Source organism: Trematomus bernacchii, unplaced genomic scaffold (assembly GCF_902827165.1).
Source record: "Trematomus bernacchii unplaced genomic scaffold, fTreBer1.1, whole genome shotgun sequence".
Lineage (NCBI taxonomy): Eukaryota > Metazoa > Chordata > Actinopteri > Perciformes > Nototheniidae > Trematomus > Trematomus bernacchii.
Window position 1 is genome coordinate 11199834 of NW_022987714.1, and position 121896 is coordinate 11321729.

Below are 121896 nucleotides of genomic sequence, written 5' to 3' on the forward strand. Positions count from 1 at the left end.
ATTTAGAATATTTGTATTGCCTTACCTACTCTGACTGCTCTTTCTGACTTGGGAGTGAACTGTTGGAAAGCTACCAGACTACATTGACAGTAATTTAAACTGCAGATCACAGAATTTACCAGTATACCACTGCCTATCAGTTATTTTTGTGTGTTTATAATATGACTGTGGATCCCATCTATCCAACCATTGTCTGTCTCTCAAAACTGGGGACATTGTCCACTTTCTACAGTAAGCTTTAAACTCAGAATGAGTAAGTTCCTCATTCAACCCCACAAAAAACAACTATCCCTGTAAGTTATAACATGGTGTCAAGATACCTCACTGAGGCTCTTAGGCTAGTGCTTGTGTAAAAAAACAGCCACAGAGACGAGCTGCTGACAGGGCCTTTGTCAGAGAGTGCAAGGTTACCACAGTAAACCATTAACTCACACCACAGTAGGGCTGACTACAGGATTTGGGGTAACCCAATGTGCTGCTCCACACCCTCACTCGCAGTCTGAGACTATTGTTAATTATTTGGCAACCATCATTTTGTTTCGTAAACAATCAATCCAGCTGAATGCTAGTGCAACTTCTGTTTGAATAACTACAATTTAAAGGAATGCTGTTGCTAATTTGTAATTTAACACGCTTAGTTAATAACTCACTATTTATGTTCAGGTGTATTTTTTTAAGTGAAAATAGAAACATTTCCTTTCCTGTCTTAATAATAAGCTCTGTGGTTCTTTAGAAGAGGGTGGGTGGGAGGAAAAAAACGAACATACAAAGGTCACAGATCAGAGCTAATGTCAGGTCTAGAGCTGCAAGCCAAATGTGATTCACACACAGTTATAAGCATATCTTCAGGGGCTTATGAAAGCTTAGGCTTTAGTTGAACAGAATTTCACAGCCAAGGGAACTGTCGAGGCTTTGTCTTCATACAAAGCCAAATGCAATGCTGCTAAGGCAAGCTTGTACATAATTAAAAGAAAAACACTATCACACTTAACTGAGCTCCTTAGCATACTAGCTAAAGCAGGTGAAAGCTAGCTGATATTACAACCCATTCTCACGGCATTTCGTGTTAGTCACAAAATTAATTTAATCTATTGATTCGTGTTCACCAACACGATTTTCACATTTTTTTCGTGTCACACTTTTTAAAAGCAATGTATTTCTATTGGTAGTATGTTTCGTGCCTGCACCACGTCTTTTTGTCCAGTCGGGTCTTGGAAGACCGGAAGCTGTGTGGTTCATAAAAACATTTTCTTACTCAATATCTTACCCTAAGCCAAACCATCCCTTTTATTTTAAATTGTATAATGTCGGAGTTTTTTTGCCGTCCGTGAGGAAAATAAATGGCTCAGAGCCTCAGAATACTGAAATCTGTATTTTTTGTCATCTTTTTTTCCTTCTAATTTGTTATTATTTGGTGCAGGCACGAAACATACTACCAATAGAAATACATTGCTTCTAAAATCGTTCTGTGTCAGAATACTGAAATCTGTATTTTTTTTAATCTGTTTTTCCTTCTAATTTGTTATTATTTACATTGCTTTTTAAATCGTTCTGTGTGACACAAAAAAAATGGCGAAATCGTGTTGGTGAACACGAATCAATAGATTCATTTCGTGACTATAACACGAAATGCCGTGAGACTGTGTTGGATATTATAGCCACAGCTAACTGTAGCTAAAGCTAAAATGAAATGTATTTCAAAATTGTCCTTAGCTTTGGTTTGTAACTACATTTTTATTCATTTTGAACCTTCACGTATTTTTTCTAAAACTAAACATAATGTGGTGGCGAAACCATGATGTTGTGAAAACTTCCAGCCAAGCTACTGCTAAAGCTAACGTAACTTGCATAGAAGCGCTTTTGACTATTATCAAAACGTTCCGGTCATTATATCAAAAGCTAAAATGAAACAACCTCCAAAGACCGATTAGAGATGACTCATAAGTCATAACTGTAATTATGACTCACTCATTATTTGCACTTAAAATGAACCTCCTTTCTTACTGTGTAATTTGTACACGGTCTGAAGATGTTTTCTTATTTCAAACTCTTAGTTGAAACGCAGTCTTAAAGGAGGATGTTTCAATATGACTTGAAGACTACTGAAAGTTGATAGCAATACAAAATATCCTCTTTCATGTGAAGATTATGAATATGATTGTTTCATTTAAAGTGAAAAGAAAAAATATTGTTAAATGCATATTTATGATGTCTATGTGGGCCTTTTCCCACAAGCAACATTGTTTTATAGCCTTACTGAGATTTATTAATGTATCCAGGCACATTGAAGAAATCAAGTTGTGCCAGAGACGTCTCAGATCAAAGTATTATTTCATACCTTCGTGCCTCATGAGGAGCCAAGTCTGTAGAGCCTCGTCAGGCCAAGATGAATAGCGGACATGACAAACACCATACAAGGCCGCTTCAGTGAGGTCATGCCTCAACTTTGGGATTATCAGATAGCTGGACTCTGACGTGATTCTCTCCTCTCCTTTGTAATTGAAATGCTGCATTCTCTACCGGTCTGTTTTTCATTTCACGACCAGATCACAATTGGCTGTAATGGTGTGCGCACTTTGGGTATGTAACACTTTGGTAGCAAAAAGAAATGTTTAAAGTTTATAGGATCTCTTAAATCCCAACAGAGCTTTTAATAGTGTAATCTTGCTGATTAATGTTTCCAGCCATAGATTAGGAAATGGAATTTATCTTAATTTGGAACATGTGTTTCTTTATAATGGAGAACATGATGCTGGTATTTAGGCCTTTCAAAGGCGCAAGCTGTCAATTTCACACACATTGACCTAATTTAAATTAAGAGCATTCCTCTTTCTTGACTGAATGACCCTGTGGAAACTAGGATGTAAAGTATTTTAAAGGGGCATTTCTCCCTAAAGTACCTACTTTTCTCTTCCTACCTGAAGTGCTATTTATTAAAAGAGTGTAGAACATATCGTCCGTGGAGTTATTGGCCTTCTCTTGAATATAATGGAACTAGATTTCACTTGGCTTCTTGTGCCATGTACTTTCATTTTTTGTGAATTTTCAATTTAATTTAACAGCAAGAGTTTTCATATCTCAAATTCTTACCTAATCTATTTTAAGTGTTAATCCATGGATTGTTTTTTTGTGATAAATGGCAGACCAGCCTCAATTGAACCCTATTTAATTGGTGACATATTTTGACCGTAATTAATATGCAAACTAGGTTTTACTTTATAATAGCATGTATTATTTGAGCCAAATACAGGCAAATATACTTGCCTTTTAGTTGATGGTTTACCATTTATAATGTGTGCTTACATACATTCTCTTTGTGTCATTTCAGAGAACTGCTTTTTTAAGAAATGGGGGTACGTAGATTTGCCACAACACTAAATAGTTAACAGACCAATCTTGCCCTCAGTGGTGACAAATGTTTATTTCATTTATCCATCCATCCATCCATCTTCTCCCGCTTATCCGTGGTCGGGTCGCGGAGGTAGCAGTTCCAGCAGAGAGCCCCAAACTTTCCTTTCCCTGGCCACATCAACCAGCTCTGACTGGGGGATCCCAAGGCGCTCCCAGGCCAGCGAAGAGATATAATCCCTCCACCTGGTCCTAGGTCTACCCCTCGGTCTCTTCCCAGCTGGACGTGCCTGGAACACCTCCCTTGGGAGGCGCCCAGGTGGCATCCTTACGAGGTGCCCGAACCAACTCAACTGGCTCCTTTCAACGCGAAGGAGGAGCGGTTCAACACCGAGTCCCTCCCTGGTGACTGAACTTCTCACCTTATCCCTGCGGAGAAAACCCACCTCGGCCGCTTGTATCCGCGATCTCGTTCTTTCGGTCTGCGACCTTCAGCACTCACTGGATCGGTTCGCAACCGAGTGTGAAGCGGCTGGGATGAGGATCAGCACCTCCAAATCTGAGGCCATGGTTCTCAACCGGAAACCGATGGACTGTCCACTCCAAGTAGGGAATGAGTCCTTACCCCAAGTGAAGGAGTTCAAGTATCTCTGGGTCTTGTACTCGAGTGAGGGAACAATGGCGCGTGAGATGGGCTGGAGAATCGGAGCAGCGGGAGCGGTACTGCACTCGCTTTACCGCACCGTTGTGACGAAAAGAGAGCTGAGCCAGAAGGCAAAGCTCTCTGTCTACCGGGCCATTTTCATTCCTACCCTCACCTATGGTCATGAAGGTTTATATCATTTAGCCTCAGATAATCCCTTCAGATTTCATTAGTTGTATCAGTTGTAGGTGTTGAGAGGAAGGACTTTTTAAATGTCAGGAGAGCTTAGAGAAGTCTTTGTTCATTTGATCCCTATCTATGGTTGCGATACAGGCTACATAGTGCACAAAACACAAGTGTTGGGAGTGGGATGAATGAATGGCTATGCACATCTTGTCAAGGGGTGACAAAGCAAGGCAAACAACAGAACAAAAGCAATTTTGTTCTTTCAGAAGATAAGGCATTAAATTACTCTGCTGGTCTTTGATAAGAATTCTGTTTAAAAACCACCCCTCAATGTCATGTTTATTCAACACATGGTTTATGTAGATAATGCTTCACAGAGTTTTCCTGATTGCCATGTTGGTTTTGCATGATTGTATGCAGTAACATGTCGGCCATAACGGAAGCTTAGTTTGTGTGGAGTTTCTGCTTGTGTGGCTATTCCTCAAAGTAACTGGAGTTTGGCAGAATGCACAATAAATACGTTGCTGTGTGTGTGTTTTGGTTGAAAGGTGGGGTCGGCCTCAGAGATGAGCTCCCAGCTCTCCCAGTCTTTGTGTCCCAGTCGCTCATTACAAGCTCTCTTTGTGCCAGCATAGAGATCACATGTCACAATATTTGAACAGCTGCACGCGATAGTTGTGTGTTTATTCTTTTCCGTCGACACAGAGGGCAAAGATCTGGTTTGATAAGATGGAGTGTGAGAATTTAGAGAGCCGTGCAGTAAAAAAAAAAAGACAACATGGTTTGGGACTGATGCCTGTATTTTCTACGACATATTGGTCTACTGGTCATTGAAATCTCATCATAATCCGTGTGCTATCAAATATAAAATGAATGTGCTAACAATAATAAACCATCAGAAAGAGTGATATTTTAGAATGTACCCCAGAGTAAACTCTAATTGAAGCTAGATCAATGTGTTGCTATGAGACACCAGTAATGGATTGTGTTAGACAGCCTGTTGTCCTGTCATTGACAGCTCCTTTCATGCTGTCACGGCCATTAACCTAAATATGTCAATATTAGATCTGGGAACATGATATCTGCACTTCTACTTCATGTTATTATTGTGAAGGGTGTATACCAAATGCTTTACTATAAAAGTGTTTTAGAAAATGCACTAAAATATCAAAAGTAGATTTGATGTGCAATGTTTTTGGATTATTGTTGCTTCTGCAATAATGTGTTGGGTAATCTTTACGGCTCTAAATGTTTAAGGTGGTGTTATTTTTAACAAAGTTATGTACTGTTGGGTAGTTTAAACCAAATAGCCACGCGCATTCTAGGTGGCAATGCATTTTCAGCTGATCCAAAAAGTAAACGAGATGTAGGAGAATTCGCAAAGCCCATAAAGGAACACTTGATCTTTCAGTTTATCAAAAATACTCAAATTCTAATCACCAAATATAGAGATACATGTTTTTCACTGAACACGGAAGTTAAAAAGATGTTTAATATGAAAAGTAACTTAAAGGTGGGGTAGGTAATTTTGGAGAAACCAGCTCGAGTGCGCTAGAATTTGAAAATACACAGCCGGAAAAAATCTGCCACTTCCTTCAGACTTCCTTACAGAGCCCCTCCTCCAACACACACGAACGCGCACATGACCAATGAGGGCACGAGATAAGTTTGTGCACAGATGGAAGGCTAAAATGATTGGTCGTGCTTTTTACAGTATTACGGCTTCCACAGATGACATTTTTGTATGGATTTTTTGTCAAAGCACTTAAGATATTCATTGCTATCGGGATGTTAAGAGCATTCCATGGAATATAACAAAAAGTGTATCTCGAGCCGGTTTCTCAAGCTTACCTACCCCACCTTTAAAGGTAGGGTAGGTAATTCACTTCAGAAACACTTTTTGTTTCCATGGAATGCTCTTAACATCCCGATAGCAATGAATAAATTAAATGCTTTGACAATAAATATATACAAATATTTCATCTGTGGAAGCTGTGGCGCTGTAAAAAGCTAGACCAATTATCTGCCCCGGCCCGCGGCAGATAACTGGATGCCCTACCTGCCTGTCAGCCTTCCATCCCGTGCACAAACTTATCTCGTGCCCTCATTGGTCATGTGCGCGTTCGTGTGTATTGGAGGAGGGGCTCTATAAGGAAGTCTAAAGGAAGGGGCAGATTTTTTTCGGTTGTGTACTTTCAAATTCTAGCTTACTCGAGCTGGTTTCTCCATTCTTACCTACCCTACCTTTAAGCTGTCAGATAAATTGAGTTAAAAAATTAAAATATTTTCCACCTAGATGTTGTCAAGTGAAGTTGCATATACATATAAATAGTTAATTTAAGTACAAGTACTTTAAATGAATACTTGAATAAATCTTACTTTTCAACACTGGTTTGGTGTACGGTGCATCAGTTAAAACACTTGAATGTGCAATACTGATTTAAACAGCTGTAAAATGTAGCAAAGACAGCGTCAGTGTGGTGGTGGTCACAGGATATTCTGTGTAAGTACTATAATCCACCCGTAGGCAGAAAAACATTTCCAGTTTTTGACTCCACGTGTACTTTAACTTTTAAATAACTTGAACCCTTCAGCCATCTCCCTCTTGCAGACATGTTAGTAACTCCCAGATTGTGCCTCAGAGCCTGAGGGCTGACAGCAGGAGGCTGCTTTGTAGACATGCAGCACAGAGGGATCTGAGAAAGAAAATCATCATCACAGGAACTAACACTGGCATAATCCCAGTGCATCTGAACGTTTTACAAAGTACTGAGCTTGTCTTTAATCTAGGTCACAGATAAAAAGAACCGTTTATTGTAAAATCTTTGTCTGTCTCTTGAAAGCTTGTGATAGTCAATTTCCTGCGACAACAATGATCATTGATAATAGTTGTCAACAAGTAAGGGAATGTGTCTGTGTGTTTGAGGCCACGTTTACACAGAGACGAAACGGGTTGTATCCGCTACAGTTCTCTATCGTATGGACAGTTTGTCCACACGAGGCCGTAACGGAACCGCGGAAACGGAGCCCTCAAACGATAACGGCTCCCAAGGTGGGTAGATCTGCGGACGGAACGCTCTGGGGGGCCAAACGGCTCGGTGTGTACGTCCTATACGATCATTTCCTGATAACGATGACGCCATAGCCCCGCCTCTCCCCACCTCTGCTGCTCACCCCCGCGTCACCCGTGTCATTGCTGATGTGTTTCGCCAACAACAACAACAATGGCGGATCACAGGGTTGCGTTCGTGCTCCAGACGCTACTGACCATGCTACAGATGTTAGTGCAAAACCTACAGCTCCTCTACCACAACCATCAGCAACAAGTGGACATCGAGAACTACATGAACTACATGTTGCTAAATCCACCGCGGAGAATAAACAGAAGGGCAATCAGGCAACCATGGCAACCATGCTCGGGGGGTCTTCTTCGCTGCTATTGGTGTATTTTGTGGCGGAAGTACAGCGCCACTTAAATAGTGGCATATGTACTACAGCGTCTCCAGCGGGTCGAGCGGTCTCGTGTGGACGGACACGTTTCTTGAGCCGATTCCGTGTGGACGGAAGACTTTTTTGATATCGACTAAGGTTCGTTTTCGTTTTCGTCTCCGTGTAAACGTGGCCTTAGTGCCTCCATCATGTTGAGGTGTTGGTTGCGCATGTGTGTTTGTCTACGCACTCAACCTAAAGACAAAGAGGTGTTTGGTTACTGTCCTTGGGCTGTGTTTGTGTTCAGAGTCATTGTATAAGCTGCATAACGTGATCCATCATGGCCACTTGTATCAAGTTCAAAACTCGACTGAAACCATGACCTCAGCCTGTTGTGGAGTTACTGAGTCAACATCTGCCCATATGACTTGCAATTAAAATGCAAAATGGGGGCTGAAAAGCCAAAAAACGTAATGTTAGATAAACAGTACAGGCTGGGTCTGTTTTCACATTATAACTCAAGGTCACGGTGGGGGTCAAGAGCGTTTCAGCTTTGATGCATAATGAGAAAAGAGCACATCAGCGCAGCTTATGTTGTCTTTTGTGACAAGCTCAAGGTTTTTGATTACGGATGGACACAATCCTCCTGCAGGTCTCTGTCTGTGCTGTATAAGCGAAGTGATTTGTTCTGAACCTTGAGGTAATTGTGTAAACCGGAGCTGAGCTCTGCATTTTCTCCGGCTGTAATGAGAACCCTTTGCTCAGGACTATGTTTACTGACTACTGATTACAGTTAGTCTGCTCAGGCTGGAAAGTACACAGCAGCTTCAGAGTCGTTGTGGGAACAGAGGGGAGGGAAGGAGAGCAGAGGGGAAAGGAAAGAGACAGAAAGGGAGGAACATTGGCAGTGCAGCGCTGAACAATTCTGGTCTTGTCACAAGGACACTCTGTTAGGAATCAGTATTTGTTATGATAAGAAGACTGATAAACTACACTTTGTTTGCCATGCTTGGCAGGTAACACTGATGGCACTTGACTTTGTGACGTTCAGAATTCACAATCAAAGCTACTGTGAGAATTGGAAAATGTTGCAAAAGCAAAAATGAATTTCTCAATGTAAAGATTAGAGTTCCTGGTTGCTTGACGTAATGGTAAGAACATGATTGCAAGACTTTCAAGAAGAATGCACCCAGAAGTCAAACAAAGGAAAACTAAATTGTCCCTCCCAGCTCCCTTTCAGTCGTTATGGCAGCAAAGACAACAAATACGGGTATTCATTGATTCAGTGGATCACAACAACTAACAGTGCAAAAAAAGAGACTTATCTATGGATGGATGTCAGTTTTTGAGCCATGGCAAAGGCCAAGATGTGTCCTGTGGCCGACTAGGTAAGGATTGTTGTTGTTTTTTGCCTAGCTAATTGCCCAAAAAGTATTTGTAAGCATTACAATGCGTAGAAAAAAAGGGGTTAATCACCACAGCAACAATGAAACGTGAGCATAAAATAATTGACAAGCACAAAAAAATATTTTGGCTAAAGGGTTCGGGAGTATACAAGATTAGCCATGGAGAGACAGACAGATACACATCCACAACTGAACACATTTACTTCATAAAAGACATAAACATTGAGCCAGTGTGGGTCAATGTAACAGGAACGCAATACTAGAGTAACATTATTCAGTACATATTGATTGTTTTGACCAGTGCCAATGGTTAAAATGGACACATTATTGTGTTGGTGCTATTGACGCACACTGGTTCAATTTTCAGTGATGACACTATGTCAAATGGAAAATGCATCATATTTGCTAAGCATACACATGTGTACAAATATATCAGAGAACACATCCAGCACATACTTTGAAAACGTTTATGTATTTGCAGTATATTAGATTCTCAGAGGTGTCAATAGACAGCTGTTTTTCTCTGGGCTGACTGCCTGTGAGAATCTGATCTTTAGAGATTCTTCACTGTTCACTGGCTTTATTTCAAGACAGAATATTATTATCATTTGATGTGTTTATATTTCGAGCAGGAGAGTGTCATATAGTGTGTCAGCCAGACAAATGTTCAGTAAAGCAGTGCAGAAAATATAATTTATATAATATGATACAAATATCCCTTAAGGAAAGCATGTGAGTTGAGTTCGGAATCGGCCGAGTGTTGCTATTACATAACTGGACCCGTGGCGTGTCTGAAATAAGCCTTTTATCATAACTAATGAAGTTTTGTAATGAGGCTAACATGCAGCATATGCTTCATGTACACAGGCTCTCTGTTGCACTGCGTTCTGATGTTCTCACAGCCATCATGTGACTTCATTGCTCTGCAGATGAAGGAAATGAACTGAACCATCAGGTAAACATCCATGCCTGGGTAGAGTACAACCTTGTGGTACCATGTAATTTGACTTATTAAACCATCTAATTCCTTGGATTTAGATGCAATTACCCATTTCCATGCTCTGTTGTGTCTGGTATGTTTTTACTTTGCCAGCGTATTAACATCAGTAGGGCAGGCTTGATAGGTGATCCTATTAAATTAAGATTAAGTTATATTAAGATTATGGTCTGTAAAAGAGCAAAACATGACGAGTAAAATAGGAATCCAACATGCTTTACCAGCCATTAGAGTCAATTGAAAAGCATGTAATCTTTAATAAGGCCCTAAATTCATTAACTGCTTCTTACTGTGAGAAGACATTATGGGCTGTTAGGTGAAGGGCTTTATGCCCTGTTGAACCAGAAAATGTGTTTGCGGTCTTTACTTGTATGCTTATTTGGGTGTATATATAAACACAGAACTGAACTGGAAAATTGAGATTGTTTTTTGCCAAACAGACAGTGGAAGCTCAAACTTTTTTTTATTTGTGTAATAGAATATATTTTTTCACAAAGCTGTGTTGTTCTCCTAACAAAAAACGAGACACACTTGGCAATATCTCAGCCACCAGCTAAGCTTTGAAATCTCTTATAGGCCGAGACAGGAAGAAAGTCTTGTTGTCATGGTAACTGATCATGTTTAAAGCCTTGTTTGTGCCAGCCCAAGGGTAAGTGCAGTGATCTGAGGCAGACTGCCAGTCATGAATTGGATAGTTTAACGCTGTAGTCATGAACATTGGCATAAAGGTCGCAGACAAAAACCAAACTGCTGACAGGCATGCATTGATTTAATTTATTACTTTAGGAAATGGATGTTGTATGTTACAATTTGAGTAGTATTTAATTGCTGTTTTGTATTCTTCTGCTGCCTACTGGAGAAATCCTCAGATCTCAGACCACTCAAGGCTGTACCGCTCTTACCGTGTTCACTGTGAAAAAGAGATTTGCTAAGTGAATTAGTGTCTGTACATCCTGTTTGTCTTTAGCTGGACTATGGAAAGACTCATTCTTCGGATGAGTACCCTGTCCTGACTGTCAACATTTCTGTGTTCTCTTGGAGCTGAAATGCAGCTTCAGGGCAAGTCCTGCAGCTAAAGTTCCTCCTATTCAAACTGAATCAAATACACTTATATGCAATTATATATTAATTGGTGGGTCAGCTAAAACAATAACCCTTTTTATTTACCCCATACTGGTATATTTCTATGGTAGCAGTGGAAGAAGAACTCAGATAATTTACTTAAAGAAATAACTACTGGGAATATAAGTAAAATTCCTGCAATAAGAGAATACTTAAATGTAGGGTAGGTAAGAATGGAGAAACCAGCTTGAGTGCGCTAGAATATGAAAGTACACAACCGAAAAAAATCGGCCCCTTCCTTCAGACTTCCTTACAGAGCCCCTCCTCCAACACACACGAACGCGCACATGACCAATGAGGGCACGAGATAAGTTTGTGCACAGATGGAAGGCTGACAGGCAGGTAGGCCATCCAGTTATTTTAGCTGGGCCGGCTAAAATGATTGGTCGTGCTTTTTACAGCGCCACGGCTTCCACAGATGACATTTTTTAATGTATTTATTGTCAAAGCATTTAAAGGTGGGGTAGGTAAGTTTGAGAAACCGGCTCGAGATACACTTTTTGTTATATTCCATGGAATGCTCTTAACATCCCGATAGCAATGAATATCTTAAGTGCTTTGACAAAACATCCATACAAAAATGTCATCTGTGGAAGCTGTGGTACTGTAAAAAGCACGACCAATCATTTTAGCCGGCCCGGCTAAAATAACTGAATGGCCTACGTGACCTGCCTGTCAGCCTTCCATCTGTGCACAAACTTATCTCGTGCCCTCATTGGTCATGTGCGCGTTCGTGTGTGTAGGAGGAGGGGCTCTGTAAGGAAGTGGCAGATTTTCTTCGGCTGTGTATTTTCAAATTCTAGCGATCTCGAGCTGGTTTCTCCAAAATTACCTACCCCACCTTTAATGTATTCATTGCTATCGGGATGTTAAGAGCATTCCATGGAATTACCTACCCTACCTTTAAGTACAGTATTACATGTTCTTAGTTGAATTATACTACCGTGCTATGCAGGATTTTAATTTTAAATTCAATCCATCCAATGGTTGTCAAGATATTTTAGTCTGGAGCAAAGTGGCTTTCTTGCTGCTTAGTCATTATTGTAGGAAACAGGATTAGAGGATGATGCAAGGTGACCATCTCCCACTGTGTATACTGGCACACACTCAAACACACACAAGCAGACAGTAGCACCAACTGAACTTAAAAAATGCTCACAAATGTATAAATAATATAACTGTGACATTTAAACAAGATCTTCCCAGAATCGCATCAGTATTTTGGGTTACATGAATCCAGCCAGTGCTGTAACCTTAACATTTACTTTCCTCTGGAGCTATGAGCGCTAACGCTGGGCAAACATGACGTAAATCAGCTCCACTCCGCCGCCCCCGTGCATGATGGGAACTGAGAGGAGACAGAGAGTTGGGTGGTGGTCAGGGATCCAACACAGGAGATAAAGGCTACAGAGTTTAGGCAGATGAGAGAGAAAAGAGCACTGAGGTCAGGTTTCAGGAGGTCTGGCTGAGCTGTGGTCATTTTGAGCCAGTCTAAATTTAACTCTGTGTGTTTAGGAGACCTCAAACCAGGGCCGCGTGAGGACTGAAGCAGCAGTGGTCAGGGTGCGTCCACACTGTTCCCATTTTCTCACACTGCTCGCTGTTAAATATGTCCGTGAGCTGTCTGGCATGGTATGCTATAAATTCAACCTTCCCTCGAAAAAAGAAAGGGTCAAAAGTCAAGGCTGTGACCCTTTGTCCCCGACCCCTTCGTGATCCTCTGCACCACAGACGCTACTGACCTAACTATGACTGTGATATTAATGACTGCGGGTGTTTAAGGGTTAAAGGTAAACTGCTGTAGATGTCTGAATGGGATTGGCTTTGAGTGGTTCCCATGGTGAGCAGTGAAGGGGTCCAAATAAAATATTCCTTCCTTTTTCCACAGTAAGCTACACCATTTTCCTGAGTGAAGACACTGTTATTCTTACGATACAACATAAATATAGCCATGAATATCCAAGCAGACTATTTTTATTATGTATTTTGCATATCTGTGAATGTTCTTCTTCTTACACACCAATACCCAACACAGTCTCACGGCATTTCGTGTTTTCGTCACGAGATTAATCTATTGATTCGTGTTCACCAACACGATTTTCGCATTTTTTTTTTGTTAGCATGTTTGAGCATGCTAACGTGCTCGCAAAGACAAAGCTAACATGCTGATGATTTTCAGGTACATCACGTTTATCGTGTCACTACAGGAAAAGTAAGGGGCTCACCAAAGTCTTTAGGATTCATCATCCAGGCACCATAAATCCAATAGCAAGATTCAAAATCAGGATGAATAATTGCCAATATTTTCAGGATCTTTTTTATTAATAGGCTACTGCATTTCTACCTGGTATAAAGATTTCTTTTAAAATGCATGGTGAAATTAAGCAGTTTTTTGCTTATTCATTAAACATCTCCCCTCATATTTAATCTCAATATCTATGTTTATGTGCTTTAAAAAATAACTTCACACCTAACGAGACCATTTTCTACGAGGAATAATATTCACAGTATCAGATGCCCTAACACTGCCCTGCATTACCTCCCTGATCTCTCTCTCCTCCTCCCAGTGCTCACTGATCCGTAACATGTCTCTGATGGTGGGCCATAAAGATGATCATAACCCCTATTAGCATCACTGCTCCTATCATCCCCTACAGTGTACACCATTAGGCTTGCAGTGAGGAGGCAGAGAGAATAGTATGTATATTACTTGATGGGATATTGGGGGAAAAGCCAGTGACTTCCTCAACGGGATAATAACTGACACACTACTCTCTATATCTGGGCCTCATTAATTGCGGCTTCATGTCAGAGGACTTGCTTTAACATGCTTGAATCTACAGCCTGTTATAAGTCAACACAGCATGCACTAACATGTAAACCCTGTTCTGTTCCACCAATCCCTACTGAATGATTAACTGCATGGAAAATTCATGTTTAAAACTGTATAAAATCATGTATTTGTTGTTGTTGTTTTTAGTGGATCAGTATAATATAACCTAAGATTCTTTTACAGTCCTTAATTGGCCGTGATGAATCTGTAATTTTTTTTTATTATGTGTTTTTTTTACAAATATTGGTCTCTTTTGTCATAAACTGAGCAAGCAACAAAGCAGCCTGTTTTATCTAGCAAACTATATTTTACATGGCAAGGGCATACGAATTGGGAAAAGCAACGTGCGACGTGTGAACATTATTACATTTGATTCCACATTTGTTTTTTTAACATTGAAATACACCTTTATGTGTGTCTACTGGGTGTAGAGAAACAGATGGCTTGGAGACAGCGTTGCATGTTTTATTAATGAAGTTCTCGGCCCAGTTATAGCATTAGAGGAAAAAATGTCTGCATAATACATACCTTTCATTTTATTTGGAGTGTGTTGTTTGAGCTTAATTTCTTATCGATTCGGACAGCTTCTGTACGAGTGAATTCTTGATATTATTCAGACAGCAAAACAGTTAGATCCAAGGTGGAAATAGGCATTGAATCCTAATAAATAAAACATATTTTGCTTGGAGGGAGGACTATACTTTTGGTGGGTATTTTTCATTTAAATACCACAAAACATTTACTTTTATCTTATTAACAAATATTTTAGGATTCAATGAAGACGTTTTAGACACAGGCCAGAGGAAGTGTATTTCTTAAGTGGTGCTTTGTTCTGAGTGTAATGACACGTCAAAGGCATGTCTCTGGACTTTTGTCTATGTCCAACCGAGAAAAGTGTCCAATTATCAGTATCTATTTTTGTCATTGGAAATAAAGCTTTATTTGCATTGTAAAACAAAAAAAGAAAGAAAAAAAGAAACAACCCCAGATGGCCCCCAACACTGAGCAGCATGTCTACTTGGGATTAGTGAGACATATTTCAGAGTTGCTCAATACCTTGCAAAGGCAATACATGACATCAGCTCAGAAAACTCAACATCCAGTTCTCTCAGAACAGATCATTTCTCATCTCTGGTAGAACATGGCCGTTATACAACAGTCTGGACAACAAGCCTGCGCCAGGATTATGTCATCGCTGGGAATGAGTGTGAAATTGAAAGAAACATACTTTCCCCCAAATGGGATGTAAAACACTCTCTTTCCGAAATCTTTTATAACCTCGATGAACATGGAAAGCTTTTTTTTACTCTTTCACTTAACAGCTAAACGTTGTAGAACATTTTCCCTTAGATTTCAAGTCTGTAAAACGCTTGTAAAAAGTATGACAGCGAGGGCTTGTCATGATCCAATTATGGCACATAGGCTGTTCTGCACATTCCCTTCGTAGTTTCTGTATTTGTCTCACGTTTAATGATAGTCAAATAAAAGGCGCATTGCACTACAATATGTAAAAACAATAACATAAAATAGAAATCAATTAAATATATATAATTAAATAAATAGAAGTTAAAGCAATATATAACAGTGCTGTATTCAAAAAATAATGTATTATATAACATTTGTAATTATTGAGGAAAACCAGATTATTGCTCGAAATGAACTGTGTAATACAGAAGTAATGCAAAAGTGATGTAATGTTTGCACAGTGGAGTAAATGCCTGGATTGTGTTGACAAGTATAGTCCGTATTTCACTCTTTATTACGTTTTTTTACGTGTTATCAGCGGGAACAGTCTGCCACTGTATTGAATATTTCAGTTTTGAAAGGTCCGTTGTTTTATCATGTTAATGTTGCCTTTGCTTGCTGTATGAATGTTAGCAGCAGTTATGCTTCCATCTGGTTTCTGCAGTGCTATAAATAACTCCCTGCAGCCCCTTGTTTGAGAGGTTGAAGTGTCTTGGGCCAGCAGGTCAAGCTGCCACATATGATGGCTCTCGTATGTCTTGCAACACTTGTGTGTTATTTCTGTTTTCTGGCCCCTGGCAGTTTGGGGGACATTTTTGGAGCAGCATCGCAGAAGAGAGCCTAAAGTGTTGGAACAGCTGAGCATAGCCAGACATATCTCAGATCAGCCAGTCCTATCAGTCAGTCAAGTGGGATCATCCTTGACCATCTAATATTTGCACTTCAGCTCCACCCGCCTGAAAAAGACGCCCATTGTGTCTGAGGATCCCTCACATTAGTGTGGGTGTGTGACATCACCCCTTCCCCTCCCTCCCTCCCTTTTTCCTTTGAATGCGTCACACCAATCAGCGCTCAGGGAGACTCGGTCACGTGAGAATCCCCCCCCCGGTCTTGGTTGCCATGACAACGAGCACCGGTCCAGGCAGCATCTTGCTGTGGTGAGAGAGAAAGGGGGGAGAAGGCAGGAGGAGAGGCGGGGAAAGGGAGGGAGGAAAATAGAAGAAGAGAACAAACCCCAGCCAAAGGAATACCTTGTGCCTGTCTTCCCTGTGTACAGTGAGTACTCTGCCTTTGTTGTCCTCAGCTTTATGATAGGCGAATGAATGGAGATCTGACGCAGTCTGTTGTCATCTGTCATGATATGGCACATGCCTTTGAAGATTTCTGGGATGACATAACGTGTGATTCCTTTGTTATGATGGGAATGTGTGCAGCATGCCTCACCTTAGGTAGACAGCCCTTTGTCTGCATGCTTCAGCCACTGATCGTCAGTGAATGGCTGATGACAAACCTCTGTGTGGAACAGAGGTGTGGTGGGAACTAAGGTGCTCAGTGCAATTAGAGGCGGTTTCATAATGTGGCGAAACTCTCTGATGTATTGTGTGCCGGCAGCGAGCCATCCTGCTCCTGATCCCAGTTCTTTTTTTTTTTTTAAACCCTTCCAAGTTTGTCTCCCATTCGCTCCGTCTTTTTCACACAAGCAGACCTTATTTGACATCCTGCGTCCCCCTTGTGGTTTGTTTAATTAGCAAATCCAACTAGGACAGCTTGTTCTGATTGGAGAACTCATTATGTGGAACGTCTTTTTAGTGGTGGACAGTAAAGCCTTCCTGGCTGCAAGTCTCACAGTCAAAGGATTTTTGTTTTTACTGAGCCACGGTTTGAATCACATAAGAGGTATCGCAGAAAGAGATGTGACTATGCTAATGTTTTCAATTACATAAGGAAGTATATTATGCCCATAACCTTAACCGCGGATTTATTTTCCATCTTTTGACTGATTTTAACTAATTTCTTTAATGATAAGGTTGGGGAATCCCTGTTTTGAGTTGACAAAATTACAGTTTTTATGCACTTACTTAGCTATGCAAAAGTACAGAGCCCAGTTCATATGCTACAGAAGGAAGTGAGAAGATTTATGTTTTTCACTCCCCTGAAAGAATGCATGACATAACCCTCATAATAAGCAAGTCTGGAGCTACACTAATGATTATTTCATTTTTAAAGACAGCCATGCCTGCAAACTACAAAGACTACGGAAGGGGCTCTGGCTGAAATGTGTGGGAAGTCATCATAGGAAGCAACATTATCAAATACAGACACAAGAGGGGCAAGTGACTTTGATAGTTGAGAGGGTTTTACGAAGAGCCTGCATGCCATTGACCTTTCATTTTAATCAGCCAAGACACTTAGGATAATCATTACAGCTTTAATACATTCTTTGGATGTGCAGTCTGGGTTGCTCTGATGTGTACAATATGTTTCTGTAACATGAGTATAATCTTGGATTGTGTCGTGATCAGGACAAAACAAAGCAGTGTATCAGCGATGCATATTTCTGTCTGTGGGAAGCCGCCAGAGACCCACTAAACTGTTTTTCATGTGATATCTTGGCATTTGAAGGCGATTGTTTGAAACATGTAATTTTCCCAACTTGTAATCTTAAGTGGTTTTCCACCAAGGCAAACTTCAGCAATTATAAAACCCACTGCGCTATCCATTTCTATTCTTTGTTAGAAAACAAACAGAAAGGGCTGTGTTGAAATTCAATGGGAACGGTGTTTTTCAGGATTCCATACAGTGAAAAAGACACTTGCACAGACACACAAACTCAATTGTAACTGAGAAATTACATCCATGACTTTGAGTCACGCAAACAGTTAACTGACTTATCTTTCCTTTTAATGCTGCCTATACTAATTTTACAGTGGCCATAAAATGAATGGGTGCCCCAAACAACGTGCTCATTGAATTACTCTGATAACTCAATAAACAAATCAGCCACTATGTAGAGTCAGGAGTCCATGCATTGGTTTTTTTAATAAATCCTAGAAAGACTAAAGATATGTTTTTCATAGAATTTGATTTTTGAAATCTACTTGACTGTAAACAGTGATTAGTGTGACTGTGCAATCATTACTTTTGATAATAATTCGTCATTAAGCACTCTTAAGGGTAATCAGTTGTTGACAATTATCTGTTTTAACGTCTCGTGTCAGATTAAGTCAATATTTATTTAGGGTGCACAACCACACACATCATATCAAATAATACTTTACAGTAAATGAGAATTGTTGTAAAAACTCTGCAATTCAGCTACATATAAATACCCGCCAGCCTTCTCCTGTTGTGTAAACCAGTTTCTGACACCATTGAATGCAGCAGCACTGCTGCGTCACGTTAGAAGAGACCAATCGGATTAAACCGAGTTAAAACATGCAGGCTCACTCCAACGTCTAGCGGGGGGTTTATTATCTAACTATTCAAATATATCCAGATTTATGCAAACATTACAAAGTGCTGTCCCAATATCCATGTATAGTCTGTCTCAGTGTCGTTTTTCAACGAATTTTGGGGAAATTAATAACCTAGCGATGTTTTGTTAACATATTGTTATTTTTAGACTTGTTCGCTCCCCCCTCCTTGCCGTTGTGATGGTATCGACCGATCCCCCTCTGTCAGTTTCAAGTTGCGCCTTCTCCTCTACTGTGTGGCTCCTTGCTCTGGCCTTAACGAGCATTAGCTACTTAAATAATAGACAACAACAGTGAATTCCACGAGGGGAATCGGGATACAAACACGGACATGGATTTATTCCCGCCACATTATACGAATGGATTATAAACGCACAGGATTCCGAGGTAAGAAGAACTGTTCCCCCTGAATCGCTTGACAAACACGGTGCATTTTGAAACGTTACCCAAGGACTCGCAGACTGCACCTCTGCACGTTTGGGAATGTCACGGTCTGCTGGTTTTAATAGAGCCACTGACGATTTAACTTCGCAGTACTGTAATATATCTGACATTTGTATCTGCATTGTACCATGCACTGTGATGGTGCATCAGTGGTTATCTGCCAGCCCCGTTTTTAATTCAGTTTAGCCATCAAGCTGTTCTGTACATGTCGGAAGGAATAGCCTGTGGAATGTGGTGGATGGTGGCAATATTTACTCCCAATCATTTATATTGAAATATCTTCATCCTTGACACAATTATGAAGTTTAAAAGCCTTTAATCTCTGGAAGTTTATCCTTATTCTATTGTCAAATTTGGCATGGCCACAATACGGACACAATACGGACATCATGCCTCATTCAAACAGCTCGACATCTATGTCAGAACTGAAAAACTGTTTATTATATGAACTTGTGTTAACTCTTAGGAGGGAATAGCATTTGTTATGGTACATTTTTATTGTATGCATCCTCATTCATAACTTCTATTGAACACATTTATATTTCATAATTGTATACAACATACCTGCTTCCAATGTGGAGTTAGAAGCTCCTGATGTTTAAATCTAGTAAAGGCAGTGTAAAAAAGTTTCTAGTTGAAGGCTCGCAGTGTGACCTTGACATTGTCTTCTTTCAGTCTTCTCTCTCTGGTGTGTTTACCCAAGAGGAAAAACTGTATGAGTTTTTAGATGAGTCACAAACTGAACAATGCTTTATATTCAAAGCAAGTACGCAATCTGTGTTGATGCTTATACATTTTAAGGGGATGTTGTTTTGATGCACCTGACTTATTCCCAGAGGTATTTTGTCTTGTACTACAGACGTCTGGCACCATGTTATGAGTCAAAGGTCACTCAAATTCTCGTCTGTTTTTAGTTTTTGAGTGACTGCACACTGACTTCAACAACAGTAACAATACCATAGTATTCCAGCTGACCCAGATTGGACCATACATCATCACATAGCAACAAGACTCAGAGTGTGGCTTAGTGTATCAGTAAGATCCTGACCTGACAGGGCAAAGACACTTATCCTTGTCAGTAGAGTGATGAGGCATTGTTGTATTGATCAGTTATGTTGACCTTTGTTGCTTTCGATGTACCTCCCTTATTCAGTCAGAAAGCGCTTCGATGACTCTGTGAGGTCACAGGGTGTTGCTGGGAGGCAGACGTTCATTGGGATGTGCAACATGTTTTATCATACCTCACAGTGTCCCTGTTAAGAGAACAGGATGCGGTGGGAAGAGGATGTTTGCAGGGTGGCTGACTTGGCACAAGACAAAACTTGAGGGCTGGTTGTTTACTTGGATGTAACGACAGATTTGTGTCAGTCTGACATTTGGTCAGGCTTGCATTAAACAAAAATATTTTTGCGTATTTAGACTTTGGTAGATAGCATTACAATTACATATGACAATCATTGCATGACAATATTGGATTTACAGCACTCATACTGTAATGTGATGAGGTATCTTACTTTTACAGGTCTTTTAATGGAATGGCCAAAAATAGATATTCCCATCACAGTTTTGGAATGTAATGTTCATAATGTCTCCGCTTTGAACACCAGGAAAAGTGCTATATAAATAACATGTATTCTTATTATTATAATAATATGTACTTTATCAAATATATATTAGTATTGTGGCGCACAAAATCTCCGATGTCCGATTATTTTCTCCTAGTTTTTTTTCAACTTCTAAATCAGACATAGATGCATTGCAATTCATTAATGATAATAATAAGTCAGGTCTTATTCCCATTGGTCTATGTCCATTTCATCCTGTTTTGGAGACAGAACACCATTTAAGTGCTCATCACAAAATGGACTAATCTAATGTCCCATCCTAAATTTATTTTACATAAATGAATGAAGCTCAAACTTCATTCATTTAAAGCGATGAAGCGACCTTGGGTCTCATGAAAGCGCTATAAAAATCCAAGTTATTAAACTCATCAATGCCATTTTCTGCTTCCGATGGAAGTTAGCGAGGATTTATAGAGGGAAAAATGAAGCCGAGTCACTTTGACCCCTCACTAATTTACGGCCCTTGTAGCACTTTGGGGTTACTTTTAGCAAATAAAATGTATTATTATTATTATTATTATTATTATTATTATTATAACTTCCCTTCCTATGTAGAAGTGAATTTCCCTGACTCCCCACGATCCAGCAAAGTACCACAAACCTAGAAGCGCATTGCTAGATGAAAGGACAGAAGGAAGGAAGTCCTTATAAAAAAGCAGCTCCTGCTGTGTCATGAGCGGCTGGATGTACCCCGACTGTCAGGTTTAGCCTCTGTTGCTCTGCTTGACTCATCAAAAGCTTGCTGATGTCTAACCAACATGCATATTATAGTCTGCTTCAGTAAATCCTTAAAAGGAGTCTGTAACTAGATGCTAATGGCATGTTTTTAACTGTTTGAGGGATGTGTTCTGCAGCAAGCACTTAATGTAAGAACATTTCAGTGCTGGAGGACAATTACCCTTTTTTTACCCCCTTCAACCGTGTCCTATTATTCAATGATGTCATGTGAAGATTAGCGTATTCCTGAAAGTTGAGTCAGACAGACATTGTAAAACCCAACTCCCTGGTAGAAGCCATTAATATATCATCAAGATTAGGGAATGGGACATTTTCAGATGTATTTTATTCTGAAAACAGTAACATACAAAAGAGAAGGTTAATGAATTGATTTCTATCCTGCCTCACTACCAAGACCTTATTGAACTTGGTATTATGCAGATCCAATTTGGAGGACTAACAGCAAAGCTGAGGTTAGCTGAGGTTGATGTTGTGTGTATGACTTACAAATATGGCCCAAGTCCATTTGCTTTTGTGATTTCTCTTAGCTCCGGATTAAAGTCTTACTTGTTGGCTGTTTCTTGTACCTTGCAGGTCAGACAAAGGCCAGTGTGACAAATGCATTCCTGAAGCAAATTAGACTGTTTACATTTTTCCAGTCAGCTGACCCTTGAACACTACAGCAGATTCACGCGATCTTACGTTGTTTAATGTGTAATGGGACTTAATGTATTCAAAACCCAAGTGTACAGAGGTCTGGTACAACATTATTGTTTAGTTTAGCATTATCTAACAGTTTTTCTAGTGAAGCTGTAATAAAACCATGTACTAGATTAACACAGCTCATTGGTGACTCATGAATTTCAATCTGTACGTGATATCTGTCATGTCTCAAATGATATCCACCAAAGTTCCAGTGAACTCAAGATGATTGCAGGTTAATTGTCTTATTAAATGGAACTTGCCCTAAAAGTTACCAACTTTACACTACCTGACCAGTTCCCTGTAGCTACATACATAGTAAATGTACACCTAGCAACTAGCATACTAACAAAAACACATATTTTAACTATTTTGCTTTGGTATGACAGTTTTCTCTGGCAGCTCCTCCCCTGCCCCCCATCGTCTGAACTTCAGCTTGTTGTAAACATTACATTCTTAATAAAATGTGTTTATTATTATACAAAAATTCCAATGTGTGGAGATATTCCTGACATAATTAAGTTATAATAAAGCCAGTAACAGAATCAATCATGTAAATTGGTTAAGTAGCTTAGTTTTATGCTGGGTTGAGGACCTTGTCGTCCCCTGTCTTCCCCTTTTCTGTCAATCTTTTGTTTTGTCAAATAAATAGCAAGTCCAGCAAAATAAAAAACTGGCTAATGTTGTCAGTATGCCTCTGCTACCAATCCTTTTTTGTTCAGTAGTTAGTGGACACCATTAACCAACACCTCACATGTTAAAGTCTGAACAACGGGATCCTTAGGAAAATGATACCCTTTTTGTGTACACTATAGACAACATGGAGCACTACAGCCCACAGGTGTTACTAAGCATCAGGCAGGTGTAGCCGGAGAACTAGTCAACTCTTATTCTGACATCGCTTTATATTCTGAGATGTAGAAAACAGCTTTCAGCTACCATGGTCCAGGAAAGCATCTAACAGCTGCTCAGCCTATAGCCATGAACGTAGCTCTCATGTTGAGCCCTTTCACTCCGGTAAACCGTACATCCCTCGAGAGACCACATCATATTTCACATTCACTCTCCGTTTGTGTGTGGAGGAGCCCCCAGGCCTTGTTATCTGCCTATCTGGACAAGAGATGAATTCTTCTCTGGCAGGCCTGATGGAGAAACAAGCACACTAAATGTTCTTTCCCAAAAGAAAGTAAACAAACCTACACAGCGCTTGTCTCTCCTGGTCTTTCTTTTAAATGAGAGTGGGGTTTTGGATCTGTGTGTGGGTGCTAGCATCTAGGAAAGCTAGCCCTTTGACTGTAACAACCTTTGAATCTGAGTCTTATCAGGTAATTGCAGAGTTTGTTTGTGCCCCAACGAGGCGATACCTGCTTAGCTTACACCTGCTTTATACACCCGCTGTCTGAACTTCATCCCTAAATAGTGGGAAAAGCCTTTGGGTAACATCATATTTAAAGGAACAGTTCAATATTTTAGGAAACAAGCTTATAGTGTCTGTTTTTTTTTAAAAGATTGATGAAAGCAAATCTGTTGCAGTGACCAGGTTAGCTTAGCTTAGCATAATGACTGAAGACAGGGGGAAACAGCCAACCTGGCTATGTCTAAGTTAATAACTACTGCTCCTACCAACACCTCTAGAGCTGACTTGCAGTATTTACTATTTGTATTGTGTCATGTTGGTTTAACCAGTACATTGTCAGATATAATTTCTTTACAAACTGCATTTTATATATCGGCCTAGTATACTTGCCAGATTGCCAGACATGATTGGTGAATAAGGTTGTTGGTGTTGGCCTCTTAACAGGCTAAGTATTTTGTTTTCCAATGTTGGTTTCCACTCACAAATGGTTATTATTACATTTGGGTTGAATTCCTTTAACAAATATTTTTAGACTACATAGACTTGATGTAGCCTTCATTTTGATCAATTTGCCTTAAGTTTGTACCTCTCTTGGTTTTACAACAGCTAAAAGGATTTCCTGTGGGCATTTGTTGGGCTAAAGATTGTGACTCTTCCGGTGTGACTTCTCATATTGGAATTCATTCATTTGGGCTCTATTTCTATCTACTCCACCTTTTTAATGAATCCATCCTTCATTCTGTTTATTTAATAGGACATGACTCATTGCCAAGAACATTTCATCTATTGTTTGAATTTCCTCTGTGATGCACACTTGCCTGTCTCTTGTAAGATGTGATCTGGGAGGAATGTGTTTCAATGCTTTCTTCTGTAAAGCTGTATTGGCATCATCATGCTTCATGGCTGTGTGTGGGTGTTCTCTTGCCTTCCTACTGGATCAGCCTTCATCTGCACAGTTTGCACATGAAGGTCAACGTTCCTCTGGTCCTGGGTGTACTGAACTATTTAGTGGAACAGGCACGAGAGAGATGGAATGATTGACTACTGTGAAGCTGGGAAGAAAGCCACTCTTGCTCTACATATTTTCACACTGCTGTCTGTTTGATGTGCATATGGGTGCAATCTAGACTTTGAGCACTTTGTTTCGGGGCATATTTACAACTTTTCTGGATGGGTTTGACTTGCAGATGGTGAAATAAACTTTTTGGGAATTGTCTCCAGTTATCTCAGCTGAAGGTTTTTTTTTTTTTTCCCCTCTCAATAGACATTCTTTACTTTTTTAATATTGTTATCATATCATCATGTAAAAGTGCAAACAGTGGACTTCTTTTACAGAGCAAAAGCAAACATTAGTTAATGAGTTGAGTATGCACTCACTTCCCAAACGGCGACAGCTGATATTTGTATACTTGCTTACTACAGTCCTCAGTTTACAGTCAGCCAAGGTATTAGGTATCCTTCACTCTAGTAATGGATTCAGTTGGAGTATAACCTAGTTCTCAACTGCAACTGGAGCCCTTAAGATTGCTCGCTCCCTGCAGCTGCTTAACTGCACTCTGACAGGCAGTCTCACGTCCAATTCTGAGGATCGTTGAGTCTTGAAGAAATGGTAAACTACTGTGGATTCAAAAAGCACTGTTGGTTGCCAAATTCTGCTTATTCCTTCATTTTATCAATCCACAAACGCATCCTGCAGCTTGTTTACCATCTGAACCGCTCACTGCCACGCCCACGCACTGAGATTAGAGAAAGCACGTGTGGATGTGACAGGATTAGGGCTTTTGCTGTCTGTGTCACTGTTGCATGTCCCCTTAAGGCATTGCAAAGCGGCCTTGGATCTGAACTGAGTTTTGTGATCAATTGCACAATGACAAATGATTCACTCGGGGTGTTACATCTGGACAGAATTCATGTCATTATGTCGTACAATGAAGGACCAATGCCACAGACTACGCCTTTTGTTGTGACATTGTTATTTTTAGTTTTGTTCTTCCATTGCTTATTTTCTTAATGATGAACATCACAACATTCATCTATCTTAGCTGCATGTTGCCAATGGGCCCAGCACTGTGTGTGTGTATAACCATACCTGTAGATGCATTTAAAAAATAAAAAAGGACATTTATGCTCCGCTCACTGACATCTGCTGCTTTTCTTATCATGATATATCTCCTTTGACAAATGTCATCAATATTTCAAATGTCAGAGGACAAATCTCCCCACAGCGATTCAAAGTATCATAACACAATTCCATCCTCTCAGTTCAGTCAACCCTGGCAAGAAAATCACACCCTGTCAGCAGCGGGAGTATCCGTCCATTTGTCATTCTTTCTTTGCTAATTTCCAGTCTGCCTGGTTGTAAGATTCAGCCGCCATCCATTCTGGAATTCTGTCAGTTTGCTCAGCCTCTTCGATGTTCAACTATTAGCTTTGTAATGAATACTGGGAATAGAGGAGAGATCTGGAGTTGTACTGTAGTTTCCCATGGCCTGTCCGAATTAGAAACATACCATGTGTTAGCCTGCCCTTGGTGTATTGAATGTGTGATCTAGTTATGAGGCCTTTCGAAGGTTAGTTTTTCTGTCTTGGCCCAACTGTTTATATTCCTGTCCATCATCATTTACGCCTGAACACACAGAGAAACAATGGTATTTAGTTGAGATGTATGTTTTGTCAGGAAAAATAGACCAATTCTGATCGATGTTTGTAGATATAAGCCTCATACCCTCCCAGCATTTGATTAGATTTTCAGTTTCCTCTAATACCAGCTTCATTTTTTAAACAGTTCCTGCATCTGAGGCACCCTCTCCTTTTTCTTGTGCCTGCCTCCATTCCACAACGGTCATGACGAAGCCTTGGATACTAGTCTGTGTTGACTGTGTTTGCCTACCAGTCTCACATTGCACTTCCTAGTTAGCAAGGAAGCATGGATCTGGGTGTATGAATAACCGGATACATGCTCTCATCTCGCTCTGCACTCTTGGGTGAAATATGCAAAGCAACAACAGCGATACCCAAATGTAAAATCAATGAAGGTTTTTTTTTTTTACAAGCAGTGCTATTAGTAGCTGTGCTTTATAGTGCTTTTGCATTCTTTCCTCTGTCCCCTATTGTGGTTCACTGTGTTTCGGGCTGCATATCTGTGGTGCCAGCTTAGCTCTTGTAATGGAAGGCATGAAGGTGGGAGAGGTGGCATTCGAGCTGGGATTTGAGCGGTTTCCTAAATCAAATAGCTGCGGCAAGTGCTGGCAGGCAACTCTAATCGGCAATGTTTGACACCCAGAAGCACGCAGTCTAGGCACAAGCTCAGACTCCTCCAAAGCCGGCAGTAAATGTTCCCATGAGGCTTCTCATGCCAAGATTTGGTGTTCATTTATCGCAGTTTGGAACCATTCTATTAGAAATCTCCTGTCATGGTTGGATTGGGTCTAATATGCTACCGAAATGGAATTGGGGTTAGATTCAGTTTAGCTTTTACTCAATTCTTTGGGTAGTATTAGGGATTCCCCCGGCAGCACTCTGAGCTGAGCACTCTGGGACCAGTATTAACTTCCTAGTACTTCATCTGACCTACAATTACTTTATCCTTTTACATAACATAATTGAAGATTGTAAGTGCAGCTGGTTATTGCTTCTTAGATGTTCTTTTTCAGTTAAGCTTTAGAGAGAAGAAAGGTAGTAAAATTGCTTTTACTACAATTAAAGTAGTGCACAATAGAGCAAGTACTATCCAAATGTAATACGTTTATTTTCAAAGATACCTTAAAAGTTCTCCCTTTGAAGGTTGGTACACTCGGTTGATTAAATATTTAGAATGAAGAGGGCATTTTTAAACAGCCTCAACTGAAAGCTACTAGAAAGGACCTTGCAGAACTTCCTTCAAGGCTTTTCCATTAGGGATAAAATGATGCGTGTGCTCTCCCTGTGTTTTGATATGCTCACAATACAATTGGTTCTTCCTTTGCCCTGGCTACATCCTTCCACTAAGTTTTGTGAAAACTGGGCCTGTAGTCTTTCCGTAATCATCCTGACAAACAGATAAAAGAAAATAATTCATGGTGGTAACCTAACCTCGGATAGGTAATAAAAAGGGATCCTTCTGAAGGGAAGCACACATTGGTTTGACAGGAAAGAGAGAAGATGATGCATGGTACCGGTGCTGAGGCCGGCACAAACGGGAGGATGCTGGATGCACATGTTGTCCTTTCAAGTCTCGGTTCACTGAGCCCCAAGAGGACATCACAGATTTGATGAATTTGACCGAGAACGTGATGTTTTTCCAGTGTGCTCGGTATTAACGTGTCAGGCTGTTTAAGAGACTACAACATGGAATTCATATGTTTATCTCCTAAGGGGCTGATCGGTTTGCTGTAATTGGTGAATATCTGCAAAGGTTGTGGGATCTAAAAAGGAATTGCTCTGTGCTGTCGGAAGCAGAAGTGATGCAAAAGCCAGATGGTTTGGAGACAACCTCTGCCAGAAGCACATTGAGTTTCAGTCAACAAATGTTTGTGTGCTCCGAGTCTTAGTCTGCTGATGTGAACAGCCACACAACGGTCTACTCTTGTGTAGGCTGATCCTGTGTGGGGATAGCAGAACTGAGCTAAGTGGTTTACAAAGGGGCATAATGAATATATCTGGACAATAACAGATATCAAAGAGTGTAACACAGCTACTCATCTACCTTGTTGACTTCAGCTTCATACGTATTATATTTTGAAGTGATTATCCTTTATTTCACGTAATTATGTAAGGTTTTGATCTTCTGCTTTAGACAAACACACTACTCTACACTGCTGTTTATAGACCCGAACCTGGTAAATGCTCTCAGACTTTGCATGCGGCATTTGACCTGAGGCACTGAATTCCCCTATTTTGTTTACAGCAATGATGACTGACAAAGCATCACTCTTTTTGAAATATATGAATTAAAGAAGAAAATACAATATGATGCTTACTTTTAAGTTGTTGGGAAAACGACCCAATTTTATAAATGGGCTTGCTTTCCTGCATTTTGCTTGTTACAGCTGTGCACAGGGGCAGACACTAGACACTACGTATTCGTACCGAAAATATTCGGTATGGGCCCTTCGGGTGTACCGAAGTAGGGTTGGGAACCGAAACTCGGTTCCAGATGAGAACCGATAAGAAAATGCCGGGTACCGGGTACCCATACAAAATACACAATTTTGGTTCTGCTTAACGGTTCCTAAACGCGGTAGACCCTGTATTCCACCGGGTCCGTCTGCGCCGCGGTGACCCGGTGGAATACAGGGTAAGGGCGGACTGGCCATCTGTGTGTTCTGGAGAATCACAGAACGGCCGGTCGTCAGCGGGCCATTGACGGCCGGCTCGGTATGCTGGCGGCCGGCACCGCCCTTAATTTGTTTTAAACTGCATCATGTAAGTTGCGCTGACAGGCGACAGAGGTCCACAGTTGCCCCGCAACGAGGCTCCCCCCGCCCTCCTGTAGACAGTTCACGAGCTCAGTCACTTCATAACACCAAAGATGGATCGCGGTAAACGCTCTAAAGTGAGGCTCCACTACACTAAAAAAGAAAAAGACAAGGCACAGTGTAATGCCTGTTAATAGCTTGCCACAGGCATAGCTCAGTTAAAATAAAGCACAGCTATTGTACAATACATTTGTATTGCATGTATATTTTTTATTTGTAAAAATGTCAGTTAAAGCTTAAAAGAATAAAGATATTTTTGTTATCTAAACGTTTGACCTCTTTCTTTTACAATTTTGGAATCGAAACGGGGAATCGATAAGAACCGGAATCGATAAGCAGAATCGGAATCGATACATTTCAAACGATACCCATCCCTATACCGAAGTGTACCGAACACACACTCTCTGAAACTCCTTTGATGTGGAAAATGTAATTGGCATAACTGGACGCCTACCTAAATCAACATGTGGGACTTTGGGATTACTGTATATGGGTCTGACTTTATCACAATAATGTTGATGGAGTTGGCTCCTGCCAATAGTCTTAAGGCAAACAGGAAGCACAGTCATACCCAGCTATCATTACATGGTTTTAAGAAATTATAAAAAAGTTGTGCTACAAATTCGATGGAATAAATTGTCTACTGCACTTTCAAGTAAACAGGTTCCATCTCAAGAGTGGCATCGAAGCATCAGTCATCCCTGTGTGGGAGAGTGACGGAGGACAAAATGCTATTTCAGGACAGACACTGACACAGACCAGTTTACAGTCATCTCTGTTATTCAGTGGTTGTATAGCAATTTACTTAATTGTTTACCTCAAAGCTCCTGTGTTGTTTTCTTTTACGGCTATTGTCTGCAGTCCTATCAGAAAACTCCAAATGATTGTCTAATTGTCTGTGATATGTTTTTTTTAATAAATTCTTTTAGCCATTGGCTTTGGTCATGAAATAAAAATAATAAAATCTGATGCAAAAAAAAGTTGCAAGGCCAGTACTAATAACAATATAGTTATTTATCCAGACTTTGAAATCCATTATAGTCTGGTATTACTGCTGGTAGTGACAGTGTCATATTGCGACAACAGTACTGTCCAACATGTAGCCTAGTGGCCTAATCTCCAACGCTATTTTCAGATTACAGGATGATGTAATACAGCGAGTAAAAAGCAAAGGCATGCTGTTTGTTTTTGTCTGTTTGTGTGTCTGTGTGTGTTTAGGAAGGAGAAAGGATGTGTGCACTTAAGGCTTTGCATGCATGTGAGTAAATTCTTGTGTGAGTTCTGTGAATGTGTGAAATCCTACAGCTCATCCAGATGTCAGGAGATTTTGAGTGCCTGCTGAGCCAAAGCTGCTTTGATTCTTCTTCATTTTATTATCCACTTATGGCGCGTTTCCACTACAGCGCGGAGCACGGTTTAAGAGGGCTGTGACGTCAGCGGCCCGTTTTTGGTTGCGTTTCCACTTGGCCTAGTACCGGCCGGCGGGTCCTAATTCACAGTTTTTCTGGCCTCATAAAATCGTGGGTCTAGGGCCAGAGACAACGAGGCTGAGTCGGGCTGAGTATGCTAAACTAGAGAGAGAATCGCTGGCAAGAGGGCTAAAACTACAACAAGATGGACATATTTGACCGTGATTTAATTGTAATACACGTTTCAAAATGATGCCGAAGTAACAACATACTGATACCGGTTAGTAAAAACCATGAATTAATGCTTTGTCAAGTCTGCAGACAGACGGCAGGCGAAAAACCTTTTAAAATGCATGTTTTCTAAATGGAGATTGGCTAAGCTAACGCAGTATATGCTCCGACCGTCCACACTCACAACAACGGCCTACACAGACATAAATAAAGCAGCGACTGTATTCGCCATGACACAGGCAGTCTGTGGTTTGTACTTGTTTAACTTTTGTCTAGTTTCTGAACATATATGAGGAGCTGTGAGCTCTGAGTGCTAACAGCTAACGGCTGTGTTGTTTTTCTGGGGTTCTTATTGAAGATGACGTCACGGCTCCGCCTACACTGCGTTACTATAGATACTACCCCAGTTCCTAAACTGTAATGGAAATGCGCCATAAAGTGAGCCAGTCCTAACGAGGCCTAGCCATACCGAGCGAGGCCGAGCGAGGCCGTGTAGTGGAAATGCGCCATTAAAGTGGTTGTGTTTAAATGTTACTATAATAGAAAAACATGAACACTTCCCTCAGACGATGCTATTAATGTCATGTTGCTACCCTGGCCAGTAATGTGACTGTGATAATCCGTCACCATTCTCCGCCAAACAGAAAACACATGATGCAACATTTACTGTTGACTGAGCATATGGGTCTTTGCAGGAGGCTACTATTATTCAAATTTATAGGTCAGGTTTATTGTTGGCATTCCTTTGGTAGAGCTGCCTCAGCTGCATCTTTTGACATAACACACACACACACTTACTGTGACACAGCATGCTAGTCAGTAGTTGCTTATTCCTTCAAAGAGCTCAAAGTGTGTTGGATGTTTACTGCCAGCTTTCTCTGATGTGTGTCATAAAGGTTAGAGTTTCATCTCCCCTGCTTGGCTTTTGATGCATTGCCATACACTTTGTGCCCTTACAGTAAAACAAACCGCAGAAGGGAATCATTTTGGCCCCAATGGGGAGAGTAGCTAGTTAATTTCACCATGAGATGAATGATTTCCCCCCCTGAGACCATCCTCCCAAGTTCCTGTTCTGTTTGATGCATCTGCTTTATTTTTCTGTGCCTGATGAAACAGTCGCCAAGCTGATTAATCGTGATCTCTATTCTTGCCTTCATTCATAAAATGAATAAACATAATCTATGTCGAAAAGAAGAGGGAAGATAAGAACAATCTGATCATAAAACTTGTTGTGTTTAAAGAGGCTTCTGTTGTGGTTTTTCGAGTTGTTAAGATTACAATTTACATATAGCTTCTGAGAATCTGACTGATACAGTGGCCTATTTTGGGGTAGAAAATAACCTTGAAACTGTCTTTCATCTCTGCTTATTCACAGTGTACTTCTATTACACCCCCCCCCCCCCTCCAGCACACTAAAGAAACTGCAAGCTTGACTGAATCTCAGTTCTGCTCTGCAATCCACCGCAGCATATTGTATCCTTGTGCAGATACACAGGAAAGGCCTCCAGATGCCTGATAACTATTTGAATGACACTTATGTATTTGCCCTGCCTTATTTTACACAGTCATTAGTAGGGATGTCCCGATCACCTTTTTTTGCTCCCGATCCGATTCCGATCATTTGATTTTGACAATCTGCCGATACCGATTTTTCCCGATCCGATCTTTATGCAATGCATTAAGAGAAAAAAAAGGTAACAGATAACGGCTGGTCATCCAACGCGATGAATTCAGCTATCTTGGCTGTTATTTTTTTGGCCTTTTCACTGTTCTGGGGCAGTTTCTCTTTCCTTTTAAAAGTCTCTGAAAGTGTCGGTTGTTTCAGTGCCGTTACCTGAGTGGCCGCTGTGTACTCGTCGTGTTGTTGTTGGTGTTTGTTTCTCAGGTGGCGTATTAGATTGGTCATGTTGAACGTAGCTCTGTTCTTTCCACCACGCGGAACCTCCGCCTTGCAAACATTGCATCTGGCTGTTACACTGCCTTCGCTTTCAATTTTATAATACTTCCAAACTCCTGACATTTTCTCTGTCCCGACTCCCGAGGCACCAGCTGAACGTAGCCTCTTGTTAGCTTACTGCTACTATTAGACACTGCGCCCACTCTGTTGCCAGATTTGAGAGAAATAAGCAACCAGGTCTATGGAAAACAAGCCCAAAAGAAGCAACACATACATGATGTTGTGTAATTTTAAACCAAAACTAAGGCCTCAGGATGACTTTAAGACGTGAACATGGTCATTTTTGTTTTGTAACATTAAAAAATATATATATATATATTTTATATAAAAAAAAAAAAAAAAAAAATCCCGATCCCCGATTTTTTTCTCCCGATTCCGATCTTTTGAAAATCACGTGATCGGCTCCGATCCCCGATCACGTGATCGGATCGGGACATCTCTAGTCATTAGTATTGACTATCATGAAGCACCATCGATTGAGTCATTTGTAATGTAACTGTTTTGATTGCACCTAATCAATATTAGGTTTGTTTGATTAGTGATGATGTTGTCTGCATTTGACTTAAACACCAGTGGGACCAGTGATAGAAAGTAGTATGCATATACTCTACTAAATTGATTCTACAAACATACATAACCGCAGCCCGCAACCGCTGAGGGTGCAGATGGACCTTTACGGGTTGTTTTATGGAGGAAATGATGCAGCAAGTAATGAAAATGCTTGTGTTGGAAGAGGCCCTTTCCGTCTGTGTGCTGGCACTGCATCCGTCAGCCCTGATCCTGGCTGGCTGGAGGCAGAGCCAGACCCACAGGCTGGTGTTTCCACTGCAGTGAGGAGCTGGCAGTGTGTGAATAAGAGACAAGCTGACCTCTGTACCTGCCTCCCTTTCATCATGTGTTGCCAATGGGACTGGGACTACATTGGTCTTTATGGACTAGCTCAACTTCCTGGACAGTGGGGTACAACGCTCAGGCTTTCCCAGAATAAGTAGTGGCTGACAGTGGAAAAATGTTTGTTCATCTGGATTTAAGTAACCGAAATCCTGTCTTCAACCTGAATGGTGACATAAATGATCCTTTGCCGTTTATCAAATAGTATTTTTGCTTCTAATGCACTGTAGCTTTGGTTAAATCGATTTTTTGGTCATATTTTTTTATTTCTAAAGAGGTTGATATTCCCAATGCCTTATCTTTTTCAGCTGTCATTTTGCCTTTGAATTAACAGCTCAGTGGCTCTAGACGCTAATCATGAAGTGACTGCGTCTTTGCTTTGCAGCTTTATTCTCATGACTAGACCGCCAGCATATCGAATACACAACTTTCCATGTGGCATTCATGAGCTTGCATGGTCCATTTGAAGGTAGAACCAGTGTGTTCCCTAAAATGTTAACATGATTTAATGTTGTGTTTATTCCTGATCGAGGCTATTTCTTGAATTGAATCTGTGTTGGCAGAAAGCACATATACTTTTTTACTTTACCATTGTGGACCTCCAGCAAGCAAAGCAAGTTTCTGCACTCTTGCCCTGGGTAGCTATTGCAAACCACTGCTGCTTGGCTGGTAACGTATCATTTAGCAATTAGATTTTTTTCTTTGCTGCAATCGATGTCTTTCATCCTCTGTTTTTAAGTCTTGCATTTAATAACTCTGACCTTTGTAAAAGGCTGCTTGTGCTGCTAAATACAGTCACAGATATTCACAAAGGGCCCATCAAGACATTCCAGGAAGGACAGATGAACTACAGCTGCCAGACAACAGGAAATATCTCGCCCCCCTTAGGGTGAAAACTCACAACACATAAAGTTGAGCTGCTTTATTCATAGCAGGTAAAGAAATGCCAAAAGTCAACTCTCACTTAGTTTCTAGGAAGCTATGGCAAACCAGTGGGCCTGCACAGTGCATCAAACTATCTGGCTTCTAAACAGTGTTCGATTGCCAAATCATTTGCTTGAATGACTCAGATTGTGTTCTGTTTCATAGTATTTAGGGATGAACTGGCTATTTCCTGTCTCAAGTCTGTCTGGAGCGATCTGTGCCACAGACTTGTCTCCACACTTGTTCTCAGAGTGTTTCTTGTTTTCCTTTGGAGGGTTCAGTGCTCTTTCTATGTCCGGCAGCCTCATTCCTAGATAGATGAGAGGTTCTTTTAGGTCATGCCACGAGCAGAAGAATGACTGCATGACCTTAAACGACCTGCTCTTTATCCTCAAATCCTGCTTTGATGTTTGTTCGACCAGCCTTCATACGTTTACTTGACTAGTAAGAGAGGATCAGGGCCTGTTTTTATTATGAGGGCGTCAAAAGAGACACGCAGATATGGCAATCACACCTTAGTTGCTTGGTTTTAATTAGGGATGCTCCGATTGCCAATTTTGGGGATCTTCCATTTAAAGTAGGGATGCTCCGATTGATCGGTGCTCTCTAAACATGCCGATCGCGAGGGCCGATCGCATGACGTAAAATACATGACACTTTTCTCTGTACGCGGCAAAACAAGCTCGCCAAAATGGCTTCACCGGTCTGGCATTATTTTAAGGTGTCCGAAAAAGACAGTCAAATAGCGGTATGCAACGTGTGTGTGAAGCAGAAATCCTGCAGCTCCACCCGCTGTGACGGACCGGTGAGCGGAGCGAAACACACAAGAGTTAGACCTAACACACTTAGCTAGTTTATCTACCTCTGGAACAAGCTAAACTAGTTATAAATATGTTTATTCTTCACTGTCGGCCTCACACATTACTGGATCAGTGAGCTGCATGAGACGATACTGACGGGCTGTCAGGAGAGGGAGAGAGGGGGAGAGAGGGAGAGAGAGGAAAAGAGAGGAAAAGAGAGCGCTTGCTCATTTCTCCCGTGGTATTATCCAAAGTGAATGTAAACTTGAATAATATACATAATTTGAATGTAATAATTAAGTTGATTGTTGTTTGGAAGCTCCAGTGAATGAGCCCCATTAACTGAGTTTAGGCCCCGCCCACTCGATCGGATCGGCGATCGGTATCGGCTAGGGATGCCAGAAACTGACCATGACCAAAATCGAAGATCGGACAGCCCTGGCGAATATTAATCGATTAATCGCCCCCCCCCCCCCGGGGAGGAGGAAAAAAAAAACACTGACAAATGGTATTCCGTTGTTTTCTTTTACTGGAACGTGTACATGGTACAAAAGGGCTCTTCAGTATTAATAATAGCATAATTGAAATAAATTAAATAAATAGCCTACTTTATGTGTGTATGTATGGGTGTAGGCGAGAGCGCAGCCGGTTAAGGATTAGTCCTGCCGCCGAAAAAACCCTTTCCGAGGGCACAGAGCACTGCGGAGCCTCTCAGCTAAATTAACCGCACTCTTCATCTCCCATTCACTATCGATATAATGTCAGGTTATGGTAACATAGGATTCAGTTGTGAGTGCCGTCCACCCGTCGGTGGTTATCGACACCTTTGAGACAGTTGATAAGAGTACGGCCCGGGACCCTGTAATCTGGTTCCACGTTTGCCATAAACTCAAGGAAACCGCCTCCTTCCACGACGGAGAGGGGAGGGGCGGGGTCGGTGTGTAGCAGGCTGCAGCACTCTGCGCTGCTGGCTTCCTCCAAGTTTACAGTAAAACAAACTGGTGGTGTGATCAATGGTCATTTACAATTATTAATACTATTACTATTATTAGCATTAGTCTATATTTTGGTTGAAACCAAACCAGGAAAAAAAAGAAAAACATAAATATTAATAAAAAAATATATTAATAAAATCGATTTTTAAAAATAATATTCGATTATGGAGACTGTAACGAATAATCGAATAATCGAATAATCGCTGGCATCCCTAGTATCGGCAGATACTGATTCCGGCGATCGGCCCCAAAATTGGCGATCGGAGCATCCCTAATTTAAAGTGATGTTTACAACTCAGTTAATGGGGTTCATTCACTGGAGCTTCCACAAACAACAACAAACATAATTATTACATTCAAATGAAGTACATTATTCAAGTTTACATTAACTTTGGATAATAACACGGGAGAAATGAGCAGAAGCGCTCTCTTTTCCTCTCTCCCCCCCTCTCTCTCTCTCTCTCTCTCTCTCTCTCTCTCTCTCTCTCTCTCTCTCTCTCTCTCTCTCTCTCTCCTGACAGCCTGTCAGTATCTCATGCAGCTCACTGATCCAGTAAGGAGTGACCCGACAGTGAAGAATAAACATATGTATAACTAGTTTAGCTTGTTCCAGAGGTAGATAAACTAGCTAAGTGTGTTAGGTCTAACTCATAGTGTGTGTTTCGCTCACCGGTCCGTCACAGCGGGTGGAGCTGCAGGATTTCTGCTTCACATACGTTGCATTGCATACCGCTATTTTATTTATTTAAAATACTGCCAGACTGAAGCCATTTTGGCGAGCTTGTTTTGCCGCGCACAGAGAAAAGTGTCATGTATTTTACGACATGCGATCGGCTCTCGCGATCGGCATTTTTAGAGAGCACCGATCGATCGGCAGAGAGTGAGTATCGGCCGATATCGATCGGCGGCCGATCGATCGGAGCATCCCTAGTTTTAATTAGTCTGATTGCTGTCGTGTTCAATAGTGTTGATATAATTTAAACATGTGATGTCACTTTACATAATGCACTGTAGTTTGCCTTTACAAAGTGTTTTAGTTTTTAGCTTTTAAGGTTATTTGTATAGTTAAATTACAATGTCGGTGTAAATACTTGTTGTTAGCATCCTTTGTTAATGCTAAATTGTTTCTTAAAATCAGTATCGACCGATACCGATCGCCGATCCGATCGAGTGGGCGGGGCCTATGGGGATCTTCCATTTAAAGTGATGTTTAAAACTCAGTTAATGGGGCTCATTCACTGGCGCTTTCACAAACAACAACCATCATAATTATTACATTCAAATGAAGTACATTATTCAAGTTTACATTAATTTTGGATAATAACACGGGAGAAATGAGCGGAAGCGCTCTCTTTTCCTCTCTCCCCCTCTCTCTCTCCTGACAGCCTGTCAGTATTTTCTCATGCAGCTCCGTGATCAAGTAAGGAGTGACCCGACAGTGAAGAATACATATATTTATAACTAGTTTAGCTTGTTCCAGAGGTAGATAAAATAGCTAAGTGTGTTAGGTCTAACTCTTACGGCCCGTCCACACAGTAGCGTTAAAAAATCTTGGAACGCTTCTGCCCATTCACTTTGAATGGGGTGACGTCACTTTGCCTCACTTTTCGCCGAACTGCATTGTGGGCAGCAGAGTGGAGATTTTCAGGATTTTCAGGATTCAAAGTTGAGCAATGTTCAACTTTTGAAGCTGAGGTGGAAGCGTCAGCCAATCAAATCCCGTGTATGCAAATCTGACAGTTCAAGCGCTAGCCAATCAAACCGCATGTATGCTGGGAGAGACATACCGCAGGTCATTTCCTCATATTCCAAAAAATGGAGGAGAAATTAGCGGTAGGGAATCACCCGGTGCTTTATGACCAGTCCCTATTTACCTACCGGGATATAAACCGGAGGAGCCAGGCATGGAGGGAGGTGGCAGAGACAGTGGTAGGTTTTCGCCTGTTTGGGGAGTTTATATCCAGTTTACTTCGGGCTTTTTTGCTTCGTATGTCGGGGGCGGGAGATTCATGTGATTGGTTGTTGGTGCCTTGCTCGCAAAAAATCCCCAAGCTTCAGATACGCCCACCTCCAAGATTTTTTTAACGCTGCTGTGTGGACGGGCCGTTAGTGTGTGTGCTGCTCCGCTCACCGGTCCGTCACAGCGGGTGGAGCTGCAGGATTTCTGCTTCACACACGTTGCATACCACTATTTTATTGTAATTTTCGGACACCTTAAAATACTGCCAGACTGGTGAAGCCGTTTTGGCCAGCTTGTTTTGCCACAGAGAAAAGTGTCATGTATTTTACGTCATAATTTTCATTTCATTTCAAACCTTTATTTATCCAGGTGTATCCCATTGAGATCATTGATCTCTTTTTCAAGGGAGACCTGCTCAAGTAGGTTCCACATGAAACATAAAAACATAAACAGAACAACAAAAAGGACATCATACAGCATCATTACAGGGATTACAATTTACATAACTATCCACATGAACAGGTACCAACAGCTTCCGATTGAGTAGCATCCAATCGAGCTTTAAAAACATTTAGTGGCACCAGATTGCTCAGTTTCCATTTCAATTGCAGACTATTCCAAGACAGTGGAGCTGCACATCTAAAAGCTATCTTCCCTAAGACAGTCCTAGCAGTTGGCACATTTAATAAAACCACAGCATGCGATCTCAGGTAGTAGCCACTTACAATTCGCCGTGAGATCAGGGAGCAGATGTAGGATGGAAGTTTCCCTAACATGGCTTTATATATAAAAATGTACCAGTGACTGAGCCTCCGTACAGTTAGCGAAGGCAAACCAGCCCTTGCATACAGGGTACAGTGATGGGTTAATGCTTTACAGTTTGTCACAAATCTCAGTGCACTGTGATACGCAGCATCTAACTTGACCAGGCAATTGGCAGGTGCATTCATATAAAACAAATCACCATAGTCCAGCACAGGTAAAAAGGTCACAGTGACTAGCCTTTTCCTGGCCTCAAGCGAGAAACAGGACTTGTTCCTGAAGAAGAAACCTAGCCTAACCCTCAGTTTTTTAAGCAGGTTATTGACATGACAATTTTATGTCATGCGATCGGCTCTCGCGATCAGCATTTTTAGAGAGCACCGATCGATCGGCAGAGAGTGAGTATCGGCCGATATCGATCGGCGGCCGATCGATCGGAGCATCCCTAATGCATATATTTCTTTGTTTTACCTACTTTGTAACTTGTTTTTTAGATTGTTTATTTTCGCACCACCAAATACCAAAACATATTCCTTGTATGTGTAAACGTACCTGGCAATAAACTTGATTCTGATTCTATAGTCCTGTGTATTGGCTTATGAGCATGATCTTCTTTAATTAACTGATTTGTTTCTCTCTCTTTTGTGGACAGAATGAAGATGCCTGAGGCTGGGAGGTAGAGCCCCCCACCAGAGAGAGCTTGTTCCAGGGCTGGGGCTGGACCCAGAGACCCCTGCCTGGGGGTTGCAGGGCCCTACAGCCCTGTGTGAGTCTGGACTATGGGGGATGGAGGAGTCTGTGCAACTGGAGGAGATGGGGTGAACAAGTCCCATGTCCTGTTCGACAAGTTTGTCCAGGGGACCACGTTCAAGGGCACGCTCAAGGCCTTCCAGGACCTCTGTGACCATCTGGAAGTCAGGCCTGGCGAGTACAGGATCTTCTATCACAAGCTCAAGTCCAAACTCAACTACTGGAAGGCCAAGGCTCTCTGGGTAAAGTTAGATAAGCGGGCTTTTCAAAAGGAGTATAAGAAAGGCCGTGCCTGTGCCAACTCAAAGGTAAGCCCAGATCATCACAAACGGCATGCCTAGTTTGAAGGTGACTTTGCTTCTTGGTGGTGTCATTTCAGTGAGAGCTAAATGTGGTGCTTAAAGAATCATGTAATGTGATGCTCATGGTTGCTATTAAAGTTTTTAAAGGTTTAAAGTGTATCTGACCGACAATCAGCGGCTGTATTTTTTGTTGTTAAAAAGTTGAATTGAAAGACTAGTGCGTCTTTGAACTGTGGTCTAAAAATAAAGTTCATTTAATCAACCAACTAATAACATTTCCTTTTAAGATGAATACAGTTTGTAACTTAGCTTAGCTTATGCCATGCTATCTAAATGTAGCTAGGCTTATGTTATCTTTGCTCATGTTAGCTTTCAGTATGTTATGTTATCTTAAGTTGTCTGGTTTTATCCTACATAAGTCAAGCTAATTAAATGAGCTATTTTGTCATATTTTAGCTTGACTTATCTTAATTAATTAATTAAGCTTTGCCCTAGCTTTCGGACATTGACAGTTTTGATAGGTGACCATTTTCCAATCCACGCAAAATTGAGTTGCAATGGATTTTCTTTCTTAAATTTAAATGAGGTGCATGTAAAGCATCAACATAGACCAATCAAGCTTGCTTATTTTGTTAATAGCATGTTAATAACTACAGCTTGATTTCACTCTCATAAATTAGTATTCTCTTTGCGTGTTGCAAAACAGGTAATGCTTTTTTGGGTTTCCAGCCTGTTGTGAAAGATGGACAGTGGATCTGCTGTTCCATGTCAATGGTTGAAATCTTTCTCAGAGCTTGTCTATAACATGTGCTTCTCTCTGTATGCAGTGTGTAATCATTGGTGCGGGGCCATGTGGCTTACGTACAGCCATCGAGCTGGCCTTCCTGGGGGCCAAAGTGGTGCTGCTAGAGAAGAGGGATGCCTTCTCTCGGAACAATGTGCTGCACCTCTGGCCCTTCACCATCCAGGACCTCAGGGGCCTCGGGGCCAAGAAGTTCTATGGAAAGTTCTGTGCTGGTGCTATCGATCATATCAGTGAGTTTTGTCTTGCTATTGTTTTCTAACACTACCTATATGATGTATATGATTTATTTGCTTGGATAAAGAGTTTGATGTGCTTAAGTGATGCATTTTTGGGTTTTGTAGGTCAATCGTTTCTCTCCTTCTCTGTACTGTAATAAAGGTATTCGTCAGCTTCAGTTGATTCTGCTCAAAGTGGCTCTCCTGCTGGGCATTGAGATCCATGTCAACGTGGAATTCAAGAGTCTCATTGAGCCCCCAGAAGATCAAGAAACTGAAAGTAAGTGAGTCATAAGCTGAATGACAAGAAGAAGAAAAATGAATGGAAACAGAACATGTGTTCCATCAGGGAGCTATCTGTCAGAGACTTTAAGCTGGCTCTGTTGATGGATTTCTGCCTGATTACACATCTTGTGTGTTTTCTCAGGGATAGGCTGGAGGGCCGAGGTCCACCCCAGGACACACCCTGTCAACGAACTCGAGTTTGATGTCATCATTGGAGCAGATGGAAGGAGAAACACGCTGCCAGGCAAGTCTGCATGTACTGACTAGAAGAAATACATCGCAGGTTTTTGCCTTGACTAAACCAGGCAAAACACAAACAGCCCTGTTTGTGTTTTCTAAGCTGACTTGGTCGTCAGTCAGAACGATTATGATCTCACTCGTGTACAGCTGTGGTCGGCTGCATGACCTCACTCCGATCCTCACGTATGAATGAACATTTGTGCACATTTGTGTATGCGTGTGTTTGTTTGTGTCTGGCTGCTACGTCCAAAGAGAATTTCTGACAGCTCTCCCTGCAGAGAATAATAGGAATTGTTGAATTGGCTGTCTGTTTCTTCTATGAGTGTTGGGGCCTCACACTGGCAGCAGGAACCCCTGTGGAGCAGAGTACCGTGATCTCTCCCCGTACTACTGAGAGCTGCATCAATGAAGGGAAGCAGCAGGCTCCCTCTGGGATAACCATGAACTGCAATCACATGGCTTGAAAAACAACAATACTGTTTATGTTGTCATGATACAGAACATCTGGATGCATTTACAGTGTGCATTTGCAGGGTTTAATATGTCGTAAAAGCAAACATAATCACAGTGGTGGTCGGTTTCTAATTTTTTGTTTAATATTGGTACAATGCAGGTCTGATTTCTGACCTTTGAATCTGTTTCCTCTTGTCATTTCCTCCAGGGTTTCGGCGTAAGGAGTTCCGGGGCAAGCTGGCCATTGCCATCACTGCAAACTTCATCAACAGGAACACCTCAGCGGAGGCAAAGGTCGAGGAGATTAGCGGGGTGGCCTTTATCTTCAACCAGAAGTTCTTTCAAGACCTCAGAGAATCCACAGGTTTGTCACATACAGAAAATGTCCATATACAAAAAATGGGGACTTGGTGTGCAAAGGCCTTAACCTCTTAAGCCCGATTGCCCCCGCCGGCGGGGGAAAACACAACAATATTGCACGAAACTGTGTCTCAGGGCTTCTTTACATTTAACAACCTAGTAATGTGTCATTCCCACTTAACGGGAAGAAACTCAGCTAATTGACGATATGAACCATTTTTAGCTAAACGAAACACAAGGGTAATGCCAAGCCTCTGAATTAGCACTAAGCGAAAAAATGCTAACGCACTTAGCACATAACTCACGGTAGCGATATGTTATATTTACGGCAGCGAAAGCCAGGAAAAATAACACACAACTTCACTTTACGGGGCCAAAACGGCAAATACGTCTTACCTTTGCTGTTTTCTTATAAAAAGTTGTCTTGAATGGCATTAAAACGCATATAAACGCTGCTGAAGGTTAATCCAATTGTGTCACTTTGAAATGATTACTGATAATCCATCATCATATTTATGGCAATAAACGTATTTTTCATATAGAGTGTAACGGAGCTTCCGGTTTTGGGCATGCTGCATGCGCATCACTCTCACTCACCAATGGTAATGTTTAGATGGATTTAGGAACCCCCCCTCGATTATATTGGCTCTAACGGTTAAAAAGTGGTGTCAATCATCAAAATCGACCAATGGGTTCCAGAGATACGGCAAATGCACCCAAATGCACCCAGAAGTGTTTTTTTTCTTTCTAAACCTCTCTAAAGAGGTCAAATGTCACTTGTTTTGCATCAATCTTGATACAGGGTACTTATTATATGTTATAGTTTGGATTCCTAAAGGTTTTTGGCTACTATCCCATCATTCAAGGGTGGTTTTCACGATAAGTAATGGGTTTTCTTTAGACGGAAACTATAATTTAATTTTTTTTTACTATGTTCAATCTGAATTTACTTTAAAATAAAAACATCTCTATTGATTCTGACACTTCTACAGCCAACTCACAGGTTTATCATTGCTTTGAGAAAAAAGATTATTCATTTACCCCTTTTGGAAGTGAATATATAGTCATTTGTTCTGGGAATGTCATTTTCGAGTCTGAGGCCTGAAAAACAGGCTCTGGCCTTAACAGGTTAAAGCAAAGGGTACACAACATTAAAGAAGTGAGAAAGAATAAGCTAGACTTTTAAATGATGCAACCCAAAACCCATCCGGTGTTTCCAACTCTTTTCCAGTGAAAGCAACTAGCATCACTAGCTTTAGAAGCGCTAAATCTAACAAGAAAGTAGACAAGTCGGCAACACAGACAGCCTCAGGCCTCCTTTCAAAGCCACTACCCCCAAATTATCCTTACATATCACAATAAAGCAAAACAACAAACACGGCTATCGTTAAAACTCATCGCTATCATTCAGCAGCTTTTTTGAAGGACTTTGGTAATGATGGTGTGTGCATGTAGGCAGACAGGTTGAGAATGATATGATTACAATAATTCAACAAATATATCAAAACAATTCTGGAAAGCGTTACCCACCGTTGCTTTAAAACGTGAAATCATAGACATGGATACAGCAATACAAAAATGGGAGCTGCTGGAAGCCCTGGTGAAACAGAAAAAAGGAAAACTGAGGACATAATCTGTCCTTTGACCACATTTCTGAATTTGTCAGTTTATCCAATTAAAATGCTTAACATTAGGTTTGATGCCAAGCCTGCCAGGGTTTATTGCTGACATGACAATGTCTCCGGGGCTTTGTGCTCCGAGTCGTCTAATTGCTCCTCTAGTGACGACATGACAGTCAGCTCTGGCAATAAGGAAAGCAATTGTTTTTGGGGTAAACAATACGTCTTTCTCTTGGTCTTTTTAGGTGTTGACCTGGAAAACATTGTCTACTACAAGGATGACACGCACTACTTTGTGATGACTGCCAAAAAACGGAGCCTGATGGAGAAAGGAGTCATTCTGCATGTGAGTCATCAAAGCCAAGCTCTGTGTGTGTGTGTCTGTCTGTGTCTGATTGTGTGTGTGTGTGTGTGTCCGTGTCTGTGTGTCTGTGTGTCAATTATTGGATCTCATTATATCCCCTGTAGTATATATAACGGCTGTATGCCCGTAAAGGCTGTCTAAATCAGAAGTCTGTCCCTCTATTGCCTTTTTGTCTCCCTCTCTTTCATTTTTCCAGTCTTTTATTCTCGCTCTGTTTCTGCCCAGCATAGGCCTAATGGTCCCACCAAGCCAAAAGTGTTTAGGAAACAAATCAAGCACACGTACTGAGTGTTCCTGTCCTCACTGTACACAGTAGGTTCCTTTCTCTGGCCATTTCCCACAGGAAACAGGAAATACAATATTTTTACATCAATGTCTGAAGGTGTGCTTTGTTTGGGTTGTGTCTCCAAAAGTATTTCACATTAACATTTTTGCAAACCACATCTGTCCAATTTTAGATGAACATGTGAGTCTGTGTGTGCATTTTCATGGTTAGCTGATGACATTAATGATGTTTAGGTACACACTGTAGTCTGAAGCCTGAGGGTATTTGGAGGTGTTAATGAAAAGCAATCATTTACCGGCAGAGCAGCTTCTGGAAAGTTCCTTTTTAATACTAAGTAATGGGCAGATCCTTTTTATAGCAATGCAATTGACTCATTCCTGCCCCTTGGAGAGGGATAAAGGAAGGGTGGAGGGGGCGACTGAGGGGCGGTGTTACCACACAGTTCAAGGATTTCAACTGCAAATCAAAAATCCACCCTCAATCATTTCTTCCACTACCCTGCCCTTCCTCTCACCCACCATCACCACAGTCAGCCTGGCATTGGACAACCAGGGAGCCTGAAGGTGGAAGAATGTGCGTCTCACCGCCCTCTGTGAAAACATGTCACTTAGAAAGCATGCAGTGATTTGAAGCTACATGTTGGAGAGACTTGTGAACTGCACGGTTCATTCCAATGCAAGTGCTCTTTCTAGTGCTGTGTGTTGAAGGGGCTGTCAAGTTTAAATTACTCCTTAGTTTACACAATGTCACTACTGCTAAATGTGATTTATCCTTGTCACCAAAAATATTACACTGTCTTTTGAAATGTCACTAATTTGTCAGTTTATAGTTGCCCTTCCACATACCTTACTTCAGGGATCACCAACTACAAAATGAGAATGTCTGGCGTGCCATATTTGGCTGCCAGTTGATGGTCACTTAGTCAGAAAACTCTAAATCTTTGAGAGTATTACTGTAATATTGTGTTAGATGTACATGACCAATGAGGGCACAAGATACGTTGTGCCCCGAAGGAAGGCTGACAGGCAGGTAGGCCATCCAGTTATTTTAGCCGGGCCGGCTAAAATGATTGGTCGTGCTTTTTACAGTACTACGGCTTCCACAGATTACATTTTTTATGGATTTTTTGTCAAAGCACTTAAGATATTCATTGCTATCGGGATGTTAAGAGCATTCCATGGAATATAACAAAAAGTGTATCTCGAGCCGGTTTCTCAAACTTACCTACCCCACCTTTAAGTGGTCACATAGTAAGTGCAATAACACGCAATACTAGATTTGGCTTTTTCGATAGATTTTGTATGAAGCTGCGAACAAAATATGTTTATATGCTTATTAGTAGGTCATTATTAGTTTGAGGACTCTTGCTACTTCCTTGAACTGCTGATTGTGCAAGTTGTAACTCACCACAGTTCTCGTTACATCTCAGCTTTTATTAGTTTTCATCTAACTACTAATCTCATGCTTCTCTTGCAGGACTATGCGGACACGGAGAGGCTGCTGTCCAGAGCTAACGTGGACCAGGCTGCCCTGCTGTCTTACGCCTGTGAGGCAGCCGACTTCTCAACCAACCACCTGCTGCCCACACTGGACTTTGCCATCAACCACTACGGCCAGCCCGACGTAGCCATGTTCGACTTCACCTGCATGTACGCTTCAGAGAACGCCGCCATGGTGCGCCAACGCAACGGCCACGCGCTGCTGACGGGGCTCGTGGGCGACAGCCTGTTGGAGGTGGAGTTTTTTTAAAGCTTTCCATGAGACAACTTTGCTCTTCCACACGTGTGATGTTTATGCTGTTCTTCAAAGGTTCCATAGTCAGGATGTTTGGATTATCAAGCAGGTCTAGGTGCTATATATATTCTATTCTCATTTTCGGAAAAAGATCTGTCAGGACTTCTGTAATGTTGTGATGTCAAAAATATATACATAGAAAGTGCTGCTGCAGTCATTACCCTTGCTGCAATGGCGATGCATAGAATCCAAAAGCTCAATACTTAAGACCCAGAAACACTGACCAATCAGAGCAGACTCGGCTAATCCAGGAGGGGGTACTTAAAGAGACAGTTGCTAACACTGAGCGTTTCAGAAAGAGGTATACAGGTATATTCAGAAAGAAATTATTAGTAAAAATATGTGTTTTTTCAAACATAAAAGCATGTAAACATGTTTTAGTAGTAAACCTTAATACAAGTATGAAGCTGAAATGTAGCATAATAGGTCCCCTTTGAATCTTGTTTCACAGGCAGAGCTCTACCTCTTTTTGTTATTATTATATCTGCAGTTCTTCTGTGGCCATATTTGGTTGTTGAATTTTGTGTTGATGCTTCTCCAGCCCTTCTGGCCCATGGGCACTGGTATCGCCCGAGGATTCCTGGCAGCCATGGACTCCGGCTGGATGGTGAAGAGCTGGGCTCAGGGAAAAACTCCACTTGAAGTTCTAGCTGAGAGGTAAGGGTGTTGAAACACTGAAACACATACCATATTCTTGTACTTGACACACGTGCATGCACAGCCACACAAGCATAATATCTCTCCTCTAACACACCCATTTATCTCTAAGTGCTTTACTAGGAAATGTGCCTGTACTGTATGTGATTTCAAGCACCAGTCCCACCGCTGCTAGTACTAATGGGATAAAAGGCTCTCGTAAGAACTGAATGGAATGTGACTCCCCTACTGTAGTGTGCCGTTTGATAACAATGTTACAATGTGTTTCCTTAAGCAAACCCCTTATTTCTCTCTGTATTTCCTGACAATCATACTACACTTATTTTATTGTTTTCCTCTTTGCTTTAGGGAAAGTATATACCGTATCCTGCCCCAAACCACGCCAGAAAACATCAGTAAGAACTTCAGTCATTACAGCGTGGATCCAACCACACGTTACCCCAACATTAGCCTTAACTTCCTCAAGCCAAGCCAGGTTAGTACAACAAATCTCAGCTGCCATATTTGAAAAGCAATACAAAAAACACATGTTAGCTTCACGGAATTCAATATTTTGGAATTGCAGATATGTAATATAATGTGTTTTTTTCCCCAGGTGAGGCACTTCTGCGACACAGGGGAGACCAGGGAAATGTGCATCGAAATGGAGAATGTGATCAACTCGTCGACACCCAAGTTGGCCAGGAATGGTTCGTATCTATTACATGCTCTAAAAAAAAACAATATAAACTTTTTTGTAGTTACAAAATACATTTTTCAATATGCTGACTGTTCAGTGTAGGATGTTGCTGCAATCACTGTTGCTGAAATGTAACAATGAACTATTTCCACTCTAGACAATTGTCTGCTTGACAAGCAGCTGCAAGGTAACACAAAGTCCGAATGCATGGTGTTGCTTTTCAGGGACTCCTAATAGCTTTAACAGTTTGAAAGTCTACCGGCTGAGTACTCATGAATTAATCATGTTAAAATTAGTAGTGGAATGATGGAACTCCTGGATGGACTGATGCAGCCGCTTAGAATTTCTGTGTGTACTAACTGGGTCTTTGACATTTCGCTTTGATCTCCCCTTTTATTTTGTTTGTACATTTTTAGCTGAATTTTTTTTTTTTTCCTATAAGTTCTGCATCCTATCCTAACCTCTCATTTGCATCCCTCCATTTCTCATGGTTAATAATACTTCCTCATTGGCTGGTTAAAACTGGTACTAACATGGTTCATGACGCCATGGATGACAACATTTTATGATCCTTTGCTCAGCCTTGCCTGACCAAGGCCATGAGTTTGGCCAGCTATAAATGTGTAGTGCTTCCCAGAAACAGTTTATATTTCTTTCCATGTTCAAGCTGCTGTGGACCATAAAGCCTTACAATTTCTCTTTCTGCCAAACCAGAATCCATAGCTAGATCCAGTAAGCTGCTGAACTGGTGCCAGAGACAAACGGAGGGATACAGGAATGTTAATGTAACGGACCTTACGATGTCTTGGAAGAGCGGTCTGGCTCTGTGCGCCCTCATTGACAGATACAGACCGGACCTCATGTGAGTATCTGAAAGAAATACGTACAAAATCATGAATGACCCATCTGAACTCATACTCTGTCATATCTGTTTGCAAGACAATAACTTTTAAAAAGCTTGTTTTCTTAATTGGGTCTGGATCACTCATCGCTATGCTAACATTGTAGCATCTCAATTAACACTCACACTAAAGTCTTCTTAATAAGGCATAAATATGGCAGTGAAATTATTGCTTTTACACATATTAACATTCTTTGTAAATATATAAACTCACCGGTATTTAAGATGTTTATAATTGATGACAGGAGCCCACACAAAAACGTTTTCCCCTATTTCTGATCTAGCAACATCAGGATGTTGTCAAATTCTGGCTTTTGCAGCACAGTGTCACCCGTTTTTCACATATTTTGCAGTATTAAACGCAGCGTTCGTATACCACACCATAAAGAGCAGTGATTAATACAGATGGAAAATTAGTTTTGCAATAAAACATTGCCTCTTCAAGGCATATCTCTCAATGGAAAGAATGAAAGGGTTAAAACTGCCGCAGTGCCTGGAATGACCCGCCTGCTGTGTTTATGTGTGTTTATCGGTTGCAGATAATGTTGATTGTCTGTTTGGGACCTTGGTTTTGAGTCGTGCATCACTGTAAATGAGGTGACAGCTAATAATTTAAGGGAGCCCTCCTCATGTCCCGTCTCCCCCCCCCCCCACACACAGAAACACACAACAAACAACACAGTCTCCATCTGCATTGCCTAATGTAGTTTATTACCCTCTAGAGGCTATGTTGCTATTAACATTAGAAGCTATTAGTGTCTCTGTCCTGCTTGACCTTTACCAAGTAGTGCAGCAGTTGTGCTCTGCTGCCTTTGATAGGCCAGATGATGGGAGGAGGAGGTGTGGAGCTACCTTGGGAAAACTGCGTTCACGTGTACGCATGTAGAAGACGAACGATAAAGAGGGATTCAGTGGAGAGTAAACTCTGTGTCTGCTGGGAGGTTTTAATGCTTTTAAATGGACTGTATGTGCAGTGCAGATGTATTGATGACTCAGCTTAATGGTATTTTCAACTGCAGTATAATGACATTTACTGTAATGCTTTCCACAACATGGACAGTATCCTGTTGTCAGAAAGGCTTCCTGATTAGTGTGTAATGCGGGCTCGGTGTCAGTTAATTTATATCTAAAGCTGCTTTGGAGGAAAATATGGATTTGCTGCCTCTTCGCTAACTTTGCTAATTAATCAATAACTGAGACAGATATTTGATACCTTCATTTATTGATTCGTGTGCAAGATGATCATCAATCATATGCTATTTCAAAGAAATTGTGTGCAAACCTTCATTTCAAACTAGAAAAACATCAATCATGATGTTTGGGATATTTTTAAGAAATGAAAGCTGCAATAATAACATTTATTTATAATATATCAAATGTGTGCAATGTAAATTGAGGTGCTCATAGTGTCTTACCACATAATTTCTGCGATTTCTCTCAACTCTGTGGAGTTTTAAAGTTTCTGCCAGCTCATTGTTTTTGTATTACAACCCACGACTGCTTTGTTTGAATCTCACGCTCATAGCATTGTTTCTTTCCATCCACACCAGGCAGATGTTTACAGAAACAACCAACCATTACCTCTCAGACATACAGAGTTAGCAATAAGCACAGTGGAGCATTTTGCAGCTAAACATCCAGATATATCCCTCCAGGAGGTGGTAGCCGCAAAACAGGGCTCACGGATGAGTGAATGTTGCACTTAGATTAGTCAAATAAATAATGAATGATAATGTGCCTTTATGTTTGTCGGATTTGTAAATATGGTGCTAACACGTTTGCTCGTGACATAATGGTGATGCTATGTTCACAGCTTGTTTCTGCTTCACTCAATGGGACAAAATAATCACACCATAGTTCGCCAAAAATATACCTTAATTGCTCTTTCTTTACGTTATCACAACACAATATATATATGATGCAATGCAGTTATGTTGTTCAAGTATTTTCACCTTTCAGTCACAATACAGTAGGTCAGGTTTTAATATAGCAATCAATGGAGAATCGTAAAGCTAATGTCTTGAGCTGAAATCATTTAACAATTCATTAATTGTTGAATTATTTTTTCGGCAACATTGCAGACAAGACTATTTGAAGTATCTCAAATATGGAGATGCCCTTTTTTTTATCTGTTTCATATCATATTGAACTACATGTATTTTGGTTTTTGATGAACCAGATATTTACCAATTTGGACTATTTTTTATTATAAAAACAAGTGTTAGCTTCAGCCTTGAAAGAAATCACATATTTCCATTCTCTCACAGAAGAAACATTATTAATTATAAATAAAATATTTATTTGTTTAAAATAAACAAACAATCCCATTCAGCTGTGATCTGTGAAGCATGTTTGTGTGTATTCATGTTACATTTCCATAGATTTAACATTTATTTAAAAACTAATCCTTATTTGTTTTACGACTAACTTTTCAGTTTCCACCATATCTTCATGATTGCGTTCACTCTCCTGTCCCATCTAATTCTCAATTTTTGCCTCTTCCTCCCGCCCTCAGTGACTTTGTTTCCCTGGACGAGCGCGACCAGGAGAAGAACAACCAGTTGGGTTTCGACGTGGCGGAGAGGGAGTTCGGCATCTCGCCCTGCATGACTGGCAAAGAGATGTCCTCTGTGGTGGAGCCAGACAAGCTCTCCATGGTCATGTATCTCAGCCAGTTCTATGAGATGTTTAAGGACACAGTGCCACCCGGAGGTGAGAGCAGGCAATACACTGCAGCTGCTGCTTCTGTATTGTGGTTATTGGACTTGTCTGTTATTACATACGTTTCATCTTCTGACTGAGGCTTTGAAAACGTAATTACCCATAACACTGAGAGGATTTAAAGCTCTTAATGTTTTTTCCTTTGTGGATTTATTTTCAGATAACCACAACATGAGTCCTGAGGAGAAGGCAGCCCTGATATCCAGCACCAAATCCCCCATCTCCTTCCTTAGCAAACTGGGTCAGAGCATAGCAATATCCAGAAAACGAAATCCCAAGGTCAGTGTCTGAGAACAACCTCGTCAAAATGATGTTCCCACACAACTTAACTGCATTCTAAATTATGTTTTGAGAGAAATGTATTTTCTCCCGGATTACAGTCACAGTTTTGAAAATACAGTACATTTAAGAACAAGCATGCAACAAAACTACTTAAAATAGGTCCAGGATGTTGCTTAAATTAAGTACCTTTGTTACATTATTTCAATTACTGATGTAAAATGCGAAAATAAGTCAATGATGATTTTTTGGTTTAACACGGCACACAAACTACTGTCCTGTGACCGCCACAACCGCAATTTAAGAGAATATAAATGTCCCTTAATCTTTAATTGACAATGCAGTAATGTTCTATTTGACTGCTGAATAAATGCCTGTAAGCAACCCTTGATTTGACCTTAAAAAGTCATTACTTCATTGTTGTAGTATGGAGTAAAAAATAACTCATGACATGTCACCAACAGGACAAAAAGGAGAAGGATGTGGATAGTTTGGGGAAGAGAAGGAAAACCAGCCAGTCTGAAGACGTGAGTACTTCTGACAACAGCACGTCTCAAATGTTGAGATTGTGATTTTTGGTTGGAGCACACCGTCTGACCAGAACATTGTAATCAATCCCAGTAGACTGTCAGCAACAAGATTTCTACTTTCTCACAGGAGGAGGTATCCAGGTCCGGTCGCAACGACAGGCCTTCAGTCCCAGCTGTCGTGATAGAGAGAAAAATGGAGTCCTGCGCTTCGGGGAACCACAACAAAGTCAAAGTCATGGCGACCCAGCTGCTGGCCAAGTTTGAGGAGAACGCTCCACAGCCTTCAGGACTCAAACGACAGGTATGGAAGAAATCGTGTGGCTCTTTTTCTGGTGTAACAGCTGGCAACAAGAAATATGTAGTCAAACTTTTTGATTACTTTTGCATTGTGGTTTGTTTTTCCCCCACAATGAATATTTTCATGAACATGTAGGTCTCTCGCTGTGTGACAGGGCCTCTGGTCCCATGATTGAAGAGCTGTAGGCCACTGTATTAATGAGCTGAGCTCCAGAATGCTAATGTTGGTCAGGCTGGGTATTGTTCCTGTGTCATGTAGGCGGCCTCAAAATGCTGACTGGGCCTGGATGGCTCGGGTGAATCGGTTCGCAGAGCTTTGGTTTGCTTGCCACTGAGAGTGGGAGGGAGGAGTGGGCCAAAGGGAACACTAGAGTTATTGTTGATGGAGAGAAAGAAACTCTCCACTGTTGAGAAAATGCTTTGTTACTGTATGTCTTGGAATAGCCTGGATTTGACGTTTTGTTTTAAATATAAGCTTATTTTTGTATTGCTTTGGCTAGAGGAAGTCTTTTAAATTCATCAATTAAATACCTGATTACATTTACTTAAACGCCATAAAGGTCATTTACTACTGTAACAAAAAGCCAGAGTTTGGTGGCTCTGTAAAGAAGAATGGGATCATTGGAAAATGTTTTAAATTTGGGCGGAGAATTATTCGCATGGATTCACATCAAAAATTGGAATTTAGACAGGTTGTAGGGAATTTGTTGCCACTAGAGGCCACTAAAATTACCCGTTTACTTGATAAGAAAATCAAGGATTTATTTAGGTGGGACATTAAAACCTTTTGAAAATCGCTTAGATATGACTCCAAATATATATGACAGTCCTTGTTGTTTTAACTGTTTTAATGCAAAATCTTACATACCTTTTCAAAGTATCACATCTCCGAGCTCAGTGGGGAAGACTTTCTAAATGCTGAATAGTGGAGCAGTTGCTGTTTATTCACACATTTGTATATTTCCTCTTTTCCATCTATTTTTGATGTACATTCTGCATGGTATTTACTGTGTACAGTGTTATAAATATCCCCTTACTCTCTCAGCATGATCTTCTCATGACTCTGTCATTTCCTTATCTGTTCCTTATATTTGTTTCCATCTTCTGTGACTCTATCCGCCCATGATTCACTTCCTTCTTTCTGTTTTTCTCTCCTGGATTACACCTCCCGTCATGGACCATTTCATGATGCCTTGCATGGTTATTCGGGGCTTCTCATTGGCCTCTCTTGCTGTCACTCATCATTATCTGACCTCAAAGGGGGACTCTCTGCCCAATCTGGACCAACTTTTGCCCACTAGCCCACCCCAAACCCCTGTGAATGAGCCAGTGTGCCTGGTGCCTGTCCCAGCATGGAGAAAGGTAAAGAGTAGAAACGCCCCGCCTCGTTACCATAGAAACTAACCACTAGACTGACCTTCTAACCATATGTCCCTGTGGTGTGTCGTAGTGGGACAGCTGCTTTGTGCTAGCCTTTTAGTCCGAGCCTCCCTTTCTCTGTAGATATTGTGCAGTTCTCAGATTTGTAGGAGTAGCTCTTTTCGTGTGGTTAACAAGTGTTTTAACCAATCAAATAGCTGTATATGTGTGTTTCTGTGTGCGTGAGAGATACACAAGAGTTTGTCAGCTTCATGGTTTATCGTTGCTTCTCCTGTCCTGGATCAGAGACGCACTCAGCAGCAGGAGCAGCTGAGCATTCGCTACAAAGAAATGATCAAGGGTCAGCCCAACAGAGGGGAGCAGGTACGGTTAGCCTAGCTGGCCTGGTAGTCCTCCAACTCCTGCCACATCCCATTAAGTCCAATTCAACCCCCTTTAGATGGAAAATAATTGGCCTTCCTATCAAGAAGCAATGGGAAGGGAAGGTAGCCTCACTAATCCAGACAACTGTTACTCCTGTATTCATTTTACAGTGGAAAACATCCACTGAGAACCAAATAAGCCCAAAGTAGATCAATCGGCAAGGATGGTGTCATGACTCCAAAACGCTGTCAATAACTGAATGTTTTTAAATCTTATATTAAAAATTATTCTCCTATTTATTGTAACCAATTCATATTTGAAGGCAAAGACCAGTGTGAGTTAGTCCAATGCTGGGTTTGTTTATAAGGATGAAGGAAGGGTTCAGGTTAAAAATACAGCCATAATAATGACCCAATGCATGTTAAAAGAATGCAAACAGACAGGTTATATTTTGGGCTTTATATTCATAGGATTATATTATCTATGCTAGCCAAAATATCCTGTTGTTTCTCTCCCACAAGCCCTTGTTGTTGTGTTAAATGTAACTTTAAGTTATTGAATTACTCCGAGTCCTTCTGGCAATGCACATTGTATGCCGCTGCTGCAGCCCTGTTATGGATTTAAAAATAAAATAAAAGGCCTAATCTTTTGTCAACAAAAGTTAAAATAACATTTTAGTCTGTTTTTGTCAAGAATATTGCATGTAGTTATTATCACAGTTACTTTTTGACTAAGTTATGGGGAAGTTGTTGTCCAAAATGTAGTCATAGATTTAATTTAATAAAAGGAATACTGTTTAAAAAAAACTGTAGTTTTGCTCTGTAGATTTCTTCTAAACAAACAACATTTCTTTCATACATTTTTCTTCACCAAATAGCTTATCGTGTATCCTGGAAGCGTAACAAACCTGTTACATTTCTTTACAGATAAAATATTGTTGAAGATCTTTTATGCCATAAAAGCCATAAAAGTTGTTATGTTCTTCATCCCTACATCTTGCTGGTGTGCTTTGCAAATTGTGGCCAATTGTTGATTAAGTGAATAATTTGAAAAAAGTGACCAGATAAAGAAAACAGAATAGTCTCTATCTATGATGTCTACCTTCCACCTCTTTCTTGTTGCTTTTTCTGCCACTTTTCTATGACCTCCAGTTCAAGTTTCCCTGCTACTGCCCTCAACCTTTAAAAGTAGATAGAATTAAGTTTTATTTTTGTTTGACACCAACCCGAATCGTAGATGTGTAAAAATGTTGTTTACTGAGAAATATGATCCATTGTATATCCACTCCTCCAGCCTCAGTAGAAGGCCGTCTGTAGCCAGCAGGCCTGTCTGGTTGTCTTCCTGCTTTACTGCTCTCTCATGCGTATACTCGGAGTCAGCACAGTGAAGTGCCAGCACCACTTTTCTCCTGCTGATGCTTAGAAAGTTGTATTTTTTGGTCTCGTCACTAGATTAGGCATGCACCTCACAGACATTGATTTGAAGCTTCAAACTCTCCTCTTTAAAGGGATTTTAATTCACTGCTGTTCTTAAATGTCTTCTCATTGCACGGTAATTCTCTAGCTGCAGAGTGAATTAGCTCTGAGTCAATTGTAAAGAATGGAATAATCTTCATAATCCTTAAACACTTCTCTACACTAAGTGTATAGGATATCATTTTTAAGCCACTCTTATGTTCAGTGTTAATTATTTATATTGGAGAAGTTTCCATATACTAGAATATAAACGTTTTAAATTGTGAATAATTAAACGTTAATGGATTCCCTCTTGTGGATAGTTTTTACTGTCCACAAGAGGGACAGTAAAAAAAACATTGGACTATGTTTATCTGCCAAATACAATGTGTGGGTGGTCTGTTTTACTTTATGTGTGTCCAGCATTATTAAAGCTGCCTTGAGTGGGAGCCCACACTAATTACATTAACCCAATGGATTGCTAAGTTTGTGCTGACTGACACAAATATCCTTGCATATAATTTTACCTCTGAGTTTTACAAGCTTTTAAAAGCATTATGATTTATTAGCCTACTGTGACTTAGAACAATAAGGAGTGTGAAGCATATTTAGTTTTAGCTGTATCACTTTCATCATCATTCTTATCATTTTCTGCTGAATCTGCTGCTCCTGTCCCTCATCTCTCAAGGCCAGAAGTGGTGCAGACCAAGTGTCCAGCTCGGGCTCTCGGAGCTGCCCAAAGAAAACCATTCTGCTCCCTTCTTCCTCCTCCACTTCTTCGCTCTCTCTTCACTCAGAGGTGACAAACAGCCTGCTGTCTCTGTCTGTTTCCGTCTGTCTATCTCTGCCTCAAATCCACGACACACCCATTTACTGTCCCATAACCCCAAATCCCCTTTTGTGTTCTCTGTACCTCAGATTTGATGTCGGCAGTGTTTAGCATTAATAAAAACAATAGCTGCATTTTCTCAAATGCACTTCCTAGAGAGGTTTGAGTCTTATTTACTGAGTGAGTAGGTGGTGTTTGTCAGAGGAGCTGCTTGTTTTCATGCCGAAGGGTATGTTGTTTGGATTTGGCGGCTTGTAAATAATTGTCGACTCAGGGGACCTTGGGTAGTTTTAACTTTTTGTCAGGCACTGTCAATAATTCCACACAGAAAGCTATTCTCAACTTTAAGTAAGACTGCTTAAGCCCGATGAAAAACGTGTTGATACGGTATCTACTCATTTCTGCCTTCAAGCATTTGCGCAAAAGCCCGGAAGAAGAGACGCTTGAATACTACGAGATGCCTCTGAATTACGGGGTACAGTAAACGAGTGATAGCATGGATGTGTGTTCAGTTTGTTGTTGGCATTTATTGATGAGTTATTATGGATGGAAAACTGACTTCCAAATCAAGGTTTTTCTTTATTTAAAACAATTATATCAGCCCTTTAGCTACAACCAAAATCAGTATCAAGTCTCACTAGAGCTATCTTGGCAGGAAGGGAAGCTGCCGCACCTGACTGAGCCAAAACCCATTCACATACCTGGTATACAGGAGAGGGCTGACCGCCTAATCTCCAGGTTTAAGGGCAAACCTGACAGACCACCAAAGGTGAACACTGTGCATGGTTTTCCAAGTGCCATTAAGTTCTTTGGGTACATTTTTGTATGTTAAGGGCATGCTATTGGTGTGCGTGTGCACATCCTCCTAAGTCTAATTCCATCAACCATTCCTTTTGTCCCCCTGGAGCCTAAGACAAAGCCGTCCCGTTTCTTTATAGAGCAGTGGCACTTGTCCAGCGGCGTGACTGACAGTCCTGGTTCACCACTTTCCTCTCCTGAATCTCCCAGAAAGGTTAGGTTTTGGTGCTGTGGACTCACTCTAACAGACATACAGTATGGAGGTTTTTTCTTTCGACAAAAATACCTAACCCAAAGTCTTTTAATTTTCTTCAGTTCTCGTTTATACTTCTCTTATTTCGATTTTTTGCTAGGAATTGCTGTTGGGCAGCTTCACTAACTGCAGGGCATTGCTTTCATCGTTTATCCACACAGCTTACATTTCTGCTTGAATTAAAGACTGACAGCTGGAACTATGAAAACAATGGCTTACAAACCATCTGTGACTTTTCTCTCAATATCAAACTTTTTTGTAAAGGAGATTGTTTTTGGAAACTACTAAAGTAACTCCTTGTAAATCCCTTTGTGATTGAATTATCTATTTTTCTGCAGGAGCAAGCAAGGCCTCTGCACACAGATGATGAAATGCCTTTATATGTGCTTAGTATTCAGGAGAGGGCTAAGCAACTTGCCTCTCAGTTTGAGGACAAGCCAGCCCAACCAAAGGTGACAATTTACCACAGAAAGCTGATAATTAATATTTATACATTACACATTTTTGGGAGTCTTGCCCTGTTGGTCAACTTAACCTTCTTAAGAGTAGACACCAGAATTGTTCATGTTTTCCCAGTAGGTTGTCGCAGTTTAGCAGGTCAGTACACATCATTAGGCTTAACTAGTGAGTATTAGAGTGCAGCATTCAAATAACAACTTCTAATACCAAGAAACTGAAAGTTGAGTGAATTGAAATGTATTTATGAGGGATAACATTGATCGAAAACAAAAAGTATCTCTGTTTATGTAGTAAATAAATAATGGGAGAATTGCGGGGCTAACCTTGACGACAGGAATATCTACAAACTTTTTATTTGAAAGATATGAACATAAACTTTTAACAGCTGTAGGGTTATTATTGACATTTCTTTGCTAGGTGCCTACACTTGTTCAGCAATTCATGCTAACACATTAGCATAGAAAACTAGGGAAGGACTTGACGGCTAACGGAAAATACAAAACTAATTAGAATTGTCCTGTCAAGTTCAAGTTAGTTATTTTTTGTATTTTCACAGGTGCCAGATAAATATATTATTGAAACAAGATGAAAAGAAAAAAGGAGAAATGTAAAGAAAATGGAAGTTACAAAGGATAAAATATAGCTAAACTCAGCAATGTATGCTAGCGTGTTAGCATAAAACACCTAAGGAATTAAGCTGACCAACAGGCTGCTCTCCAAAGGAAATTGATAAATAAAACGTATACATTTTTGTTTCAGAACTCATGTGAAACATTAGTTCATATAATGTTTGTATAATTGTTAAATTTATATTTTAATTTCTGCCTCCTTTTTGTGGAGGCTAAGAAAAAACCCTCCCGTTTTGTTATGGAACAATGGCACCTGGCTCGATCTCAGTCTCCCCCTGGTTCTCCCCCCTCCACCTCTGACTCCCTGAGACAGGTAGTCGTCTCACGCCTGCGAGGAATGGTGTGTGGTGATGATGCTAACACTGCACCTGTTTTTCACGAGGATTTATCATCTCACCAAGTTACAAAAGTTGCTTAACACGTCTTAAGCTCCTCTGAGACGTTATTCTAAAAGCTGGCTGCTTGTTGCGAAATATTAAGGAACTCATTTGCAACTTGATAATTGTTTTCTGTGGTTGTTGTGATATGTATGCGGGTGAGTAATCAGTCCTTGTTATGACTGTGACTATCTGGACAGATATCAAAATATATTCATCTGATGCGCGTTTGAACTTAATTATGATTTCCTCAGTTATTTTACCAAGGGAGTCCCTATTTGTTGTTTTAGATTAAAAGAGCAGCTTGGCAGCAAAAAATCTCATCTTGTTTAATTCCCATGCAGACGAGCACAGTTCCAACTGTGGCAGGGTAACATTTTTGCAATGCAGTAGGACTGCAAAGCTAGTCAAATCTTATCCACAGTAACAGTTTGCATGGCTTAGTTTTGCCTCATAGTACATGCTGACCTCAATTCTTCCTCCGGCTTTTTGTTACGTTATAATGGATGTAAACCTAATCCTAGATTAATTTAGGATTCAAACAAATAATGGATAAAAACAAACCACTTTGAGTGGTCATTTGCAGCATTTTCTTTTGTTCGAATTTATTGTTCAATGAATTATGCAACAGTACAGCGTGTGAGTGCCTCTGTGTGTGTGCATGTGAATGAAAAATGCATGACTGCTTTACTGTGGGTGTGTGAGAAAAAATACTGTTATAGTCTTAATGATCAGTGACGGTCCACTTAGTATCTGTTGTCATTAAGAATACTGGGATATTGGATATTTTTCTGATATATCAAATCCAATAATGCTCTTTGTATGGAAAGCAAATGCAGAGTGAATCTTATCTATTTGAGCTATATTTGGTTCTGCAGTTAGGTGGAGCTACTGTCTCATCTAAGCTCCTGATCAAGCATGGAAGCATTGCCTTGTCATGTCTCAAATGTCCTGTCACACACTATTGCTTGTGAACGCTTTCTGTGATTAAGCTCTCCTTTTCCCACTTCCTCCATCTGTTTTCATATTATTATTTTTTTCTATCCATCATCCATCATTTTTCTAATTCTTTTCCACCTGTTTGTCTTTTTTCCTCCCTTATTGATGTTGATAGCGCTATGTAAGGTTGTACACAGGTGGAGTTAGCTCATTGGCTGATCAGATAGCCAATCAGCTTGAGTCTCAGGAAGATCCTAAGCTCCTACCTGAAAAGAAGGATTTGGTAAGCATGATGCCAGGGGGGTAGAAGGCATGTGGCTGCGCAGATGAAAGCCTTATTGCCAGAGAGTGGTTTTTTCATACAATAATGTGTTGTTGATATGTTAGTCTTCCTGTCACAATTTAACTCCATCTCCCTGTAGCTGTAAAGTGTGTGTTTGCTCCACAAGTAAATACTGTTTGGGATACTGCTGTGTTTGTCGATCATTTGCACAATGATCAGAGATCCCTATTCCTACTGACAAATAGCTGTTGACTTGCTCTGTTGTGTGTTGTTGTGTGTGTGTACAGTAGCACTTTAACTAGCATACATCGACAGTGGCCTGGTGTGTGATGTCCACTAAATCTTTGATGTAAACATCCCCCCTTCTCCTCTCCTCTCCTCTCCTCTCCTCTCATCTCCTCTCTTTTTCATAAAAACCTAATCAATCTTCAACCTATCCTTCCACAGGGCTCTTTGAGAAAAGAGTTCCCCGTCAACATCGGTGGCAGCGATGTGTGCTTCTTCTGTCGAAAGCGTGTGTACGTGATGGAGAGGCTGAGTGCAGAGGGGAAGTTCTTCCATCGGAGCTGCTTCAAGTGCGAATACTGCAACACAACACTACGACTGTCCTCCTACGCCTTCGATGTGGAGGATGGTAAGACTCTATCATTAAGTTCCTAAACATCGCAAGACCAGAATTAAACTTAATCTCAATCCAACCTAAACGATTTTAGTAAAGAAAAAATACCACATTGCTATTAACTTGTAAATCTAAACTCTAAGTCTAAGACATTGAACTATTCCTTCATTACCTTACCCCACAGCCGTGCAGTCTCCTAACTCCATATTATTGTTCTCTGTGAGGTGTCTATTATGCTCACAGACAGGCAGCAGATTGTTTGTTGAGAGACAGTAGCTGTTTTTCAGAGTAAACCGTGGGACTAAAGCCCACGCACGTCAGAGCTCAGACAGTAAGGAAGATCTTTTTATTCAAACAAACAAACAGTCTATTTCTGCAGAGGAAACACATCCGATGGACTCTTTGAGGTGAAATAAACAGAATATGCTGTGTATATATGTATTTATTCATTTGATTGATTTATTGTTTTTGTGCCGTCTGTCTTCTTTTTATCCTGCAGGGAAATTTTACTGCAAGCCCCACTTCTGTTACCGACTGTCTGGCTATGCTCAGAGGAAGAGGCCCGCCCCCTCGCCTACTCCAATCACTGCTAAGGTACCTGTTTCTGTTTAATGGTGAAATGACTGGTGGAAATCAGGAATGGCATGATAATGAATACTTTCATTGTATAGTTTATCTTAAAAATGCACTGCCTAGTAGGGGAACATGTTGATGGCAGGGGAGCGATTTGTAAAAGGGAAAAGGAATCGCGATTGACTTTCTTCTCATACAAATTCCTGCAAAATCTTTTACTAAACATCATTGTTGCTTCCTTTTTTATGATAATAACGGATATTTAATGGTTTAAGTTAATCATGTCTTTTATTTCTCCTGGCTGATAGTCATTATCAGTATTATGTTCTTGTCTTCATTCCTCCACTGCATCAATCCCTCTTATTTAAACACATTTCAACTAAGCTCTAATAAGATAGTGATAGGCTCTCTAAGTGATTTTTCTTTTAATAAAAATGGTAATTTCAGACACGGAAAACGTGTTGTCACCGAAAATAATACATACAAAAATGTATTAAAATTGCACAGCAAAATAGTACAGGGTCTGAAGGATGTATTTTGATTCCAGCCCAGTGACCTGTGATAAGGCTTGTCACATGCAATAAGTTAGAAATGTTGTTTAATAGGCGACTTTTGAATAAACAAGGACAACTTATTTCCCAAATAAGGATTCCTCTGTCCTCACATCTCTCCCTCCCGTCTTAAAATTGCTGAGCTTAGACAAGAGGAAGAGACTCGGTGAGAGAAGGCAGGATGCAAAAAAAGGATGAACTACTAACGTGATGGCTAAAGCAAACTAGCCGAAAAAAGATCATGCATATGAGATCAAAAAAGAAGACAAGACAATAACTGATTCATTTGCACGCCACCAACTTCTCATAGTTATATTAAATCGCCCTCTATGTGACCTCTGAGTAGGGGTAAGGGCTGCGGCTAACGTCATCTGTCTTTGCAGGAGAACCAGGCGCCCCAAACTCCTACAGCGACCGTGGATGCCCCCGGGAGGGCGATGGCAGCGGCGTCCCCCTCAGCCGAGCTCCAGCCCTCAGGTACCCCTCTTCCCTTTCTTGATGCCCTGGCTGCGCCCTGCCGTCTGGTCAGGGGCGTGGGGGTCCGGCTGTGTGACCTCCGCCGCACACTCTCCTGGACCTGCCACCAGGTGGCACGCAACCCCCTAGACTCTCCCTTCCTGTGCACCTACTGCATCTACCTCTTCTGCTGTTTCTCCATCAATGTTCTGCTCAACCTCCTCTAGCATGACTCTTTCTCCCTTTCCTTTGCCAACTAATGTCTGTGGGACTGTGTAGATTTAGCTGACTGTATTGAATCACTGACGGAGTGTTCGTGTAAATCTTGTGATTCTTCGTCTCGGATTGATTTTCTTGAAGATGCAGCATTCTTTCTGTCTCCGTTAGCAGCCATTTTATGACTTGTGATTGGTCGAGGCAGTAAAGCAGCCTCTCTGGCAGCATAATCTTAGAAGTGAATGGTGCATCTTCAATTTATTTATTTTTCTCTTGGCTTGGTAATTAAAATAAGAGTTCTGGTGAGCTCTCAAGGCAGCAATACGTGTAACAAAATTGATAACCCTCTTCCTGTTCTGATTTCATCATTGCAGGAATGTGCCAGCTTTACTACTCAAACATTGTTGTAAAAATGTATTTTGGCATATAACAATTAGGGCTGGGCGAGATATATCAATACTATATTGTTATTGTGATATAAGACTACATATTGTCACTTTTGGCATTGTAATATCTGATAGAGACCTTATCAGGTTTTAAAAGTTGCATTACTGTCAGATCATGTTATAGCTGTTTGATTACTTGCCTTTCCACACGCCATTATAACTAATGATCATGTATCAAAACCAGGTCTTGTGTAAATATCTTGTTAAAGTATCAATAGTCAAATATTGTCGCAATGTCGATATCTTGATATATTTTTCTTCATATCACCCAACCCTAATAGCAATACATTTGTACGATATACGGTTATCACATCACCCTGATTTTTGCCTGCCTGTGTTTTAATGAAAAGCCAAGCTTAATTCTGTTGTGATTGTAACTTCTAGTGCTTTCTTTGACCTCCTCCTCTGTGATGAGTTCTTTTTAGAGCCTGCTTTGTGATGTGTTCTTTTCTCTCTGTAAGCTGTCTTGCACCTACAGTATCCCTCTCACTGAAACTCAGAATACTGTGATGAAGTGCCTGTATCAGTGCTTTGTGAGCTTTACCTTTCCCCTCCTATCAGAGCACCTCAAAACTGAGAGCTCTACTAGTGCTTGGATTAGTGCCTGTGATTGGCTTTCTTTTTTATTTCTCTCTCCTCCTGCATCCCTCACCCTCTCACCCCACCCCCCCCTTTGCTACATTCAGTGAATATTATTGTAAAATATAATCATCAAGACCAGAGAAAGCTACACCGAACATGCGGGTAAGATAACAAATAATAATAAATTGAACTTAAGTGTAGGCCTGCTGCATTGTGTAGCGAGTATAGTATTATAATATGAAATATGTTATTCTCGTAATACAATTAATGCTCATTATTTAAGATAAATAAGTATAAATTGGATATTCAAAGTTTACGGTTATGGGTCGCTTTAATTTCAGAGTTTTCGAAGTTTTTCGAAGATTTATCAGCAAATTGCCTTGTTTTGATGACAAAAGGAAAACAATAGAGCTTTTTCAACATTTTCCTCCTCTACAAAGAATAATATACCAACATGTCACACTTATTCCTTTTTTAATTGGGATTTAAATGAGGCCTGATTTAAAATGTCTTCCTAATTGGAATGCAATTTAATCTCTTTTCATGTTATTAAGAAGCGTAGTAAAATGTGACAACTTTTTGGATCCATTTCATCCATAATAATGAGTAACCAAGTCTATTTCAAAGACACATTTTGGAGAAAAAAAAAACAGTTTTGAGATTTGCTTCTCAGGATGGGAATAAGGCAAGGCACCACCTGGTACTTATAACTGCAGAACTATTTTAGAGTGGTACACTTTGCCTGTGTTTGTTGATAATATTGCTGTAGGATTATAATTAATGCAATAAATTCAGTTATAGACCTTACATTGGTGTGTCCTTGTCAGTTTGTCCTTAAAATTAGAAGTGAAAATGCCTCTTGTTTCTTTTTGGATGAGGATGGTTTTAATGCTGTTGGGCCCATAAGTTCACACACAAACATAGTCAGAATTATTTGACATAATTACATAGTATTCACAAAATGTTAAACAGTGGATTTGTTTTGGTCCCAGTTGAAGTTAAACACCCTTCTTATCAGCCCTGCATGGCTCCTCGCTGCAGAGGGTTACCTTCTGCTCCTCTCTTCTCTATTATTGCCCCTGTCTGACTCTCAGTTGCAATGTTTTGTGCTCTTCTTTCCTCTGCCTTCTTTCCTCCAACCTGCTGCCCACCTCGATGTCATCATTTCACCTGCCATTTCCTCCATCACCATCCCCAGCCCCGGAGGTCAACGGTCTGCAGGAGCCCAGCCTAGCCAAGCGTCTGCGGGGAACCCCAGAGCGCATCGAGCTGGAGAACTACCGGCTCTCCCTGCAGAAGGAGGAGGAGCTGGAGGAGGTGCCTGAGGAGACGCTGGCAGAACACAACCTCAGCAGCGTGCTGGACAAGCGCACGGACGCTGACGACCTGGGCTCCAGGTAAGAGCAGGAGAAATAAAGAGATATGCTGTTGTTGTCTTAGGCCTGCCAATTTCCATATGAATCTATCTGCATGTCACAAAACTGAGTCTCATTATTGTTTGCATTCCTACCGTTTGAGTGAAATCCAACATTCTCATTATAATAATACTCAATATTGCACAAATGTTTGAAGTTGCAATAACATTGTATCCTGAGTTAAAGGTCACCTATTAAGCAAAATCCATGTCTTTTATACATAGATATATATCCCCTCTGTGTTAAGAGATTTGGAAAGACTCGGTAAAAAAGATTCTCTCTCTTTTTGTCTTGATCCATTTATTTAAAAACCTGTCTGAAGATTAGATGATCAGATTTTGGCCACTTTGTTATGTCACAATGTTTTTTTGGGTTGTTCAACTATTAGCCAATAATCAACCAAGGTAACGCCCGCCCACCTTATCACCTGAATGGCATGCTACAATGCATGATCTGTTCAGAGACATGTTTTGTCTATATCTGAGACGTATTATATGTTGATGAAAAAGAGTATACAAGGGGACCTTTAAAGGGCCCATGTCATGGCCATTTCTACTGATCATAATTCCATTGTTGAGGTTTACTAAAATACATTTATACTGTGCAATTTTCCAAACTCACATTTCTCATACAGCATCTCTGTATAGTATGTGTATTCACTCTCTGTCCTAAACGGCTTGTTGGAGCTCCTGCCCCCCCCCCCCCTCCCTGTGAGCCCAGTGGCCGCCTGCGAGACAGCGAGACACAGCGCGAAACACACACACACCCGCAGCCTGGCTGGGAGTTTGTGTGTGTGCCCAGGCTGAGTTCCGCGGTGTCTCGCCGACCCCACACACATCACTATACCCGAAATACGTCACTATACCCAAGAAGTAAACAATGGAAAAAGAGAAATCTCCAACGAGGCGTTCTGGGGCAGCATAGACAGGTCTTTTCTGTGTTAGAGTTTTACTCGCTACAGGGTGAACTTTGAGGGTTTGTGACTCTGCAGACCGTTTACATGCATAAAAAGCTACATAACACACAAGGGGACGGGTAATAACCGGAAAAGCATGACATGGGACCTTTAACCTGTTAAGCCCCAAAGCTTTTTTTAATTTTTTATTATTTTTTTTTCTTTTAATTTTTTTTCTTTGGATGGAATGAATACCTATGGTGATAATTCAATGTAATACATCATTTTTATAGTCTGGTACCTGAAAAAGGTCAAATGGCACTGATGGAACCAGATGTACCCAAATGTGCCGAAAGCTTATTCCGCCTGGAACTTTTTTTTGCTAAACCTCTCTAACAAGGTCAAATTTAACTTGTTTTGCCTCATTCTTGATACAGGGTACTTATTATATGTTATAGTTTGGATTCCTAAAGCTTTTAGTCTACCATCCCATCATTCAAGGGTGGTTTTCACTATAAGTAATGTTTTTTCTTTCGGCGGAGGTACGAATTTACCTTTTTTTACTATGTTCCATCTGAATTTACTCTGACTGAGAAAAATCTATATTGATTCTGACACTTCTACATCCAACTCACAGATGTAACCTTGCTTTGATAAAAGAAATTATTCATATAACCCTTTTAGAAGTGAAGTTGTAGTCATTTGTTTTGGGCATGTCATTTTCGAGCCTGAAACCTGAAAAACAGGCTCGGGGCTTAACAGGTTAAGGATGGTGATATTATCGTATCAATGGGCCTCTGTTAGCCTAAAAAACGCGGTTGATTTTAGAATTTAATAATCTTACCAAACAATTATTATTATAATCTTAGATCCGTTTGGACGAACAATAAATTGAACCCAGAATAATTGTCTTATCAGATATGTTTTAGGACTCTTTTTAATTGTGTTTGTTAATTTCGCTTGGGGTGTCTGAGACATTAAAGACAAAGGATTTCGGACATTTTAAACAATAAGATTTCAATGAAAAATGTAAATTATAATAATAATCTTTTTCTGCATTTGTGCCTTGATAAGTAAAGCAAACTACAAATTCTTAGAGTTCTACAGAAAATGTAAAGCAGCACAGTGCGAAATATGAAGTCTCTTTCTGCCTCCCACCTGCTCTAACACATCACCGTGACTCCTCTTTTATCCAACAGTAGCTCAGAGTCAGACATGGAGGAGGAGGAGGAGGAGCAGGAGCAGGAGCAGGAAGAGCAGCAAGAGCAGGAGGAGGGGGAGCAGCATCCTCTCAGCCCCTCAGACCTCGGCGGGGTTCCCTGGAAGGAGGCGGTGGAGCTCCACGCTAAACTGAGGGGCGAAGAGGGAGACGACGTGGGCGAGGCCCTCGATGATGCTGTCAGCAGAGACGGGGAAATAGATGAAGACGACGAAGACGAAGAGGAGGAGGATGATGAGGACGAAGATGAGGAGGAGTCAAGCGATGGTAAATTTGTCAGATGTTAACATCCAGTCCAGACTCCATTTGTCCTTTGAAGAACTTAAATTATTTTTTTATTGAAATCTGTTTTCTGTAAAGTGTCACCGTCTCAAAGTTTGTTGTCTTCATCCTCTCTGCTTCTTTCCTCCCTTTCATTACATCCCCCTGTGTCCACTGTGTGTGTGCGCGTGTGTGTGTGTTTGTGCGTATATCTGTTGTCTCCCCCTGCTGGCAGAGGGTGATTACTGCCCCTGGGATAAAGAGCTCACGTCTGGCCTTTGGCTGGAGAAGCACCTCACAGAGGAAGACGATGTTGGTACATTTAAAGGTAGCAGCAGAACTGCCTGTGGATGCGTTTGCAGTTACTTTGAGCGTGATTTATAATCCTGGCTGGTTTGGGTTCTTTTTTCAAGGATTTCTACGACAAGTGTGTGGCTTTTTTGGTTGTGTTGTTGTTTGTGGTTGTGTTTTTTGAAGATTTTGTGTTCATAAGTGTGCTTTATCTTAGCCCTTTGAACCCCACCATCCGCTGGCGGGCTTGAAAGGCATGTTTATTTTTCCAAAAATATCAGCAAGCTACATCGGGGTACTACTGTACATAGGGATGTCCCTCACTCACGTACAATGTGTTGGAGCGCCAGCCAATAGAAGCATGAGTGATACGTAGTGATGTCAACATTTCAGGGAAGCAAAAAGGTCTACAATCCAGGAGTTTCAGGCAGGGGAGGAAACTTTAGGATTTTAGCCTTTTTCAGACCATTTACATGCACTAAAATCCTATATAACACATGGAGAGGGAAAACCCCCAAAACACATAATGGGGCCTCCTTTAAAGTCTTTGAAGCCTTGAATGCCTCAGCATTGATCAACAGTCAGGTAACAACAATTCTGTACAGAGGACAGGACAAGAGAGGTTGTGAAATTATTATTATTATTATCATCAATGACATTTAATTTGTGCACTGCACAACAGACGTCGCAGACGATGCTTTTCCCATAGAGGTGAAAGGCTTATAGAAATGAGGCCACATTGAGTAAAATGCGACAGGATGCCCTAAAACAGCACGGGGTTCAAAGGCTTGAGGACTTACTGAGAGTTGGATCCCAATTCTAACCTGTTTAACACCTCTCTGTTTGTATATGGCTATTATAAACTAATCTGATAAATGTCTGAGATGTTTGTGATTTCCCCCCAGGCGCTGCAGCTACGTTTTGGTATTGAATTGAATCGTTGTGTTTAAAAAAAAATATTTATTTCTTTGACCTCATATCTTTGCAGCTCCCCTTTTATGGTTTGACTTTTCTTTTGCAGTGTATGCATGCAGCCTTCCTCTACCTGGCCTGGATGATTTCCTTTTGTTTTATTGCGAGTGTATTCTAATTTGTATCTGCCTTCTCTCTTTCCTTTTTGTCCTCTCTTTTCCTTCCACTGTTACCTTTCCTGCACATCTGCTTTCATCTCTCTCGATCCGTCTCTGATCTCTTGGTTCACACACAACTTTGCATCAACACCAAAAACACAACTCCACACCAACACGCTAATATAGCCAGGAGCATACAGATCCAACAAGTCCTGCAGCCTGTGGATCCCACGGCCATACCGGGCCTGGTGAGAACACACCTGGACTCTGAGGGAGACAAGGAGGCACAGCTGGCCTCCCAACTCTCCCACCCCTCTGAGCTCACGCAACCCTCCTCCACAGGTAACCCTCCCCCCTCAGAGGAGCACGGGATGGCTCACAGGGATAAGGATCAGGGTGTCTTAACTCACCAGCGTGGCTGCTGCTGTCCTGTATGTCTGCACCTCCCCACTAACCCACCTTTTTTGTTTTAATCATCTCTGATTTTGTCTGATTTTTGTCTTGGAATGTCTAATTGTTGTGTTCATTTTTTTTTTTTTTTTTAAAGTGTGTCATTTATTGTCTCTGTGGTGAACATTACGTCCCCTGTCAGTTTTTGTTCTTTTGTGTTCTGCTTTGTTCCTTCTCATGTGTCTAATTACTTTACTTGTTATTTCCCCGCCATCTATCCCTCATTGTTCCCTATCGTCTGGTTTGAACGTAGCCCCCGCCCACACATCCGCCCGACGTGAGGCAGTGAGAGTCTGGTTGGAGTCCTTGTCTGGAGGTAGCACAGACTAACAAAAATAAAAAAGGGAGATCATTGGCATCCCGTCTTAGACTCGTTCTCTATCTCTCTATCGGCTGGCCTTTTCCTGGAGCATGCAGACACACTCGGAGCCCAGCACACTCACAAGCATGCACGGTGCAGGGCTGTCGCTCCCAAAAAGTTCAGCTTTCTTGGGGTCAAACTTCACTTCCCAACCTCTCAAACCTACCCTTCCACCTTCTCTTCACTCACAATACCATATTGTACTGCATTGTAATGTATTCCAGAGACAGACGAGTCATCAAGATGCGAAATCACTTAACACCACAGTGTTTCTTTCACCGGGAATTGGCCATTGTTATAACCCATTCACGGCACTTTCACTTGCAAAAAGTCCGATATTGAGGCTTCTAAGGTATTTTTATCAACTTGTATAGACTTAAAGGTGGGGTAGGTAAGTTTGAGAAACCGGCTCGAGATCGCTAGAATTTGAAAATACACAACCGGAGAAAATCTGCCACTTCCTTACAGAGCCCCTCCTCCAACACACACGAACGCACACATGACCAATGAGGGCACGAGATAAGTTTGTGCCCCGATGGAAGGCTGACAGGCAGGTAGGCCATCCAGTTATTTTAGCCGGGCCGGCTAAAATGATTGGTCGTGCTTTCTACAGTATTACGGCTTCCACAGATGACATTTTTTAATGGATTTTTTGTCAAAGCACTTAAGATATTCATTGCTATCGGGATGTTAAGAGCATTCCATGGAATATAACAAAAAGTGTATCTCGAGCCGGTTTCTCAAACTTACCAACCCCACCTTTAACTGAGAATAAATGAGAGTCCTATGTATTTGGATTCATAGGCACCACTTGACTTTGGAGTTAAAAGCTTAGTAATGTCCAACTAGATTTAAATATTCCCTCAGTATCTGCCTGTGTTCCCACATGGACAAAGGTCAATCGAGTGCATTTGGCAGAAATGAGGGTTAATGTTGTATTATTCAAAAAATGCAGGAATGAACTGTGTGAGACACTTTTCCCTTTTAGTCTCTCCCACCAGATTTGTTTTAAATGATGGATTATTGTTCTTCACTTAACCAATGTCATTAACATTTTGGTTGTGCTTATTGCTTGGTTTAACAGCCTCCATTTGCTCATTTAATGGATATCTGCATGTGTCTATTCACTAATGCTACTCTGTGGCTAACCTTTGTTCATATTATTCGACTGACTTATTTCATTTGTACGCATAACTTATGTATGATTTTCTTGCCGGAGAGCTTTCCCTTAAAGCTTTCCTCCGAGAAAAAAAGGATTTTGGTTTTTGAAGCCTTTTCATCCTTTTTCAAACACTTATTTTTTTTATCTCTTCACATTCTGCACTCTTCTTTTAAAAGTGGTTTCATTAAGTCATCTTTGAACTCTGGTACTCTTTTCTCTTTTATTTTATCCTTTAACATTCAGTCTGAGGCGAGTATCTTAGTTCAGTTAATGTTAGGAAGTTGAAAAATATTTTCTCTCTGTTGCCTGAAAAGAGAGAGGTTGTCACACAGTCTGCTCACTTTACTTCACTCTTTGTCAAACCAGAGCCCTGTGAGGATGATGATCTGGAGGCAGAAGCAGACAGTCCAGATATGGAGCCGGGGACAGAGATGGATCAGGGTGAGCTGTCAAAATAATACACATATGGATCCATCAATTCTTATAATACTTTTTTGGTTTACAAAGGCAAGGCAAGGCAAGGCAAGGCAAGGCAATTTAGTTGTATAGCACAATTCATACAGTGATGCAATTCAAAGTGCTTTACAGGATCAAACAGATAAAACACAATACATTTTTACGATGGTCAAAGTGAGAAGAAATACAAAAACACACAAAACTATACAAAGAACTCTGCTTTGCTACAATACCATATAAAAAAATGACAATATGAAGCTTTGAAACAACTTAAAATGTCATATTGTTCTCCTTGAATTCAAGATGACATCCCTTCAGATGCAGAAGCTGAGGCTCGCTTGCATCAGTCCGAGCGCGTTGACGTGTTTCCTGAGGAGGACAAGAGATCAGAAAGTCAGAGAATGCCCTCCAGTATCGGTACGTCCCAAATAATTCATGTGAATTGATCCCTCAGTAATATTTGAACATGATTTAAAAACAAGTACTATTTCTTTTTTATTTGTGCATTCAGAAGTTTTCAGCGCCAGCCCTACACAAAATAAAGATGTTGTTCTTTCGCCGCTCAAACCTTCTCCAGAGCTTGAATCAAAGGTGAGATAACTTTGCAATTATTACGCTAAAAAAGGGCCCGGCCATATGGCTTATAAATAATATTTTCATGTTTTTAGGCTATGCCAGGATATCTGATATATATTGCTTGATATTTTCATAGTAAACTGAACGCTTATAGTATAGTGATGTGCTCTAAAGTTGATGATTGAAAATGTATTAAGTTATTATTATTCACGAAATGAATACAAATACAAATTCAGTTTTGCAGGTGTTCATTTTATTTTTAATTCAAATCTTTTTTAATATATATATATATGTATATTTTTCATGTTTGTCATCTTTATTCATTTATTCTTTGTTGACTGACTAAAAAGAATGTGAAATTGTCTATCATGTTAACCAGATAGTTACTTTTATTTTGAAGGAACTTCACATTTCCATTTACTATAAGAATACTTACTTATTAATATACACAGACCTCAAAACAACACAGGTCTAATTTAACCGTTTTTTAACCTTCCATTTCTGAGTGCTTATAAACTTGATTTGGAGCTCCACTTCTTGTGCCGTCTAGGCTCTTTCCTTTAGTCTGCTTTCAGTTTAGACTAAATCCTGATCGTGTCTGTTTCCTTTCCAGATAAGTCTGTTGAAGTCTCCTGGCACTCGCTTTTTCCCAGATCCATTCATACCTGAGGAAAGGGAACCTGAAAGGACGACGCCATCTTACTCTCCGACTGCACAGAGCCCACTGAGCCCTTCACCTGCTCCAGTCCAGGACCCTTCCTCTGTCCCTTCCCCAACTGCTGCTGCTTCCCCTGTCGGTGTCCCGGCCTCCTCCCCCCTGGGTTCACTCATCAAATCACCCATCAGCTCTCTGGTCAAGCCAACAATGGAGTCCCCCATTAGATCCCCTGTTAAGTCACCTGTTGTGTCCCCAATCTGCTCTCAGCCCACCCCCCTTCCAGAGACTTGCACACCTAAATCTCCTGTCTACCCTCAGCGCTCAATTTGCCCTCTAACTGGGAACCCCCTCTCCCCAATCTGCGCTCAGCCTTTGCCCTGCCAGGAGCCTTCGTCACCCCTCCTATCAGACTCTCCCGTCAGATCTCAGCCCATCCCTGGAGTCACTTCTACACCCATGACCAAAACAGACAAGGTCATGCCTGATCTCTCAAAGTGCGAAGACTCCTCCACAGAGGAAACGCCATCCAAAAAGACAGACATCATTGAGGAGTTTTGGCAAAAGAGTGCCGAGATCAGGAAGAGCCTCGGGTTGACACCTTTGGACCGCACAAGTAAAATCTTAGAGAAGAGTGTTGTGATATATCCAGCACTGGACTCCACCCCTGTCAAGGCTCTGGATGTGCCCGAGGAACAGAAGCCCGCCTTTACTGGCCGAGCTGTCATTCGCAGGCTGAACATCACTCTGGAGGGCCAAGTCATTACCCCCATTTCCCCCAAGAGTAATGGCTCCGATAAGAGGGACCTGAGCAGCAGCTCTGGCTTAGGCTTGAATGGGAGCATGGCCACGAGCCAGACGGCAAACAGTGACAGCTTCAACATGTCCGACTCCACCATGCTCACCCCGCCCTCCAGCCCGCCACCACCTGTGCCTAGTAATCAGTCTCCAGCTATGTTCAGGCTGCAGAAACACCAGGTGTCCTGGTGCAACGGGACGGAAAAACATACCCCCGAGAATGCCAAAGAGCCGGCCAAAATCAAGAGTCCCGTTCCGGCGCCGAGGACACAATTGAGCCCTGTGTCCGTGCCCAAACCTGCACCCAGGAAAGTAATCTCGCCTCAGGCTGAAACGGCTCCAGTGGTCGTCATGAGGGAGAAGAAGAAGAAGCCACGGCCGCAGGAGGTGAGGAAGTCGTTTGTGGAGACGGTGGAGGAGATTCCGTTTGCAGATGACGTGGAGGAGTCCTACGATGAGCGGACGCCAGAAACGAGCATGAACAGGTACTACACCCCCCCCACCAGCAAGCCAAACCGGGACAGACCTCCCCTGCATCTGGCTCTAGCGATGGAAAACGGTAAACCGAACATCCCTGGAAATGAAGCTTTTAAGTCACAGAGGGCAACTCAATTCTCCCCGGAGGCTAAGGAGATCGCCGAGGAGAGAATGAAGGCCAGAGAGAAGTCGGTGAAGAGCCAGGCACTAAAAGACGCCATGACCAAGCAGCTAAACAAGATGAAAGAATCTGACACAGACAAGGGGGCGGCACCTAAAGTGGCCTTGGGCGTAACCTCAGAGGGTAAAAAGTCAACAGGATCTCCGAAGACATCAGCCGTGAAAGCTCTGGAGTCAAAGAAGGCCGAGACTTTACCGGAGCGCTTCTTCAGCAGCAACAAGAGTCTGGACAGCTCGGTGGCCTCGTCAGACGGCTCGAGCTCAGGCAAGAGCAAGAAGAGAAGTTCCCTCTTCTCACCACGCAAGAACAAGAAGGAGAAAAAGGCCAAGAACGACAGCAGCAGACTGCCCGGCACCGATGAGACACCGCCCAAACACAAGTCGCTGTGGAAGGCCGTCTTCTCGGGGTACAAGAAGGACAAAAAGAAGAAGGATGACAAATCGTGTCCCAGCACACCGTCCTCAAGCTCCACCACTCAGGACTCTGGGAAGAAGAAAGCCTCACCTACTGGGAAATCATCAGGTAAAAAAAGCTAACTGTGTTTGTGTGTCGTTGGTATTTATTGGTTTCATTGGATGTGAATTTTACTGTTATGTATTAACTATATCCTATAAACCCATATTTATGTATGTGGTTATTTAATTTCCCCGCCCTCTCCCACTTTTCTTTAATTGTTTTAATTTGATTGATTTATGAATTTTAATTTATTTTATTGTATTTATTTTTATTTTCATCTTATTTAATAATAAGATCTATATCTATATTTTCTTATCTATTTATTTTCACTATGCTCTGATAACAAAAAGCCATCCAGTGCAGTTTTTAATGTTATAGTTTTTTTGTAACATTTCCAGTGATGATGTCAAATCTGACCCGGCTTTCTGTTTGTGGCAGACTTGAAATCCCGCAGAAACCTGAGCTTCTCTGAGGACTCGGACCTTTCCTGTGATGATGTTCTGGAGCGGTCCTCGCAGAAATCAAAGGCAGATGTGAGTAACCATAGAGGAAATAATGTTGCTTCTTTTCCAGGAGGAATTTAGATTGTTATAGCTTTTAAAAGCTGATTTTAGCTTGGACAAGTCTGCTAAACAAATGCTGACAATCAGGGGAGGCCAGCTGCTCAGAGCCGGACCAGGCAGCAGACTCCCGGGAGCGTTTTGAATCGCGTGACTCTCCACCTCATATCATATCATGCTTCATTTTCTTTTTTGATTTAAGTTAATTTTTGTCCATCCAGTAACAAAATCCAGTAAGGTGTAAAGCACAACAACACAAGCATATGTATCCCTGCTCTGTATGCTTGTTTCGTTTTTCAAGACCTGAGGAAAGGAAACGACATTTGGGGACAGGCCTTTCGCAGGCTAGATGTGAAATTCATACATTTCCTGTTTTAAAAAACCTTTAAATAATTTCTCCCAGTCCCAGCAGCACATGGACATCTTTGACCTAGTATCAGGCATGCAAAAGGAAGCGATTAAGGAGGAGAAACTGGACAAGGAGAGAAGGAGGGAGTTAAAGGAAAGGAAGAGGTTGAAAGAGAGGCAGAAAGAAAAAGAGCGGGAAAAAGAGGTTGATCGGGAAAAGGAGAAAGACGACGAGGAGGTATTGCGCAGAGAGAGGGTTAAATGACTTTGAATTTCACCTGAACATGATTTTGTAACATAATACAAATAGAATTATAGTTCACAAAGCTTGGATCAAACTTTTAGACTGACCTCTAATTAATGTTATACTTCTTTTATAGTGTTAGAATAAAAAAGTGCTTACATTTTTGTCCTCACATAATCTCAGAGCAAATCACCCAACCACATCATGAAGAACACACATTTTCAAGAGCTTCAGCACCACCATATGACATGCTTAATGCACCCTTATAATGATATCCATTAGCTGATTTAGTCAATTCTTTAGTATGATAGATTCATTAAGTATGCAGGTGGCATATTAGGACGATGCAGCAACTCTGCACACAATGCCCACTTTTGTATCGGGGAGTTATTTTTATTAGAATCCATTTGCATTTATTATGTCGGGCTGAAATTCAAAGTGATTGTTTCCACTGCTGCTCTGTCTGTGTTTGTGTTTTCTGTTGGTTTAGAGATAGATACAGTCGAGTTCACGGCCAGAGGCATGAATTCATTACCCGTACGAAACACATTTTTTTAAAGTCAGCCACGATCAAATTGAGTTTTCTTCACTTTGACAACATATGAAGAATTGACATTTTTGTTATTCTTCAATAATATTGATTTGGATTTGGAATGAATGCAGCTCTAGTCACAGGAGGTTAAAGCTGGATCATGCCTGTCGGGCCGTGCATAATTCAATAAAAGCTCATAGGAATAGGAATAGGGAAGTGGACTAGTCCCTAGTGACTGTTGTGGTGTTTAGAGTTTCCCAGATCTGTGAGTGTAGTAGATACATTCTTTTCCTGTAGAGATGATCATGGTAAGTCCCCCTGGTCTTAGAATCTGTCAAATCTGTGTTCCTACAATGTGATTTGTTCTTCTTATTTCTGATTAACAACAGATGTATAAAAAGTCGCCGCACCTTGCCATTTTTGTGTTGGTGTGGGGTATTAACATTGCCTGTTTTTGATTTAAACCAGCTACATTATTTATTTTGTTTTGTTAATTTAACATAATCATTAACCCATTCAATCATATCATCTGTATCATGTGTGTTTCCTCCCTTTTTTTTTTTTTTTGTCTTCCCAAAGTCTTTATATGTCCCTCACGCACTGGCGTTCAAGAGATCGTACGCCACAAAGGTAGTATTACATATGTTCCCATTGATAACTACACCCACCCCCTCAGCGCATGCGCCAGTTTCCTGTCATAACACCTCATGTGCACCCGGCCTAAAACTAACCGTCCTCTCTGGATGCATGAGACAGTCGGAGCGCAGCGCCCACTCACTCACTGCTGGATATCCACTCTGTTCAAACATGACTTTCCCGATGGCAATCACTTTTCTGGTCACAATGATACCTCTTGATATCAGGGGCTGTTCCTCTCTGACTGGTATGACATTAACCTGCCTATCTGTCACTGTGGCCTCTGTTGTTACTCCGGTCTGAATACTGGAATAACTCTTGATGTTTTCCTTCAGTGCTGTTCTCTCTTTCTCCTGATTCCTGCCAGCTTTTGATGTCCTTACAAGTCAGACACTAGGGGAAATGACCCGTACTCTACTGTATTGCCTATTGTTATGGAAAATTCTATATTAGATTGTAATTTTGAGAGCTGAAGTGAAGATGATGTATAAATAGGGGTTTTTAAGGGCCAATATAAGAGAGAAGAAACTACGCAGCCAACGTAATGAACTCAAAAAACTCAAACCTTCTTCCAAAATATATATATATTCCCAGAGCTTAAATTGGTACATTTTCAAGGAAAATAACATACACATTTTCTTAAAAATTCTTATGATACGTTTAAAAATCGTAAAAAAAAATCCAGGTTATTTTCTTTACGTTTCTCGAACATTTTATTTTATTTAAAAAAATATATTATCCACCTCTCGTGGCTCAACATTTTATTTATTTGTTTGCCTAGAATACACTCTCATATAGATTATATCTGCCATATTGTGTTCCAACTGATATTATGTAACCATGCTTTAAAATGGCAACCCATAGACTTTAGAAATGCCTTAATAAGGTGTGTACTGTGTAGATACTGTGCAGTGAAGGTAAATATCCCAGATAGATTACATTGTGTCAGTCAAAGTTGTCCCTCACCTTCTGCAAGATCTAAACTGAACTTCCCCCCTCCTCTTCCGTTCCGTTTTGCTGATGGACCAGGGCCCCATGGAGTCAACTCCACACATTAGCAGCATGTGAGTGAGACTTATCTGACCCCTGTCTTTGTTGTTACACCAGAAAACCTACACAGAGGAAGAACTGAATGCCAAGCTGACCCGAAAGGTCCAGAAAGCTGCACGGCGGCAAGCCAAGCAGGAAGAACTGAAGAGGCTGCACAGAGCTCAGGTAACTGACCTTTGGACCCCCTGTGACCTTTGCTCCATCCCCACTGTAAAATGGACCCCTATGTCATTCCTGAACCTCCTCAGGATGACATGTTTGGTGACCTCCCTGACTTTTCATCGAGAATCATTATAACTACATTTCAGTTTGTCCAGTACTATTGTTTTATGATAAAGTGCTTGTCATATCCATCAGCATCTAATGTACTTATTGTACTATTGTAGCTAGCAGATTAGTTCACTATACTAAGACGGTAAACATTCTACCTCCATGTCAGCATTATTCATTTAGGCTGTTAGCATGCTAATTTAGCCTATAGCTTAAAGCTTATATTGTACTGCTAGATGGCTGTGGGCTCTCAGCGTCACACTTTTTTCTGTCATTTTGAAAGTAGGTAATTATTTTGTGATGGTGTACTTATGATGTTTGTATGCTGAATAGCTCTTTCAAACCGTAAGATCAAACCATTATTCATGGCATGCATGTCAAACAATTTAAAAATAAAGCTTGCTATGTGTATGTCTGTAGGGTTAGTGACAGATCTGATAAGGCTGCATGAGTAGTGCTGTCACTATAACTCAGTGTTGTTCTTTATAAACCATATGGTCACTCTTCTTGGAGTGAATCCAAATCTGTCCTTTCCACTGATTGATGTTGTAACTCTGCAGTTAGACTTCCAGTCAACTGACTCAGCAATAAGCCACAGCTAAAGTCTCTACTCCCGGAGCTGTGGTTAGGTGGCCTACATTTTTCTTTCTTTTAGTGGCTGTTTGTAGAACCTAAACCACACTTCCTTTTCAGATTGACAAAGTTCAGCACTGACAGAGAAAGTTAGAGTCTGAGGGAGAAATCTTTTTGGCTGTTTCTGCTCTTTTATACATTCTCGTTCTACTCCTTACTTACCATATCTGTCCCATAATTTGCCAAAGATCGTTTAAAGGGCCCCCATTATTCAAATGTTCAGGTTCATAATTGTATTTTGTGCCTCAATTGTTACATTTGTACATCCTTTAATGTTCAAAAGCTCTTTATTTCTCTCATACTGCCTGTGCTGCAGCACCTCTTTCCACCCTCTGTCTGATACCAGTGCCCAGGCCAGTTTACTGATTGGTTAGCCGGCTGGCCCTGTTTCGATTGGTCAACTGCTTAGAGATGCCCCGCCCTACAGCCAATCGTGTACAATGTATTTGAGCGCTAGCCAAAAGAAGCGCGAGTGTTATATAGTGATGTCACTATGTCATGGATGTAAACAATGGAGTCCAATGGAGCCGTTGGAGTTGTGGGAGAGTGTGGCATGAACTTTGGTATTTAGTCTTTGCAGACCATTTACTAGCACAACAAACACACTATAGGACAGGGAGAACCCCCAAAAGTATAACAGGCCCCCTTTAAAGACATGCAGAACCCACAACTATTTGAAAAACGAATTGGTTTTACATGGGCCACTCAAAGAAATGCTCTTCACTTATTGACCACTCAGTAGTTCTTGCAGTTTATAGCTAATAGTACCTGCTGCCATAATGAATGAGAATGACTAAAGTATCTTTCATTGTTAACAAAGGTGAAAGATAATTTATGTGTCCATAAAGTTCGGATCGGCTACAGATTTGAATTTCTATGCTACTCCCTTTCATCAAGTGTAACAAAAATTGGGCAGTATGTTTTCCGTAATCCTGCTTACCGAGAGAAAAGCAGAGCTGAAAACGTAACCTCCTTGGCAGAGCTGAATAAAGATATTCATTGACAGGTTCTATCCCCATTTTTAAGACTTGCCGCCGATCCAGGGATTAAGATTGGGTACTCCGCACCGGGAAGTGATTTGAATTCAAATGCTGGTGTTAAAAGGCCGGACACTTTGGCTTCCCCAAGCTGCTTCCCCTCTATCAGTCCTGCTAATAGGCAGTGAGAAAGTGGTGTGTGGGCCAAAGAGGGGAGAACTATAACATATTAATTGTTTTTGGTGAAATTCATTACACAATATTCGCCTTTGAACAAGCTTCCAAACTTGTAGACATCAATAGAGTTCTCATTAGCAGTGCTCACGCTGTGCCTTGAGAAATTAGTTTTTTAACGAGGATAAACTATTGCATTAGGGGTAAACTCTGCAGTCACCTCCCTGAGAAACGTGAGGCACAAATCAGCTGTAATTAGTGATAGATGTTGTTATTTTGTGCACCGTGTGAGATAACTCAAGTTGACAGTAATGCGCTGTGCTGACTCCCTTACTCTCTTTGCCATTTAGATCATCCAGAGACAGTTGGAGCAGGTGGAGGAGAAGCAGAGGCAGCTGGAGGAGAGGGGCGTAGCTGTGGAGAAAGCTTTGAGAGGAGAAGCAGGTAACGATTTGTTTCTCATATCTTCAAACTTTTTTTTTCTGGCCATCCCACCTAGACTTGCTGCCAACATTCAGTTAACTACAGGGTGTAGCAACATAAAACATTGAACCCTGTTAATATTAAACATTTTAATATTGATTTACTACATGTATGACGATTTAATCTTATTTATGTGGCAGCGCTGGCTCTGCAAGGCCATGTTTTATATTTATATGAGTTCAGTAGGTTTTACAGCTCTGAAGGGAAAAATAATAATATCCATGATTAGGACCGAGAAACGGCCTTACAACTGAAAAGCTGTCCCTCTGCAATCATTTAGACTGTTGAAATCACACTCGGCATTTCCAAGTCAGTCAGTCGTACTGAAGCATAGTCCTGCTAGATTTGTGCCAGAAAGAATTATTTGTTTCTCCAAAGTAATAATCCCAAAATTGTTGTTGGCAAGAGACTATCCCAGAGAATACATTTCTAAGATGCATTATGTGTTTGCGGGCAACACAGTTTGCTATTTGCTACTCCTTTATAAGAATGTGAAGCATGAGTAGTGCTCAGCAGCAATAACACATTATTTATGTGATGTGAGTTTTGTATGTGAGTAAGGCACAGACGTTGTTCTTGATAGAGCTGAATGAGTACCCAACACTAATTTACTTAATGATATAATGGTGACAGAAGCTCCTTTCATCTAAATGCATGCATTAAACATCTCATGCATTAAACATCTCTTTTAAATTCGGCCACCAAGCTATAATCTATTTACTTTTCCCATCAGCTGTGTCTCCAGCCAAATGTCTGAGTATGTTTTAACTTGTTTACTACTCTACTCTCTTAAAGGATTGTATAAAGGTACTTATACATTACCCAAACAGCACAAAAGAAGATCAGGTATTAGATTTACTCTAGTTTATTTTAATTTTTTTGACATGTGACACTGTTATGTAGGCTCCTTCATCTGTGGTGACACACTGCAACATTTCTCCATCACTGAACATGTCGATCGTTGTCCGTTCATAAACATGTCCGCCATCATCAGTCTGAGCTGCATGCGATCAGGAGAATGTGTGTCCCGACATAGATTTGTGTGTTTGCTCATTCTGGATGTGTTTGTGTCTCCGTCACTTGCCTCTCAATGAGGAGACTCTGATCAAGACTCGGGTCACGCAATCAGAATGAAAGAAATCACATTTAAATTGGTTTGCAGGACGTCTTCATAAAGATATGTTCTGCATATGTGGCTGAGTAACTTGATACAGATGTTTGTTAACATCTATTATATACTTTTTAGTCTTATGAGTAACAGCAATCCAGAGTTGTTTGTGACTGTCTGCTGTACTCAAAGATCTCAATTAATTATCAGCTGTGCTTTCTGTCCAAAATGATTAAGTAATACATCTGGTCCACACGGGTTGGAACATAACTTGTCAAATTAAAGCTTTTTTTGCTGTTTGAAAAAAATGTGTCCAATGAAACATGCACAGCGAGAACAAGGCCACACGATACATTACGAGAGGCTTTGTGTGATATTCAGCAGACTGAGCCACCAAACAGCAAATCTATGTTGCATCCTCTTATTATTTTGGGCGAATGCCATTGTAGTATTGCCCAACTTGACTGCACTGTGTTGAGTACGGATGGACTCTCTTTGTTCTGAGTGTGGCTGCAGTGTGTATGTGTGTGTTTGCAAGAAAAAGCATGTCTTTGGAGAATTGTGTGTGTTTGTGTGCCCAGTTTGGGGCCTTTTAAAATAACTGCTATCTCTAATATATCCCTGTCATTGTAGACTATTGGGGAGATTCTAATTACAGTGAAATCCTGGACTTGCATCTGGGCGGTATGTATTTCAAATCTGTCGCTTTAAACTAACCTAATGGCTAACCCTATCCGTCCCCCCCCCTGTTTTACTACCTGAGCTTTGTACCCCTTATATCTCCCTTGATTGGCTGCCTTCCTGACTGATTGGCTGGTGTGCTTTCCACCTTATCGCAATACTTTCTGCTCCTATAACCCCCCTTCCTCCCTCCCCACTCTGTCCCCCCTCCTCCCCCCTCACTGGGTTTCTAGTTCAATCACTCTTTACATCAAACAGAGATCACACACTTGGCCTCATGCAGTCCTCTTAAGATCATCTTTGATCTCCGTAAACTCATGAATGATGAATGAGTCAATTAATAAGTAACTTTTATTTGTCACTCCTCGGCACGCAGACCGTACAATACAAAACTGCAGTAGAGAGAAAAACTGTGACATATTGCAGAGGGAGACATTTAAATAGCAATGTATATTCCTGCATTTATAAAACCTGAGGTCCACTCCAGCAGAGACAATTAAACACAAATAAATATATGCAGTGGATTTTATTCTGCATGCAGAACATGCCCTTTAAATGTTGCCTTCCTTTGCATATTCATTAAACATAATTTGTTAACCAAAATTATTATATTAAAAGTAGCATCATGATGCTTGGATTCTAATTTCAAGTTAAAAGCTGCTGATAATAAATCCCAGAGCAAATCACCAAAGCACATAAAAAAATACCATCAATATTAATAGGAAATGTTTAGTTGATTAAGAAAAAACTTATTTATAACTCATGAGAAAAGCATATCCTTTTCCCAGAACCCCGAATTGTATCTAACTGGGAGTACATTTGTATTGTAACATCCCTAATATTGATCCTAATACCAAGTACTGTCTAAAAGCCCATTAAAGCCTTTTATTCCTCAGGGCTATAGAGCTCCATCATTGTCCAAAAGTTATTAAAAACCAAGTCAAGAGCCACACTGTTGCACAAGGTGAACACTAATCTAATAATGAGATTAGATTAGATTCAACTTTTTTGTCATTGCACGGAATGCAAGTAACAAGACAATAAAATGCAGTTAGCATCCAACTAGAAATGCTAAATAAGCAGTTAAGTGCAGAGTGATGTCTGGTTTTAATATAAATATTAACATCTGACGGATATAAAACAATTTGAAGTATTTACCTTATGAACTGTATATAGTGGTATAATATAGTATAGCAATTGAATATACTGTAGAGCAGGTATAAATATAGACAGTAATGTATTTGAAACCAATCACACATACTCAGAAAATAGTCCCCTAGAAATGCTGTGTTGACTTCTATTTTCTCCTAAAAACCACAGTGCACAACCAAAGTTAAAGAGAAATCACATGACCCCCCCCCCCCCCCCCACACACACACACACACACACACACCGTATCTTCTAACCTTCCCTCAACTCTCTCATAATAAACTGCTGGCATGGCTCTTAGCTTCCCCCCCCCCCCCCTTGCTGCTGAACTCTCTGACCTTCTCATACCCGCTCAGTTGCATAACTTCCCGAGTGTGTGCTGTAACCCGTAGATGCTACAGTCAGTCTGAACCGTGATTGGCTAACAGTAACCGTGTCCACCGTGTCTGGACAAGACTACTCGTGGTATCTGTTATCTTGTAGATTGTGGCCTTGTTTGAATATGACTCAAATGCATCTTTTTTTTTTCTTTGCATTTCCCACATATTTGAGCAAGGCCTGTGTGCTTCTCTGTCGGTTTTGTCCTCTTGGTTGTTGTCACTCATCAGACAGGAGATCGCGTGGAGTTTGGACGCAAAGATGAATATGTGATAGAGACGTTGCAAATCTTACTGGGGGGGGGGGCGTGGCGATTCATCAGCTGAAATCTAAGTTGTTGGTTATGCATTCAGAGTGATTACTAAAACAATTGTTTTGTGTCTCACCTTGAGTCTTAACTACTGGAACGGTGTGATTGCGGTGTTTTGAATGTGCTACTGAGAATGACACGTCTTTGTTTTACTTACCATGTTTGGTGTCACATGATGGGGAATTGTAGCATTGACTGAATACAAGTCTCTGCAGGGGGAACCAAAACTAAAGCCTGCATCAACATGTCTGTACTCAGAACAGAAGTATTATCATTTCCCTTACCAATCATAACTTCAATGGTTACACATTTAAGGATTTACTGAGCGTTAAGTTCCAACCATTTAATCCAAAACTATATTTGCGTTATTTAGGCAGTTTAGCAGTTTAATTTTGATTCTGGGAGCAATAAAAAATGTTATGAGGCATCCAACGTGTCCAAAATAGATTTTCTAAACTGCAGTTCTCCCGACACATTTGTATTTCTACTCTGTGATAGTCCCTTGTAGCAATTATCTGGCATTTCACTCCCAGCTCCTTTATCCAGCAGCCTAAGAACACTGTTTTAGCCTCCTATTTGTGTCATGTAATGGTTACATCCCTTATATGTGTGTCACTATCAGTCACCCTCCCTCTCTGCACATTTTCCCTGAAACGTTTTCACTTATTTTACAATTCTTGTTTTGGGGGTTAATAAGGTCACATCCTCTATCTGTGATGTTACTTTTGGGAGAAAATCTGTCTAGTGGGAGCATATTAGAAAAAGTCCTCATTTGCACTTCAATAGTAGCTTCACTTCAAAAGTCACAAACTGAGATGGGTGGTCTTAACATGTTCAAGTAATTTTTCAAGGAGAGGCTAAACATTGTAAATGTAGAAGCAATTATCTGAGTCTGTGAAGGAGATTGGCCGCCTGGTGATCAGTAATGGCTTTAATAATGGGATTAAATTATTTTGTGTACTGCAGAGGTGTGGACTCGAGTCACATGACTTGGACTCGAGTCAGACTCGAGTTACCAATTTGATGACTTTGGACTCGACTTGACAAAATCACAAAACACTTGCGATTCTACTTGGACTTGAACACCAATGACTCGGGACTTGACTTGGACTTGAGCCTTCTGACTTGAGGTGACTTGATCATTTAATTCAGGGGTCTCCAACACGCCGATCGCGAGATGCCGCTTGAAGAGCAGACTCCCGTCGGGGAAAGCAGAATCTTCAGCCGCTGCAACTCTGGCTGAGAATCCATGCAGGCAGGGGCGGGACTTTATTTTGCTGAGCCACCATGCGGCCAATCATATGCGAGGACACACTAGGATCATACCATTATGTGAAAGAAGGGTGGGGGGCAGACGCTCCAAAGACAGCAGGTGTAGTGGTACAGGCCAGATACACAGAGCGACGGGGAGACGGGGAGCCGGATTTAAATGCAAGCGCGTCGGAAGAAGTCAAGAAATTTGCGAAAACCGAAAAAAGGAGCAGCTTCTGGCTGCATTTGAATGATATTGGAGAAAGCAAAGCTGAGTGCAGGATTTGTAAAATGAAAATAACCTTCAGAGCAGGGTGTCTTTTTTGGTAACCACTCAGGATTTATTGCCAGAGGTGGGAGAAGTTCAGATTTTGTACTTCAGTAACAGTACCAGAGTGTAGGAATACTCTGTTACAATAAAAGATCCTGCATTCAAAATGTTACAAGTAAAAGTACAAAAGTATTAGCATCAAAATATAGTGAAAGTACCACCTGCAGAGGGATCTAGATGCAGGTGTTCTTTTCCCCATAGAGACGCCTCGCTGCACATTATCCCTTGCATAAAGATAGGTTGTGGGTCCCTTATAACATGCTGTACACAGTGGAAATAAACATTCTGGTTACCTCAACATCAGGGATCTTATCAATTAAACTCCTTCTGAATCAAACCGTCACGGTAGCCTTACCTTACTGATCCCTCTTACAATAGAAGACAAACACGTTACTTTACCAGCAGAGAGAAAATGGATTATTAAATTATTAATGTGACTAATAAAGAGCAGTTTAATTATTAAGTATTATTCTGTTGATCGATATCATTTTGTTGAAAAGCACATAAGGACTTGTTTAAGACTCGTTTTGTCAAAGTTTAGGACTTGGACTTGACTTGAACTTTCCCATCCTGACTTGAGACTTGACTTGGACTTGAGTGCAAAGACTTGAGACTTGACTCGGACTTGAGCGCAAAGACTTGAGACTTGACTCGGACTTGCAAAACAATGACTTGGTCCCACCTCTGGTGTACTGTGACGAAAACTGGCCATACTGTATGCGTAAGCCTTTCCCATTTCATAACAGGAAAAGATTATCTGAAGACCTACAGATGAAAGATCAAAAAGGGGGATTATTTTCCCTCTCTGTGCTCCAAGTTTTCTGTTTTCCTATTTCCTATTTTACCCCTCTTTTCATCCCTCACTCCACACAGCTGATCTCTCCCACCTCCTCTCTGTAGGTGTTTTGTCCTCTCACTATCACAGTGCTCCTGCCCTCTTTTGATTTTCTCCTCCATTTTCTTTCCTCCCTCCACCCACTCTCTGTCTTCCACTCTCTTCCCACATTACTTCCACCACTCTTTCTCTCCCACCCTCCCTGGCACCCGCCTATGTCCCTCCCTCATGCTCTTTCCCCCTTTGTCTTGTGGAAGTTGAGCCCTATGTGGGGATGCCACGCCGAAGACCCCTCTCCTTGTGCCCCTGCTGGTCCCCTGAAGGTAACGTAACCTCGCCGCCTCCACTGACGGTTGTGGCGGGTTACCGTGGAAACTGTAGGGATCTCCAGACCCGGGCTAAACCCTCAGGCACTTCCCCATCATCCTCCCAACCGGTCCTCCTCCTCCCCTTCCTCACTGTCTGTGTGTGATCAGGCTCAGTAGATTTCCCCAGAATGTCTCTAAAACTAAGTATTGCAGCATTTATAACAAGTCAATTGATTTTTAATGTAAAAAAAAAAAGCTCCAAATATACATTTTATCACAAATGTGTGCTGTTAAATAGTATGGGTTCATCGCTATCATGACAGTTATTTTATGTAGATTTCATCTTCCAAGAAATCAAGGTTCACTTTCCAACAATGGATAGTCAGTAGGTCATGATGCAGTACACAAATAAGTAGCAGGACTGAATAACGTTTTTAAGGGTTAGGTCACCTGCAACAAAAAGTGGTAGTAAGTTACCAATAAATTACTTCTGTTGGTAGTAAGCTAATTAATTATTAGTCTCCATAGCTCAAGGATAAAAGCTGTACATATCATTGAAAATGTTAATGTCTGATGTAACATTGTCCAAAGGTATTGAGAAAATTACGAGTTTAAGGGGGTTCTAGGCTTTGATTTGGGTACTTTTAGTTAATAAAATCTGGCCACAAAATCTTTGTTTATGGTTAGGGTTCAGGGAACGCACCCTATGACAATCCCTCTAGTGTGAGCAATATAAATCATAATAATGGATTGTAAATTAGGTAATAAATCATTTAATATAACCACACAACCATCGTGCCTCATAAAATGAGTGCAGAACATATTTGCCTTATGCCTACAAGGCTGCATTCACTCCAAGGGGAAACTACTCTGCTGCAGTGTGTCTCTAAACAACAGCATGTGTCCGGTTTTCTGTTTGCCTCAAATGAAGCATCAAGCTCTCTCGTCCTTTTTTGCAGTATCTTTTTTTTGTACTTTATATCCCTTGAACAAAAGTTAGAAGTGTCATGTAATCATAAAATGGTAATCAAAACTTGGGCGGCGAACACCTGAGACGTCGTCAGCTCGCGGGCAAGTTTGCGATTCAAGGAGGGAGAAAACTGCATGGTGTGATGATTTGTTATGAATATTCAGGTCTTACACAAAACAAGTCCTTAAAAATGAATGTAGGCCTATCATCTGCTTTGTTCCCGATCGTAACACCTTTCAGTGGAAATGTTGCCTGAGCGTCTAAAGAAACATCGTTTTGTGCTTTTTGTGCGATCTGATGTTTTGTTCCATTGTTGCTGCCTCTGCCTTGTACCGCTCTACTCTCCTTTGTGTTCTGGGCCTTGGGCTGAAAGGTGGCGACGGTGGAACAAGTCGAAATAGTTTAAGAAACAAAGAACATTTCTAGGATCGATTTTGGAAACCAAACGTTGCTTTCTGTGTCGCCACATGTTGTATTCCTCTCGTGTGAGCAGCTCTCCTCCAGCTTTTCCTCTCTCTCCGTCCCTTGTCTGTTAATTAGCGAGATCCAGCCCCCAAGACAACCACCACACGATCTATGTGTGTACACTGTCTTTCCTTTTTGTTTTGCAAGAGCCTCCTCTTCCCCAGCTAAGTATGTCACGCTGCATCTAGTGTTTGCCTTCTGGTGTTTCATTGATACCGCTTGGCTCCACCTGCTTCAGTCAGATAAATGAAAAGGCATCGCCCCCGGCAACAGACTTTTCTAAGCATGCCACATGCCAACAGTCGGACTGCAGTGTGCGGTCTCTGACTGATAGCGGCAATTACAGAAACCGGCAATGCACGGTGCCAATAGCGCTGAATATGCTTTTCCCTGGACCAGACTTAATAGAGTAGTCTTAACTTCCCTACTGGTCTCAATAAGTCATCCCATGAACATTTAACCTTATAATTGAATATGTAGAGACAGCGGAATAATTCATGCTTTTTTTTTTATTCCACCCTCAAACCACTCAGCGTGAATGGGATGTTAAAGGATCTCTGCTGATGGGTCAATATGCGGGCAAGGGGAGGGTGAATAATTTTCATCGAGTCCTCAGGTTTAATTCTCCCTATTTCTAATGATTGGTGTGTTTCTTCTTTTACCAACCAAAAGGAAAAGGTTATACAAGGAGGTAGTTGCTCCCCAATAGCAGCTACGAGTCCAAACTGGGTAACACAAATGCTCAACTATGTATACAGGCATCGTCTCTTTGTGTGTGCGTGTGGGTTGTGTGTGTGTGTGTGTGTTTTAACCAAAGTTGAAACCTGTATCTCCACGCCATCTTCTGTGCACCATCATTAAGTATGGCACAGCCGAGTCCATCCCATCACCTCACCATCGCCCAGCGAGGTCATCCTGGCTTGGCTGTCACCACATTGCCTGTGTCAGTCCTCGTCTTGTGTGGCATCATCTTCATCCCTGCCATCTGGCGTCTCACTCCCTCTCTGTTCTTCCTCCTTCCTCTCCAGGCATGGGCAAGAAGGACGACCCCAAGTTAATGCAGGAGTGGTTCAAGCTGGTGCAGGAGAAAAATGCCCTGGTCCGCTATGAGTCAGAACTTATGATATTGTAAGTACTTTACGTGACTGTTGAGACGGATAAGCCAACTGATGAAGTGATTTGTCAGAAGGGCTTTTATATTCAAGGCTGTGGGTCATTGGTTGCTATGCCAACTCTTGTAGGAAGGAGGCAGCCAGTTGGAAATGTGGTGTTTTATGAGAATATAGAAATGACATACACACGTTTGGCTGTTCAACTTATACAACCCAAATACACATATACAAAAAACTGTAAAAGTTATTACTTTTGAAATAGCGACAAACAAAAGCAAGTTTAAACTCAATAAACAATTGTAGGCCGAATCATTAGTGGCTATGGCTAAAAATGTATATAAAAAGGGTAGGTTGAATAGGCTAAGATTGTAAAATTCTCACTGAATGCATGTATATACTCCCAACGGACAATATAATAATGATAGAGTTATGTTTTTACTAAAGGACAGCTTTACATAAACAAGACCAGACAACTTTAGTCACTCTGACATAAGATTAATCAGAATCAGAGTTCCGTTATTCATCCCTCAGGAACGGGGACATTTACAAAAGAAAAGGGGCCCCATTATACTTTTTGGCGTTTCCCTTTCCTGTAGTGTGTTTATATAGGTTTTTTGTGCATGTAATTGGTCTGCCAAGGCTAAAATCACCAAAGTTCATGCCCCCCGTTGAGACGTTCCATTCTGAACCAAACAAAGAATGATATTGTCGTCCCTAAATATGTAATGCAACCTGTAATAAATGTAAAAAATAGCTTTTAAAAGTATTCCATCACTTTAAAGCAAGGCAAAAAAAACTAAACGGAGTACACTGAAGATGAAAAACTGACTTATTACCTCCGTACATCATGAGTTTAAAAAGATTGTCAGCCAGTACGAACTCATCATCATCTTTCAACATAATGATATGATATGTGATCACATTTGCAATTCATTAAGAGAAACAACTTTACTACACTCTGACAAGTCATTAAGTTATCCAGCGTTATCTTATGATTAGCTACTAAAAGCTTTTAGATGAACTGTTCATCTTCTTTAGAACAACTATTTATTAAATATACTTGGATAACTGAAGATGCAGCCAAACACCATGAATGATGAAAGCAATGATTCATCCGTGAAACTTAACTCGTCCATCTTTTTTTCCTTTCTGTACCCAAAGCGCCAGAGAGCTGGAGCTGGAGGACCGACAGAGCCGACTGCAGCAGGAGCTCAGGGAGCGCATGGCTGTGGAAGGTAACAGAAAGGAAATGAAATAACAGCCCTGTCACTCACATCCAGAGCTAAATCCCAGATCAAATGCACTATAAAGGGTCTTTGAGCTGCTTTGTTAAATGTTTTTTTGTTCATGTATTGTTTCTTGATGTCTGTCCATGTTGATGTTACATGGAGCTGCTGTGATGCAAGTCAAATTTCAGACTTGCTCTGACAATTAAAGTATTATCCTTATTATCGTATCATAAATGTTTAGGGAAGGCTTAATGTGCAGCAAACATGATTGTTATTGTGTTTTATATTTAAGATAAATCACGTTGTGGTTCATTTTGCAATAATGACCAGCTCGCTGCAGATTGTCCCTCAAATCAATAACTTACACAAAATATTGATTTTAAAGTATAATTTCTTGATTTTCTTTAATGTTATTGTATTGCTTCCGCTAAAAAGGATGGTCTGTTCCGCTGCATAGCAGTAGCTGTAATTGCAATGATAGCAAAGTAACTTAAAATGACGGCAGCAAGGATTCAGGTTTCTTCATTGTAACTGTTCAAGTCTGTTCACATTTTCTATAAACACAACCATTTGTGTTTACTTCCTGTCACTCATCTACTGTTCATATCTCTGTCGTCCACCTCTCCTGACCTTTTTTGTGTTGGATTCTTGTTGTTTTCTATCCCCCCCCCCCCCCCCCCCCCTTGTGTTGTTCAGCTCTCATGAATCATGAAGTGTTGTGCTCTCCACAAACTGTATATACAAATAGAAACAAAAACAAATATTCCATAGTGTTTTCTGATACAGGAATAAACGCAAAAGTATTGTGTTTTTGGAGCAAAGCTGACAAAAAATGTACCATATTTCTTTCTTCTTGGATGATATGACTGAAAGCAGACTAACGATCAGCGCTTCCATAGCAGCTGCCTGCTATACAGAAATAACTTGCCGAAGCAGGACGCAACTGACCAATCAGAATAGAGTATTTAACTAAGCTGTTTTACAAATCTGCATAATATTCTCCCACTCTTAAACTCTTTTCCTTTGACTCTCTCGCAGACCACCTGAAGACGGAGAAGGAGCTGAATCAAGAGAAGCAGATCCTAAATGAGATGCTGGAGGTGGTGGAGCAGCGTGACGCCCTGGTGGCGCTCCTCGATGAGCAGAGGCTGCGGGAGAAGGAGGAGGACAAGGACCTGGAGTCTGTTATGCTCTCCAAAGGCTTCAATCTCAACTGGGCTTAAGAGGAGAGAAATAATTGCTCATCAAGTCCCGGAGAAATGTCTGAGGCGGTCTCTGCCTCTCATGGTCATCTCTGATCAGAGTACTCTGCTGAACACCTGCAGCAGTGAATGTGTAAAGACTCCCCCGACACACGCTAAAACACTTCGGCTGCCTCTGACATCGAAGCGGTCCGCGACGTTTACATATCCTAAGCCCAAAGGCAGTCCCACGTTAATCACTTTGCAGTTTTGCTTGCTCTCTCTCTCTCTGAGGGGAGTACATTCACAGCTTTATCATCCCAGCCTTCAAGTGGATCCTCTCAAAAAAAAAAGGGAGGCCTTTGGGAGAATGTTTGAAAGACTTGTTTCATTCTCGATTATCTAAAGGGAAGAATGCAGTTTGGTCCTGCTGATGTAAAGGAATTGTAAAGAATTGTTTTGTGTATAGTTGTGTAGAACAAGTCACATATTCGGCAGATAAGGGTGCTTTCTTTTTTTCTGAAAAAGGACTGCTACAGATGAGTGTTTACAGTACGTGCTGGAGGGAAGTCACCGGGGTCAATCTTCTTTTCAGTCTGACTGTAGGACGGACATCCTCTGCTGAAGCTGCCTTTCTATCCAGTGACAAACTGACTCCTTGTGAACCATAAAGACACCCCCCCCCCCCCCTCACAGTGTTCTCATGAGTCAACACTAACAGTCCATTAAATATGGCCATGGGTTTTATGTATTTATTATCTTGGTTTGCTTTTAACACATAAACCTTTTTGTTTTTGCATTCACAGGAGAGTGCCCAGAATCTCATTATCGAGCACTTGTGCATGACTCAGACGCTCCCATAAGCCATTGCATGTCAGGAATGAAGGCTGCAGGCACATAGTAGAACTATTTGTTAAGCTAGAAAAACAGAATTATATATAAACACTTAAGCATTTCACACGAGTCAACAATGATGGGCCTCTCCTTGACATGCCACTCACTGCATATCACGCTCACGGTTTACAAATATGTTTTCTCGCTTTGGTAAACAACAGTGAGGTAAAACAACTGTTGAAATAATCCATCTTTTGAAGGATCTGTCGATTCATTTTCAGATGTGTTTCCGACCTTGTGTGTTATCATAAATGAAGCCGGTTTCACAGTTCTTAATGGGAGATCCGCGTAGCTTACAATACTCATTTTGTGCCACAGGACTGTCTCTGATGGTGGATATGCTGCAATATCTGAAGAGTACACCACGAGGACTTACACACCACTCACATCAGTAAACAGCAGTGTTACTTTACTCTTGAACAAGATGCCTTTTTCATTTTTATTCTCCTCACTTAAGTTATATTTTATTTTTCTGACGACGTTTTTGAGGTAGTCACATATGTGTATCCCACTGGAACTCAAGACTTTTTATTTCTCAAATAATTTCATACAGCAGGTCCCCAAACATACTAACTGATTTTAAACAGGGGGGCATGAAGAAGTGCTTTATGAGCAACTTGCATTAAACAGAACCGTTATGGTCCGTTATATCTAGTGGGCAGTCAAATCTAATAGCCTTCTTGACAACTGTAAACAATCCAGATGGTCACTGTTTTACAGCACAGAAACACTAGAGGCTATATTTATGACTTGGTATGAGCTGTGAATAAAAAACTAAGTGAGATCATTTTAAGGGTTGTTGTTTTAGATGGTGTGTGATAAGTTTGACATGATTGTATTGATATTTATTAACAAGTGTGCAAACTGTATTATATGTAAAGAAAAATGAATCCTAATTTTTAAACTGTTCTGTTGACACATGACTTGTAATGTAAATGCTTCATGTAGCTAAAATGCATAGAGGTGTTGGATGTATGCTGAAACGGCAATAAAACAATGCAGTTGTTCTTTTAAATGTCTGCATTAAGTCTCACTTTACAAACCAAAGACATGATCATTGATTTTAGAAGACATCCCCACATACATGAAGTCTTATCCATCAAGAATCACAAAGTGGAAGTTATGCAATCGTACAAATATTTCGGACAATTATTGACTCCAATTTGAACTTTTAAGCACATTTTAAAGCCATGTGCAAAAAGGGGCACCAGTGCTTATTTTGTCTTGGGAAACTGCCCTTATTTTAAAATGTTCAATCCATGATGGATATGTTTTATCGAGCTTTTATTGAGTCAAATATGTATTTTTCCTTAATGTGTTTTACACAAAAAGGAGCCAGACATAACTTTGCACTTCTTGCGGCATCGTCTAGATTTGTCTATTTTTTAACTACCTTTTCTTTTACTTTTATGAATGTATTTTCTATTTCGTTTTGTTGTTGTGTGTGTTCATGATTATGTAAAGCACTTGAACTGCCTTTATAATGTGTTTATATATAACATTAATGTTATGTATAATGTTATTTTATTTATATATATATAAATAAAATAACATTATACATAACCTTAACATAAGTAATATAGGTCAACATTTGACAAAGGGGACACAGAAGACAACATTTTTTTTAGGGAAATTAAAACTAACCTCTTTTAATACTTACATTTATTTTGTACACGTTCTTTTCATGCTCTTATTTTGAAAGCAGGTCAAACATGTTCTCTTCCTCTTTCATATAAAAATGACGGTTTAGCTCCAGTTTGTTGTTGAAGTTTGGAGAGATAAGAGCCGCTCCTCAAACATGATGGCTTCAAGCTTCAGGGACTGCAAGGTTAGTATTCGGGCTTCAGAAAGTACTAGGCCCTACCTACAAAAGTAAGATAAAACATTTCGGAAAAGTATGACACGACTTTCGCTTTTTTTTGTAGTTTTCGAGGAACGGCTTGTCGGGGTCGATAAAATTATTACATAAAGTTTGCAAGAAGACATGACGAAGCAACAGATCATTTGACAGGGGATATCAAACTGTTATTGTCTTTCTAGTTCAGAGCAAATGTTGACAAATGCATATTTAGCTACATTTGTCAATATTAAACTAAACATAACGTCGGAAATATGAACTTTTTCTATCAGTAGGCTACATGGAGTTATTTATATATTTATGATAACAAAATTAAAGAAAACGTTTATTTAGCGTGCTGAATCAATGCACAACCTTTATTTTGAAGGCTGGCGATGATACAGTACTTATTTCTTGTGTCCCTCAGGCATGGAGTGCAGAGAACCTCCCGATGTCCACCAGCAGTAATGAGGCTTGCAAACTGTATGACGCCATCCTCACTCAGGTAACACTGACTGCTTATTCTTCCACAAATGACACATGCTGCTAGTATTAAAGGTACAAATTGAAGTTGTATTCATTGTTTTTAAAGTGCTAGTAGTTTGCACTTATTATATCTTGCAATATGTTATGAATTTGCATACCATTCAACCCACCCCAATGCATGTGAGGAGTTTAAATGAACTCTGACTAACTTGTTTGAAGATTTCTGTCCCCAAAATAATTGTTATGTTTGTCCACTTAATTATAGTTTCTATTCTAAAATCTCTTTTGTTCCACTTCTAGTACGTCACATGGAAGAACGATGAAACCTTGGGAGGATTTGAAGGATGCCTTTCTGCGATCACAGCAGCAGACCCTAACTTTGGTAAATAGACTTGTAACGTGAGATAATATTCACTATTATTTTACTGATACTGTAGCTGCAGAGTTAATAACGTATTAAATGAGACAACAGATGAATCAATGTTAAAAGTTCAGAGTAAGAAAGAAGAGAGAAAAAGGTTACAGCGCTAAATGTATGCACTGCTAAAAAAGCCTAATTAATAAAATACTTTGACCTTTTATATTTAATAAATAATCATTGACAAAATCCTAACTTTAGTTAGAGAAAGAACAAAAGCTTATCATTCATCATACTTTGGAGTCATTAAACAATGTACACATCTGGCCAAGCATACTGAGTAACCATGTTTAGAAAGCACAAAGACCTGTAAAAGGCGAAGACCCCACAGCTTTACAGACGCTTTCAAAACAGACATTTTCATATGTTATGTACTGTATGCACACATAAAGCACAGGTGTATCTAATAACATCACTAACGACTGCAGTGGAATGACAGGACAATACATGGAAGTAAGGCATCGTTATTGTTATTAATTGCACCTACGCTTTGTCTGCTATGCCTTTCTGATATGATGTAGCCTTGGATATTTAATATTAATTACACATGCTGTCATTTAATTAGCAAAAGCATTGACCTTTTGACCTTGAGAAGCATACATTTATCAGTACCTGTCTGTCATATGAAACAATTGTGTTTGTTTGTTTGTTTATTTATTTAAAGGACAGTTGATCAACATTGCTGTAAACGTGCCAGTGTTAGCCAGCAGGCTAATTTTCAACTGTTGTCCTTTTGGCAAGATGTTAAAATAACCAAAACAAAACTAGAGAAATAAAAACATAATAAAAAAAAAAAAATACACACAGCAACAGACAACAACAGTACAACAATAAATAGGAACAGACAAACATGCAAACAGATGAAATACTATCCTACTATGATACAGTTAAAAGTGTTCACATTTTTGATTGCTTAAAAGCCAGTTCTTATGATTGCGGTTAAATGTATGATAGGAGGTGTTATTCCTTATCTGTATTGGTATTGTGTTCCAAAGTGTTGATGCCCTCACAGAGAAACAGTGTTTACCAAAGGAACTGGACCTAAGAGGGACTGTACAGTCCCCTCTTAGGGCAGACCTTGTGGTTCTGCTGTTTGAATTTTTCTGCTATATAAAAGTGCAGAGTGGTGGGGGTGCCTTGCCTTTTATAATCTTAAAAATGAGACATGCATCAGTGTGTTTTTAAGATGTTCCCAGCTGAGCAGGTTATGTTTGACCAGGATTTTGCAATGGTGGTATAGCTTAGGTTTTCTGTCCAAAACTTTGAGAGCTTGTTTGTGAAGTGATAGGATTGGCCTTAATGTTGTGCTATTCACCTGGGTCCAGCTGGTCATACAGTATGTTAGGTGGGGAATGATCATGGCAGTCATATAGAGTTTTGCTACAGGTGTTGTCAAACAGTTCCTTATATAACTAAAGTTTGCTAGATTGTATTTAGTTATTTGCATTACCTTTCTCACTTGTTTTTGAAGGATAGAGTAGTGTCAAGGATAATGCCTAGATATTTAAAATGTGTAACTGTTTGAATGACCTCCCCAGACACATAGACCTTGGGTTCACAGTGTGATACAGTGTTGGTCTTGCTAAAAAAACATACAGACTGTCTTCTTAACGTTTAGATATAGCTGTGAGTCAGTAAGCCGTTGATGTACATGTACCATTGCATCACTTAGTTTGGCAGCAGCTTGGGCCTTGGTTTTTGCATGGACATAAATGACAGTGTCATCAGCATACATTTGCACCTCACATTCAGTGCACACTGATGGCAAGTCATTTACATAGAGGCTGAATAGAATTGGGCCCAGTGTGTTTTCGGTGTAGGAGAAGCTGCTGTTTATCTCCATCAAGTGTTTTAGGTGATATGTTCATGCAAATGAGTCAAGCTGTTGTTGTGCGGGTTCAATATGAATTGATGCTCTTGAGAACTTGCAAGCTGCTTTTGACAATTGCTGAAAATACAGGATCAGACCCTTCAAATGTATTGAACATAACAACCAAATTGAGGTTATTAGGTTTAAGATGAATTGCATTGTTTACATGAGTCATAGTCCACAGATCTGAATATATTAACAGAATACAGTTGTCTTTAGATAAAAAAAACAAAACAACATTTGATAAGGCTGCAATGAACAAGGTTATTTTAATAATGAAAACATCTGCCAATTATTTTTAGCCCAAAGTCTCTCAGAAAATAGTGAAAAATGTCCATCCCAGTTTACCAAAGTCCAAGGTTAAATTGTTTCTCATTCTAAAACCAAAAGATATTCAGTTTAATATAAAATCCCATAATTGAGATGCCGAAAACATATATTCTGTCAAATATTAGTTTGATTATTGCTTGAGTATCAAAATAGAAGGATTATTTTGATAAGTAAACTATTCATTGGGAATTTGGACCATTAACTTTGTATCCACATAACTGTTTGCCATTGTCATTGTTACATAATATGGCTATCAGAGAGAATGCCAAAGGTCCCTCCAGAGGGAGTTTCTCTCCCACACAATCCCCCTCTACATGAAACACCCCGAGTGGACTCCTTTGTTCACTTCTGTGATAATGACACCACCGTGTAACACTCTTGCTCCTAATGGCTCAATCTCCAACACATTGTACGTGATAGGCTTAAGGGCGGGCCATGTCTAAGCAATTGACCAATCACAACAGAGCCTACCAGCTAACCAATCAGAGCAAACTTGGCTCTGTTCAGTCAGAGGGTGAAAAGAGGTGCTGCAGCACAGACAGTATGAGAAAAATAAAACACTTTTTGAACATTAAAACATGGTAACATGTAACAGTAGAGGCACAAAATACAAATATGAAGCTGAAAATGAGCATAATAGGGCCTCTTTAAAGGTGTCCCTTTTAGATATCTGGCTATGTATAAAAAAATTATCATTTTTACAAGTGTATGTTTTTCTTCACAACACTTAAGTTGCTCTGACAAAGTCAAAAAGAAAAGACCAGTGTTATCCGTTTTCCCTGTAGTCATGGGCCATGTGATCAGTACGGGGCTGAATCTGGTCTCAACATCCAGCTCCACCCGCCTGGATGAGAGTCTGGCCGGCGCTGTGAGGCGAACAGTGGAGCTGGCCAACAGCCAGGAGATCTCTCCCAGAGAGAGGCTCCATGTCAAGGCTATGGAGCTCTTTTCACATGGGTAAGATCCAGAGCCAGCTTGCCACAGGAAATGTATTCAAAACAGAGAGATGAATAACAATTTGATCAAAGCAGTGGTTACAGAAAAGGGTCTGAAGGGTCACGAGTGGTCTTTGAAGTGTAATATGGGATCCCAACATGCATTGCTGTCTGTCACATAGGAGCTTTTAGACACATATAGAATTCTTACTACTGCGTATAACCTCCTTTTTATAACATGAATTCACAATTTGAAGAAGTAGTCTGTGGAATAATGCATACACATAATGGTATAAGGTGTCCAAACTTTGATTGGTGTATCATTATAAGAATTCATAAATAAATTAGTCTTCACTTAAAATACAAATTGAAACTATAAATATCTTAAAATCATAATTTAAAAATAAAACATTTATCCTATGCACAGTAGTATCAAAAACAACATTTCTGCAGTGAGCAGTTTTCCGCAAATGAGTTGTATTTTAAAACAAATATCTTCAAGCAAGGTTATTGTTTCGAAAAAAATCTCAGCTATTGAGTTGGATTTTCATCCCTTTTATCAAACAAATGTCAATTTAACAATCTGACCAAAAGAGAGACATTTTCCCTGATTTAATGTAACATGTTTTGAAGTAACGGCTACATTGCAGTCAGTTAATATTAAGTCCAAATAAAGAAGAGATCAGTTTTGTTTATCATCACGAAGGAAGAAACGGGTTGCCTGTGAAGGAATGAAGTCCCTTCAGACATCAGAGGACCATAAGAATGTTTAATTTTTTCAGCCATTATTCATGCTTCTCCAGGTTCCTTTCTTTCTGTCCCCCTGTGATGCAGACGCTTGCTTCAGATCCACAGCACTCATCTTCAATATTATGTGCCAAAGAACCATTTGCACATTTCAGTCACAGTGTATCTAACAAGTACGCCTTATTTCCCAATGGTACGGCGTGATATATTGCAAGGTTGAGTGAAAATTCTGTTTCTCAATATTGTCACAGAGGGTCTTTGTGTTTTTCTATTTCCTCTAATTCCCTCCGTTCGGTACAAAGCATATTGACGTCTTCATTATTCTCATGGTACACTCATTCTTTTGTCCTTCATTGCTCAGTTTTCTTTAACAGTGACTCATGTTTTTTGTAGTAACTATCCGAAGGCCTGCGAACTATGGGAAGACATTCTGGTCGATCACCCCACTGACATGCTGGCTCTAAAGTTTGTTCAGGATGCTTACTTCTACATGGGGGCCCAGCTCCAGCTCAGGGACTCTGTGGCCCGGGTGCTGCCCTACTGGAAACCTCACATGCCTTTGTTCAGGTACAGGAGACAACACACATTACGAGAAGCATTTAGGATGAGCTTTAATCATATGAAAACTCATTAACCAAATCATATTAGTTTAGATATGTAATGGGAGTGAAGGGGGACTTCAAACACAGGGTCAATTATATACAATAAATAAGACTTTGATGGTTATACGATTATACCGTACACAGGTGCTTACTTGCATTACAAATACATATGGGGTAAATAGGCCTCTATAGTCTTTAAGGCACTTTATTATTCTCATCTCTCATATAATCTGACCAGCTGCACACAAGCTCATTATAATCATGTGCAATGTGTTATGCTAAGCGTCTTGAAAAGATTGGAGTTTATATTATATGCAATAACTGGAATATGCGTAAATATAATGAATGTCTTTTTGAATCTTTAATGTGGCATACAGAATTATTAAATAATGCAAATTCTATGGAAACAGAGAACAATATTCACATTGAACCTGATACTTCTCACAAAGGTCTAAATAGAACTACATGACATTTTTAAGTCATCATTTTCATTATGAAAAAGAAAGGTACAAAACTAAATTGATGGGACATTAAAGTAAGCAGTTTTAACAATGATCCTCCGGCACTTGTGTTGTCTTTAGTGCAGTGGGGGGGGGGGGCAGGTTTGCTGGCAGTTGTAAGTAAAGTGCTTCTTACTGAGAAAATAGTGTTTTAAGTAGAGTCTGTTGCACCCTGCAATCATGCCTGTCCTTTAAGGGTGACCACTTCAGGCGAGTAAATTATTGTTCACTTTCACACCTTTCCTTTTAACAACAGGTGGTCGAAGTAAATGGATGAGTCGTACCAAGTAAAACCCAAATGATTACACACAGTTTAATACAAAAAGCGCAAACAAACAACAATGTACGTAATGGTCACCAAATGAATGTCCCTATCTGTGGAGTTTCTATATCCTGTTGCTGTGAGCCGACACTAACTGACAGTACTGTATAGACGCAGCTCATGAGACAAAGACAAGTTTCCTAACCAGCGCTGTTTGTTTTGAGCAGCGTTAGGTGAGCGCACCGCACATGCCATGGTGCTCCAGCTGTTCCTACGAGTCTCCCTCTGCTCGTTCTGACAGAATTCAAAACATCGTTATGCTCCGATGGTGCTACGTTCTTATGCCTTAATGTGATAATTAAATGTATTCAACGACTGTAAAAACCATAGCTTCATACTACAGGTTGATATTTGGGGTTGCTGAACATAATATATTGTAGCCGTAGCTGTATTTGAGACGTTAAGGAAACATTGGAGTGCACAAAAGTATAGGGATCAATAATTTAGGGAAGGCATACCCTTCTCTAGCCTTAATTAACCGCCGCCCCTGCCCGTAGGGGTCTTTGTAAACAGTCTCTGCTTTTCATCATCCTACCTAAAGAGTAAAAGTTATCTGTCCTGCATTTTTTTTAATTAAAGATTTGTGTGTGTGTACCCTCAGCTATCTGAATGGAATGTATTCGTTTGGTCTCATGGAATGTCGCCTCTATGACCAGGCAGAGAAAGTGGCCATGGAGGTGAGATTTTCTTCCCCGTATCAGTTATTTTGAACGTGCTGTTGTCATTGCAGCTGGGTGGTGCAGGCTGTCTGCTTCTGCGCTGGCGGTGTCACTTCAATTCGGCAGCTTATCCAGCCCACAGACGCCCCACTCTCATGAGCTCAATGCTTAATGCATACAAATTAGTTGTGACATGAAGGTCACTTAAAAAATACATTGAGGAATATCACAAACCAAAGTAAGATAGTAATGGAAACTTGAGCATTGTAATTTTGGACTAAAACTAAAACAATACCACATTTTCTTCTGCATCTGTACTTCTCTCCTTTACTGACTGTTATTGTGTGTTGTGCAGGGCCTGGCGATGGCTCCAGGTGACGCCTGGTCGGTTCACTCTGTAGCCCACGTTTACGAGATGACAGCACAGGTGGACAAAGGCTTGAAGTTCATGGAGAGCAGAGAGAAAGACTGGCAGGTACAACTTTTGTCTTTTCCTTAGCGGTGTGTTTTTCTGATTCATTTGATAACTGACATACTGTACAAGGTTGCTGAGTCCACAAAAATACAACATATTTCAATGTGGTATTCCAGGTATCTGACGTGCTGGCCAGTCATAACTACTGGCACTGGGCTCTATGCTTCATCGAGAAGGTAAAGAGTATAATGAGTTTTCTCAGTCAAGCGAATAGTTGTCAGGAGTGTTTGTGGAACTTGTATTTATGATATCCTTTCCCCTGGGTAATTTGAAGTCTGAAGTTGATTATATTGCAAGATTAATTTGTGTTTGCATCTGTGCAACACAATCTATCAACACTGCTTATCTTTTAAGTCTGGAGTTATTCAAATTCTTCTTCCTCACCTCTTCCTCCTCCACAGGGGCAATACGAAGCCGCTCTGGAGATATTCGATTCTCAGGTTGGTCTGTGTTGACAACTTTCATCAGAACCTTAATAGTATATCTGAGTACATGCACACTTAGCCTTTCAAGAGCCATGCATGTTCCAACACACAGGGGATGCAGACTAAAAGCAATATGTTGTTGTGTGTCAAGAAGGCAAGTGTTTGCAAATTGAAGTCAAATCCATGTGAAGATGCACAGTGTCAACTGCCAAAGCTGATTCTTTTTTCATTCACTCTAAAAATAGGAAAGACAGTAAAGCCATTACTGTCCTGGCCTGTACCTTTACAATAACATGTCTTAGTGTTACTTGCCACTGCCATAAGTTTCAACACATCTGCCCTCGTTACATCATTTGCTGAATGCAATGAATGTTTAACCACATGTATCAGAGGAATCGAGCAAGTCCTGAACATGTTTGTTTAAAATGGTGTTCCTTGTGTGGAGGCAGTTCCATGTTACATCTGTCAGTGTTCAAGCTGTGCTGCATAGTGAAGGTTTTTCCTGTATTAGGTATTCAGACGTTGTAAAGCCACAGGATCCATGTTGGAAGCTGTCGATGCCTCTTCCATGCTCTACAGACTGGAACTGGAGGGTAAGATACGGGCTGATATGGGAATGTACAAGGTATAACTGGCAATGTTATCAATGTCTGCAATACGGAAATTGCAAAGGGAGTTTTAATCTTTTATTCATCCATCACTGGATACCACATAAACTGTAGATGCCTGTCATTTCTTCAAGATTACAACGATTAGTCTTTTGAGGTTGATGCAACATTTTTAATGTGTTGCTAATTGGCTTAAGGGCCACGGAAAACGTCTAATTGGAGATAATTTAAGACAGTGTGGTCTTAAGTGAAACTGCTAATGAGGTGAGATTATCTCCCTTATCATACCTCATTAATCAAAAACTAAAGGGACTGTGTTCGAATCAGCTGTAATTAGCCAAACCTCGGACCATATTCCACTTTTTTCTCTTTTAATTTCAAATATAGACAAAATTACCTGCTGACATTTGAAAAACATTTCTTTTATTGTGACCTTTGTGCAGCTTTCAAGCCATATTTGTGTGTTTGTGTTGGGTCAGGTGTGTGCGTGAAGGATCGCTGGCGAGAGCTGTTCCAGATAACGCAGCCTCACACTGATGATCACGTGACCCTGTTTAACGACGCCCACTTCTTCATGGCGTCGCTGGGAGCTAAAGAGAGCCGAAGTTCTCAGCGCCTGCTGGAGGGCCTCCAGGAATTGTCTAAGTAAGTTCCGCACCATTTCTCTTGTTCACTGCACACCTCAGCACTCTAACCGCCTTACATAAGAGCCACACAGACCTTATGTAAAGAGGAGACAGAAACGAGGCTGGGCGTAGGATGGCGAGATAGTGAGCTGATGCAGCGAGGGAGAAGTCAGAGCTCTCTCCTCACAGAGACCGATGTCTTCCCTCTGCAGCAGATGGACCAGCTGCTGCTGACTCTGGAGCTTTGTGGTCACAATGTTGCCTGGCGTCCAAACCACAGACATCTTGTGCTCTCCATTTGGCTCTGTGTACAACCCACGGAGAAGCTGTCACTTAAATGCAGTTCTTTTAAATTGTCATGTTTTTCAGTGTTATGTAATATAATGCAAGTCACAAGAGTCTGGGAATGATGCACTTTCTGGGGGAAAGCAAGCAAGTAAGAAACGAAAAATGTTCTCCTCAACCCAGCTCAGCTGTGAATAATCAGGCAAGCCGTGAAGACATGTTTAAGTTTGCATTTATTTAATTCCATCACTCTTCTTTCCACCGTGTCACTCTTATTACCTTGGTGTGGAAGGATTGCACAGCTTTACACAATCCATATGTTGCCATAATGTCATTGTACATGCTTCCTCAGAGGCAGTGAGTAAGCATTAGCTCATCCAAGAAAACCCAACCACAGTGTGGAACGTTCTGCCTTACAGGGAAGTAAGTCCTGCTCAGACGTTCACAATTTTTCAGTTCAGTAGATTAATGCTCTAATACAGTCTGTTTTAAAAAAACAACAACCTGGAGCTTTTCCTGTAGGTTTCGTTGATGTTACTGCCCTATATTAACCTTCCAGCTATACTATGAAATAGGTTTTCTCTAGTTATTAACCTCTCTTTTCCTTCACAGAGAGCCAGGGGTCAATCTGCAACATCAGATGGGACGGACAATCGGTGTACCCATGTGTCAGGCCATGATGGAGTACGACCAGGGCAACTACAATCGCACCGTGGACCTTCTGTTGCCGATACGCTACCGCCTGGTCAATATGGGTGGCAGCGATGCACAGGTAAGGTCCCACAGGAAGGGGTTAATATAGTAAGCTCAAGGCAAATAAGAATAAACCAAAACCAAACGGTTATTCTTTTTGAAAAGTGTACAGCCTTGACACTTTCTTTGTTTTTTCTTTGGATATTATCAATCATACTATATCGTGTTTTCTTGAGTTAATCCCTGTTATTGTGCAATAGGCCAGAAGTGAAGAACGCTCTGCAAAAGAGCCTTTCAGTCCACGAACACACCACACAGTGTGAGGATGTACCGCAATGTATGAATAATGAATCTGTGATGGATGCTGATGGACTTAGTGGATTTGATGTTCTTTGTGTTCCGCACCTATGGGAATGCTTTTCTGAACACAAAGAACAGTGTACATACACAGTATAGCACAAAAGGGTACAAAGACTATATTTACAGGGCTGAAGAAGGGTAGTGTTTACTAATGGGTTTCTCAACTGTTGTTCACAGAGGGATGTCTTCAATCAACTGCTTATTCATGCAGCCATGAAATCGGAGGATAAGCACCATCAGAAGCTTGGAAGGTAATGCACAACAGGGACTTGATGCTTTCATATGAAGGTCTGCTGAGAGATCATAGGAGACACAAGAAGGAACTTTTGAACCATTGGATTTCATCATGATACAGCAGAGTCTCTGTAGGGGCCGCCGTCCACTCCACTTTTCTTTAGTTGCTTTCTATCAACGTCCATACAAACCGTATGCTCTCTTTATGTAACCATCAGCCGCTGTCTGTACACCATGTTATACTTTATTGATCAGGTCAGCTTCCAGCTTTTCTCTGTAAATCTGTGTTTATGTCTTTGTGCTGTTCTCTTTCTGCAGAGGTCTTCTGGTGGAGCGCGAAGCCATGAGGCCAAACTCCCCAATGACAGATCGTCTGATGCAGAGAGCTCTGGCCCTTCACATCTAGACGGATCAAGATGAGCAGGGCAGTTCCCAACATGCACAACACATAAAGCAACATATGAATCTGATCTCCACTGCTTGGCTTAAGGAAACTCATGTAACAGTAGAAACCTGGCAATGTAGTCAACATATCTGCAACTCATTATATATTAATATTTTAAATTAAATACTTTTTCGTGATTTAAGCTTTATAACACATTTCTCAAGTTTACGAGCTTATATAAAACGAAGTTGCTAATTTGCATGATCAATAGCCTTATATCCTCTGAGATGATTATTGTATCTCTCTAATCAATACTGATCTGTTTAACTAACCTTGTTTTATATTTTATAAGAAAACATCACATTTACAAGTTATTCAGAAATATAATCATCATGTCAAAGTCAATATAAAAAAAGCATCTTCAAAACCAATAAATATACACTCATTCGCACTCTGCTTGTGATGACTACTTGTGCACCCCACTCTTAGGCAGCAGCATGGTAAGAATGTTGAATGTGTTCAAACGTTGCAGTGATGCAATAGCCGTAAGAAAAGATGTCCTTGCGCGTGTCAGACGAGCTGAGTAGAGCACTGTATGTTCTCTTCCTCCCTCCTCTTCCTCCCTCCTCTTCCTCCCTTCTCTTCCTCTGCGCCGGCCCGCTCTCACAACACTGAGGTAATCTCATCTTGGATCTGAGAGATCAGGATCTGGGACAGCACGATGCCTGCAATCTGGAGGACAGTAGCAGCGCTTTACATTACAAAACAGATTCTCTGAAACTGTACAGGCTGTGCCGAGCATCTCAAGGCCCCTCACACTCATTTGTCGCATATATATATATATACTGGTATATAGAGGATCTTAACACTTTTTACGTCAAATAGAGACTGATTTCAAAGTGTTTCTCACAGCGAGAAAACACAATCAGTGGCAAAAAGCTTTTAACAAAGCTTTCCAATAATTACAGGTTTGATTTAAATGTGTCTTGTTAGGCAGACAAATCAAGAAATGGTGTTAAGTTTGGATGACAAAAAAAAAGAAAGCTCCATCATCGGATTTCCTGCACATCAAAGCAAACTGGAAAACTAGTGAAATTGTTTTGACAGGACTCATGGGTAATTCACATGCTTCCCTTTTAACAGGATCTTTGGGGACCCAATCAGCAGATATCAGAGACACAGAGATCAGACTTAAGATCTAGTGGCAAAGCTGCATGCTGTGGGAGAATGTGACACACTGTGGCTGAATCAGTTTGATAAGTAATTGTACAAATTATTTAGAAGCAGCTAGGTGCTAATTACATTTCATGGCCAATATAACATATTGACTTGACTTATCAAGAGCACTTCATGTGGGGTGATTTGAGGTGTTGTGCAGCGGTGCTTGGTGAGAGGAGGGAATCGTCAGTGTGCTTCTTTTCTTAGGCACATAATCTTACATTATCACACGCAGACCTCTACCTCGGTCTCACATTAACCTGAGCTTTCGGCCTGCAATAAATGAATAATGTGCAGTTAAAGATTCATCGTCCCCTTGTGCCTGGTTATTGCTGTCTAGGTATAACCCTCTATTTTAAATCAGATCTGTCCCAATGGCTTCACATTAAGCTTGGTTTCTTTTAGAGTCAGATTTTCATTAGGTTTTTTTCCCCTCTTCTCTACAAGGTTCTCATGTGAGCCAACTTGTGCAGGGCAGTTTTTCTACCATGTTACTTCAGGAGAGGTTCAGGGACCTGATTGATGGACTGCTGCTTGGACTACGTAGCTGCCTTCGTCCAAATGCACCATGGAAGTCTCTGAGGGAGCACATCCCGTCAATATGTTGATCGCTACACGCTCAATACTGTGAGCCTCCAGTTGATGCCTATATCGACTTGTGTTTGTGTGTGGAAGCTTATTTAAAACAAGACTAAAGCCATTCCAACCCAGAATTGTCTGAGGTTACTGATGGCAATTAAATGTTGCCAATTAGTGGCAAATAAATAGTGTTGTTACCTGAGGCAAGGCCAGACCAAGGGCAAGGGCCCCCAATAGCAACAGATGAGACTCGATCCACAACACCGCTTTGTCGGCACAGCCCACCGGGAAGATGAACTTGTTTGCCTCCAGGTATTTCTGGGTTTGAACCCCAAACCCGCACATAGTGTTGACCACCGTCTGTACACCACATGGACAAAGGCGAAGGACAGAGAGACAGAAAACGTTTTAGAGACTAGCCTTACTATTCTTGTTGTTTAAACAATGTAAATACAGGGTGTCCGCGGGGTCTTAAAAAGTATTAAAAGTTGATAAATCAATTTAGCGAAAATGAAGGCTATTAAAAAGTATTAAACAGCATTTTCCAAGGTATTACATTTTGTAGCTTGTTTTCAATAAGTATATAAATTGTCCAAAGAGGTTGTATTCTAAAGTGTGCCTGAATGTAATCATTGCGTAGGTGTGTAGTGTGATTCTGTGTAGTTTATTTATGGCATCCCGTTGGATTTGACGTCATCTGAACAGGACATCGCGCTCACTGCTTGATAGCGCGTGAAGGTCCGTTTACTCCGGTTGTTAAACAACATCGTTATGGGGAAATGCAAGTCTGCGTCCAAATGGTTGGAAGATAAGGAGGAAGGACAATCAATACTGTATAATGTGAGGTAAAGTGTGTCGCCAATGTAACCGGTTAGAACTCGAAGTGGCGATGAGGTCTTAAAATGTATGAAAAGGGTCTTAAAAAAGGTCTTAAAAGGTATTACATTTGACTTCAGGATTCCTGCATATACCCTGAAATAGTATTCATAAGATGCTTTCACACGTTCCACATCTCTCGTGTTATTTTAAATTCACAAATATATGAACTATTGTTACAGCCTCGGGAGAGTTTTGTTAATTGTAGAGACTTGGAGAAAACAGGAAAAGACTGCAAGCGAGCAATACAACTACATTAATGTAATGACAAAAGGTCCCTGAAGCAGTCATGCAGTTTCAGGCCAGCAGGTTGCAGCACTGCATCAGCCCCTCTAGTCTTTAATTCATTATATCCTCACCCATGTAGGAAAAAGGTTACTGTGATCTGTTTTCCGTGTAGTATGATGTATAATCAATATGACTGTGATGGATCTACATGCACTCTTTAGTGTTCTGCGCTAACACACACTAGAAGGAATTGGTTGCTTTTACAATGCGCTGCTGTATGTCTGCAGGTTAGGCAAGCATTCAGTATGCGTCCTTTGTGCAAGTGCAAATGGGTGCATTCTTGCATGCATGAAAAGTGTATTTACATATATACTGCTTGTTGTGTGCCGGCATGCATCCTTATCTGCACACATTTCATTTGTTATGCATGGAAAGGCGGCTGCATGTGTGATTATGTGTAGACAAAACGCCATAAAACCTTCATGAAACAGGGCTTCAATTTTGAAATAGGTTAATCACTGCTGCCAACTCTGCTACAAAGGTTGCTCAGGTTACTGTAGGCAGCATATCCGACAGCACTATATGTTGGAGATTAGCATGTTTTATCCATTTGTTTAACCTAAGCTTATACCTGTAGTTGTTTTTGTCTACCAGTGTGTGTGTGTATATAAATTAGTTGTAACACTAACTGCTGTAGGGATGCTCATTAAGCCTGATAATCATGAAATATACTTTGTCATTTCGTCTCACTTTATTCCTTCAGCCTGACATTTTATGTTAGTCCTCTTGAGAGGGGAGTTTATTTTGTTTTGCCCTTACATGGCAGTTGTGAATAACGTAAAAAAAAAATCAGTCGATTTAACATTCATTTGAAGCTCAAGCAAGAAGCGTTCAACTTTTTTTTTTCTTCACATGAATCAAAAGAATATGATTTAATAATTATAATCTCGGTAAGTGGATTTACGACAACCCTTCATAGCATGCTGTATACTTCTCTGCCTGTAAGTGGTAAAGGTTGAACTTTAAGTGCAGTTTCAGAGTCTGATACTTCTACACACAGCGTCTCCCTGGTGACGGATACCTCTATACGTCCTTACACTGAGCTCCTTGGGACTCATTAGTAGCTTCACATTCCTCTGAAACCTGTCCTTTTTCGAGCTAAGACATTCCTCTACACACTAACTGGCATTCAACATCAAGGCTTCTTTACAGCGGTGCTTTTAAATCACTTTACAGTTATCACTTTTCCATAAGGCTTTGTCCACGCTGTGTATCTCACACAGAGAGAAGCACGCACCTCTCCAGGAACAGGAGTGCAGCAGGAGTAAGGCACAGCACAGCGCTCCGTGCTGGGGTTCTCATGAGTACAATTAAAGTACAGGTTCCAAGACCAGTCTGTGTAGTTGTTCCACCCACAACACTTGAACTGAGAGAAAAACAGAGACAGCACAGCATAGGTTTAAATTTAGACTCGTGGTCCTGCTCTAATCTGTACATCCTGCCAGTCTGGGCTTCTCCCGTGGGAAAACCCAGGCTTCCAAAGTGTGCCAGTGTGTGCAGATGGAGGAGGGATATCACAGGAGGAGCCCCGCAGAGCACAGGAACTGTCATGCCTCTCATGTGGAAATCCATTAACATCACATTTACATTACATTACATTACATTACCAAGGCCAAAAGAACAAGCATGCAGCTCTGTGGTTTCTTCTTGTGATTTACTGGTTTACAGATCAATTTGAAGATGTGTGTGATGTGGATAGCTAAAGACACAAGTAAAGACACTCCAGCTAAAAGGCATTGGCCAGAGCACCTCTTTCTGGATGTAATCCATCAGATTCTGCAGATCCAGGTCATCCCTGTAGTGCACGATGGCTTTCTTCACAAACTTTCCCAGAGCATCCCGGGTCTAAGAGAGGGGAGAGAGAGAGAGAATTATAGCGTTCATTTCCACATGTACTAAAGAATTTTAATCGTTTGAATAACTTCATTAAAATTGCCAGTGTTGAACTTGTCTACAAATGTGTGCTCGGTGACACGGTGAAACCTCTTGAGGTTTTCTGGCTCCTTTAATTACTTGAAGTGTCTTTCTGTGAACACACCTTTTAGACAGATGCTGTTGAAATCCTCACACAATTAAAATTGGATCATAGGATCATTCATCATATCCAAGTTAAACTGACTCTCGAGAGTGATCAGGCATGTATTTAGCGCTAATCTTGGGGCTTTTCTTTGGATTTGATATACAGGCATTTTAAATGGCATATACAATATTTATGTTGCTTTGCACTGCAAATGTATTATAAAATGCCATCCAGGGATATACGCTACAAATGAGCTTTTAGGCTATAACCGTTTGATATGCAACATTAGTCTCATCGGTGAATATTCTATGATTCTGTATCTGCCTGTGAAAATAAACATAAATAATAATAATAGATGTCTAAGGGGGACACATAACATCCTCTTGTTTGCGTTGTGTGAGCATCCTGTGGAATGTAACTTGCCAAGGTGGCAGCGGAGCAGGAACTGCTGCAATGGGAGTACAGAATAACGACCATAATAAAAATCATTCGTGCCTTTGAGATCCATGTACACGGTGCATACCAACTAGAGCAGGTTCCGGCTGTTTCCACTGCAGAACATAATTGCTTAAAGTTGCCCATTTGATATTATAATGTGGTAATTTTTCATCAGCTCCACTTGAGCTGAAGAAACAAAACCCAGATGAAATATAAATGACTAACATTGATTTGTTTGAATAATTAAGATTTCAAAAGAGATGTGATTGATTGAGACGTTAAAATTGTGAGCTACTTTATTTACTTAGCCTTCATTGTCCATGGTATTCATTTTAAATGATTTAGTTTGAGTGTAAGAAAATGTATTTTTCCTCCGTCCTTAAGAAAAAACAAGGCCACGGTTGTACAGACTGAGTTCAGATGTAATATATGCTAATAGGAACACTGTATGCTAATGATCCGCTGAACTTTAAAATGTCATTAAGCTTGAAATTAACTTCTGAGCACAGTTAGCTGAAGGCCCACTGAATTGTTCTTATTATTAAATCCTGCGTCTGAACAGGTTACATTGACAAATACCGTAAACTGTATCAAAATAGCCCAAAATCTTTATCCTGAAGTTGTTTTACTGAATTGTGTTAGCATTTATCCAGCATTCTCTCCCACCCCCTCACCCTGCCCTCCTCCCCTCTCTCTTGTCTTTTCACGTGGTGGTGTACGATCGTGAGCCTCGGAGCTCAAGTCACACCTCCTCATGTCATTAGTGCCAAAGTCTCCTTCAAGGGATCTGTTGAAATGGAACATTTCGTTCCACTTTGAAGTGCCGAAGCATTTGAATCATTTAGCAAGGAAGGATGCTGGGAGGCTTGTTAAACTGCTCTGTTTAGCAGCAGGCAGTCCGAGTTCTGACAGAGAACACAAGGGAGAGGAGAGGTATCGCCAGGCAGCAGGCACCTCGACACACACTGATGTCAGGGAGCGACGCCACCACTGGCTGTTGTGTTTATATTCCCAGAAGAGCCCTAATGGGATGTTACTGTAGGAGATAAGTGGATGCTAGAGGGGAAATCCTTCGCTTCCCTTATGCCTCCAAATCAATCACTGTGGTTGTGTACTGGTATACGAATACACAGGAATCCACATACTACATTCATCGTTCTCATACAGACATGGTTACTTTATTTCAGTGAAGTGAACCACCAAACAGGGGTTACACAATCCTTATTGTTTCCTAAAAGGATAGGAAATTAATTCTCCACACAAAATGTTTTCTTTACTATCTCTAAATTAGTTTATTTTCCTTGATAAAAACTGTGTAATTGTTCCTGTTGAGGTTTATAAAACTCATTTAGATGACGCCATTTGGATTGCAATATTGCATTTTGCAATGTTTTTGCAATTAGTGTGCACGTAATGAACACATTTGGTAGGGACTTGGGTTGGAAAATGGAAGGTCGCTGGTTCATATCCAGATTGGAACGAGGACAGAGTGTGGACTGGTGTCTGGAGAGGTGCCAGTGTGACTCCGGGGCATTGCTGAGGTGTCCTTGAGCATGGCAACAAGCCCCCGACTGCCTGACCCTGGAAGCCCCCTCGCTCTGAGACATCTGAGTAAATTGAACCTTAGGGATTTATTCATTGTTTCCTCTTCTTCTTACTGTTTAATGCTAACATATGTCAATCAACACATTGCATTATGTACATCAATGTTAAGAAATTGGTTTAACTTTATATTTCAGTAGCTGTCTCTGCACCATCCACAACTTTGTTTTTGTGCAAGAGATTAAAGTGAATACACCCACAAGTCTGTAATTATCCCCAATATCAGAGAAAGATAATTACCATTGATAGCTATGGCAAGTATATTGGGTCAAAGATGTGAATGATGTAGATAACAAAAAGTATAGATAGTGATTTTACCATTTGCCTTCATTTTCTGAAAAGAAATAAGTCTGGCTCACTGGAGCTCTGATCGTCTTTGGGTTCAATGTTGGCTGAACCAGAAGGGCACTCGGAGAGCCCTGACTGTAATTATTTTTTTAATTTCCCTCCTGCAGCTATAAACTCTCTGACCGAGAACACACGACTGTTCCACACAACAGTTCATCATTAAAAATGATCATTATATTTTCTCCTCAATGGTTTTACTGTAATTTGTGTTGTGGTAAAACAGCGTTCTCGCCTGCACGTCAGTAACATTTCAGTGTGAGAGTGGTAATGCAGTACGCGGAATGGTTTGTGGCTTTAAAAAATGAAAAAAATAAAATAAAATCAGATGAAGTTGCTAAAATCAAATACAGAGACCAGTTCAAAGCGGGACAGTGCAGCCGGCAGGCAGTTCATGATCTGCTCTAATCTTCTTTCCATTTTGTCCCCCTTTTTCTTAAATGCATACACAAGAAAAAAAAAAACAAGCAAAACCCTAAACCCCTACACCCATCTCAATAATAAATGGCCTAGAGCAGGGGTCGGCAACCCCTGGCACGCGTGCCACCAACGGCACGCGGCACCGTAACCAGTGGCACACTAGGAATAAGTGGAATAAGTGTACAAAATATTAATTTTATTTTCGGATCCTGAACGAGACCGCCGCCAGAGCGCGTCTCCCCGTTACCTGCAGAAGGAAGCCATGCACGCAACGCAGCCCCACTCAAAAAGGCCGATTGTGAGACGTAACATACATGACACTTTTCTCTGTGTGCGGCAAAACAAGCTCGCCAAAATCGCTTCACCAGTCTGGCAGTATTTTAAGGTGTCCGAAAAAGACAATAAAATAGCGGTATGCAGCGTGTGAAGCAGAAATCCTGCAGCTCCACCCGCTGTGACGGACCGGTGAGCGGAGCAGAACACACAAGAGTTAGACCTAACACACTTAGCTATTTGATCTACCTCTGGAACTAGTTATAAATATATTTATTCTTCACTGTCACTCATTACAGGATCAGTGAGCTGCTTGAGATACTGGCAGGCTGTCAGGACAGAGAGAGAGAGAGGGGGAGAGAGGAAAAGCGCTCCCGCTCATTTCTCCCGTGTTATTATCCAAAGTTAATGTAAACTTGAATAATGTAGGCTACTTCATTTGAATGTAACAATTATGTTGGTTGTTGTTTGTGGAAGCGCCAGTGAATGAGCCCCATTAACGAAAACGAGTGTTTTCGTCGAGCTCTTCAACACCCCCCCCCCCCCCCCCCCCCCCCCCCGTTGATAATTCACGATCGTCGGCACGCTGATAAAAAATTTTTTTTAGAATGGCACTTCATATCAAAAAGGTTGCCGACCCCTGGCCTAGAGCATTTACAGAACAAGCTGTTGGTTGATTGTACATGCATATGTGTGATGCAACACAAGATCCAACAGAATATTCAGGAGCCAGAGGAAACCAAGAACAGTCACAGGAGGGGCCGGAAATAAATGAAGAGAGAAACATGGAGTCAGTTAGTTGTATATAGTGTGCGGTACACAATGTTTCTCAGGACAAACGCCTGCATGAATCCCCAAAAGTTGCCCAAATCCTGGTATACTTGTCCAGTTAGAGAACCTCATCTCTAGCCAGTTTAAACAGGAGGTCATGTCACTGAGCAACAAGGAGGGAAGGACGTTTTGAATTCCTTAAAAAAAAAAAAAGAAGCTCTTTTCCACAAGCATGCCAAACATGATAGCCATTTGAGTCTAATATGATATCTTCTTTTCAACTATATTGGTAGGGCTGCTCCGACCTGCGGCAAAGTTAAAACTGCACTGAAATGTAATTGTAGGCCTACAGCCCAAATTGGGTGCTTTCATCTCTTCTCTGGCAGACACAAACACTGATTTCCACTGTTGTTCTGTGTATATGTGTTTACTTTCTTTTGTGCACGCTGTGTGGCTCAGACATCTCCCCTGCGGGTTCAGATGCTTTGCCTTGTTAAGTTTCATTCACTGTAGTTTACAAATACTCAAAATCAATGGAGCTCAGGTGTATTCGTGGTCGATGGTGTCACTGTGGAAAACAACTGGGGACCAAGTGTGACCTTTAAAGTGACTCTACTATAGAGTAACTAGGCTAGTCCACAGCATTTCAGGAAAGAGACGCGTACCTGATCAGAATAGAAGAAGCCCATGATGGATATGGCTAGCTGGGTGAGGAAGACAAACGTCAGGGTGAAGGAGAACTAGAAAAAAAAGACACATGTTTAAAAAATGGCCTGACTCAGACGGGATCATAACTGTCGGATTTGTTATCACACATGAGATTTACGACTTGGATCTGGATGAGTTAGTGTCTGTTATGTCTATTACTGTCTTGAGGAGGCGAATGTTCTCTCGCAGGGCTCCGATGCAGCCGCAGAAAGTGATGAAGAACATGACCACCCCCACCACGATTAGGATCACAGCCGGGTCGATCAGGAACGTGTCCCGCACCGTGTCTGGCAGAGAGACAGCTCCTGTTAAGATATCGGACTACTTTCCTACCATCACTTAGTTTCTTCCCTGTTCCTCATTTCTCTGTTTTCTAACATTATTCAAATTAATTCTCTCCCTCTCACACCCTTATTTTTGTTTTCCCAGGCGCCTTTCCCACACTGGCTGACTTCATCTATTTAAAATATAAATGATCTGTCACGGATTATTCATGGTGCAGCTGTGTAATCAGTGTGATGAGGCCAGGTTAATCCGTTATGTTGTCCATCTGCATATTACAAGGTGAACTAAGGATAAAGATAAATACTTGCTGACCCCACTAAATGTGAAAAATGATGGCCTTGTGTTGGGGTTGCTCCTCAGGTGTGCTCTTAAAGGAGGACACCATCTCCCACAAGCACAGCTCAAGAGACCGTCATGTACGGAGGAGGAACAGTTTATCACAGGAGATAAATGTAACATAAGAAATCACTTTCAATAGTTGAAACAGATGACATTAAGCAATTTATGTGTGGAAAAGTGAATTTGTATGTAGCAGAATGAGTGAAAACGGTCCTGTACGTACCTGTAGCTTTCTGGACTTTAGCATACACCCCGATGGCAACAATTAACAATGAGAAAACCTGGAAAAAGGAGGGAACATAACATTAAAACACTTCATTTAAATGGCAAATAAATGTTGCCTTACATTTTGATTATAAAAAGCAATGTCTTTTCAGGTTTTTGGCTTGTTGGCTTCCAAATGCTGCAATTCCAGGTAATTGCTAAGATTTGACCTGGTCGAATAAGAAGTTAAACCTTGATTTTTCCCTTTGTGCCATACAACATACAGCATGTTCGGAGAGACCTTAAAGAAAGGCATCAGTAAAGTGGAACTTCTGTGTGAACTATTCATATCTTAAACTGCACTGTAACTTTTTATTGTATGTACTGTACTGAATAAAAAGTATTATTTTATTAATACAAATAATACTTTTTATTAATGTATTTTTTCTTTTAATGTTTCTTTTATTATCTTTTCTTTTTAATGACTGTTTTTAAATGCCTTTGTCTGAATATCTTTCATTTTTGTAAAGCACCTTGAATTGCCTTGTGTTGAAAGGTGCTATATAAATAAACTTGCCTTGCCTTGCCTTGCTCCTTGATATTTCAGACAGGTTTTGTCTAAATGAATAGAAAATGGCCTAATAACTCCTCTAAAGCTCTTTAAACTAATTGTGTCTTTCCATGAGCAACCTTATGCAAATTCTCTATTTCTCCCTTTAAAATTCTAGACAATGCAGCGGTTATTGAAGAATAATTCTTCTGGCCCGTTCTGTATTTTCACATTTGGAAGCTTTCAAGAAAAAGATATTGCTTTTAGTGAGCTGTCTTTGTTTTGAACAGGTTTTATTTGCACTGTCGCACCAGAACAGGTGTGATCAGATTAGCGCCGCGGAGCCTTTCCCCTGGTGCTGAGTCGGCAGAGCACCTGAAGCCGTGTCAACAGCGCCAGTTTATGTGTGAGCGGTAAAAAAAGACAGATGGATGTCAGTGGGAAAGAAATAACAAAACATATGGAGCTCGGCTTTAATCATTTGAATTTGAAGGATTCTTCTGGGGGAACTTAAAGTGGAGGACTCGTTTTTTTGGCCTTGAGAATTAAAAACTTCTTTCTTCAGTATTTGACATTAACTCTTCTGTCTGAATCTCCCCAAAGTGGTTCTTGACCTTGGTTAGAAAGCAATGGCAACCCGAAGCTTTAATGAGCAGTGAATGTGAAAAACAGGTTATATTTATTTTCTGAAGTGTCCTAAACTACAACAGCAGAAACCCATAGAAAGAAAGGTAAAAAAACAGAGTGAAGGTGAGAGATGGCGTGAGCGCGAGGAGTTCAGGGTGTCAAGCCGCAGGAGACATTCTCTGTGCTTTTCTAAAAAGATGGGAAATAACATTACAGTGGCAAAAAAAGCTCCTTCTGTATGAAATATTGAACACAAAAGAGACAGCAGCTGCCCACAGCGTGCATGCATTGGATGAAGGGGAGACTACCTTCTTTTAATGAGGTCTCAGAGCAGTGACAGCACCCAGGCCGCGGTGTTTGCTGTTTAATGGTGCTGCTGTAGAGTTTGTTGTAAAACTGCAGAGGACGTGAACGCAACCTGACAGACGCTACACAATGAAACAGCAAAAAGGGTGGAACGTAGGTGGAATTTCCTGTTGATTGAATTGTCAGGACTAATTTCCCTCACTTGATTGTTTTTCTCACTTTAAATAACAATATGCATGGCTTGGCTTTTATCTGTAGCCTCCAGATTCACACGCAATGACTCCTGATTACTAATTGTGTATGAATGCTTGTTTGCATAAACAATGCCTTTTGTTAAGCCTGTACAAATAAAGCTTTTTTTTATTTCTGTGTTACAAGTCTGAATTGGAATCAATGAATGTTGGGAGAATCCATTGTAGCCTACTGTACATGGAATACATTGCTATGAAAAAGGTGCATTTTTTTAATCAGCAGCCATTCACGTGCAGCCCATTATTTTACGTGTCACTTTGGTTTGTTTTATCCCCTGCACATTTTTGTATCAATAATCTGACTTGGGAGACAAAAGCAGAACAAAACATAAAGATCGAGCTTTTCTTTAGAACTGAAGTGTTTTTAAGATTTTTGAAAGCACAGTTTGTTTGTTTCTTAACAGATATTCTCTGTTGTGTAGGAGTGTGTGCACCTGCAGCTCCATTTGTCAGTTTGCAACTGTGTGTATTTATGTGAGTACGGGTGGCAGCGTGCATGTGCTATAGAAGAGACACACACATGCACACACAGTGATTGTATTCCAGCTCTGTTTTCAGGCTTTTCAAAGGGATGAATCAGGCTTCTCCCGCTGGATTGTGTGTGGAGGTGAAAGCCAGCTGAACTGAGCCGTGGGGACGGGGGGACAAAGACCTGATGGATTAGGGCTGCAGTGTTCACTTCTGGGCCCGTGTCTGATAAACAAAGTCAACACGGGCTGGGCTGTGCGGCTGCTTAGGGCTGCAGTTAACCGCAGATTGGCTCTAAACACAGCTAGAGAGCGGTACAGTGTTTGCAACCCTTGCTGTGTTTGTGTGGGAATGGATAAACAGGGATATGATGGATATGTAGGGACTCTGCAGAGATGTGATCCTTCTGTGTGTGTGTGTGTGTGTGTGTGTGTGTGTGTGCGTGCGTGCGTGCGTGCGTGCGTGTAAAAGCAACTTCAGATGATGGTCAAAGGGCCCTATGGATGGTTTAATGGCTGCAGGGATGTGTCTCCTATGCATTCCTCTCTTCCTCTAGCAGTCCTGGTTGTCTCCTACTCAGTCACACCAACAACCCGCAGTGGAGCCTGTACTAATGGATACTTTACCCTTTGTATATCGGATGTTCCATTCAAGTCTGTCACATGACGCCATCCGTCAAATTTCAAATGTGTGCATTTGATAGGATTTTTAAACTAGAGGTTGTTAAACACTTTTATGTTATAAAGGTGTATGTTGTGGATGCATATACTTTGATTTGTTTTTCATATTTGTTGAGGTTCTCTTTGTTTGACTCTACGTGATATTTTGATACAATAATATACAAATATTTTGTAATGACATAGTTTAACATGACATTTTCAACATATAATAGTATCACTACTTTTTCGAAATTCTATATAATTACCTCTTCCAACATATTGTACTACATATTTTTTATGATATTTCCAACAAACTATGCTACAACTTCTCTATGATATTTTGAAAAACTATATTATGACTTTCTTCCACATACCATTAATTTTCCTATTTCCTATTTCATGCATACAATGAAGTCAAAGTATACAATATCAAATTACTTTATTTGATATTGTATACTTGACGTTTTCCATTTTTTTTAAAATACTATACTATCACTGTTTTCATGGTATACTTGACAACAATGTTAAATTACTTTTTCAATTGACTAAACTATCATACTATACAATGCCTAATTTTCATAGTTTTTTATTTACTATGCCATGACTTTTTTTCATTTTATTTTCAACATACAATACTATGACTTTTCCTTATGATATTTTGGACATACTATTGTTAACTTCTTCAATATTCTTTGGCATAGTACACTATGACCTTTGTTATGATATTTAAAAAAACTTTACTATGACTTTTCTTCAACATAGTATGCTATAACATTTTTCATGATATATTCGAAATTCTATACTTTGACTGTTTCTGTTTCAACCTACAATACTATCACTTTATATGAAATACAATACTAAGAACTTTTTTCATATTTTTTTAATTACTTTTTTAATTACTTTTTTTATAATGTTTTTGACATACAGTACTATGCTTTGACTCTTTGGGACATTCTAGAATATGACCTTTTTACAACATACAAAACTATGACCTTCCGATATTTTTCGACATACAATATGATATTGTATACTAGGACCTTTTCTCCACATACTATATTATGACTTTTGTCGACATACTGAACTACAACATTTTCAATAATGTACTGTAACAATACTTTTTTTTCGACTTACAAGACTTTTTTTTGGACATACTTAACTTTGACTTTTTTCATAATAATGTTGACATATACCGTGAATGTTTTTTTAAAATGTGGACTTATTGACTTCTATGACTGTTTTGTGACTTTTTTTGACAGACTATATGACTTATTTTGTAAAATACTACACTGCGACTTTTTACTGACTTTTTAATGATATAATCACAAACATTTCTTTATAACTTTGTCATGACGTCATATAGTAGTATCTTATATATGATACTACTATTGAATGCTATACTGTATCATTTAAAAAACGTTTTTATGACATACAATACAATGATTTGTATTCATAGCAATACAGTATAATGCTACACTTTTTCATGACATACAATACTATGATTTTTGTCATGACATTTTATTTATCTATTATGCCATCATTTTTTCATGATATTTTATGACACTATGACTACAGTATTTATACCGAACTATACTGAGACTTTTTGGACCTTATTATGAAAAACTATAAAATGAAATCTGGTGACTTTATGACATACTGATCTTAAACCAATTCCTTTTCATACATATACTGTAGCTATAAGTACTCCAACAATGAATGTGGTCTGGAAGAGTATGGAATTTAACATTGTTAATGATTACTATTGTTGTTCAAATTAGGTTAGTCATTCCACAATCCCTACATATTCCCTTTGTAACTTCAACAACATGTACCCCCCCGGGTAGACAACATGCACTACTGAATATAATATGAACAACATATATGTGCAGACATGATGTGAAACAATGCAGCCTACATTCAATAACCGCCTAAAAGTAGCAGTATGAGAAAAACAGAAACATTCAGATGCAGACTAGCAGCAGGCCTACACAGAGACCAGTCGTTTTGGAGTTCAGCATGACTCAGGGCTCATCTGATCTGATCTGAATGCACAACTCACCATATGCTACATTGATGTATGAGCAATCTCTGAGTCCATATATAACTGTAGTAAACTTAAAATAGGTATCAGCGGGGTGGCAGGGTGCTCCTGCTGTTTGCAGCTACGGATACTATCTGAATTATATTTCTTCATTTATTATTTGTAAGCTTTTTCCTTTTTTTCCTTTGCCCTCCTTTTTCTTGCAGATCTGACTTTTTTGGAAAGCTACAATTCCATAATAGCTTGTCATATGTCTGAGAGAATAAACATAACCTCTGTGTTTTTGTCAGAAGTAATCTTTCAACAGTAGAACTGTACTTACCCAGAATAAAAAGCTGAAGAAGAAGAGAAAATATCTGATCCAGGGGTTGACGAAGGAGAAGGTCTCGTTGCGGTTCAGATTCTGTTTCCTGTCCATTGTTTGTTGGTGTTTTTACAAACATGTAGAGCTAAAGTTTTGCTTCTAAACAGTCCTTAGTCCGAGCCCCGCCCCGCAGACACTCAGCCCCCATGTGAATCTCTGAGGAGGGGGTGAGGTTTGCTGGCTGTGGTGGTGTCATGCTGGCTAAAAAAGGGGCTATGGGACTGTGACGCTGCCCCTCCATGCGGGTAGGGCCCAGAACTGTGTAGGCAGACGAGTCAGATTACACACAAAATATCTCTGGCTGACTGCAGCTGAATGGCTTACAAGCTGTGGAGTATTGTCAGCCTGCTGTTGGATGTAAAACTTTCTTCAAAGTCCCTAGATACTGAAACATTTGGGTAATAAATAAGCATATTACCCACATGTTTCAATTAATGTTTATTGCTCCCGAGGGCTTTGGTTCTTGTTTGCAAATTACAGCCTAAAAGTCAGATGCTTTCCTGCAAAGACTAGAGCACAAATATTGTTGACAAAGGCTGGACAATGGCATCTTTTAGAAGAAGAACATCTAATGTAATTAAATAAAATCAGTTCTGTTCTGACATTTCCGCTGTGCTGTGTCTGTTTGTTCTTGAGAACAAATCTGTTGAATGTCAGCGAAATATAACTAAAATGAATCAAAGCTCAATTATGTCAGGCCACCTATTCTGTAATAAGATATAGAGGCTAAACATTGGGAAACATTGATCATCTGTCAGACTGACAACAGAGATCATCTGAGCATGGGGAACAGAAATACAAATATATCACACTATAAACTTCATTTGGATGTATGATGAATTCACTACTGGCTCTCTTCTAACTCAACATCATAACTCAGAAATGTCGTCTGAACTGTCCTTGGAAAAAGGATCACCATGTGAATTCTAAATCCAACGTTTTTTTTAAATCTTAAGTGTCTCCTGTGGAGTTGCAGAAGGAC

At 40.6% G+C, this 121896-nt stretch overlaps 3 protein-coding genes across 7 annotated transcripts; 2 read left to right on the top strand and 1 right to left on the bottom strand.

The window, feature by feature from the left end:
- Positions 1-18909: 18909 nt before the first annotated feature.
- mical3a (microtubule associated monooxygenase, calponin and LIM domain containing 3a) lies at positions 18910-93503 on the top strand. 5 transcript variants are annotated; one of them, XM_034141873.1, is made up of 46 exons: positions 18910-19069; positions 39565-39970; positions 40792-40999; positions 41148-41264; positions 41412-41513; positions 42171-42326; positions 44187-44287; positions 46068-46325; positions 46927-47042; positions 47391-47517; positions 47638-47731; positions 47879-47908; positions 48436-48583; positions 51138-51334; positions 51504-51622; positions 52087-52149; positions 52280-52453; positions 53710-53811; positions 56335-56445; positions 56888-56950; positions 57131-57244; positions 57383-57487; positions 57865-57978; positions 58826-58927; positions 60106-60213; positions 60661-60847; positions 61332-61426; positions 62340-62433; positions 64855-65053; positions 67166-67452; positions 67682-67774; positions 68994-69149; positions 69511-69573; positions 71147-71221; positions 71540-71653; positions 71748-71827; positions 72426-74445; positions 74818-74912; positions 76643-76693; positions 77807-77914; positions 80154-80247; positions 81082-81132; positions 82028-82078; positions 89101-89200; positions 90346-90419; positions 91452-93503. In XM_034141873.1, exons 2-46 carry the CDS (start codon positions 39692-39694, stop codon positions 91634-91636), a joined length of 7380 nt encoding a protein of 2459 aa, XP_033997764.1. In that variant the 5' UTR covers positions 18910-19069; positions 39565-39691; the 3' UTR covers positions 91637-93503. The 5 variants fall into 5 exon arrangements, with proteins under 5 accessions (XP_033997764.1, XP_033997768.1, XP_033997766.1 ...); XM_034141877.1 differs by lacking the exons at positions 47879-47908; positions 53710-53811; positions 56335-56445; ... (5 more) ...; positions 60106-60213; positions 81082-81132; XM_034141875.1 differs by lacking the exons at positions 47879-47908; positions 53710-53811; positions 56335-56445; ... (6 more) ...; positions 81082-81132; positions 82028-82078.
- A 783-nt stretch (positions 93504-94286) lies between these two features.
- ttc38 (tetratricopeptide repeat domain 38) lies at positions 94287-105736 on the top strand. Its single transcript, XM_034141878.1, has 14 exons — positions 94287-94316; positions 94753-94830; positions 95112-95193; positions 98215-98386; positions 99505-99678; positions 101137-101212; positions 101550-101669; positions 101786-101845; positions 102071-102109; positions 102606-102687; positions 103182-103347; positions 104226-104385; positions 104844-104917; positions 105219-105736. Exons 1-14 carry the CDS (start codon positions 94287-94289, stop codon positions 105304-105306), a joined length of 1401 nt encoding a protein of 466 aa, XP_033997769.1. The 3' UTR covers positions 105307-105736.
- Positions 105737-105829: 93 nt separating this feature from the next.
- Positions 105830-121016, bottom strand: tspan33b (tetraspanin 33b). The gene is made up of 8 exons (XM_034141879.1): positions 120873-121016; positions 115671-115728; positions 114983-115110; positions 114781-114855; positions 109996-110091; positions 109484-109612; positions 107281-107442; positions 105830-106017 (listed from the first exon to the last, which is right to left on the bottom strand). The coding sequence occupies exons 1-8, from the start codon at positions 120966-120968 to the stop codon at positions 105949-105951; spliced, it is 813 nt and encodes a 270-aa protein (XP_033997770.1). The 5' UTR covers positions 120969-121016; the 3' UTR covers positions 105830-105948.
- Between the last annotated feature and the right edge of the window lie 880 nt (positions 121017-121896).

Bases quoted from the DNA above. Each gene is read 5' to 3' on its own strand.
- mical3a (XM_034141873.1), top strand. From the start codon at position 39,692: ATGGGGGATGGAGGAGTCTGTGCAACTGGAGGAGATGGGGTGAACAAG. The intron at 44,288-46,067 runs GTGAGTCATCAA...CTTCTCTTGCAG, and splicing joins AGAAAGGAGTCATTCTGCAT to GACTATGCGGACACGGAGAG. The intron at 81,133-82,027 runs GTATTAGATTTA...CTGTCATTGTAG, and splicing joins ACAGCACAAAAGAAGATCAG to ACTATTGGGGAGATTCTAAT.
- ttc38 (XM_034141878.1), top strand. From the start codon at position 94,287: ATGATGGCTTCAAGCTTCAGGGACTGCAAG. The intron at 94,317-94,752 runs GTTAGTATTCGG...TGTGTCCCTCAG, and splicing joins CAAGCTTCAGGGACTGCAAG to GCATGGAGTGCAGAGAACCT. The intron at 95,194-98,214 runs GTAAATAGACTT...TTTTCCCTGTAG, and splicing joins AGCAGCAGACCCTAACTTTG to TCATGGGCCATGTGATCAGT.
- tspan33b (XM_034141879.1), bottom strand. From the start codon at position 120,968: ATGGACAGGAAACAGAATCTGAACCGCAACGAGACCTTCTCCTTCGTC. The intron at 109,613-109,995 runs GTGCTCTGGCCA...TTTTTCTCTCAG, and splicing joins TGGATTACATCCAGAAAGAG to TTCAAGTGTTGTGGGTGGAA. The intron at 106,018-107,280 runs GTAACAACACTA...ACTGTCCTCCAG, and splicing joins TTGGTCTGGCCTTGCCTCAG to ATTGCAGGCATCGTGCTGTC.